A 144,179-nucleotide genomic window follows, 5' to 3' on the forward strand; every position below is an offset into this window, starting at 1 on the left:
ACCAGATTATGACAGTGGTCTGGGGCTGCTTTCTACTTCTGTAAAAACAAAGAGAGGGAGATGCTGGAGGAGCTGCCATGGAGAATTTGTTCCCCCAAATCGAAGGTCCCAGCTGCTTGTCTCCACGCCACTGACCCCCCAATCTTAGTTATTTTGCTGGAGTTGGAATTGATGTGCTTAATAAAGGTCCTTTCTAACTTAGAAAATCAGTGACTCTGACAAGCAAACAGAATAACCTCACCTCTGAAAAGCGAGCGGGAAAGGGCACGGTTAACGTGCTGAGAAAGAAGCTGCCAGGATGGGAAGACAGGACAGTAGTCTTCACTCAGCTGCAGAGATCAGTTGGGTCAGTTAACTAATCATGCCAGCCTCTCAGGCAATGAAACAGAACCAGACAGTGTCACCGGATATTGGGGAGTAAGTGTGGAACTAGAGAAGAAGCAAAAATAACTCCGCAAAGGAAAGAGAGGCACCATGGCAACCCCTGCGAGTAGCTCCTTGTCTCAGAAAGTTCAGACACCCTCTGAAAAACCCAAGTATCTCCCTGGACAGGATTAGCAGAGTTCATGAAGCATCTTCAACAGTAGGTGACTCATAAACCTACTGACAGACTGTCTGAAAAACCTTTGGAACTTTGGTTTTTGTATTTTGGAAGAATTCTCTGTTATTAGTAGTTTTAAAATTAGATTTGTTTGTAAGATATGTTTGAACAACTAAGCCTTTTCCCTGGGCCAGCATAGTAGATCATCAAAGCACAAATACTGATATATTCTATTGGAAGAGCCATCATCTGCTCAGTTTTGTCATTGCTCTAGGCAGAACTTCGCCCTGAAAAAATGGCTTGAACGTACCAATGAGGAACCCTTGCTTTTATCTCCCCAAGATCACACTGCAGTGTATTCTACATAGCTCTTTGGTGTGCCATTAGCAACCAAATGAGAACCAGAGAGATATATTCCCTCACTTAGCAAATCCTATTACTGCTGTAACAAATTACCACAACTTAATGATTTAAAACAACAGCAATTTATTCTCTTATAGTCTGGGGAACAAGAGTCTAAAATGAACTTCATAAGGCTAACATCAAGGTATTATCAGAGCTGGAGCCAGCTGAAGGTTCCAGGAAAGAATCTGTCCCTTGCCTCTCCCAGCTTCCGGTGGCTGCCAGCATTCCTTGGCTTGTGGCTGCATCACTCCAGTCTCCACTACCATCAACACACTGACTTCTTCCACAGTCAAGTGTCTCTCTGTTTCCCTCTTATAAATACATATGATTACTTTTAGGGCTCACGCAAACAATCCAGAACAATCTCCCCATCTCAAGGTTTTCAATGCAGTTGCATCTTCAAAACATTGCCACGTAACACAACAGGCACGGGTGCCTGCAGTTAGGATGTAGATATCCTTAGGGGCCATTATTCAGCCTTTTGCCATCAGGTTTGAGAAATGCAGATAAATACAGTATCAGCAATTCCGGGGAAGCAGCTAGAAATCCAAGAGTTTGCCCATCTGCCATCTAGAAGAGCACTTTCAGGCAGCTACCCTGGCTCCCTCTCATCTCACAGGACTGGAACCTCTATAGCCCTCAGGGTCACATACATGAAGGTGACAACATTACAGCTTGATTCTAAGAAGCGGAGTCAGGAAGAAACTCCCACAACCAACCTCATCATTCACTTACAATGGCCATGTTACACTTTGTACTGGACACACCTAACATGGGTGAGAGAGAAGAAGAGATTACCAGCCTACTTTGACAGCAATACTAGGAAGGGGTAAAGGAAGAAAATCTATTCTGCAAGTTCAGTGGATGCTGAGAGATGCATCTTTCTATGTGCATGAAAGAAATGGTTTAAGACAGTCTGACTCTGTGGTCAGAGCAGGCATTTAATTTGGGGGTTTTATATCTTTAATGACATTGGCCATATGAAGAAGGTACTGATTGATTCTTGTACTAAATTCCCACAAAGTAAAACAGTGGTGGCCAAACACATTTTCTAAAGTTCCGACATCATTTTATGACTCTACAGCATGTTGAAAACTTCAAATGGTATTCAGATGGACCGTTCCTTCTGCCTCACTGTCTGAGAACCATGGGTCAACAAGAAAGATAAAACTGTCTAAGTCTCCTAGGAAGCAGTTCTCTAAGTCCCAACATTTTACAGTTCACATGTCATTGTTCCCGCTCCTTCTAGCTCTGGAATGCCTTGAAATACGTTGCCCCAGAAGGTCGTTCTGCCAAATATTGCAGGCTTCCCCAGGCCCTGGCAGCCTGTGTTACCACTTCCTTCCCTCCTCTGTCTAACCTACGCTCTCTACAAGCACTTTCTATTCTCAACGTATTCTCTTCTTTACCATCTGCCCCAGAAAGCTAGACCTTGTTTTAACCTCTCTATCTTATATTCTACACCCTTCTCCCTCAATAAAAAGTTCTGGGCCTGGAATCTTTATTTGCACAATCAAATAACTTTATTTGGTGCCAAAATCCCACCCTGTGGGATCTCAGAATTGATTTTCTTTTGTCAGCAGCTTTTGAACATTCAAATATTTGGGCAAAGTTAGAATAGGAAAAGCCCAGAGGTAGCATAATCCCTTTGAGGTGTTGACAACTAAAAAATAAATATTTTTGTTTGAAGAGGAGCAACGAATTTAGCAAGACCAGTTTTGGCTAGAGGCAGACAAACAATTCTGCAATTTATACTGCATAGAAGGACAACATGAGGAGAGCAAATTGGAGGAACAAAATCCACCCCTCAAACCTTAAGCATAAAATCTCTTCAGAATGGCGCGGCAGTCTGAAAGGCAAACAGTATGGTTATTTTTTTTAAGTCTATAAAAGTGCTTTACCTGCCAACAGAGCTGTTAAAATTTAATAGGCTCATACTTATGCTCAAGGGTTTTGAGACACCCATTACAAGGGCTGTTTTCAAAACTGATTTTTCCCCACCCAAAAGCAAGGGAAATCAACCCATAACAGAAACAGGAAATTAACTGCATGGACTTGACTTCAGTGACGTAGACTAGGTGGTTCTGAGTTGTTGCTGTCGTCATTTAATGGCACTCAACCTCCAAGGGTCTGCTGGCTTTGCACAAAGGAAAACCTTGTTTGGGCCTCTCTATAGCGCCATTAAGTGGAGACCTAGACACGAGGGACACCAGTGGAGTCTCATGACCAGTCCCTGTGTTTCGAGTCACACCTGGCACATGCAGGCACCTGGTCCTCAACCCTATTCATACTGTGGCCTTGAGGCCAACAACTAACGTTTGCAACAACCTTGTGGGTTGGTACTATTATTACTATTATTACTATTCCTATTTACAAGACAAGGAAGTTGAGGCTTAGAGAATTCTAATCACCTGCCCAATCATAGCAAGCTAATGGCACAGTTGGAGTTTGAACCCAGGGCTGTCTGCTAGGGGATACATACCACCAAGCAGTACATGCTCTCAAATGTCTAAAGATAGTTGGACCACACAATCACCGAAGTACCTGCCAGCTGTTTCCCTCTGACTCTTATAATTTGTTAAGAAGTACTCATTAACTTTGGCTGTTTAGTTACTATTTTCCCCTCCAGAATTTGTCTCTTCCGTGACATTTCTACAGTGCAAAACACTTAAGTTCTCTCTATCTCCGCTCTCTCTTTCTCCTCATTGTAGATTACCCTCAGACCTCCAGACCTTTATGTGAAACATTAAATAAGCCCAATGCTTAGAGAATGGAATAGGACAAAGACCCTGATGACTTTGGCCTTGCCTTCTCATCTGATTTCTTTGCATCTCATACCTCTTTTAGCCTCCCAATAACTCCCTGAGGTAAGATGTTATTATTGCATTTTACAGATGAGGAAACTAAAGATCCAAAACATTAAGTCATTTGTTGAAGATCCTATGACTAATCAATGGTGAAGGCAGGATTTGAACTCAGTTCAGTGTGATTTCACCTCTATGTTCTTTCACCTCTGCTGCCCTTCCTTTTTGCCTCCCAGAAGAAGAGAGCTAGGTGCACACTCTCTCTGAACCAGTAGCCTGTACATGACCCTGATGCACTGTGCTTGTGCCCAGTTCCCTCCTGGCCAGCTATTGTTAGCTCACCTAGCAATCTCCCTGGGGGAGTTCCAGAACATATTGGAAGCCTCTGCCCAGTGAGCTGGGCAGTTCAGAATCATAACTCTCCTTGTCTGCAGTTCCATATTAGGTTGGCAAAAAAATCCATTATGTTTTTCCTGTACAATGGCTCTAGCAGTGCTTAGTTGTCCTTAATTTCATTCAAAACAATTTTGTTAGATTGTATTATGACATCTATCATATCAGCATGTATTTAAAAAAACTTATCAAAATTGATGACTTTTTGTGCAGCTACTTTAATATTAAATATAGAAAAAGATATGAAACATTTTGACGTATTATACTTTATTATTTCAAAAAAAGGTAAAAGTGCAACTGAAATGCAAAAAGAAAAAGATTTGTGCAGCCCTGGCTGGTGTAGCTCAGTGGATTGAGCGCGGGCCTGCGAACCAGACAATCACGGTTTGATTCCCAGTCAGGGCACATGCCTGGGTTGCAGGCCAGTTCTCAGCAGGGAATGCACGAGAGGCAACCATACATTGATATTTCTCTCCCTCTCTCCTTCCCTCCCTCTAAAGATAAATAAAAAAAATATTTTTTAAAAGGATTTGTGCAGTGTATGGAGAAGGTTCTGTGACTGATCAATCATGTCAAGAGTGGTTTAAGAACTTTCTTGGTACTATTGGCATTTTGGCCAAATAATTCTTTGCTGTGGGGCTGTCTTACGCATTGGAAGATGTTTAGCAGCACTGCTGGCCTCTACCCACTAGAAGCCAATAGTGGGAGATAGCCGGCATACTCAAAATATCCAAATGTGTCTTTTATTTTATGGGAAAAAAGTAACAGACTTTTTGGCCAACCAATACATAATGGCCTTCCAGTTCATTTACAATGGACATCCCTGGGCTAGGTGCACATACTGGTCAGGGAGTCAGGATGCAGATTAGTCGTAGGCCCGCCAAAGAGACCTGGCCCCATCTGCTACACTCCATGGCTCAGGCTCTCTGGGACTGAGGGCCCTCTCCTCATGCATGGCTAAGCTTCATCCTGCAGGCCAGGCAAACTAAGATGTCAATGTTTGCACAGAAGACACCTGAGTGGCAAGCCCTGCAGCTTTTCCGTTCCAGTTCAGAGAAAACCCAGAGCATATCACCCTGAACCAAGGGTCATAATGGCTGTGTGGCCAAGCTTCAGGATCCCAAAGCCCTCCACTGTTCACTTTGGCCTTATGTCCAAATAAACATAATGAGATTAGCTGACAAATGGAAAAAATAGCATTGGTTAAACAACTTGGAATTTATATCTCATCATGAGGCCACACTACTCTTTGTATGTACAATAAATACATATTTTAATAAATGTTGTGATTGTCTTCTTCATAATGCAATTCTATATTGTCTTTTTGTGATAAAAGCATTCATTTGTTATTAAGGACCCATAAACTTTTTCTATGAGAGCCAGTTTATAAACATTTTAGACTTTGTGGGCACAAATAATATCTGTGGGCACAAATAATCTCTGTGGGCATATTCTACTTTGTTTTGGGGGTTGCTTTTTATGGCCCTTTTAAAATGTAAAACCATTCTAAGGTCATGGGCTGTTTAAAAACAAGCTGCAGGCCAAATGTGGTCCACAAGTTATAGTTTGCCATCCCCTAAATTCAAACATATAAAATATGTTACAACCATTTTTATTATAGCTTCATTTTTTCACTGGTTGGCTAAAAAAAATTATATGAGTGACTGGGATTGAGGTCTGCCAGACCCCAGCCAGACTTCATGGAAAAAGGCCTGTGGTCTATTCTTAACATTCCGGTCAAGGTTTCCTGCACATTCCATGGAAATGTGAAGTAATCAGCAGGATGAAGATTTAAGAATATATGTATAAAAATTAAACTATGAGCCCTGGATGGTGTAGCTCAGTGGGTTGACTGTGGGTCTGCGAACCAAGGGATCAGGGTTCAATTCCCAGTCAGGGCACATGCCTGGGTTGCAAACCAGTTTCCAGGGAGGGACGTATGAGAGGCAGCCATGCATTGGTGTTTCTCTCCCTCTCTTCTTCCCTTTCCCTCTAGAGATAAATAAATAAAATCTTTTAAAAAATTAAACTCTGAGGTTTTTATTGTCTTTGAATGAATTTTTGGAAATCATTCATCCTTCCATTTAGGTTTCTCCCATCTGTACAATGGGTTTAATAACATTGGCATAGATCCTGGGCAGTAACCAACAGATTACTTGTGTTCTTATGGTCTGGAACTTTCTGCTGAGAAACTATTAGTTTTTAGGTCAATTCTAACTCTGTGGTTTTTCAGTGGAAGTGTTTACTATTTCCTCTGGCAACAATAGGAAATTGTTAATGGGAAAGTGACTAATCCTCAGTCAGCAAAATAGAAGGGGGCACCAGCCCCATTCCCCGAAATTTATTTGGAAAAAAAATCCAGAAAAACTAACCTTTAGAATGGAAGGGCAAATAAAGTGCTTCCCAGATAAGGTCAAGTTAAAAGAGTTCATCATCACCAAGTCCTTATTATATGAAATGTTAAAGAAACTTATCTAAGAAAAAGAACATAAAAAATATGAACAGTAAAATGACAACAAACTCACAACTATTAACAACCAAACCTAAAAACAAAAACAAACTAAGCAAACAACTAGAACAGGAACAGAATCACAGATATAAAGATAACATGGAGGGTTGTCAGTGGGGAGGGGAAGGGGGAGAATTGGGGAAAAGGTACAGGGAATAAGAAGTATAAATGGTAGGTACAAAACAGGGAGAGGTTAAGAATAGTATAGGAAATTGAGAAGCCAAAGAATTTATATGTATGACCCATGGACATGAACTAAGAGAGGGGGTTGGATGTGGGTGGGAGGTTGATTGATGCAGGGTGTGGAGGAGAAGAGAGGGGAGAAAAAATGGGACAACTGTAATAGTGTAATTAATAAAATATACTAAAAATAAAAATTAAAAATTATGTATTTTTGCTTACATGTTTAAACTTCAGTCACCTCAAAGTACTCTCCATTTGATATAATACACCTATTGAGACATTTTTTTTCTACTGCTCAAAACAGTCTTTGAACTCAGTGATTTTGATAACTTTTAGTGCTTCTGCCTTTTTTTGGTTTCCCTATTTCACATCAGCAAAACTTCATCCAGGAAAACAAACAAAAAAATGTCACTGAAGGTGAGATTGGGTGAATTAGGAGGTGAGGCATGGGGGTCACTCTGTTTGTGGACAAAAAGTGCTGAACACTCATTGTGGTGTGGGCCGGTACACTCATAAATCACTCACCATGAAATGGCAAATGTGTTGAAAGTGTCTTCAAAAAAATTCACTGAAGCCAAATGCAGTCTCTCACAACAAAGCCAGCTGGTACACTGATGCAGATGGGTTCCTGCAACACTGGCCTAGTGAGAGAAGGCTGTACTGTAAGGCGCCTGCCTTCGAGAAGATGGCTCCATTTTGGGGGAGATTCCCCCTTATGCTTCAGAATCTGGGGATGGCATGGGCTCTGCCACTCCCACCCCTGGAGTGCTCTACTCACTGTGCAGTGATTTGGGGTGACTCCAGATGACCCTGGACCACACCAGGCTCCCCTCTGCACTGACCCCTCTTCTCTCCCAGGGGTGTCCAACCTTTTGGCATCTCTGGGCCACACTAGAAGAAGAACTGTCTTTGGCCACACATTAAATGCACTGCAACACATAATCACACACACAAAAAATGTCATAATGCTTTAAGTAAATTTACAGTTTTGTGTTGGGCCACGTTCATAGCTATCATGAGCTGAATGCAGCCCCTGGGCTGCAAGTTGGACACCCCTGCAAACCAAAGGCACTGAAACCAACCTCAGCGCCCAGTTGGTCAGGAATCCTAGAGGGCCTGGTACAGTCTGCCACAGGAACTCCACCCTCCAAAGGTGGATGCAGACCAGTGAGGCATCCTCAGGGATGCAGTGAGCATCCTGCAGAGCAATGGTCCCTGACCTGGGAACCAGCGGGCCAGGGTCTGAGTCCCAGCTCCACCACTGATCAACATGTTATTTTAGGAAATTTCTCAATTCCTCTGACCCTCATTGTGTGAAATGATCTCTAAGAAATGTCTGCCTCTAACTTCCTAAGTGCCACTAAAGCAGAACACCCCATCCCATTCCCAGTGGATGCCCTTAATTCCCACTTCCCAGAGAGAATAAAGAGCAGAAAAGTTGAAATTACCCACATCCTCGTCTCTCCCTCCCTCTAAACGGCTTACAATCTCTCTCAATTTCATAAAAAGGACGTGAAGCATCTTTTCCTGTGCAACGAAATAACTCTTTCTGCCCCGGGTCTGTTCTGTCTCTCCTCGCCAAGCCCCATTCTGTTAGTTGTCTCCTCCCGCCTGCATCTCCACTCTCCCTCTCTGCTAGTCCCCTTTCCTCACTGTGGGAATTCTTCCCAGTGGCCCCATTCTTAGACCACCACCAAAAACATCCTGCCTGGACCCTGCTTCTCCCTCAAGGTGACAGTCAAGAGCTACCTCTAGTATAATCTGGCGAGCTGTGCTGGAGTGCTTTGCCCCACAGCGCAGGAAAACTCCTCCGCCCTGGCTCAGAACCCCTTGAGGAAGAGTCCCTGAAAAGTCTGTTTCTCGACCCAGGTCACCCAGCTCATGTTGGGAGCCAGGGCCCACGGCTGGGAAGTCCCTGGGTTCTCAAGTCTGTACCTGAGAACCTACCACAGGGCTTGGCATGTGGTAGACTCTTCATCGTGTGTTCGAAGTTAGGAGAAAACGACAGCACCAAGGAATAATCACTTTTGGAAAACCGCTCCCTACCCTGCTTGGAGAGGCTGACCCCTGACAAAAGTACTGCTTTGTTCCCCACGGTGAGCTGGGCTCCTTAGTTTTAATCTACTGGGGATCCTTATTGCCAGCCTAGAATGCAGGGCATGATAGAGAGTAGGGCTTAGATGGTTCTTTTATTATCTGACCATGGTTTCCTTTTTCTCCTCCCTCTGAAAAAAAATAATGGCAATTAAGAGGCTGAGATTTTAAACATCCCCAGAGGTCAAAGAAATTGCATTTTTGCTACCAAGAAGGGGAGGGGGAGGAGAGGGGCAGATGGTGAATTGGCTGCGGAGACCCTTCCGGTGATGTCTTTCTCTGGGCCCCCAGCTGGCAAAACTGATGGAGCGAGGGAGGCAGCCCCTCTGGTGGGCAGATCCAATTGCAAATAGAGAAACAAGACGTGCCAGCAGGAGCCTCACCAGCTGGGAAATTATTTCCTAATAAAACTACAAAGGGAAGGATGATAACTGGGCACTGCTGACAAGTATTGTTGTCTTGTATCAAAATCTCTTTATAAACCTGTTTGAAGAACAGAGCTGGCTTCTCTTTGATGTCCCAGTTCAAAGCCTGTGACATGCAGGGTTCCCAGCTACGGTGGGGGATGGCAGGGGAAGAGAAGTCAGGAGGAACTTAGCAAACTCCCAATGCAAATAACTGCCTCAGAGCTTGAGGACAGTTTTTTGGTTAGATGTCCTTTGAGCTCCCAAGTATTAATAACGACCACCTTGATCGAGCACCCCATCCGTTCCAGGAGCTTTCTGTAAACTATCTCATTTAACACTGACGAGCCTGGGTGGTAGATACTGTCACCCTCAACTAAGAGATGAGGAAAGGGGGCCAATCCCTAGTCCTCAGTCTGACTTCGAAACAGGTTCATCTTCCACTCCATGAAAGTCCAGCCTTTCATCACTGTACACAGGCTAAGTTGCCACATGACCCTCAAAGGCCAATTCTGTTGTACTCAGCAGCACCAAGCTGCAGGAGCTGGTGATGGGATGGAAAGACAAAGAAAAAGCACAGGTTCTGCCTCCCAGCAATCTCTCAAGTTTTGCCTGCACAGACCTTTGGCATGGGCTTTTAAGGCAGGGAGTATTTCCCTAGAATCTCTCCACTCCCAGGTGGAAATCAGGCCACCAAGGGACAACCAAGGCCCATCCTGGAGGAGATGAAAGCCTACTGTTAAGCATTGAATTGTGTCCCCCAGTAGATGCCGAAGTCTTGCCTTGGCACCTGTGAAGGCAGCCTTCTTTGGCAGTGAGATCTTTTCAGATGCTCAACTTAAGATGAAGTCTGTACGGTGGGCCTTGATCCAATATGTCTGGTGTTCTTATAAAAGGACATTTAGACACAGAGACGGACACACACAGAGGAAGGTAAAATGAAGACACAGGGAGAAGGTGCTGCTCCTAGAAGGTGGGAGAGATGGAGGCAAGGGACACCAGCAGCACCCAGAGTGGGAGGGGAGAAAAGTTCGAGTCCCCACCTGGGACCCCCCTCCTTACCAGCTCCCAGTCATGCCTGAGTCTCAACCAGCCCATAGCTCTGAGATCTCCTCATCTGGGTGCCACTCTCTACCTTCGTCTCCTTTTATCTGCAGGTACTACCTTCACCTAGAGCCTCTCTCCAAAGGCAGATTCCTTAGTGCTTAAAACAGTGATTTTTCAAAGTGTGAGCCTGAGACCAGCATCAGTATCACCTGGGAAGTTGTTAGAAATTCAAATGCCAGAGAACATAGATGTATAACCCATAGACACAGACAACAGTGTGGTGAAGGCCAGAGGGTGAGTGGGGTGGGAACTGGGCAGAGGTCAGCAACTGGGGGCGGCGGGGGGAGGGGGCGGGGGGATGTCATCTGTAAAGTGCCAACAATAAAAATAAAGTAAAAAAAAGAAATACAATGTCTGGGCCGCACTTGAGACCTTCTGAATCTGAAACTTTGTAAGTGAGACCCCACAAGCTGCATTTTAAGGGGACCACCGTGGCATTCTGATGCTTGAGAATCACTGTGCTGTATAAAGTGCCCTGGAGCTGGGTGTGCATTTTCCTAAGATCACAGTAACAGGATATTGGAGCCAGGAACCAATTGTTAGCACAGACCTGGGGATTTCCTCATAAAAGAAATATTCCAATGGCTCGTTTAGCTGAGGCTTAAGGAGATTAATAAATGGCCGTGGGGTTTGAGGGCAAAATGATGACACTTTCTTTGAGCAGAGAGGCCACTGCCTTCCCACCCCCCTCTGTTTCGAGCATCTGCCTGAGGACATTCGAGGCTGGATAAAAAGCTCTGAACTTCTGACTTGACGATGCAAGTTTGTGGGCCTTCTGCCCCTTCCGATGGCAACACTTAGTTTTAGAATTAGCCCAGGATCTCTCACAAGGTGCACGGGAGACAAACAAGGTGAGTCCTCTTATCTCAAGCAGGTAAAAGGAATGTTCATTGTTTGTTCTTCTATTTTTCTGATTCAAATTGGTGAGAAGCTATATGGATTTGAGTCACTTCCCTCCCAGGCCTGTAACTCTGATAACACTTCCCCAATGTCAAAACTCTGTCTCTCTCTTCCACGGTGGGGGGGGGGGGGGGGCGGGGAATGCTGGCAGACCTGTTTGTTCCCCTGACTCTGGGGCAACGGTTTGTAAATCCTCCGCTGTTGTTTTTCCTCATCATCTAAACCACGGGCGGGGGGGGGTGGGGGGTCAGGGCGGGAGGGGGATAGCTTGCAAGCAACCATCCTCAAACTTCTTTTCCCCAGGACTGAGACCTCAAAGACCTCACACCAACCCTTTACGCTTTCCCAACACTGGTCTGCAAGGCAGCCCATTTGCTCGGCATTCTCCCTGCACTGTGCTTGCTTTTGCCTGATTGCCACCTGACACATGACATACAAACACTGTGTATCCCTCACTTAGAATGTCAGCTCCATAACCAGGGACATGGTTTGTTCATGGTCAGTTCTCCCCAACAAGAGCAGACATAAAGGCACACCACTGTCTCACAGAGTCCCTCCCTTCTGTCCCCTAACAGTCCCTGCCCATCCCACTCTTGAAGAGCAGACCCGGCCGCCCCATTTTCAGTCTCCTCTGAAACGAAACGACGAACAAAATGTAGCGTGCGTGAAGAGTGCTCCTCGGGCCTATGAAATTAGAATGCTACCTGTCATAAAGTAGCCCAGTCATCAGCTGATTACAGATGCAGCTTTCAGACTCATAAAAATACCGCTTCACACAGTTTCTCGTGAACCTGCTGTTGCCCAGGGAGCAGAGGCCACAGCTCTGGGGCTGACAGAAGATGTGGCAAGGAGAGGCAGGGCGCTGAGACAGGCATCTGTCGTCCCCCAGCAGGTCTCCCCCTCGGCGGAGAATCCTTGAATCTGCTCTACGCCGAGCCATGCAAATGAGGTGCTGATGAGGTCACTGCCTTCTGCGGGATTATTATCACTGACGTTTTATTCATAATAATTATAGAGCCTTTCCACCTTCAAAGTGCTTTGCAAACAATAATTAATTAATTAACACTCATAACACCCTGGCGAGGTAACTTAGTATTATTAATTTATCTCTACAGTATATTATTATCCACCGTTTCCTCCCGCCCCACCGAAACAACCACTGAGCTCCTGGGCTGTTTCTCCTCCTTTCTGGGCCAGTCCTGCCAGTTTCCTACTTTAATTTTCTATTCTGCTCAGCGATGTTAGGCCCCGAAGGTTTGACAACCGTACACTTAACGCTAGATTTTAGACCCAGTTTGATACGAACAAACACCCCACTTGTCTTTATATTGAAGTTAAAGCCACATACTTTAACCCCAACTGAAAGTCCAGGACTCCCCGCACCCAACCCCTTTTATTAACTCAATTACCCAGCTTTTCTCAAGCCTCTTTTATTCTGTCCCATTCCTGTTATGTTTCTCCCCCCTCCCATTTAGTCTTTTTTCATGATTCTAGTACAAACATATCTCTAATCCCTATTCTTCGTCTCGTCTTTGCCTCTGTGCTTCCTTTCCATCTCTACAATTCTATCTGAGACTGAGCTCACCATTCATTATTCTAGTTATTTGGATTTTAATTATGTAAATGAGACTTCTCGAGGGGTACTTAAAAGAAGGCTGTCATTTAACTCCTCTCTCCCTGATCGAATTCCTCATAGTTTTAATCTCATTTTCTTCTCCGTACCTTTTGCCATTTCGCTGTCCAGTCCTCTCTCCTCACTCTTCTTCCCTTATTTATTCACTCCTTCCATGCCAGTCACTGAGTGCCTACCCAGCCTGAGCCCTGTGGGAGTGGGGGGTGCGGGGAGGGGAGAGGTCACAAAAAGACAGTAGGACCCAGGCTCTGGCCTCAAAAATGAGATAAGCATCTGAGAATCTCTATAAGCCAGGGGTGGTGATTAACTCTACTTCTGCCCACAAGTCAAGAGGGGAGGGTCACAGAAATCTTCATAAAAGTGAGGACGCTTGAAAGATGAGGGGGATGGGTTTTGCCTGGCAAAGAAAAAAACGAGAGGGGCAGGAAAAATGTGTGCCAGGCGTCAGGAACAGTGTGAACGAGGGAATGTAGACGTGGGCTTTGAACATTCAGCCGCTGAGTCCTATGGCTTGGACAACCCAGCTTCTGATTTCACCTTGAGCCCTCTATAGGCCAGTAACTCCATTATTACCCATTGAAGGAAGAAGGGAGGAAAAAGGAAGGGGAAGAGAGAGAGGAGAGGAGAAAAGATGCAAACCACAAGATGCAGGGGGGCTCTAATTTTATCAAATATTTTACAGGGAAAGAGAGTGGGGATGAATCACATCACATCGCAGGCAGCTTTCTCCCCCAAAATCTCCCTTTAACATTTGTGTCTTCCTCCTCCAAAGTGCCTTGGAAATCCACTCAGATTATTCTTGCCCTGGATTACACAGCCTCCAGGGCCCACATCCCCCCACGCTGCAAATTTCCCAAAGCCTATTCTGCGTGCACTCCCTTTCACAACTGAAGAGATTTTACTTCATCACTCTTTCTCTTCCCTTACACCCTCTCACTCTGTTGCCTCAACTCTCTTCTGAGGTACAGGTGCCCCACAACCAAAGAGGAGCTTTGGGCACTAGGATTTTAGCAGACTGGGAGGAATAATTATAAATTCAATAATTTCTTCCTATGACAAGTAATTTTTTGTTCCTGTTTGTTTGTGTGATTACAAATTGTCTTGTGTGTGGTACAGTGCATGACCAAACCTGTGTGTGTGTATGTGCATGTGTGTGTGTATTTAGAAAGGATAGTGGACCTCAAGTATTATGCTAAAATGTTTGGTTGGTATCTACAGGCAATAGGGATTTTATTAGTGTCCCAAGCACCACAAATTGGGTGGCTTAAAACAACAGAAATATATTGTCACAGTTCTAGAATCAAGGCGTCAGCAGGGTTGGGTCCTTCTGCAGGCTGTGAAGGAAAATCTACTCCACACCTTCTACCAGCTTTTGGTGCTGCCGGGCAGTCCTTGGCCTTCCTTGACTTGTAGGTGTACCACTCCGATCTCTGCCTCCACCTTGGCATTTTCCCTGGGTCTCTTGTTTTCTTGTGACCATGTTTTTATAAGGACCCCAGTCATTCTGCACATCCCAATGTAACCTCATCTTAATTAATTATATCTGCAACACCCTATTTCCAAGTAAGGTCACACTCTGAGGTTCTAGGGGTTAGGGTTGCAATGTATCTTTTCAAGGAGACACAATTCAACCCACAGCGAGGATCAATGGCGGGTTTTTAAGTAAGTCAGGTAGTCACCTGCCTAGATCCACATTTAGTCAGAAGGCAACATGGCAACAGCAATGCGGAGGACAGATGAGATGTCGGAGAGCCTGGAGGAAGACAGCATGGGGACAGAAAGGACAGTCTGGGACCACTGCTCTGGTTCTCTTCACAATACATCTGCATGCAAGTGACCCCCAGCACAAAACCCCTTCTCATCTCCTCCATATGACCTCTCACAAGGCAAATTCCAACACAATTCTAAATATCAGGTTAGTCACAGTTATTGTTAATATGTATTGTGTACTTACTGTTTACTTGGTACTGTGCTAAGGATCTTATGGATAGCATCTCATTTAATCCCTATAATTATTTGTTGAAGCAGATGTTTAGTTAACAAACTCTTATACAGCACCAATTCTGTGCCATATACTGTTCTAAGTGCTTCTCAAATATTAACTCACTTAATTCTCATAACAACCCAGTTAGGTAATACTGTTAATGTTCCCACGTAATGAGACTACATAACTTGTCCAGGTTATAGTGTCACAGCCGGGCTTTCAGCCCAGGCAGTGAGATTCTGGAGCCTGCCCTGCCCTGCCCTAAACAGCAATAGATGGCCCCAGCAAGCCAGAAACCATTCAACAATGGGAATGTGAGTCAATGCAGCTTAAGTACAATGAAGAGAGCATTTTGTGGATTTGGCAGCATGGAGATGAGTCTCTGCCCACAAAAAAAAAAGTGGAAAGGGGGGCAGAAAGGAATAGTAAAACTTGGGAAAATGTCCATCTTTGATGCTTGCTCTTTTCTTCCATTAAGTTTATGAGACCAGAGCAGAAACATGCAAAACGACAAAATGGCCCAGCACATGGGAGATGATGTGCACAGATGGCCGAGTTACTGACCAAGTGTGGAAAGAGGTGAAGTGATGTCAACTGTCATGTTCTCAATCAGCTGGAAGAACAGGGGCTTCTGGAACAGGTGGAAGCTGCCCTTCTTCTTCAGCCACCGTGGAATGGGTAAAGCAGGAACCCAGGCAAGGCTCTGCCTCTGGGCTCAGCTCCAGCCTCCACGTGAGAACCAGGGTGATCTCCCTAGAACACCAATCTGCCTACCATATAAAATCTAAATTTTTATCTTTCAACCTCCCCTCCACTCTGCCTTATATTCTACACTCCAGCCACACTGTCCTGCTATCCTCAGGCTACTCTGTTCTCCCCAATCCAGGGCTCTGTGTATGTGCCCCTGTGTGTGTGTATCTTTCCCTTGACCCCTCTCCATTCTCCCCAGTCCCACCCTCTCCACTCCCATCATCCCCTCCACACCTTTTCTACCATCTGTGCTTCAAGTCTCGATCACTTGGCTCCTGTCCGAAGCCCTCCCTGACTCCCCCAAACTGACTTAGATCAACTCTCATCTTTGTTCCTGGCATTCTTTGGTTCCCAACTTCATAAATTTTTGTAATTGTGGTAAATTACATACATAACTTTTTATATTAGGTATTTTTAAATTTTATTTAAAGTAAAAATTGTATGCATTTAAGGTATATGACATGACGATTTGACATGCATATATATGGTAAAATGATTATTAGAGCTGAGCTAATTAACAGCATTATCTTTTGTGTGTGTGTGAAGAGAGCACCTGAAGTCTACTGTCAGTCAATTTCCAGTAATCAATATACTCTTATTAACTATAGTCATGTTGCTGTGCATTACATCTTCAGACTCATTCATCCTGCATAACCACCACTTTGTGCGCTTTGACCAGCATCCCCCCATTTGCTCCACCCTCTACCCCTGGTACCACCATGCTCCTCTCTGCATCCATGTATTCCACTTCTTTAGACTCCACATATAAATGAGAGCATACATAGTTTTTCTTCCTGTGTCTAGTTTATTTCATAATGTCCTCCAGGTTCATTCACATTGTTGCAAATTACAGGATTTCCTTTCATAGGCTGAATAATACTCCACATATTTATATACATGGAATTTTATATGGATATCACATTTTCTTAATTTATTTATCAACAGATACTTAGGTTGTTTTGATAGCTTGGATATTGTAAAAATGCTGCAATAAATTTGGAAATGCAGCTATTTCTTCAGGGTACTAATTTAATTTCCTTTGTTGATAAATATTAAACTTCTGGCCAAGATGGAGGTATGAAGGTAGATAGATATACTTTGCCTCTTAGCACAACCAAAAGAAGGACAAAAACATTTAAAAATAAAAAATAATTAGAACTGCCAGAAAATCAAACTGCGTGGAAGTCCAACAACAAAGGAATTAAAGAAGAAACATTCATTCAGACCAGTAGGAGAGGCAGAGATGGGCAGCTGGGGCAGAGAGAACACTTAGCAAGGCCACAGTTGGAGGACTGGGCAGTCCACATTTACATGCCGATAAACTAGGAGGAACAACTGGGGAGCGAGACCATGCAATCCAGGGTTTTAGCACAGCAAACTGAAGCCTCAAAACCTCTGACTGTAAAAACCTCTGTGTATTGCAGTAATGGGAGAAACTCCCAGCTCCACAGGAAAGTTTGTTGGAGAGACCCACAGGGCCCTAAAACATACACAAACCCACCCACATGGGGATCGGCACAAGAAGGGCCCAATTTGCTTGTGGCTAGCAGGGAAAGCGACTGGAAACTGGTAGAGAGCAGAGCAGGTGGTATTATCCCCTCACTGACTCCTCCTCCACAACACAGTGCTTTGGGTTGCCCTGCCCTGGCCAATACCTAAGGCTCTACCTTTTACTACATAACAGGCATTCTAGACAAAAAAAAAAATGGCCCAAATGAAAGAACAGATCAAAGCTCAAAAACTATAACTAAGTGATGAAGAGATAGCCAACCTATCAGGTGCATAGTTCAAAACACTGGTCATCAGGATGCTCACAGAAATAGTCAAGTATGGTCACAAAACAGAAGAAGAAGTAAAGGCCACGCAAAGTGAAATAAAAAATATATACAGGAACAAACAGTGAAGGGAAGGAAACCAGGACTCAAATCAATGATTTGGAGCAGAAGGAAGAAATAAACATTCAATCAGAACAGAATGAAGAAACAAGAATTCAGAAAAATTAGGAGGGGTTTAGAAACCTCTGTAACAATTTTAAATGTTCCAACATCCAAATCCTAGGGGTGCCAGAAGGAGAAGAGGAAGAGCAAGAAATTAAAAACTTATTTGAAAAAATTATGAAGGAGAACTTCCCCAATCTGGCAAAGGAAATAGACTTCTAGGAAGTCCAGAAAGCTCAGAGAGTCCCAAAGAAGTTGGACCCAAGGAAGCACATACCAAGCCACATTGTAATTACATTACCCAACATGAAAGATAAAGAGAGAATTTTAAAAGCAGCAAGAGACAAGGAGACAGTTACCTACAAAGGAGTTTCCATAAGACTATTAGCTGATTTCTCAAAAGAAATCTTGCAGGCAAGAAGGGACTGGAAAGAAGCATTCCAAGTCATGAAAGGCAAGAACCTACATCCAAGATGACTCTATGAAGCAAAGCTATCATTTAGAATGGAAGGGCAGATAAAGTGCTTCCCAGATAAGGTCAAGTTAAAGGAGTTCATCATCACCAAGCCCTTATTATATGAAATGTTAGAGGAAATTTTCTAAGAAAAAGATCAAAACTATGAACAGTAAAATGACAACAAACTCACAAGTATCAACAACTGAACCTAAAAATAATAATAATAACTAAGCAAACAACTAGAACAAGAACAGAATCACAGAAATGGAGAATTATCAGCAGTGAGGGAGTGGTGAATGGGAGAAAAGGTACAGAAAATAAGAAGCATAGATGGTAGGTATAAAATACCTGGCTGGTGTAGCTCAGTGGATTGAGCACGGGCCTGTGAACCATAGGATTGAGGTTCGATTCCCAGTCAGGGCACATGCCTAGGTTGCAGGCCAGTTCCCAGCAGGGGATGCACAAGAGGCAACCATACATTGATATTTCTTTACCTCTCTCCTTTCACTCCCCTCTAAAGATAAATAAATAAAATCTTTAAAAAAATAGACAGGGGGAGGTTAAGAATAGTTTAGGAAATGAAGAAGCCAAAGAACTTGTATGTACGACCCATGGACATGAACTAAAGTGGGGGAATGCCGGTGGGATGGAGGATGCAGAGTGGAGGGGAATAAAGAGGAGAAAAATAGGACAATTGTAATAGTATAATCAATACATCTAAAAGAAATAAAAAATAATAACAATTTCCTTTGTTTATATACCCAGAAGGGGGATTGCTGGATTCTGTGGCAGTTCTGTTTATAGTTTTTTGAGAAACTCCATACTGTCTTCCATAAAGGCTGCACCAACTTATATTCCCCCCAAGAGTGTATAAGGGTTCTCTTTTCTACACATCCTCATCAAGACTTGTTATCTTTTATATTTTTTAATAATAGTTATCCTAACAGGTATGAAGTGATATGTTCATTTAACCGTTTCTTAGTGTACAGTTAGACAGCAGTAAATACATTCACTTTGTTCTGTAACCAATCTCCAGAACTCTTCATTTTGCAAAGAAGAAACTCTGTGCCCATTAAACAGCAACTCCCCAATCTCTCCTTCTCCCAGCCCCTGCCAACCACCGTTCTACCTTCAGTCTATGAATCTGATTACACTAGGAATCTCCAACCACCCCCTTTTTATTTGTGTTATAATTGTGTCATAAGTTTAGTATCAGATTCTATCACTTTAGTGTGCAGAATATGTTATTTTTATTTTAAGCTATCTTAGTCCCACTCTGAGGGTCTATCCTACTGGGGTGGTAAGTTCCAATAGTCATCACCGAGCTCACCTGCTCCAGAGGGTTATGTAGTGACCAAGCCTCCTCAATCACCAAAGCCCTAGAGAGTCTCCTCCCCCACTGGTTAGCCCTCCCTGGCCCCCAGAGTACCCCACTGTCCCAACCCAGATGGACCTCCAGGGCCAGCAGCTCCTCTGCCTTCAGGTGTCATTTTGGAAGTTTGGACTGGAGCTGGGATCCCCTGTACTTCACCAGTCTCTGTAGACCGATGCCTTCGTGACCTTTCCACATCTCTCTCTTCCTCCCTCTCCTCTTTCATCACCCTCAAAGCCCTCTCTTGCTCAGCCTCTTGCCCCCAGAGTCATCTGTTTCTATTTTCTGCTGCTGCCCTCAAAGGCTTCCTCTCTCACCTCCACCCATGGGACCCTTAGTATCCTTTTCTCAAAGAACTTGGAGTTGTGCAAAAGCCTTTGACTTCAAGCAGATTCTGTTTTCTGTCATGAAAACATCCTGAGGCAAGGACAGGCAAAGACCCCAGCTACCTGTTGCTCTGAGGGAACAGAAAAATAAGGCAAAATACAAAGCAATCACTCAAAGCACTATTTGCGATATTTATATGTTTTCATACTTTCCTCCCTACTAACCTGGACATGCCTTTAGAACTGGGTGTCATCTTCCCTTGTATCTCTAGCGTCTTTACTACAACAGTAGCTTCTCAGTAAAAATTATGAATGTAAATGAATGAATAAATTAAAGTAATTCGGGATTTTTCAGCCCCAAACTTCTCTCCCTTTAACATGCACAAAGGTACACCAGGACTCTTCCTGGGCTCAGACAGGAGATATGTAAGTGTAATTCTACTGCCTATAATATTTATTTTATCCTTGGGTTTTTCCAACTAAAAGAGTGTGGACAATTCAAGATGTTAAATAGTAGAAACACATAGTTTATTTTAAAATCTTTGTTTGGAGAGAGGGAAGCAAAGAAACAATGGTTCCCTCACTCTGTAAGGCAGCCTAAACTCACTGCTCCCACATTACAGCTTAGAATTAGTTCTCTCCCACCTGGTACTAATCCTATGGGATCATGAGCTGAGAAAAGACTAATAAGAGGGAAAGAGAGAGAATGAATGAATTTTTAAACAGGCATTTCACATAAAGACTTGGGAGCAAACCCTGGATGCACTAGGGTATTGGGCTACACCGTGGTGAATGAAGAGCTGCTGTCTGTGATGCCCAGTTGAGAATGCACGAAGCCACAGTCTTCTGGAACTTTGGCCACATCTGGTGCTCCAGTTCTTGTAGAAAATCCCAGATCCTGCAGTGGATCCGTTTCCAGGCAGGGCTGTCCAGTCTAGCCATCTGGAATGGCCAGCTCTATTAACTGACCTCTGATTCATCCCCTCCTACCCACGTCAGAGAATGCCCCATGAGGGAAAGAGACAAAAGGCAGTCATGAGGCCTTGGGGGAAGGGAGGAAACTGGCTAAATAATTAGCCTTCCCACCTTCAAAGTACTCTATAATCATTAATTAATCTACCCAACTGGGAGCTGTGGGCAGATGGACACTCAGCAACTGCCCTGACACACCCATTGCTAAATGGAGCCTGGGTTAAGCAAATGCAAACAGCAGTTGGAGCCTCTGAGAGGAAACAGGTCAATACCACACTTTGGTTTTGAGACTGGTTTTTGAGAAGTTGCTATTAATAAAAATCTGTGGATAACCTGAGTGAGGTGCCAAAACGGGACCAGAGGCTTTTGAGAAAGAATAGAACCAGTGTGTGAACTTCTACTCCAAAAGCCAGACAGGAGTCAAGGGGGGTGATGGCCATGCACATGCAAGGTATCTGCCCAAACCTGGGTGTATCTGAGTCCCTGCAGAGCACACCCCGAAGAAGGAGATGCTCTTCAGTTATGAGGACCACTGCAGGGATCCTACCAGCAGCTGTAATGGCAGCCAGCCTCACCTTGGACAGAACCACGTACACACCCAGGGAAGATGTTGGGGGCAGCCATGTGTGTTCGGATTGCAGGAATTCACTAGACCTGCGCATACCTCCACTGTGGATCCCAGCACAGGTGAATTTGTTTGTATGGGGACGATTTTAAATTGTCTCGTCTGTACCTTTGTACCAGGTCTCCCATCTACCAGCATGCAGTCCTTGCAAATGAGCAATTAAAGTAACATTGCAACTGAATATTTCTTCCCCACAGATGAGCTCACACTTCCAAATTCTCCTTTCCCACCAATGTTCAGAAAGGAAAATAAATAGTGAAATTGAGATGTCAACAGGGAGAGAAACTACTGATTTCTCAATATTCACGAGGTGTTACTCATCCCCAGGAAATTTGCAGAAATGCCTGGCCCTCGGGCATGCATACCTTAGTCCCAAACTCAATTTCAATGTCTTAAAGTTGTTTGGACTCAAAGACAGTGAATCATGTTAACAATATTTACAGGAAACTGAGCACTTTTCTGAGTTATGTTTTTTCCCCCTTATTCCTCTCACCAACCCTGTTAGACAGGGACTTCTCACCGCCACTTTTCACAAGTGGAAACTGAGCCTCCCAAGTACATGAACTTGCTGGTCTTCAAATTCACAAATGACTCCTACGATCTTGCTTTGATGGAGTGTAAGCATCAAGCCAAAGAGATCTTTGTGCTGCCTGGCCCACATTCTCCCTCATGCAGGCAGGCTTCGTGCAGAGTCACATTTTCAGAATGTTGCCCGCTGTTGATGAAGCCGAAACCAGGAAAGCGCTGATTTGAGAATTGCAAGGCCTTCCTCGGTGGTCGCGGCCCTCCCTGCAGCCGGGCATGCATGCCAGGCCACACCCAACAGCGCACTGCCCTGTCCAGGCTGGGGTTGGGGTGGGGGTCCTGCCCAGGCTGCTTTCTGATGTTTCCCTTGTCTGTCATCCAGCTGTTTCTGAGGAACCTGTCGCCAACATAGCCAACCAAGTGCAGGCTGTTTGCTGCCCTTATCTCTGAGGGGTCTTTGCAGAGCTATGTTTTATAAAAATCCATGCCCCAAATGAGGGAGATATTGTATGATTCCAAGAATATGAGGTGCTTAGAATGGGAAAATTTATAAATACAGGGAATAGAATAGCAATCACCATGGGCTCAGAGGAGGAAAATTTAGTGTTTAGTGGGCACAGAGTTTATGTGGTAGGTGATAAAAAATTTAGGATATAGTAGTGTTGATGGTGACACAATGCTGTGACTGCATTTAATGCCATTGAATTGGATACTTGTGAATGATTAAAATGATAACTATTGTGTGTATTTTATCACAATAAAAATAAGTAAAGCTCTGATACATGGTGCTATGTGCATTGACTTGGAAGATAATATGTGAAGTGAAGTAAGAAAAGGACAAATACTGTATGATTCTACTCATATGAGGAAACTAGAGTAGTCAAATTCACAGAGACGGGAAGTAGAATGGCGGTGGCCAGGGGCTGGGATCAGGGAATAAGAGAAAGGGCATAGATTCAGCTGGGGATGGTGGAAAAGTTCTGAAGATGTGATGGTTGTGTAACAGTGCGAATCCACTTAATGCCACTGAACTGTCCAGTTAAAATGTTAAAGTGATAACTTTTATCACAGTAAAATTATTTTTCTTAAACAAGAAGCAGGCTGCTTTGCCTACCATATCTTCTACAAAAGTTTCCCCCAAACTGAGCAATCCAGGAGCACCACTGCTGAAATAGGTGATTCCCCTCCACACGCCTCCAGCCTCTGGGAAGAGCTTCCTATGCCAGAGGGGTGGAAGGGCATGACCAGACAGGACACAGAGCAGCCGAGAGGGATGGGGCTCTCAGAGGGCTGCTGAAGCCCCCAGTGTCTCTGCAGGATTGGCTGTGATTGGGGTCCCACTTCCCAGGGCCACTGCCCCTGTTTCTCTGGCTCAGCTATCCAGGAGGCTGTCAGGGTACTGCTCTTGGCTACCGTGTCACTCCGGAAATGTCTGCAATCTTGTTTCCGTTACTACTATCCTGCGTTCAGGAAACTCACATTCCCAGCTCTCCTTTTGTACACAGAGAAGTCATGATTGCACTTCTTCATGCTTCTTTCCCCTCCAAATGAGCATATCTTCTCTTTGAGATATAGCAACACCTTTTTAAAACATGCACACCCCATTTCTCAAGACTGCATGTTTCATAAAGTAAAATACACTGTCAATTCTCCCAGTCTCCAAGGACACTAGTCACCATCACCTATTCCAGCTCACAAAAGACAACAGCCACCTTCACATCCCTCCCGCAGCCAGGCAGCAACAAGGACCCAACTTGCAATTCAAAGTCTCTAAGCACCTCAGAGACAGTTGGAGCATCCCACCTTCCTCTTTGGGGACAGCTTTCAAAGCTCTGGTGAGAAAGTCACCCCCCAGCATCCTCCAGAGGTTTGCTGTCCTCTTAGCAAGGGAACAAGGACTGCAGCAGGTGGCCTCGTGCCTTTTGAGGAACACAAACAACCAGCAGCGCCACGGCTGGCTCTGAAAGTTATCTGTTGGTGCCAGGCCTGGTGGAAACCTCCTGAGCTGGCAGAGAGGAGGCCTCGTCTGATGCCCAGGAGGGCATTTGCCTGTCCGGGACAGTGTGTTCAGACTGGGTCTAATCACTGCCTTCTGACAGCGCCGGCCACTGCTGCCTTGTCCCAGGGCTCCCTGCATCTTGGGTCTCCCACAGCCGTCTAGAGCTTCAGAGTGCTGGTTTTGTGACTAGAGCTGTCTGCTGGAGAGACACATTTTAAAATTCATGACCTTTCCCGTCAGGGTTCAGAGACAGATCAGGCTTGAAGATGAAAGCTCAGTTTATTCTTTCCCTGGTCCTGCTGGTCCCCTCCCATCCCCAACCTCCACCCCTTCCTGAGTCCTCCTCCCAGCGCTTTCCTTGCCCATTGTCCTCCAGGATTTTTGCATTTATCCCAGTTTTAATCCTCTTCTCCAGCCATAAACCAAAGCAAAATAAAAATCGCCCTCTTTGCAAACAGAGCACATGTTCTTCTGGCTGGCAAGGCACGCCTGATGATCAAACGTATCTCCCTCTGTCAGGTAGGGGAGGGCCACGGAAGGTGCAGCTGGGCAAAAGAGATAGAGTGGAGACCAGACTGAAAGGGAGTCAGGCAGCAAGGGCTGTGGCATTTTCATTTTTCCAGAAAAGGCATTTGCTGGGGGGCCATCCACCTGAGGCTGGGAAGGTGGGGTGCAACCCCAGCCCAGCAGACGGGCTGGCAGCAGCTCGGCACTGCAGACCCTGCCAAGGAACATTATAGAGCAGCGTGTTCGCTTCTTGCCACAAGTAAACAACAGAGATTCTCTTGGTGAAATGTTTTCCTTGTGATTTCAGTCAGCTGTCCTCAGCTGCCCACTCCTTGCAGTGGTTTCCCTCCTGGGCCTTTACTAAGAGCATCCAGTAACCTAATTTATCCTGGGCATCAGGAAAGATCAATCTCCTCCCAGACACAGTGGTCACACATGAGGCACACAGACTTCACAATCACAAGGAGAAGTACATAGAAGAGAAGCGAAAGCAGCTGACTGCAGGAGCATTGGCCCAGTGACAGAAATGACATGTCCAAGCCAAATAAGAGAAAGCACGCCCATTTCTGGGAGGTAATAATGGGTAATGTTCTTGGGAGTGTCCCAGGACCGAGGCAGATCTGCTGGACTGGTCCAGAAATGGGTCCTCACAAAGTTGCAGGCAAAGCATTTCGGGGACTCACGTGTATAGGAGGATTTGAGCAATAGTGGAAAGATTTATGGGAGGCGGCATGCTGCATGTAGATACCCCTGGAGAGGTTGCCACACTGCTTCTTCCACAACCAGGTAGTTCAGCTCCACCTCGCTGAGGAAGGAGCCCAGCCGCTGGGGCTGCAAGTCCACACTTGTCCTCACCAAGCCCAGGAGGAGACCCCACACTTGCTATGCCATTAGCTTGATATCCGAGGCTCTAGTCATCCAGCACAGTGTCCCCGTGTGACCCACGTTCAGCACTGGGCTTTGGCCCACATGGCTGCCACACTCAGGCCTGCAAGGTTGCTACAGAGAGAGCTGGAACCACAGGCCTTTGTTAAGCTTTGATTGTGTTTCCCTGGGTTTGGAAAGAGGCATGCTTTATTTTAAACGAACCGACCTTCTTCCTAATTCTTTGCGGGCTTGTGCTGAGGCCTTCCCTATCCGAACTCTTTCCTGGATCTCCAGGGGTTTTGTGCCCTCATCCCGTCTGATCCCTTCCCCAGACTTTCCCAGCCTAGACTGCTCCCCTTCGTGGTTGCCATCTTGGCTCCTGCTGCTGCCACTGCCTTAGAGTTTTGCCTCATCATCTAGCTTGTACTGCGCATGCACCTAGCAAAGGAATCCCCCCCCCCTTACTGTTTTATCCTCCTGCCTGTAATTTAAAGGAATGGATGATTGTTCTGGAGGAGGTTGGGAAGCGAGTCTTTCCTGCCTGCCCAGGGATTAGCGTCCATTGGCAGAGGATGCAGCCGTCTCCTGGAGTGTCTGTGAAGCTGTAGCTTCCTAGTTAATCCAGCTTAATTAGATGTCTGGCCCCCTTCTCTTTCATTAATATCTAACTAGCTGCCTACTCTAATAGTAACACTTAGCCAGAACTTACCTGTGCAAGGCAAGTTCTAAGCTCCTTTTATATATCAGCTCATTTAACTCATCCCATCAGCCTTATGAGGTCGATCGTATGAGCTCCATGTGATGGTTAATTTCATATGTCAACTCAGCTAGGCCAGGAGTATCCAGATATTTGGTCTAGATACAGTTGAGAAAGAATTTTTCAGTTGATATTGATGTTTAAATCAACAGACTTTGAGTTAAAGAAATTACCTTTCATAATATGAGTAGTTCTCATCCAATTAGAGGAAGGTCTCCAGAGAAAACAGACTTAAGTTCCCCAAGGAAAAGAGAGTCTGTCTCCAGACTACCTTAGGACTTAATGTGCAACATCCCTCCTTTCCTGGGTTTCCAGCCTGCTGGGCTACCCTATAGATTTCAGACTTGTGAGCCTCCACAATCATTTGAGCCAATTCTTTAAAATACTCCCCCCCCCTCACACACACACACACACACACACACACACACACACACTGTCAATTCAGTGTCTCTGGAGAACACTGACTAATACATCTCACTTTCCAGATGAGAAACCTGAAGCAGAGAAGTTAGTTCCCTTTCTATCCTCCTTGCAGGCAGGACAGAAATGCACGCATCCTGGCTCCAGAGTCTGCTCACTTACCCCGACACTGCTGCTTCTCTCAGCCACAGGAAGTCACAGACACATCTCCATCAGCAAACTACAGTGGGGAGGGAGGTGTGGTGGAAAATGCATTCAAGTAAAATTTAGCTGGGTCAGTAGACAGAACACACTTTGAAATCAACAAGATTGGTTTTCAATCTAAGCTTCATTTTGATATCTGTGACTTTGAGCACATAATTTAAATCTCTCTAGGCTTCCATTTTGCTGATCTGGAAACTACCATAAAAATTTTGCAAGGTTATTAGGGAATTAAATTGGATAATTTTATGTGCAAACAGTATTTCCCGGTATATGGGTGAAATCATGCAGACTGTGCCATCAGACAACTGCTCCAAATTCAAATGTTCTAAGCCCTCGTGTGCTTGACTTACCGCAAACACAATAACACAATCTCCTATAATTAACTCTCTCCTAAATGTGTTTCAGTTCCTCAAAGCTACTGACCTGTGTCCATCACATGGGCAGGGTTCCCCTTGGTAGAGATCACTCCCACCTTGAGTTACTGTTGCTAATCAAAGCTACTAATGACCAGAACATAGCTGTACCTACCACAGGTGCAGGCTGGGTTTCAATATGGGGTCATCTGTCTCAGACTTCCTCCTTCAGTCTTCCTGCTGAACCAGCTAACCCCATCAGACTCCTCTAGCTCATGGGATGTCTAGCCCAGGGCCCTTCTCACACTGCCCCCCCACCTACCCACTCACCAGCCTATCATATCCATGTCTGTGTGCCCACTGAGGATCAGGGCTCACGTGTTTCTCTCTTAAGGGAAATAAGCATGTACATTTCCTCCAGGAAAATCAGCATGCACAAAGGATGTGCAAAAAGAGGAAATTTTGTCAGTAACATGTCTGTGACATCCTGTTGGGCCAAAAAACAAACAAACAAACAAGGAGCCTAGTATTTTGGAGGTGGGGGATGTTTGTTTTGTTTGTTTGCTTGCTTTTTGGTTCGGTCGGTTTTCACTGTTGCTTCTGTTATATGTTGGAGAGGTCCCATGTTCTAAGGACTATGGCAAAATATTTGACCTGCGTTGTCTCAAACCTCCCAATCTTCTCAATCCTCCTCTTTTACGACATCATGACTGTTCCCACTTGCGGATGAGAAGACTGAGGCTCCAAAAAGAGATGCAACGTGCCAAAGCCTCACAAACAGTGACTGAGCCCAGGGTTCACTCCTGGGCTTGTCTAACTCTGGAACCCTCATTCGTAACCACGATGCTGTACCTTTATACTGGGACATCGATCTATTTTCAAAAAAATGTTCAATAGCTTTTCTAGGAAACGAGGCATTAGTTCTAGCCCAGCTTAGAGGCCACATGGCTTTGAGCCAATCACTTAGTCCTTCAGGCTCACTTTTCTTTATCTGTGACAGGAGAAAACTGGAGTAAGAGAAGCTAATGGTGTCTTGAAGCTCTAAACATTCATGATTCTGAGAATTAGGCTTAGAGAGCCTAAGCTAATACATTTACACCACATCCTCCTCAACTGGTACTTGGCACTAGAAAAAATTCTTAGAAAAAGCAATAAACAAAAATATTAGCTAAACGCTGCCTATCATATTTACATATTACATTGCAAAATGTACTGTGCTCTCCTTTTTTCCTGGAATGGGGACATCTAGGTCTGGGATCTACGGCCATAAGTGTGCTATCACTGACTGGCCCAACTTCCCAGTTCCAAGAACCTTGTCTGGAACTGCACACTCAGTAATGCTAATATTCAAAACAAAACAAAACAAAACAAAACAAAACAAAAACTGTAGCCCAATAAGCAATATGAAAAGCATTTGCCTTTTTAAGTTAACATAAACATTGAGTATCTCTCTTTTTCAAACGGTGAGAATAATCATAGAGATAAGTATAGCCAGAAAAACTGCTGGAGAAGAGATGGAAGAGAATGAGGGAAAAAACATGATGAAGCGTCCACCTCCTTGCATTTGTCTTCTTCCCCTTGGCTCATTGGTGAGCACAGAATTGGAACCCATGTCAGATGAGGTCTTAGCCCCATGTGTGGGTAAAGCTATTTCCCAGCACAAACAAGGAAGCAGAGCTGGAGATGCCTGTCAGGCCATTGACATCAATTCACCTCAACAAGCACATTGCTTCATTTTATCCCCTACACCTTGGCCTTAAACCTCTCACCACAACTCAATGGGGAGTTTGTGATTTTGATTCGGGATGCCAGTGCATCCGTCAGAAGGGGCTCCTCATCCCACACTAAGCACACACCCCAGAAAACTCTCCTTTCTTTAACTATTTATATTTTTTACCATTTTGAATTTATTTCTGTATTACAAAGGCACAGCAGAAGTGTTTCCATACAGACATTCAAATTCCCAAAGAATGCAAACTTTCACTTGCTCTCTCTACAAAATGTGTGCCTACCATGCCAGCAGGTGTCTGTTCAAACACCCAAAGACACGGTCTCTGCCCTGAGGAGCCTCCTGTAGGATTCGACCCGGACACCACCTTTTCCAGGGTGCCTCCCCTGGCACCCAGAGCAGGGCAAGAAGCACATCCTCCAGGTCCTGTGGCACTGGGACCAAGGCATCCACAACTCACACCCTCTGTAGAAGAATTGTTGGCTCACTGAGGTAGGCTCCCCTCACTGCAGCTACAATGGGAAAGCCTCAAACAGGATGCACCTCACAGCAACCTTAGACAAAGAATTGCAATAATGGTGGTGAGGACAACTGAGATGTTGATGACACTATAGCAGGGAAAATGTGACCCCCCTCTTCAAGGAGTATTACCTTCCTCCTCCTTGTCTCCTCCCGCCCCAAATCCCCGCACACACACTTCCAGGGGCTCAGCACGCATGTCTGAGACAATGCCCAGGTGGCAGCATGGTGTCAGTTTCTTGTGGGGAGCCCTCTCTCTGATTTGCACCATCCTGCCTAATATACTTCAGCAGCACTGAAATGAAAAATGAATAGGAAGTACATCTTGCTGCTAAAACATATGTGTCAGAAAATCATTAGGAGTATTAAATTACAGCAATAAAATGAACCAGAACTAATTTTGCAAATTAAGATCCAATCAATTTTTTTCATAGCCACGTTTTCCTTTTAAAAAAAAAGCAAAATAAGATTTAGCCTATCGGTATTAAAACTGAGTGTAAGGCTTTTGGGGGTGAGGTGGGAATACGTATAGAACCACAAATTTCAACGTGACATATAAATTAGTGTTTCAGAGGTGAAAGTTGTCCCCCGGATGGAAACAATACTGTCCCTGTGCCAAACGGTATAATGATCAGTTTTTAATCTGATGTCCCCATGTATTTTACATGCTTAATTTATGTATACATATTCCCCTTCCTTTCTTCTGCTCCCCAAACTACCAAACAAGGTTCTGTTGACATTAGAAACTAATATATTTCTAAATTTCTGACCACTTATCTTTAGGAGAGACTGTGGCTGTTGATCAAATTAAATCTGAAGCTGTAACAAACCTTTAGAGCTTTACCTGTTCGAGAGAACGACAGGGTATCTCCCTCCGCCCTCCAGCACGAGAGACTGTGATGAGGCACAAAGGAGGCGGCATTCACGTACCCTCCCCCTTTCCACGGGAGATCTTAGGGCAAGTGTTAATTAATTGAATAACCTCTATGAGCTCCTGAGAACACGGTTCAGCACAACTCCTGGTTCCAAAAGGGGCACTGAGGGAGAGGACGAAATGCCCTGGCCAAAGACTCAGAAATGGTCCGCCAAAAAGAGGGGAAAAACAGGAGGCTTCACCTCCCTGCTGGCACATTCCTCCTGGCTCCAGCTCTGGCAGAACCACGCGGCGCTGTTCTGCTACACCCAGAGAACCAAACTATTTATAGCTACACAATCATTATAAATAAAGCTGTTTGTAACATTGAAACTTGGCCCCGCATTAGTTAAATCTGTAGACTGGCAGCTATAAATAACTCTGTTACATGTTCAAGTGTGACTACTGACTGATACTTCCTCAAATTGTGACAAATAATGACAAGTTTGTTTGACAAACATCCCACTGACATTCATCTGATTTTGAATAAGCGGTGCAGCTTTTTTAATTTGGTCCCTGAGGCCTAGGTTCTTGGGAACTTTCTTTATTCTTTCCCGGTCTCGTCTCCTGCACCAGCAGACTCTGTCCTGTGTGCAGCTGTGCCCCCACCCCCACCCCCCAATCGCTAGAATGGATTCGAGGCCATTTAAGGGGAAGCCTATTAAGTCCACTGTTTTTTCTCATGGGACAGCTGCGCTAGAGGGGCTCTGCAAGGGTCAGGGAGTTTTGTTAATGACACCACAGCAATAGGAAGAGGGGGGAAAATGTGGGCCAGGCCAGGGTGTTGGATACATGAGGAGAGGGGATCAGAAAGGAAAGGCAGACTTGAGAGCATCGGATTGTTGGAAACTCCACCTCCAAGGGGGACATGGAACCTGGAAATGCTAAGCGTGGTTACAAGAGAACCAGTGAAAGATAAGAGGCCGGACAGAGGGATTTACACCCCAAGGCACCTAAACTGGGAGATCCTGACTAATCTCAGTCTGGGATTCCCACAGCTAGGCTTCTGTCACTGGGTGGGCCGATAGGAATGTATGTTGGGAGGGGCGTGGCATGGCAGGGCCCCAGTAGGCCTTTGGAACTGCCTGCGGTAACTGGGTCATTTTACAGGTGGGGGAGTTTGGGTCAAAAGGCTCCACTGCCAATCAGTGCACAACTACACTGGAACTCAGCTCCCTCAGCCCCAGGCAACTTCTGTCCTCATTAAATTAATACTTGAAAAGCGTAAGAACCATCCCTGGGCCACGGTGAACACTCTGGAAGGGGGAGTGGTGATGATCAGTTCTCCTCACAGCCAGCCACTATCTGTGCGAACACACTGAAAGGAACTCGGATACCGCTCCCCACCTCCCAGGCCCCGCGTCTTCTCTGTCCGACTGGACTCACAGTGGCAGCATTCCCACAACTCACCCCGCCACACCACTTTTGCCAATCCATCCTAAACAGTTTTCAGTCATCTGCTCAACATCAGTTCTCATAAATGGGGGCCTGCCTATTCCCCCATTGCCCTGCCCCAAATAGAACCACAGTGAAGAGGTGCCATTCCACCCGGGGGGTGAACATCTCCTTAAACGTGTACCCTATGTGCCTCACTGGCCTCACCCTAGTCCTGACCCTGCGCCCTCCTCCCTCAGTAAAACCCACCAGTTAGTTCCCATGTCTGCCAAAATAGTAACAGACTTATCACGCGGGCTGACAATGTGCCCAATGACTGGCCCCACCCACTTCCCCTGCCAAAATCTATGCTTGATCCCCGAGTAGACTCCTCACTCTTCCCAGGACATACACCCTTAGAGAATTCCCCATTCCCTCTCCAAGGATGCCTTCCCTTTACGTTGCAAAACTCTGACCATCTTTCAAGACTTACCGCAAATGCCTAGGGAAGCCCTTGCTAATTGACCAAGCAGCTGTAATGTCCTTCCCTAGGAATCCCAGTTTCCCCATTTTTGTGTCTCTTTCGGCACTGGCCTGTCTTAATCCTGCCTTACAGTCATTTGCGAACATGACTGTGTTTAATCCTCTTTTCTAGTGGTTAGAGGAAACTCTTAATCATTTTAACATCTAGCATAGAGTATATCCAGAAAAGAGTGAGGCATTTAAAAAGTCCACTTTCTAAAAGTGCAGGCAAAAGGGGAGGGACTCACATGAATAAGTATAAAGGACACATGGACAATAATTAAGGTGGGGGGTGGAAATGGGAGGGAGGTGGGGAGCACTGGGTGGGGAAGGGCTGGGAATATAAAACAGAAAACTGTACTTGAATAAGAATTAAATAAAATTTAAAAAAATTTTAAAAACAAAAACAAAAAAGACTCAGAAAGCAATAAATGACAGACAGTATCACCTAGTAAACACTTGCTGAGATGTGTAAATAAGCAGCAAAACCTGTGATGGATCCACGCGGTTTGCAGCAGCAGCTCCTGCAGCTCCAGGAAGGCAGCACCAGGGACGTCAGCCAATACTCGTGAACATCCTCTGCGCTCACAGATACTTGCAAAGGATTGAGAGAACTGGAAATGAAGGAGGCTAAATAACTGTGCAGGCAAGCAGTTTAACAAGCAAAAGGATTAAAACAGCAAGTATCTGATCAGCCTATCAGTCAACTGGCCATCACACATTTCTTTAAAGCCTGTAATATACATGACATAGAACTACTTTTAAAAGAAGGGGTGTTATCCCTGCCTTCTGGACTTGACAATGTGCTTCATTTTCTACGTTTCTCTCACCCTTTTATTTTTTATTTTGATTTATTGATTTGAGGGAGAAAGAGAGGCGTCAATTTGCTGCTCCACTTATTTATGCATTCACTGGTTGATTCTTGTATGTGCCCTGACTGGGGATCAAACGCACAACTGTGGAGTATCAGGATGATGCCCTAAGCAACTGAGATACTCAGCCAGGGCTCCTTCTAGTGTTTACAATACTAAGTATGACCCACGGAACTCCAAGTCTCCAATTTGGATGCCAAATTCTTATCTCCACAAAGAGAGAATTTGCCAAGCTGTTGGGCCTCGCAGTGGGCTCCACACTTGTTTTGCCCTGGCAGCAGCCTGCCAGGCCCCTGGCATTGTCTGAAGGGCCTTAAAATTCCATGGGCACACAGTAGTAGAACTTTCCATATCAGGGCTAACTCATCCGCAGAGGAGAAAACTTCACCTGACAAGCGAACCACCAAAGAGGAAAAGCACAAACTGAACACTCCTAAAAGGGACAGTCCTCTTCGTTCCTCAAAAGAGAAGGAAGGCACCAGGCAGGAGAGCGGCTTTAGGTCCCTTTATGCTTTTCCATTTTAGCACAGTCACCCTTTGCTATGCAGATGTCACTTCCAATAAACACCAGGGTTTGCCTGGGCCTGGACTCTAATTGAAGGGATTGTTACTGTTGCTGAATGGCTAGGGAAATGATTAATGCAAAGCCAACCGCTTCATAAATGTCTGCTTTGTGAGTGGTCCCAGTGTCCTGGGGACCACGACTCCTGTGGTCAGCACAGCCCCAGGACTCCGTGTCAGCAAATGATATTTATTATCCCCGTCAGCCCCTCTCTGAAACTGCTGGGCGGACAAAGTCTCACCTGGAGGCTGGTGGGCACAGCCCCAACCATCCTGCAGTGTCCCTGGGGCTGAGCATGCAGTACAGGAAAAGTCTCCTGATCTTCCGGAGTTTTTTACGCACCACCTGATTTAGCTTTGAAGGCTTCAGTCGTAAATCATAAAGATGGGAGCAGAGGAATAAGCAGATAAAAAGCTTTTCACAACCCACCCCATTCCTAACTCAATTACTCGGGCTCTATGCAGATACATGAATGTACACACACACACACATTCACTCACTCAAACAACACCACACACACATACATGGAGTTTCTCTGATCTGCATTGCTCACAGTTTTCACCTAATTTAAAACTCAGTTTCTATTTGAATGCAGCAGATGGACTCTTCAGGTCCTACTTCCTAGGAATACAGAGTGAAAAGAAGTGCTAAGTGAATGTGCCAAGCCCCCTGCTTAATATATATACACACCCCATTGAATACACACAGGATGGGTGGGTTTATTTTTCCCCCAGAAAATTGGTCCCAGATTCTGCTGACGTAGCACATCCTGGCCCCACTTCTGTTTCTGCAGGCTCCTCAGTCTAAACAGCCATGGATGCTATCCTGAAAGCTTTCTGTAAGCTTTAAAAAAAAAAAAAAAAAGCTACAATTTTATAATGTTAACAGTGGTGGAATTGAGGATGTTTTTTTTTATTTATATTTGTCATGGCACCTAAGTGTTCTACAGTGTGGGTATATGTTTTATATTCAAGAAACAATGCATGCTATAAACAAAGAAAATTTTTTTTTTGTTTCATAAAAGCCCTCCAGATCCTGAGGTTTGCTTGGGCAGCTTTATCTGATTTTGCAGAAGTGGTGTTCTGGGTCATAAAACATGGAGACTATGACATTTTCTGAAATTGGATCCTAAGCCACTGGTTTCTGTGTAACCTCAGTGAACAAGCAGTGAGTAAAGAAGTTTATCCTTGGAAACTCTATTCTCCCCTTTCCATGTTCTTGTCCTTCTTCCCATGCCCTTTTCACCCTTGCAGTTCCCATCATTTTTCCTGTTTTGCTTTGCTTTTTATCCTTACTATTATGTAAAGCACACTCTGAGGCACGGGTGTCCAACTTGCAGTCTGCAGGCTGCACGCGGCCCAGGATGGCTATGAAAGCAGCCCAACACAAAATCGCGAATTTACTTAAAACATTACTTAGTTTTGTTACCAAGTATTTATATATGTACATTTTCTATATTGGTGATTACAAAGTTGAGACCTGCTCAATGATTTTAAAAGATTATTGAAAGGTCTGCAGCACAATTTGGCTTATTATACGTGGACTTTTTTGCTTATCTGTGGTGGCAGATATCACAAAAATTATGCACGGACCTTTTTTTTGCTCATCAGTTTTCTTTAGTGTTTGTGCATTTAATGTGTGGCCCAAGACAACTCTTCTACCTCCACTCTGGCAAAAGGTTGGACACCGCTGCTCTGAGGGTAAAGTTTGATATCAGTCATTTACACTTTAGTGTGAATTGAAATAATTGTCATTTATTAACTCCCGTGTTATAAGTGTACATTTGCATTTTAATCCTAAATCTAATTGTATAATGAAGGTATTGGCTAATGAGGGAAAGAGGTCATCACCTCTCTGCATCTCTGGAATCAGATATCTAGGTTCCTCCTAGCTCTTCTCTTTGCGGGAAAAGCAGACCCTGAGACCAGTCACATAACTGACTGCAATAAATGTTTCCACTTCAGCTATAGAACCTCACCATTTAATCTATTTGTCCTTTTAGAAAGAGCAGACACTCCAGAGATACTGCCAAATGTGGGGATGGTTGAAATAACACACAGTCTGCAAAAATACTCACAGGCCTAGGGCTTTCGAAAAACTATATTCTTTATTCTTACTTGGAAAATTGTGTTTGTTACATATGTTGAGTATGTATAGTAAGTATCTGATAAGTAAAAATAAGTGTTGATGCCCTGGCTGGTGTGGCCCAGTAGGTTGGGTATCGTCCTGCAAAGCTAAAGGCTGCCAGTTTGATTCCCAGTTCAGGCACATACCTAGGTAGCAGGGTCAGTCCCCAGTCAAGGCACATATGAGAGGCAACCAACCGATCAACGTTTCTCTCACATCGTGCTTCTCTCCCTCTCTTTCTCTCTCCTTTCCCCTCTCTCTCAAAAAAAAAAGGAGAAGAAGAAGAAGAAATGAATAATATAAAATGAATAGTGATTTTGAGTGCTAGATTTTGGAAATAGATTTTTAAAACTGTGTCCCAGAGAAGTTAAACAACTTGCTGAAGGTCACTCACTGGCCAAGGTAGGGCTTGAACAAGAAATGAGGGTTTCTGACTCTTTGCTTGGGCTCGTCTTGCGTTAACACATTGCCTCCCAAGCCACCTAATTCAAGTTCCATGCAAATCTAACTACCTCATGCTGATGGGAAGCTTCAGACGGAGCCTTCCAAGGTTCTCTTTCTTGGCAAGTACACTAAGAACTAAGGTTGAATGAGCAAACATCATGTTTCCAGCCCTCCTGAGCCTTTGCTACTTATTAGATCATGCTTTGCAGATAAAAGGGCAATATAGAAGAACTTAGAAATAATCACTTGTTGCTGCTGCCTTTTTCATCATTCTGATCCTTGTCACACTGCAGTTCATCCCTGGTTATCCATATACTGTCCAAGGCCTAGAGAGAGGCAAGGCCACAAGCAGCTTCCCCAGGGACTGCCCCTTAGGCAGTTTACTAGTGGAAGTTCACCTCCCAGCCAGCAGGGTGAGTTAGTGGCGGTCTTATAGTACCCACAGGTTGACTCTGCACCTGTGGTTAGATCTGGGGTAACCTTCCACCAGGCTCCATGTGAACAGTATCTAGATACCTTAGTCATTGTGTGCTCTGTATATTTGTCACATTACCCTGCCTTCTGTCACCTAAAACCAAAATAAGATCTTGACCTTGACTCACCTTGTAGTCAATGTGTATGACATCAAAAATCCTGGCATCTGCCATTTATAGATTTGTTTATTTATTCAGCTAAAATGTGGTAAGTGGTTTCTGTGCACCAGGCACTGGGCCAGGCTCTTGCTATATAAGGAAACTGGACAAAGAGCTCTTGATCTTGACAAGATGACATAACAATCAGAAAGAAAAGGACATGTGACAGAGAGCCAAGTTAATTTATGCCCAGAGAGACTAACACCTCTTAACTCTCTAAGATTCAGCTCCGTCCTCACCCTCTGCAAAGGGTTTCCTGCCCACTTGCAGGAATGGCCATGCTCCTTCTTCTGTGCCCTGATACCTTGGGGGTTGTTTCTCATTCTTTAGACTGTGTGTCAAAGGGGGAAGGTAAAGAAGAACAGGCAGAAACGGTTATTTCATTTCTTTTTAAATATTTATTTATTCATTCATTCATTCATTTTAGAAACTGTTATTTAACATTCCAAATACCCACAGCACAATCTAGGACATTTCAGATGAATGAATGAATGAATGAATGAATGAATTACGAAGCTCTCTTTTCCTCTACATAGATTTCCTTGCCCAAATGTATGTCCATCAGTTCAAACAAGAAATAAATTTCTTCATACTCCTTAATACATAGAGCGTTGTTACTTCCAGTTCACTGAACATACAAAATTTAGCCCTGGCTGGTATAGCTCAGTGAATTGGGTGTGGATTGCAAACCAAATGGCTGCTGGTTCAATTCCCAGTCAGGGCACACACCTGGGTTGCAGGCTGGGTCCCCAGTGGGGACCACGTGAGAGGCAACCACACACTGAGTTGTCTCTCTCTCTCCTTCTCCCTCCCTTCCTTTCTCTCTAAGAATTAATAAATAAAACCTTTAAAAATGTTTTTTAAAAAAACGAAAAAAAAAAACATGCAGAATTTTAAGAAGTAAAATGCTCATCTCACTCAGCCAAAAGCACTATTTTGTTGCCTTTGTTTTCATTTCCCCAGGAGCATAATTAAAGTGTGTGTGAGTGTGGGTGTGCGTCAGTCCTGCACATACTTTGGTGGCATCTTCAATAACAGGTGTCCCTCCAGCAGGTCTCGGTGATGATGGAGGGCATGGAGGGGTGTGCCAGGAAGATGGGGAGAAGTGGCCTGCCAAAACCAATCACACTAAATCTTAACGCTCACTCAGGGCCTGTCACAAAAGGAGAAATCTGATGAGCACCCGAGTGTCAGGGTGGTAATAGCATCTGTTAAATGGCTTATAAATGTGATTGTTGAGAATTTTACACAGAAATGACACCAGTGGCAATCAAAGCTACACATGCCTGGCTCCAAGCCAGCTCCTTCCAAGTACATTCCCCACTTCAGGCCAGGTGGGTGGGGGTTTCTGCTGCTACCTGGTTAGGCCTTCCCCATCATTTTGAGCCTTTGCTCTCTGACAGAGCATCTATTTCTTCTGAGAAGAGATTGGCAATCTCCTTCCAAAAGATACATCATATCATAATTTTCCCCTGTTCTTACAATTGAAGGTATTTTATACCAGCAATAAAGAGAGTTCAGAAACAATTTGTCATTCTTATCTCTTCCAATGAAATGAAGAAACAAGACATGAATAGTTTGGTCTGGTGGTATCATAGTCCAAAGAAAGAAAATGATAAACACTGACAAGCAAAACGTGATGATCCCTAAACAGGCTTGAGCCAACCCTTTGTCATTGGTTTTCTGGACAGTCCACTGCACGGATGGTGGAAATCAGTGCTTGGTGAGTACCAACACCCAGTGACCACTAGCTTGGACGAAATGCAGCCTCCACTAATGTGGGGGACAGAAAAGGAGAAGTTACATGAGACTCACTACAAGTGACTTCTAATTTAAAGAGGATAGATAAGATAGACAAAATAAATTTTTGTTATTGTACATATCCCTGAATGAAATGAGATTTGGAGCATTAGACAGTAAAAATCCTTTTATGAACCTCACTCAATATTTCTTCAATATTCATTCATTGCATGCCTATATTGTGCCATCGTATAATTATAATTGTGGTAAGTGACATACTCCTGCTCCTCAAGCTTTTTAGCGGAGGTTGAAGCTTCTTTCAGTTCATCAGGGGTCCTGGAAATTAAGATCCCCCACCCACCTTCATGCCCATCTCCACAGTTCAGTCCTTGTCCCCTAAGTCCTGACAACAGGATCTTCACTTAGGCCTTCCTCTGTCTCTTCTTTCCAGTACTATGAACCAAGCTCTTAATAGCTTTTCTTGAAGTTAGATTACCCTCTGTATTAGTTTCCTAGGGCTGCCATAACAAATTACCAGGAACATGGGGGCTTAAAACAATAGAAACTTACTCTCTCGCAGTTCCAGAAGACATACATACAAAAATTAGAGTGTTGGCAGGGCACGTTCCCTCCGAAGGATGTGGGAGAGAAGCTTCCTTGCCTCATCAGCTTCTGGCGGCTCCAGGTGTTCCTTGGCTTGTGGCTCAATGATTCCAATCCCTGTTGACATGCCCCGCTCTTGACATGCCCATCTCCTCTCTGTGTTCTCTTCTGTCTCTTTAGGGACACCTGTCTTTGGGTTTAGGCCCCATCTGGATAATGCAAGGTAATCTCCTCTTGAGATCTTGAACTTAATTACATCGGAAAGGATCCTTTTCCCAAATAAGGTCACATTCACAGGTTCCCAAAGTTAAAATATAAACATATCTTTGGGGAGTCCATCATTCAACCCATGATACCCTCTACTAGTAGTGCTGTGCACCCTAAATCAGAGTTATTGAATGATTTCAATGTTGAGTATCATTTATGCCTGGGGTGCTGGATATTAGTTTGGCATTGGAGGAATGAGATGAATAAGGAGTGGTTTCTGCCCTCTGGAAGTTCTTAATCTAGTAAATCAGACAGAAAAGCAAGCATGTCATTGTGATTCAACATGAAAAAGGCACTGGAGAAGTCCCATCCCTCAAGGAGTCCATGGCCCACTTCCCTGATAACTCCCACCGTCCGAACAGTGTGACTCTCTCCTTGTCCACACAGCACTGACTCCGCTAACCCAAAAGGTGAAAACTGGTGGATGAACGGGAGTATCGGGGGCAACAAGGGAAACTTCCTCCCTGGAGAAATTTCCCCTAGGCCACAGATATGTCTGTCTGTATATTAGAAACAAGGGTGGACATTTGGTAAGAACAGTGCATTGGAGCACAGTGTTTCTGAAGACTGAGCAGAGAACATCTCGGAGGCAGAAATGGCTCGCTTGTGGACAGAAGTGATGGCTCCCTGAAAGGCCTCTACACATTTGCGCACAAACCGACAATTTGGATGAATGCCAAGAAGCGGGCTCACTGTTTCCCTGTTGAATTGTTCAAGTATTTTGATACTCGAGTTATGCAGGGCCGTATCTGAGTTCCCATGTGAGGCCTTGCATGTTTAGCCCTCTGGATAGAAGATGTCCTGGGGTACAGACAGGAAAACAAGGCAGGCACTTTCTTCCACTTCCAAACAGAATCCCAGAGCCCTCTCCTAAATTTCCTAAGGGGCAGAGGAGGCGGATGTGGGATGGGGGTGAAATTGTATTCAGCATGATAAGGATGCCAGGTAGAGAGAAGTCAAACAAATATCTTGTTAAGTGATTTTAAAGGATTTCTAGCTCACAAAAGAGATGCCTTTCTGTAGCAAAGCTTCCACAATTTAGAAGACAAATTGTGGGTAATATTTATTCCTGAGAGATGGTTCATGCAGATATAAAGAAGACAAGCAAGTAGACAATGTGCAAATTGGATGGAATATTGTGATTCAGAAATAAAACTCAATTTTGTTTGCCAGAGTAACTCTTTTGCTCTGTATTTTTTAAGAAAATGAAGCTCTCAGAAGAAAAAAAATATGTAGTATCTTTTAGTAAAAGGACTTTTCTTCTGATTTTTTTATAGTTGAGACTCAATGAATAAGACATCAATAATCATTCTAAACCAGCCTTTATCTTCAGTGCCCTGCCATTATTTTTGAAAAATTAAGTATGTCCTGAAAGAGAATTTCTAAGAAAATTGGCAAATATCCACCAGCTAGCCAAGTAACATTAAAAGTATAACTGCAAAATGTTTTAGAAAGCCAAGCTTTGTTAACTCTGCCCCGGAAAGAAGCTTTTCTGCTTGAGGTAAATGACAGTGAGAAAACACCACACTCCAGATTCCAGTCTGTGCTCCAAAAATATGACCAATGTCAAACCCAAGTGTAATATTTCGATAAATAAAAACAATAATAGTCGTAATTGTTATAATACCCCTGGGACCTCCAGGGAGAATATCTCCATACACCTCCTCATACAGCTGAGAGATATTACAAAGGGCAGGTCGACCTGCCTAACTCTCAGGTTCTCTCAGATTACACTTTATCCCCCAAAAGGATGATTTATGGTGACCTTATCTAGCTCTTAAAGATCAGGGTGACCACAGCCAAATACGAAGTTACGTTATATAAGTGAGTCTACCACAAAAATTGGTTTCAATTTATTTCTCCTTTCTGCTTCAGTCTACCAGTGAGAAATGTAGGTAGTGGATTCCGTCTGGTGATCTCATTTAGGAAAATGTCACCATGATGCCTGGTCTTAGCCCGGGGTGACAAGTTAATGGGCTCCTGCTGCCCCACACTATGTCCATGGTGCCTCAACACCTCCCATCCGCTTCAGGGGCTCCAACTCTCAGGTCCACAAGTGCAACTGCCACCTCTTGGACAACACCACCTTCAGCAAGATGCGGCCACAGTAAGCAAAGTGCAAGAAGGCTGATTGGTCAGTCCATCTTCATCTTACATAGCAGGTTAAATGGAAGCCTTTATAAAGTATGTCCTGGACCCTGTGAATGTGACCTTACTTGAAGAAAGGGTCTTTGCAGATTATTTTGCAGATGTAAGGAAGTTAAGAATCTGGTGATGAAATCATGCTGAATTATTCAAGTGTCATCCAATGACAAATGCCCTTATAAGAGACTCAAAGAGAAGACACATGGAAAAGAGAAGGCCATGCAAGATGGAGGAAAAGACTGGAATCATGCCACTCCAGCCAGAGAACACCTGGAGCCACCAGAAGCTAGAGGAGATGAGGAAGAATTCTCTCTCCTAGAACCTTCTGAGGCAGTTCCAGTCCCTGCCAACACCTTAATTTTAAAATTGTGGCCTCCAGTGCTGTGAGAAAATAAATTTCTACTGTTCTAAGCCATCCAGATTAGTAGGGATTCATTACAGCAGCTCTGGGGAATCGTATGGGGAGGTCTGTCCAGAAAAAGCCCAGCCATTATTAATAGAACGAGAATGGTTTGTTCACATTGATGTAACCTGGCAACCAAGGAGAGTGGACGGGGATGCACGTGTGAACAATGGCAACTTGACTGTACTAGTCAGCAGGGTCACTAGATACCCCTGAGTGAGCATGTTCTGTGTGGCCATCACAATCAAAATGGCTGAGCAAGCAGAGTAATGAATCTGCATGAAATTTTGCCTTAAGTTTGAACATTCCTCTGCAGAAACTATTCAGATGATTCAGAAGGCTGCATCCATGGGCAACTGGTGATTGACAGCTTCATCACAACAATGCACCCATTCATGCATCAGGTCACACACAGAGTTTCTTGGTAAAACATCAAATCACTCAGGTGACTCAGCCCCACAACAGTTCAAAGTTGGTGCCCTGTGACTTCGGGCTTTTCCCCAAAATAAAATCACTTTTGAAAGGGAAGAGGTTTAAGACTATGGAAGAGATTCAATAAAATATGATGGGGCAGCTGATGGTGATTGGGAGAACTGTGTGAGGACCTAAGGTACTTACTTGGAAGGGGACTGAGTGTCATTTTCCTATGCACAATGTTTCTTGTGCCTTGTATCTTCTTCAATAAATGTCTCCTTTTCATAACACTTGACTGGATACTTTCTGGACAGACTTCACGTAGCTTAATTTTCAAAGATTAATTACATTCTCATGATCCAGAAGGCAAAATCACACTATTATCAAACTCACAGGCTTTAAATTTGAAACCTCACACATTTATTTCATTTTATAATTGGTCAAATCTCAGAATACTCAATCAGTCAATAAACACATTTAAAACCTACTAAGTTGTTTTAGCAAGAAAAAGACAATCGAACTAGAAAATAGTGCTGGACATTTGCTTAAGATTTTCACTAGAATACATTATAAACATACGTTTGATACACCTTTGAGGTTGTCTGTTCTTACCAATTTAATCCCCTTTTCTGAAAATCACACCCCACATCCACAGAATTAAGATCCAAGACATGCTTGAATCACATGACTCCTTCCCACCCTGCATTAGACTGGCTACAATTGATAAGAGCAGAGGGGGACGTCGACCCAGCTGTACCAGTCACACTGTCTCTCCTGGGAATTTGAAATTGGGATCAAGATAGCAAGGCTAACTGGTTGGCTGGGTCCTGGAGGAGGGGTCAACTCAGCAGCTATAAGGCAATCTTCCTGCATTTTTACAGGGAGAAGAGAATGGGACAGAAGCCAGAGGGGGGGGGGAAGATCAGAGACACAAAGAGGGTCTTCCCCGAATTTCTCCTGATACCCCCAAACCCTCATTATAATGTCTCAAAAAGCTCTACAGCCCTTAGGCTCTTTGCACCACTTCAGTCCTCCCTACATCTACTCATTTGCTCAAACCGGTTCAAGCTGATTTCTGTTGTTAGCAAACAGGAGAGACTTGATTAAGACCTAAATGAGCACAACAAATAAAATTAATGTATGGAGATTCACATTTCACAATGAACATATGTACAGACAGATTGATCTATCAGTAGATACATAAGTGTCTTTATCTACATACAATGCACACGACACTCCTTACCCAGGCATAAAGTACTTTTGGATCTACAAGTCAAGGAATCCTTGTTTTTTATCCTCATTTTAAAGAAACTATTCATTTTATTCCAACCATCACTCATTAAACTAGATGTTAATAAGTGTTTATTGCATGCAAACTAGAGAGGATTCTGAAGATTTTTTTGAAAGCACTTTCTTCCCCTTGAAGTGCTTACGACCTAAACACAAAGATGTAATATACACTGTGACCTAGTGCCCGTAACTCACCTTCTCTTACTTACTAGTCGGCTTCAACTTTCACAAATAAATTGAAAACTTCTCTATACCTACCATCCATTCGCATGCTGCACACTGACACCTCCCAACCAGTTTCTGGATGCCAAATTCAGACCTCTATAAACCATCTGAAAATGAGCATTCTGAGGGATTACACGGTGGTGCTGTCAGCCAAGAAATGAGCTTCCGTGGTGTTGCTTCGGTTTTATCTACATAGCAATGCTTTTGCAAATATTTGGAAATTTTTGTTGCATTTTGCCCCAATAGTTTATAAAGGTAAGTGGAAAGATGGAAAAATGAAAGCACTTAAGTGTAATTCTCATTGTGTGTCAACTTAACACAATCGTGACAAAGCTGGAATAGGGCAGCCCGGTCTCCTTAAACACTCACTGGATTTAATCTAGTGAAAGAAAATAACAAAACTAAGGAACTTTGATAAAATGCTATAAATATATTTTCCAAGAGTAAATTGAAAAGCAAAGGAGTGGTAGAGATTTAAACTTTTTAAAAAATTCATAAATGTATTGGAGCAACATTGGTTAATAATACTAAATAAGTTTCAAGTGCATAATTCTATAATACATCATCTGATATTGCATTCTGTGCTCACCACCCAAAGTCAAGTCTCCTTCTGTCACCATCTATTTGACCCCCTTTACTCTCTTTTACCTCCCCAACTTCCCTTTCCTTCTGACAACCACCATACTGTGGTCTGTGTCCATGATATATTTTGTTTGTTTGTTGCTTTCTAGTTTTTATCCCATATATGACTTTGCTTAGCATTATACATTTTTACAGGCTTTTTGGAATGGATTCTCTTCCTCTTCTATTGTTCTGCTTCCACACACCCCTGTGGAATGGAAGTGTTCGGGAAGACATGGACAGAGCCAGCTGTCAGGAGGGTCTCGAATCAGACTCCCACTCCCATCTGTTCTCTAAGGAAGGCACTTGTTTTCTGCTAACTCACTCCGCTCTCTCTTTTTATAGTTCATGTATTACGCCTTCGTTGCTAAAAGAGTCTTGGTTTGGTCCAGCAGATCTCAACCGCAGAAGACACTTTTGCCCCCAGAACACATTGGGAATGTCTGAAGACATTTTGGTTGTCACACTTGGGGGTTAGGGGAGTGCTACTGGAAGGTAGTCAGTAGGACTCGGGGAAGCTGCTAAACATCCTACACAGGACAGCCCCTCGCCGCAATAATTATCTGGCCCCAAATTTCAAATAGTGCTGCCAAAGTTTAGAAACCTACTAGCTTGTAAACTCTGATCTTCATTTAGGAATTATCTTTCCATTTTAACATTCCCTGAATCCAATGAGCTAACCTCTCTCTGGACAATGGGTTTTCCTCTCTAATGTGTGTGGGGTGAGTGTGCACAGAGGTGAAGGTGGGGTTGGAAAGGGACTAAAGAATAACCATCATTCACTGAGCTATGAGCTGTGAGCACTATGAGCTGGCCAAGCACTGTTCTAAGAGCTCTGCGCACACAATCACATTTAGCCCTCCCAGGAGCCCTCAGACATATGATCCTCAGTTTAGATCTGAGGCTAAGAAAAATTAAATGAGATGTTAAACTCACAGAGTTCTTGACTGTGGAGCCAGGACTGGAAGGGAGGGAATCTGACTCAAGAGTCAGAACAGACTCAATGGGTGCATAAAAGGCCAGAAAGGTAGATGAGGTTCCAACAGAGCATGTAAATGAAAAAACGACAAGGACAACTAGGTAGAGACACACTTGGGAGACTCAGTGGTTAGGAATAGGCCACATGCGTCCTTGGGCTTCTTTATGCTGACTCAGCTGCAGAAGTTGCAGTTCTGAGCCCTCAAACTCCACCTTGGGTTCCCACTGCCATTCCTCTGTGTAACGCTCTCATTCCGTGGCTCTCTCGTGGCATGTGGGGAAGAGGTACCTCCTCCCCATTGAGACTCACTACATTCTGTTAACCCAGAACTTGTTTTGTGCAAAAGCTGCAGAACTGTGAAGAGGAGCAGAAAGCATGTGATATGTTTAAATATGCTGGAGCAATATGCTGACCAGCGAGGTTTGTTTATTAAAATCCGTATGTGGGGTGAGGCTCAATTGAGCTTATGTCAGCTGGTTTACGGAGAGGCCCTGTTTTGAGGATCAGGCTGATGTTTGTCTTCTTTACTGAGCTGACAGGGGACATTGGGAGAATACATTATGCCACAACATCTGTATTCTAGAAAATCAACAATGAAGAGCAACAGCTCCAAATGGAGTTAGTGCTTTGAAAAGCTTTTATCTGTCAATAGATTAAACTGCTATTTTTATCGAAGGAGGAAACCGGAGGAAGTGGATGCCACTTTGAGAACAGAAGGAAATGGTCTGTTCTTTTCTGCTGAGTTATGGTTGCGTGCTGGGGAGGACATAGGGTGGGTTTTCGTTTCGTTTTGTTAATCACTGTTTCAAAAAAATACTTAGAGAATTATCTTACCCCAAATCAGAGTAATCAAGGGTTGTTTTTTTTTTAACTTTTTTTTCCCCACCGAAATGCAGGCCCCTGAATGAGACACTATACTATCAGGTTTGCTTCTAATGAAGAACTGGGCCTCCCTATTAAAAATTCTGGAATGTCATGAGCACACACAGATGCAACAGCAAATGAATTTGTCACTAAATGTCTACATCAGGGTAATGAGGATAATAACAATAATAAATTTCTAACAGATAGCAAGCACTTACTATGACAAGGTATTTTCCATTCATTATTTTAGTTAATCTTCACATCTCTATGAGTAAGATACTATTATGATCTGGTTTTTTTTCTGAGTAATGTTTAATTGCATATAGACAGAAAATTACACTAATTTAAGTATGGAACTCAGTGCATTTCACACCCAAGTAACCACCACCAAAGATAAGAAACAGAATTCCTCCAGCCCTCTCCCACCCACACACAGTCACACTTCCTCAAGGTTAACCACTATTTCCACCTCAAATAATATAAATTAGTTTACAAAGCTTTAACTTTACATAAGTTTATACCCTTTTGTACAATATGTACCCTTTTGTGCCTGGTTTCTTCCCCTCAATATTGTGCTTGTGACTGCCCGGGCTGCTGTGACTCAGTTGGTTGGGGTCTTGTCCTATAGACCAAAAGGTCACAGGTTTGATTCCCAGTCAGGGCATATACCCAGGTTATGGGTCTGATCCCAGTGAGGGGGCAAACAAGAAGACAACCAATCAATGGTTCTTTCTTATATAGATGTTTCTCTTTCTCTAGCTCTCTCCATTTCTCTTTTTCCAAAAGCAATGAAAAGTGTGTCCTTCAGTGAGGATTAAAAAAATATGCTTGTGACATTCATCCATATTATTATATATAGTGGCACTGTGCAATTGTATCATGTATTATATGAGGTTATAGATTTCTCACTCTTACAGCTGCAGAATATTCCAAAATGTGAATATGCCACAATTTATTTTTCCATTTTACTGTTGATAGGTTTTATGCCCATTTTAAGGTCGAGGTTAAAGTTTAAGGTTAAGGTTGCAGGTTAAGAATACTGGGACTCAAAAGGTTAAAAACAACTTGCCCGAGTTCACAAAGCTCGTGGATCTGGGATTAGAACTTGCATTGGCCTGACTCCAAAGTCCATGCTGTATTGTCTTTCAGAAAAGCTAGGTTTGCAGGGACCTCTCCCTGATGGTCGAAACATCTCTTGTATGAATAATTTGGGAGGCTGAGGGAAAAGGATATGTGAGTAACGTGACAGGAGTCCAAATCCACCCACCTCTCCAGAGCTCATTGCCTTTAGGCATGTATCTTTGCCTTTGGTTCTCATATATCACTTTCTACCTTTTCCATTACTTTGATTGACTGTTCCAATAGCCCTATCAGGATCGCAGGCACTGTGAGACTTGACTGAGTAGCCGAGACTGGAAACACCCCATTGCACCTGAGACTTAGAGAAGATACTGAGCATCAGACACATGCTTAGAGAAGCAGCCACAGGAGAGGAGAAGGCTCCAGTGATATATAAGTGATACAATGGATGCAAATTCAGTGTGCATGTGCACACACGTGTGCTATTCTCTAAGTCATGTGTTGTCTCACTCTCGTATTTCTCCTACAAATAGTTTATTACACTGCAGCCAGATCCCTCCTCTGGCATCAATTTGGCACATCCAGTAAACCGATCCACTACTAGGATAATTGTATCTTAATTAGCGTCCCAATTTTCTACATGTTTTTAGGAAGAAAGAAAGAAAAAGAACACTTTCAAAGAATCATTTAACAATAAAGGAAATAGGAACACCAGCTCTCTGTTCAACAATTTGTCCTCTTCAACTAGGGAGGAAATCCGGGGAAGAGGTTCCATCTGGCCCAAAGAAGAGCATCTCAGACCACCTTTTTGGCCCAAGCCTGGGTTGAAAAGTCAGTCCTTATAATCAGAAGTAACTGTGGTCAGAGATAAAGAGAGCACAGCCAGAGAAGCATGCATAGGAACCTCGGGAAAGAGGCTCAACACTCACTACCTCTCAGCCCAGCTCACTGGACTTTTTCTGCACACAGGCACAGAATTGACCATGATACATGTCTACTAGATTATTTGGCCAGTTTGCAACTGATCATGCAGCAAATACACAAATAGCATTAGCTGATGAACACTGCTTGTTAAGATGACAGAAATCAGTGGATTGGCTTACATATGGGTCAGTTGTTTCATTTCTGTAAATACTGTCGGGGTTTCCAGGTATTATACCAGAAGAAATTCACCTTGCTTTGTAGTCTTAAGAATCCATGTCTTCTCTTCTCTGCCCTCCCCTAAAGGAAAGAAGAGGATGCTAGCACCAGCCAGTTATACTTGTTTGCTAGGGCTGCTGCAACCAAGTACCACAGACTGTGTGGTTTGCACCACAGAAATGTGTTATCTCACAGTTCTGAAGTCTCGAAGCATAAAATCTAGGTATTGGCAGGGTCGTTTCCTTTTGAGAGCCATGAGGAAAGGATTCGTTCCATGCCCCTCTCTGTGGCTTGTAGATGGTCATCTTCTTACTCATATTTGTTCACTGTGCATGTAGGTCGCTGTATCTGTATTTCCCCTTCTTATAAAAACTGCAACCATATCAGATCAGGGCCCACCCTAATGACCTGACTTTAACTTGATCGCCTCTATAAAGACCCTGTCTCCAACCAAGACAAATCCTGAAAGATGGAGGGGTGAAGATTTCAACATATGAACTGTGGAGGGGAACGCAACTCAACCTAAAATTCCTTCTACTCTCTCCAACACACCATCAGTTCAGCTTTCCCCAGAATCTAGGTCCACGTACTACATGTTCTGATAACAACCAAAGAAGCTTAGAGGAAAAGAGAAGATGAAGTTGACATGGCCCCAACTCCAATTTCTTTGTACTTTTCTATCATCTTATCACCACAAGGACTCACGTTTTTGTTGTCAGGGTCTCCTGAGGTCAAAGGAGTCTATGGTACCAACCCAACTGCTAGGCCTGTCTTCCCCCACTGCCTTTCACATGACTGACAGTCTCAATGTGGGGCGGCCCCTCCCCTCCCTGTACTGACGCTACTCCAGCTCCCTTCCCGCCTCTCTCTGCCCCACGAGCAATCTTGTAAGATCTCACTCAATCTCACTCTTCTGTGACAGGTGCTTCTCACTCACATCATCTGAATAGACAGAATCTTGTTCCAGTTTGTTTTACATGATTTGATGAAGGGAGAGGGAGGGGTATTTTCTCCTTCTACCTGCAATTTCTCTGTAGCTCACAATAGCTGTCACTGACAACCTAGTTTGGTGCCTGGATTCCCTGGGGCCAGAGATTTTTCTTCCTGGTATCCTGCCTTTGAACCTGCTTCCAGCCAAACAGAGATTGAACAGCCTGATCACATGGATCTTAGAGGATCTTAGGCTATCCCTCTTCTCTGAAGGGGACAAGAATCCAGGAGGTTTCCCTGTCATTATATAACTGAAAGCAGGTCCCCCTCCCTGCTGCTACAAAAGCCAGTATTCGAGAGCCCAGTGATGATGTAAAGGAAGGAGGTCTATTTTCAGGTGCCAGCCACCTGGAAGACGGGGACTCGTGTTTCGAAGCCCATGTCCCGGGGAGATTCCCCATCTCCACATCGCAGTGGAGGCAGAGGTCTTTATGAGGAGGGAGGGGGTTGAGAAGTTCTCTACATGCTGACGAGTGCAGGCCATGCTGGCAAGGCGGGTGATGGGTTGGTGTGCATCATCCTGATTTAGGCACCGGCCACCCATCATCCGGGCTCTGTGGTTGAAGATCAGCAAAGCTCCTGGAACCGGGCTTCCTGAAGGTGAGAGTCTGTATCTTTTGAAGCTGGCTCCTAGGATTCTTAGGATTCTTATACAAACCTGCTGTTTATCTACAAGCTGCATATTAGTGAGTCAGCTCTTACAGACACGATGTCAAAAGAACAATGGGGTGGGTTACAATTCCCCACCATTACAACTTTCCACTGTTAAATTAGACAAGAGTCGTGTCTGATTCTCTTTTTTTCCTGATGGAAACATTATTCTTTTAAAATTCTTATTTTTCTCCAATGTTCTTTTTGATAAAATTTTTTCCTCCAAATTGACCTTTCATATTAAGAAGCTATTTCATCTGCTCAAAATCTCATAAAAATTCTTCCCGTTCAATTTGAAAGCAGAATTAAATTGTTGGAAATTATCCACAGGAAGAGAAAGAAAGAGACGTGCATTTGGGAAGGACTTATACAGGTGCTAAAAATACAACATTTGACCTCATCTAAAAAATTTTTAACCATTTAACAAATTTAAGTATTGTATAAAATATGATGTTAGCTATATCGATTTCAGATGTACAATATAGTGATCTGACATTTTTGTATGGCAACAGATGATTACGAGGATTAGTGGTGTGATCACATTATAAGGTATAAAAATGTCAAATGACCTCATTTCTTTAAAATTGTAACATGTAAGGGTTCCTTTTGAAAGTTTAGGTGTCACCAACAGGTAGGTGGATAGATATGTCCTAATTAGAAGACTTCAAAACCCTTTGCAACACCTGGCTTAATCTTGGCAGAAAACAAATGTCTTTCTCAAAGACGCTCAGGCACTTACAGAAACACACACATTCCGTCAAGACGAAAATCTACTCTTTACAACACTATTTGCTAACAGATCTATTTACCGTCTCCAATTAACCGATGAAACATTGCAAGAAAGACAAGTATGTGCAAGTGCCTAACCCATGGCTGATTAAATCACTATCGATACATGTTAAATTAGGCCAACTCTAATCTGTATTGAAAAGTCCAAGGCAAAGATGAAAATAAAAGATATATTTTCTAATCCAATTAAACTCAATTCACTGAATAGCCTGTTTTTTAATACCAAAATCTAAATATACCTTGCTCCAGTTAGTAGATATAAAGCAAACAAAAAAATACATGTTCACAATATTTTGATACATTTCTTCATAATTCTTTTGTGCAATAAAAATGTATTGAGTACTTATTACATGCAGGCACTGGAGGTAACTAAAGCCTGGGAGGGGACACAGAAGAGTTAAGACAGTTACAGTATAATGCAGAGGAACATGTAGGCAAGTCACCTAACCCAGTCTGGGAGGGGAGAAAAGCTTCGAAAGAAAGGGCTATCTAACCTGAGCACTAACTAAACTAAGGCCTAAAGTTAGCCGGAAACATTGCAATAGTCTGGAAATGAGATGAAAGTGGCCTGAACAGAGTATTAGCAAGGAAGATGAAGAAAAGTAGTTGGTAATGGCTGTGTCTAAGGGGTGATGGTCCTGAACAGGGAGGAGGAAATGATGCATAGGCGGTTTTTCTGACAGAGTGAATGACAATACACTAAAACATCTGCTTCGTACATCTCCACTTCCACCCAGAGCAGGCCTGTTTACAACTCAGTGTAGAAATATCTGTTGCACAGCAGCTTTGACTCCACTGAATCTTTTTATAGCAATCAATTTCTCCCACTCTCTCATTCAGACTGCCTAGCTGCTGGGCCAGATGCCTGAATTTAGAGTGAAATTCCTTCACCTTCAGTTTTTATAAGCAGAAATCAGAGGCTCTTTTAGGCTTTGCACGATAACATGATGAAGAGGCACAGGGAACAGCAGCAAACACTAATTTGCTCCCTGTGGACAAGGCATCACTGATGTAGTAACTTCTCTGGGTTAGATATTGGAGATTTTCCAAATAAGTAATGTCTCTGCTCTTGAGCTTACAACGTAGTAGAAAAGGCAAACAGAGTGTAACAAGTGACATGATAAATGTGTGGACAAGTTTCTGTGAGCACAAAGTGGAGAACAGGTGCGTTGAGCCTGGGGTTGAGGAATAGCAAGCAGAGAGTTCTCACTTAGGGGGAGCGCTAAGGCTGGACCTGGAGGAATTGGTAAGAGTTGCTCAGCCAGACGGGTGCAGGATGGTGTTCCAGGGAATAAAAATATAGTGAGCACTAAGTCTAAGTGTGAAAGTCAAGGGAAAATTGGGGGACAGTGAATAGACCATGTGATATAGCCGGAGTGTGCAGAGTCATTGAGGAGGGTGATGGTAAAGGAAGGATACTCTAAAGGGCTGTGACTGCCAGGGAAAGGACTTTGAACTGCGTGCACACAAAGGGGAGCCATAAGTGATTGCCGAGCAACAGAGTGAGTGACCAGACCTGCTTCCTGCTTCTCAGCAGCAGCAGGCCGACAGTAGATTGGCAGTGAGAGAGAGGAGTGTCAGCGAATGGATTCCGGAAATAACTGAACTAAGGTTAGGTGTCTGTTGAGAGGCCTATTCACGCTTCATGGATTTCTCTCTTCTCACCATAACCTCACATGGCGGAAGTGGAGAGGAAGCCCTCTGGGGTCTGTTTCATAAGGGCGCTAATGCCACCATGAATGCTCTGCTCTCAAGACCTAATCACCTCCCAAAGGCCCCACCTCCCAAACCATCACATTGGATTAGGCTTCAACATAACAACTGGGGGACAGGGCACAAACATCCAGTCTGTAGCAGTTTCAAACTTGGACCTTGTGCCATTGGAGTAATAGAGACCAGCACTAGGGGAAAACAGTGTGTGTGGGAGGAAGTTTGTGTATACTGGAAAGCAGAACTTGTTGTGTGTTCTGACTCCTCCTCTTTCCTGTCCTCTCCACTTCTCAGGGTGCTGCGACCACATCTTGAGGAAACTTCTATTATCAGTTCAGCCTCACTGAGAACAGCTGGGGGGGGGGGGGTACAGGATGGTAAGGATTCTGCCATTAGGGCGAGGGAGTAACCAGAGATAGGAATGAAGGGGATGAATGAGAGAGTTTTCTAGAATTTTGAGAATAAAAGTCTCTGAATAATTTGGAGGAAGGTTGGTATAGAAAATCAAGTTTGCGAAGAACCAGTGGCAATAAGCCCTGTGCTTGGATTCCCTTTTTGACAGTCTTTGAAAATGCGAATATAGGATTTGGGTTATTAAGTTCCCTCGGAAGCTCAACAGTTTCCTGAAACTCAGCATTCCCTTCCAGACCGAACCACGTGAATCTGCTTTCTCTGCGTTATACTGGATCAGAGTTGCTTTCAGAATGAGCTACAGACAAGTCCTCTGAGAGTGGAAGTGCGTGGAGTGACTGACAGTTATCTGCCCATAGGAGGTAGGGCACACTCTTGGAGGAAGAGTAGGAAGGTTGATGACAGAAGGTTAGGTGGTGCTCATATAAAGCGAACACGAGGGAAGAGAAGAAAACAAAGGAAATGTCAAAAGAGGGGTCACGAAGTGTGAGACAGTGAGCCCAAGGTCACCGAGGTCAGGAGAGAAGGCATTTGTGGAAAGAATACGAGGATATCTCTACAAAGGAGATCACTGGATCTTGCACCTTAGAGGTAAATGCTAGTCCATTACCACACAGTGATGGGAACCCACATTAGTGTACTGAGGAGATAATGAGAAACGTAAGTAGAAAATAACAAAGATAAACTGCTCTTTCAAAAAATATTTCCCAGCTTACAAAACAGAGGGATGTGCAAAAGTATTTGTATACAAGGGCTATTTAAAACAAAAATATTAACTTCAACTTTGGTATAGTATATAATTGTGCACAATTATTCCATGAAATGCTTGTATGTGCACACAAAAATATAATGTACACCATAAGAAATGCATATATATATATATTTAGTTAATATTGATAAGAAAAGCTGAGGAAAAAATAAAGATAATTATGTACAGCTAGCCACTGTTGCTATCTCAATCTGAGGTGTTTTTGCTGGGGTGGACATAAACCTCAGGCCTGAAGGTCCTCTGCAGCCCCATCCTGCCTGAGGGGCAGAAACTATGTCTCAGTTAATTTGATGACCATTTTCTCTGGCTGGAGCAGTTATGGGGAGCAGGAGTTTGTAGGAAACGTTGGCACCTAGGCCTGGATGCCTCTGCCTGTGCAGGTGTGTGCTAAGGCAGCCATTGGCCCACAGTCCACGGAGACAGCCTTCGCCACTGTCCGCCCAGCGCTTCCAGGTCCACTGGCTCTGCTTACTAGTCTCTGCACAGAAGAGTAAAGGGTGGGGAGATCACCCTGGTCTGGCCTGTGGAAGTCTGCAATGTCTGCCGAGGCCACAAGCCTGGTCTCACTCTGCAGCTGGCCCCTGAAATAGGAGGCAGGGTGCCTCTCTGCATAATATCATCACTTATTCACCGTCTTTACTCCTTTCTTAACCCCAGGGGAAACCTTGCCTAGATGTGGGGGTAATGATGGGTGTAGGAAGCCAGCCTCATCTGACATTCTCCCTAAGGGCATAATCCTTTGAACCAGGGAAAAGCAGCAAAAGCACCCAGGCCATTTGCTCTCCATCCTATCACATCCTTCCCCTGAGGCAACAAGCATTAGGTGGCCAGCAGCTGCTTTTTGAGGAGGGAGGGGCTGACACAGGAGAATGAAGGACTCTGGGAGGGAAGAGACAAGACACAGGTTAACTTTCAAAACCATTATCCTGACAGCCGACAACAGCACACTCACCATGCCTGCCTGCATGCTGGAAGTACATATGCATTATTAATTCCCCTCAGTCTTTTTTTTCCCTTTCCTGCCTGGAACTCCAGGTTTCCCCACTCCCTCTGCCTTCCGCACAGGACCCACCAGTTTCCTCAAGCCCAAAATGTGAGCAGCTGTCATTCCTTTGCAATCGAGCCAAGCTTTTCAATTTGCCAAAAAGGACATTCCAGCTCCACAAAGGGATGATATATACCAAAATGTACTGCATTAGAATCTTCATTAACTGGGAGCCAAAAAATTTATGAAAACCATGAATCACTTAATCTATTACAGAGAACAATTAATAGCTGATTAATGTGAGGATGGGGGCTGACCCTCCTGTTCATCTCCACTCACTCCTGCAAGCACGGGTTTCAGGGCAGAGAATGGGCCTCCCGTCGCCAGTCTGCTGCGAGTTCCAGTCAAGACCCCAAGGGGCCAGGATGGACAAAGTGCAATCTTCTCTTACTGTTGGGACTTCTTCTGCGAGCCTATGCCTTAAAAGGAAAACTTTTTATTGTGGAAATGGTCGCGTAGAAACAGCACAATAAATTTCACGTACCCATCATCCACCTCTGACAATTATAAACACGTGGCCCATCTTGTTTCATCTATGTGCCCCTTTCTGGGTTATTTTAAACCAAGTCCCAGATGTCATATTATTGTATCTATAGTCTTTCAGTCCATATCTCTAAAAGATAAGGACTTCTTAAGAACATACCCACAATATTATTATTATACCTAAAAATTGACAATTCCTCAATACCATTAAATTTCCTCATGAATCCCATAAATTTTTAAGTCTATTGAAATTGGGACCTGACAATGCAATTGGTTGATATGCCCTGTATTATCATGCTCTTACAGTGTAGAGCATAGTGTATAGGTTCTCCCTCTATCACTGCTTATTCCTTGCACATGTTTTTTGTTGTTGAATTCACCGTGCCCTTTGCCCTCAGCATGTGGCACCATCTGGATTTCACTGATGGAAACCCGAGACGCGGGTGTGAGTCTGTGTGTGCATGCACACTCGCGGGTGTTTGCCTCCTCCTTCTGTGGAAGTTAGATATACAGGCTTCAGTCAGATCAGATTTTGGGTTTTGGTTTGTTTTAGCAAGAATTTCAAAGGTGGTAGGTAGTGTGCACTTCCATTAGAAGAGATACATAAAGTCTAGTTTCTATGATGTTTTGTTATCAGCTATTGATGTTATTGTCTGCAGCAGTGATTTTCCAAAAATGTGCAGCAAGAATTTTTTAAATATGCAACACCTGACTATTTAGTCAGGGGCACTGACCTCCTTTTTTCTTAAATAGTCAAATAGAAAAATGACAACAGCCAACACAACAATAGCCATCTGGTATGAATAAAATTATCAAAATTATGCCTATTTTTGTCAGATTGACAAAAATATATATACTTTTTGGTGTGCTGCCAAATTTTAGTAATCAGTTTATGTGTGACAGGATGAAATAGGTTGAAAATCACTGGCCTAAAGCACTGGGTTTTGACCAGGGTGATCTTGTCCTCTCAGGCAACATTGGCAATATCTGGTGACATTTTTGGTTGTCACAGCTGAGGTGGGGGTGCTGCTGGGACCTCATAGGTGCACACCAGGGACACTGCTACAGTGCACAGAATAGCCCCTCAGCACAAAAAGTTTTTGGCCCAAAGTGTCAACAGTAAAAACTTGAGAAGTCCTGGCCTGGATCCATGTATTCGTTCAGGGCTATAAAATGTTACGTTCTGATTCCATTGTTCGTTTTTTTAAAATTTGTTAGCTGAACTACCTATATGAAGAAAAATCTCCTAATCAACTTTTGGGCTTTCCTGAGGTAGAATTCAGATAGTAGAAGTAAGTAAACACTTAATTTTGTCATTTATTAGTTTTCAAAATGATGGGGTAGTTTCTGAGACTCCTCCAAAAGTAACCAATAAGATTTCTTCTTATAAGAATCATTTATGAACTCAAAGTTATTACGACATTGAAAGCAATTCAATTACTGCAGTGACTGTCTTTACTGAAGTCTGAATTGCCCCCCTTTGGACAACAGGAGTTTATTCAGGTTGATTCCTGAGTCTTTTTGACACACTCTGGTCACTTTAAAACTTTGCTTGCCTGTCAGGATAACAAGACACACCAGGGTTCTCTTGTATATTTTCTCTCCTGGCCTGGAATCAGCCACTTCCCCGAGGAGACCTGGTTTCTTTCAGCGGTATTTAGTGATCACCATCTGGGCTCTAGAGGGATTCATGCATTTTAAGACATAAATAACCCTCGTAATATCATATTTCTCTCTAAGGAGGGAATTTTCTAAGCTACATTTTATACATAGAAACACTTAGACTCAAGAGAGCAGTTTTACCCCAACTCAAACTTAAAGCACAAGGAAGATTTTGAAAACTGGCAATGTGCACCCACCCCCATATCCAGATTCCCTTTTAGTTAGTAGGCCTGGGGATGGAACAGACTGTCCCAAAAGCCCAGTGATGAGGATGCCCTGACACCCTAGACTGGATCTTGGGGACCGAGAAGGCCCGGGAATGCCAGGGCTGGTCTGCACCTGCCGGCCTCTGCTCTCTCTGGGCTTGCACTTCCCCAGCCCCCTTTTCCTTGGCTGCAGAATGAAAGGGTGAGCTGGCCTTTTCTGCGATCAGGTGCTAAGGAGGCCATGGAGTGTGACACGACCAAAAGTTTAGGGACAAGAGAGGATCTTTTGACATTAAAATCAGATGTATACTTTTATACGAAAACAGGTACATGGAGAAGTAGCATGCAAGATTTAATATTTAAATTTATAATGCGTGACTGGGAGGAAGTTTCAGCTTCTGCAGGGCTCTCTGCACTTACCTTTAGGGTTCTGACCCACTGGCATCAGGCTATTTCAGAGGAAAGTACTGGAAGCACTGGGAGGTGATTCGGGACCACTTTGCTTCAATAAGGGGGTTGCTTTCTTTATTATAAATCTGGGTAGCTTAATATTGTATTGAAAAGACAGAAGATACATCATTTGCTTAAAGTCTTGAAGGAAATCAATATTCCATAATCTCTCCTTTCTTAAAGGTTTGGTGTATTGTAACTACCTATCTTGGGTCTAAACAAAAGCAGGTCAGATTGAGAATAGTCTTAAATCCTTTCTGGAACAAGGTAGGATATATATATAGATATAGATATAGATATATACACACACACATATATATACATATACACACACATATATATATGCACAAACACACACATATATTCAGAATATACATGATTATGGAAACACCTGCTCTCTGCCCTCCTCCCTTCCCAAAATGCCTTTTTTTCAGTCCTGCAGCCTCCTCTGAGTGAGCTCAATAAAAAACTCCACTGCCCAAGTGATGAAATCAGATTAGCATGCTCCAGCTCTGATGTTCTGTGCTGAGGGAATTGGAGGGAGCTGATAGTGCTGGAGTTGGGCTATTTTGCATTTCTCAGTGACATCCTCTAATGAGCTGACAATGTAGAACACCAGGCTGCTGTCTTGGAGAAATGAAAACAATGCAGTGGTCATTTCACATCCTATCACCCTAATGACAATCCAGGAGCTGCCTTTTCCTTGCCTTTGATTAAAATACAGGGGACCTGCATGAGGAATTGAGAGCAAGAGCCCAGTGGGAAAGCAACCAAAGTGGCTGAGTGGAAGGAAGGAGGGAGGGGGCATCCTAAGGAAAAGCACATTGAGGAAAGTCAGGAAGGTCAAGGGCAACTAGCCTTGGTGGACCTTGAATCTTGTACTCTTGAGTATTGTCATCTATGATGCCTGATTAACTTTCTCTGAAAGAATCAGTGAGTGTTTCCACCAAAGAACTCCAGTTCTGTTTCGTGGCTCACTCACCTTGGCAGCACCAATTACAGGGGTGATGTTCCTAAGGCAGGAATTCAGCTGGCGCATATCAGGACAGCTGGAATCATCACTAAAATGCTGAAATACTGCATAGTGGTTGACAAAAAACACTTTCAAGTCCTCCTCGCACCCACTGCCTCAGGTGCCTTCACCCCTCACCTAAAACCCTACTTCACCCCCATATCTTAGTAACTTTACTGAATAAGCAAGGCTTGGCACAAGAGGGGCCCGCCTGTACCCTGATTCAGCATGGTAGGCAACTTCCATCTGTTGGCCAATGTCCAGGCCAGTCCCATTATGAAATAGTGTTCATATTCGATTAGACATGCCCAGTACACTGCCCAGCACTGCTGAGCCCTCCTGAACACTGCCAACAACCCACAGGGAGAGGTCATTCTCTGCAGGCCTGCTTTCCACTGTCAGCCTCCTGGGGCCTGTTGCCTACACAATACACTCTCTCTGGCCCCAAAGGAAGAACAAAGGAAGTGAACGGCCTGCAATCATTCTGGTTCTCGGAGCATTGGACAACCTTCACATGCTTGGCAGGCTCATCATTAGGATTTTTTTCTGCCCTTTTCTTGTCGCCAACCCTCTTTAAGCTTCCTAAATTAATAATGATGAGGCTGTTTAAGCCGTATCTGAAGTCTTTGTTTTTGATGATTTCTGTTCTCTGGGGCCCTTTTCTCTTCCTCTGGTAAGTCTTTTACCCGCTGCTCCTGCATTTGTATCCATTCTCAGATATCCACAATGATAATCACTGATTAGGTCATTGGGAGGAAAAAAGAAAATGCAATTAAGAAAAGGAAAGAAATAGCCATTTAGGCATTGCTGAGTCTAGGGTTTGGGTGAGTAACAACATGAAATGTCTCAGGCTATTTTCCCTAGTGAAATGAATGAAAAAGAAAAGGAAGTCGAATGAATCATATATAACTTCTAGCATAGGGCAAAGGCATAATGAAAGGGTGATGGTGGGATACACTCCAGAACCCACCCTTGAACTTGGACTTAAGCTTGCTTGGTATAAGGAAGGGGGAATAACTTCCATCTAAAGCAACCAATTTATCACAAGTAGTCAACCCTCTTCTTTGAGATGATCATTTATTCTTTCTCCCTAAAGAGAAAAAACTACTAGGCTCAACAGAGTCCTTCCTGCTTCTCTCCCTCCATGCCACTTCCATTGTATTTCTGCACCCTGAGACTTTTCTTGTCCCACTGAAAAAAACCACAGGGAGGGAGCATCCTGCAGGACCTAAGGCTGCCCACCCGTTGAGGGAGAGTCTCACTGTGCGACACCAGCCTGGGCTGGGAGGCAGGGATTTCGTCTGTCAACTTCCAAGCAGAGTGGAAGGGGTGCCCGCGAAAGTGGAAGACCAGAAAGTCTCAGAGAAGCTGAGAACATGTTTAAGAATCATCCACTAATCTGCTATAAGATTTGGCTTCTCCAACTCAGTACAACATGAATGTGTTGGGTGCTTTGGTGCCAGAACCTGCACAGGGTCCGGGGACTTTAGAATAGCAAATGACAGACTTTCTCTCAGGGAAAAGTCTCATTGTTTGGCTAGAAGATGGCTAACATTTGCCAATCTGTAAAATAGCAACAAGCATACCTACCTCTCTGTGACAGACACAATGCCATGTGTTCACCAAATCTAGTTCATTCTCTCTCTTAGAGACAACTGAACATTTCCCAGCCTTGCCGGCAGTGCCCCATGAATGAGCTCTGGTTAACAGAAAAGGGGTGAACACCCTTCCAGGCCCGGCCTCTGAGACCTTCTCTCAATCTTTCACGTATTATCTCTTCCTCGTGAGCCAGCCAGATACAAAAACCCAGCAAAGGATTCACAGGTCCTATGGAGAGTGGAGCCACTAGGTGAAGGATCCTGGGTCCCTAAGAGACTACAAAGAATAGAGTTTTCCAGCCCAACACACATACAAACATACACACACACACAAGCCACATTAGACTGTGCTATGAACACAAAATCATTTCATGGGATTACCCCATTGAGATTTTAGGGTTGTTGGTTACAGCAGCTAATGTTACCCTATTTAATGTGTTCATGGATTTCACGAATGTATGGAATGAGATAATACATTTAGAGTGTCTAGTTCTGAGCCATAAACATAGTAGGCACTTAGTATTGGAGGATTATGTGTGGAGCTAGGTTTTCTTAGAGGCCCCAAGATAGAATCTTTGTCAACATGAGTCTATACAGCTGGTGAGAGGGAAGATGTGCCCAGAAGGGAGGAACAACAGAAACACAGGGACCGACCTACAGGGAAGCTGCTGAGAAAAGGCACGTGGGGGAAATTTGGTGCAGCCATAGTCACCATCCATCCTTTAACCCGACTTCTTCTTCCTGAATTTGTTAACTCCTCCATCGAGCCGGCCAGCCTCCCTGTGTCCCGGACTCCACGCCGGGCCCTGAGCCTCTCTCTCTGGGATGGTCTGCTGAGTGTCTCCTTGTCCTGGAGATTTTCTACATCAGACCTTCCCTCCTAGTCTTTGCCTAGCTTCTGGATCCAGCCACCCTGGCTCACTTACGAACTACCTACTGTGTGCCAGGCACTGCACTAAATACTTACCAAGGCATAGAAGGTGGGAGTGGTTGTTCCCATGCAAAGCAACAAGGGGCACATTGTCTGTAGAAAACATAAAAATGATGATGAAGCTCTCTGTCTACTTTTTATCATCACCGTGTGAAGGCAATCCTAAACAGAGCCAGGATGAAAACTCCTCCCTGACCAGGTTGTCCCCATACAGACACTCCCTCAAATGCCATTGGCCAGAGACACACTATCCGACACAACAGGGTTGCTGCCTTCAGGTTGCCTGTAGTCTAGCAGGGGCACAACAGCTAAGTGAAAGAAGAACACGGGGAGCAATCCACATCAAGGGAGCTTCTCTCGAAGAAATATTAGTGCAGCCTCACTCTGCAGAACCAGAGCTAGGGTTCCAACAAGCGCCGTGACCCACAGGCGTGCAGCCACAGGACGCAGCCAGGAGAGTGCAAACATTCTCTGTGGCTGGAGGTGCGGATGCACCCGGGCAACCAGACGCTGGTCAGATGGTCAGACCAGAGTGGCCAACAGAAGGCAGCTCTGGAGAAGCCTTTATCCTGTTGGCAATAAGACACTAACAAAGCATTGCAATTTTTTATGACTTCATTGAGACATAATTCAAATGCCATACTATTTGAACCATCTATTTAAAGTGTGCAATTTAATGGCTTGTATATTTATGGCACTTGGCAGCCATTGCCACAAACAGTTTTGGAAATTTTTCCTTACACCAGGAAGAAACCCTGCTCCCCTTAGCTGTCACTCCCCAGGCCTCCTTTTAGGTATATGCCTAAGGGCAATAAAGGGTTTTTAATACAGGGAAATGAAAAATTAGATTTTCATTTGAAAAAGATTAGTCCCTGACCTGCCTGTCGCTGCCCTAGGCCTGGAATGGTGTGTGTGCACACATGCAATCCTTTCATCATCCTCGAATTTGGGAGGAACTACCTGAAGCCACAAAGCTCTTACTCCTCACCAGCTGCAGCCACTCCCGTGTTCACACCTGCACACTGAGCCCATCCACGCCCAGGCTCTGCTTCCCTCATTCAACAAGAGATACCTGAGGGAACATAACTTCAAGAGCCTGGGCCTCAGAACAGCTCACACCATTGGATTCTGTCTCCTGGCGGCTGGACTAAGTGGATATGTTCTCGGAGATTTTTCACCTCCTGGCTGGTTCGTTACCCCTGAGAGTTAACTCCCTTCCTCTCCGAATGCTCTTTCCTTACCATGTCACACCACGTCGCGCCCCCTCCCCGAGAGGGCCAGAGCCCAGCGGTTACCAGCGAACACGGTAGTCATCCCAGATACATAGAGCGTCCCTGCATTCCCCTCAGGACCCACCCATGTAGGGGAGATGTTATTGCCCTCATTTTAGAAATGTGGAAACTGAGGCTTAGAGAGCTGAAATGCTGTCCTAAGGTAAGTGGCAGAGCCAAGCTTCCACCTCAAAAGCAAGATGCAGTCGGCAGTTAGGGCTGCATTTAGCTATGTGTGTAACAAACTCTGATACACCAGCTTAGTCAGACGGGATGGTTTTTTCCCTCACCTAACAACAGGTCCAAGTGAAGAACAGTACAGCACGTCGGCGGCCATGTCAGCAGACCCTAGCTCCGGCGTCTTTCTGCTCTGCAGCCCTTAGCATGGGATTTTCATTTTCATCATCAAAATCCCTACTCCAGACACTGTGCTTTTTTTTTTAATCAGAAAACAATAGCTTCGCTCCAAACCCCATTCAGAAGGCTTCTCTTCCATCTCACTGGCTTATTAGGAGCTTGCAACATTTGTTACAGAGGGAGAGTGGAGGATGGATGCTGGGCAGGGAACCTGAGTGCAGGCTCTGAGCCGAGTCCAGCCCCTCTGGCCTCTCCCATACAACAGACAATGCCCAAGGCAGCGCTCAGCCGCCTCCCTGTTCCTCAAGATGCCCTGGGCTGACCCACAGAGTGAGGCTGCTTTGAGCGGGAGAGCCTCTTTATCATCAGCATTATTGGCTGAGTGCATATTCCCATGGGCCAGGGGAGAAACTGGTCATTTCCTTTTGGTTCAGCTACTAGGGAAAAGCGCCCACACTGAGCAGAGTGAGAGGCCCTGGGAACACCACCGCCCTCCTCTCCCCACCACTCACAGCTGCTGCGAACCTTAATGGCAAAGTATCCCACACATTCGTTTCCAGCCCTGCCACGGGCATTTCTGCAGGAACTACACTCTCATAGGGCTTAAGAATAAACTATGTATTAATCAGCATCTCAGAATGAATGGAAAAGATCGGACATGTGTAATTTCTGAGCTGCATTACCTAGAAGTTGCAGGGTGGAGGACAAGGGGAGATGTTGTGAGTCGGGGAGAAAAGGAACTTCTTAGAGGACGGTAAAATCTGGAGTCCTAGAAACGTCTTCATTTCCATGAGCAACAACTTTACAGTAGATACGTTCATCTTGTCCTTTATTTCCTTAGGCTCAACAGGCCCATGTGACTGAGGAAGCTTCATCGTGTGATATTTCCACGGAAGAAAAGAGCCAGCCAGGCCCATGTTCCTGACTGCAACCCCAGAACCAGCTCAAAATCACTGCGTCCTGTTTAGCGAGGTGCTGAGTTCCTGTTCAGAGACAACAGACGGAAACCGAAAGTCATGCAGCCGAAGCAGGCACACAGGAGAGCACTTTGACCTCCAGCTGCACCGGGAACAAAGTCTGCCCTGCACCCCAACCCAGAACCAAGGATAAAATGGGCCCATTGTCCAGTAAGAGCCTGTGTTTACACCCATAACTGTAAATGGCCAAGCTCCAAGGTCCTTCAATTAAAACTTGCCCAGGCAGTGTTTCCACACACCTGTTCCCCTGGACCCTTAAAAACCTACCCGAACCCTGGCAGGGGGAGTTGGGGCTTTTGAGCACCAGCTTCCCCTTCTCCTGGGTGGCACGGTTCATAAGAAAATAGCCAATCTCTCACCACTGCAGTGTTCAGTGTGTGACTCTGCTAGCACCAAGTGGACCAACTCTTTCTCTTCTGTGACACGAGGCCTGGTCCCCTGGCAGTTGTGACTGGAGAAAGCACTCCGCCACATCTCACTCTTGTAAACATGATGTGGCCCTCACTCAAGACACCTTCTCTTTGGGTCCAATTGCTTTCTGAAGATTGAAATGGTCAGAAGCCTTGTTAAACATGAAATCATCTTGGATTTTTAGCCTTCAAAATCAAGACATCCGGGGGACAAAAAATGGCACATTCCATGGAAGTACTACATGATAAAAAGTGTACAGCCCTGGCTGGTGTGGCTCAGTGGATTGAGTGCCAGCCTGCAAACCAAAGGGTCCAATTCCGGTTCAATTTCTGGTCTAGGGCACCTGCCTGGGTTGCAGGCCAGGTCCCCAGTAGGGGATGCTTGAGAAGCAACCACACATGGATGTTTCTCTCCCTCTCTCCCTCCCTTCCCCTCTACAAATAAATAAATGCAATCTTTTTTTAAAAAAAAGTTTACGGGCTTCAGGAGCAGCAGCCCTGTCTTCCAGACCTGGGTTCTGGACTTGCTGCGAGGCTCCCTCGTGTTTGTCAGTCCTCCCTTCCATAAAACGAGGGTTTGAACTAGTAGAGACTGGAGATCGCTTTGGCTCTAACCCTGTGACTAGGGACGGGCTCTATCGCACTCAAGTACAGAGTACAGCAAAAGCAAATGGGCAGTTTGTATGGAAAATAATAAAAGAAGAAATAAATTGTAACACAAAAATAGACTCTGATTTGCATACTCACAACTGTAAGCCTATTTTTTCCTCACCCTGTATAACAGTGCTTCTTTTTTGTATAAATTTTCTCAGAAAATATGAATTCATCAAAGATATTCATGACAGTAACATTTGAGCAGATACCATGAGCTCTGGCAAACTGTTCATACTTTAACCTGATAACTCTTTTGACCTTCACGGCTAAAAGACAGGTAGTATTAGCAGCTCCAATCTCCTGATGAAGTAACAAGCTCAGAGAGACAAGTAATCAACTTGGCTGTTGTATTTCCACTTGGCTGTTGTAGGGACATTTCCACTTGGTTGTTGTAGGGACGTCCACAATTTAATGAGTCGAAAATTAAATTTCTGACTCTTGCATCCTACCCTGTTCAAATATGCTTCTCTTCCGTTCTTCCCCAGAGCAGTGAATGGCAACTCTTTTCTTCCTAAAACCCAGGCTAAAAGCCTTCAAGTTTCTCCCACCTCCAATTCAGCACAAATCATGTCAGCTTTGCCCTCAGACAATATCTGGAGCCACTGTTTCTCACCACCTCTAGAATGGCCACCCTGGTCTGAGCCTCTGCAGTGTGTTGCCTGGACCATTACAAGAGCTTGGTCACTGGTGTCCTTGTTTCTACCCTCTGTTCCCCATCACACACTCACTCACACACACGCATACACAGAGGATTCTTTCTGTACCACAGTGAGAAAGACCCTTTGCAAACACACATGCCAGGGTGACATTCCTCTGCTCAAAACTTTTAGTGGCTTCCCATCTCATGGAGGATAAAATCCAAAGTCCTTGCCCTGGCCTTCAAGGTCCCCCAAGATCTTCCCTGACCCCTGATAGCTCCCTGCCTCTGTGATCCCCTCTCCTGCCTTCTCCCCATAGCCTTCTCCTCCCTCACCACGCTGGCCCTTTCCCTCAGGCACACTAGGCTTCTTCCTGCCTCGGCTTCTCCTGGCCTTCTTTCCCCAAGATATCCTCTGCACTGTACCAAAAAGATTTCCTCTAACTTAATAAAATAGCACTTTCCTCATCTGCCTGTGTCCTCTTAGCATGATTTATTTTTTCTTTAAGCATGCATCTCCACCTGACATGTTTAATACTTAAGCTTTATAAGGACAAAAACACTCAGTGTTTTCACTGTTAAACCCCCAGGGCTTAGTAGAGTGTCTAGCATTTAAAAAAGTCTCTCAGGCTATGAAGGTGTTAGCTAAGATCATGGTGGTGATCATTTTGCAGTATACAAGTGTATCAAATCAACACATTATACATCTTAGACTTATACAATGTTACATGTCAATTATATCTCAGTAAGACTGTTAAAAGTCATAAGTAAAAAAGTCACGCAGTACGTGTAGGTAGCCCTTGTCATCTGAGTCTAATCCTTTTCTGAAATTCCAGTGGATGGGGAATTTTTAGATAGCAGGAGCCCATATTCTATTATACTGAAGGGAAAAATAATAATGTGTTTCCCTCTATTACTTATATCCCTCAATTGCCTGTGAAACCCACTGTGGATTTCTGCATGGTATAAGGCATTTAAAACACCAATTACCTAATTATTTAACTCTTAATGAACTCATTAGTGGTGTGTTTGTGTGTAGTATGTTATAATACTGAAAGAATTATATTTTCCTTTTATCTAGAAAAAATTATATATTATAAATAAACAATAAAATGATTTGCTAATGATATGTAATGAATACAAATATAACTCAAAATAAAGTAAACAATTTTTTAAATGTGTAGATACCAAATGCAGTTACCTGAGTGAGAGAAGGAAGTCACTGTCAGTGTGTGGTTGTGGGGAAGATAGTCAGGGTGAGCTGGGGAAAGAGCGAAAGCCAGCAAATGTTCCAGGTGCGTTCATCTTCTAATCAAGGAATTGACAAGCTGTCTTTTTCTGGCATTCCAGAGTCTGAAAGGGGGTAAATGACTGTGAAACACCACCCAGTCATATGTAAGACCGTAGGATTTTTAAAAACAACTTGAAATAGGCATCTGCTTTTTTTTAAAACCTTCACCCAAGCATATGTTAATTGATTTTAGAAAAGGAGAAGAATGGTGTGTGAGTCAGTGAGCTAGAGAGAGAGAAACATCAGTGGGTTGCCTCCTGTACATGCCCGGGCCACATACGAAAACTGGATCCCCAGCCATGTGTTCTGACAGGAGACTTAACCCACAAACTTTTGGTGTATAAAAACAATGTTGAGCCACTCGATCAGGGCAAAATAAGCCATCTGTTTTAACGACATGACTATGTAAATTATTTTCCATACTGGGACAATTTTGAGAGTTAATGAGGGAAAAATAAATAACAGTATATAATTTTTAAAGTATGCATTTATAGATTGACAGGTTGGGTTTATTATAATGATAGGTCTGTAAAATAGCTCTTGTCAATAGTTATTTTTAATAATAAAACCATTTCCCCAAATTTAAAAAGTATGGTAAGCAAAAATTTTTTAAGTTTTTTAAACTTTCCAAATTTTAGATTGATTGGCCTGAACAGTTCAAAATAATACTTGTATAAACTAAATATTAGTTCATAAATACTAGAATCAGTTCTGGAGTTATATCTATGTCTAATACCATGTCACAGGTATTTTTCTAAAAAATGCATTTTTAATGTGCATATTTTACTTTTTCATAAAACTGCTTTCAATCTTCTTCAGAGTTGCACTTTTAGTTTTCAATTTTAAGTCATTGACATCTTCAACTCCCTCTTCTCAGTTCACCACTATATTTTTAGTTAAGAAAATACTCTTTCTACAGATGTTCATGTACCTGGTAAGTGAAGAACTAAATCTGATAAATAGAAAATATTCTCAATTCTAATTTTCTTATTGAAAGGTGTTAATATTTCAGACCAAATATTATCATAGGCTTCTCCACTCAGGGAAACTTTCTTTGACAAATACTTTATGAGACAAAATTTCAAATAAGTTGTCTATATCTAGAATTGTTTAATGTTTTGCCAAACTTAAATGCTGCAAAATCATAGACCTCAGTTTCATTCATTGCAATACAAAATATAAATTCACCCAATTGAATGTGAAAGTTCCATTAAAATATTTCCCCATAAGTTAGATATTTTGAAGCATAATTATTTACTCTCAAATTTAAATTATTTTACTCAACTCTTCTTTTGGTTTTCTAAGTACAAGTTTTGTTTTCAATAAGTGCATTTTCCTAAAAGATTTCAGAGTCAATGTGTTTTGCATACCTGATTAAAGATTATCAATGAATTTTGAACAAAATGTAGCAAAATTTAGAAGACTCATTTGTTAGAAAAAATAAGGTACAAGGATAATATTGTAGTCCACTTCAGTTTATTTACCAAGGAGCCCATTAAGGCTCAAACATTTCTAAAATCTAAGAACACGCAGAAAGGAAAAAGAGCCAGGCTGCCAGACTGAAGCTCTACTTTTGCTCCACATCTTCTCTACCCAAAGAATTTTGTAGCTGAGTTTCCTTGTATAAATGAAAAACATTTATGTCTGTCAAACATAGTTTTGGGTTTGTTGGTAGACTGCCAAACCTTGTTTGAATGCAGTTATGAACTATGAACGCACTACATCTAATTCCAAATATATTTCTGCTCCACAGGTTTCTGAATTTAGTAATAATGTAGAGGGGTGCAGAGCAAGAGGTCCCAAAAGTCCCCACAGCCTCAGTTAGGGGATGGGGGAAGAAGATGATACAGCATTTAAGGTGCATTGCATGACAAAAGGCAAGGTAATAGCTGTGCTACTGCCAGGTAGGGGGTGGGGGGAAGAGCACATGACTTGCAGAATGTATCCTGATTTGGGACAGAGCCTGGAGCAATTCTGCCCTGCCGCCAATGGTGAGGGAGGAGCTACGTCCACTCCTCTGAGGATTCGGCTATGCAGCCTGCTGTTGTAAGGAAGCAGGCATGTGGTCTGTAGTGAAGTAGCAGCCAACTGCTAGAGAAAAGGGTGTGAGGAGGGAGCTGATAAAGCCTCAAGAAGATCTGACAATGCTGATGAAGCTGGGAATTGCGAGAACCTGCAGAACCAAGCACAGCATTAGTGGAACACTGAACTGTGCCTGGGGAATGCTGACTTTGGCTTCTCTGGAGGATGCACTGAGAAGCCACTCTGTTGGGACATGTGTCTTCCTGGGCCTCCCTGTGATCCAGCGTAACACAGCACATGTTTCCTGGACTACTTCAAGGAGTCTGAGGACAACGTCTCCCAGATCCTGAAGGAGAGAGCTGCTGCAAGAGGATGGCGACTCTGAAACCCACAAGTGTACTTTCCAGAGGAGATGGAGAACTATGCACAGCTGGCTTACAAACTGATAAGGATGAGGGGAACTTCTGGGCACGGTTTTGGCTTATAGCCTGGTGGGGAGCCAGGGAAGTGCTGGGCCACATGACAGAACAGAGCTCCAAGCAAAAGTGCTCCCACTCCCACTGAGGTTAAATCATGTAAATAAAAACCCATTTTCTCCAACACTAATTGTTGGGTCATGCATCAGTGGCTCCACGTGCATGAGCCCAGGTTTGTTAAATTACGATAACACTATTTTTCCTATGATGCTGTGCTCCACTGAAATCTCTGTGTCTGTTGTAACACCACCATCTTCACTGTTTAATGGTTCCTAAGTGAAGTGATAAATTACAATAATGTCAGTTACTATACCTTTGACAGAATGAACTTCCAAAGGCTTTGCTCTGAGTCCATAAACTGGATGGAAAAAAAAAATCAAACCATTATTTAAATTAGCTGGTTCTCTATTGAAGAAACTGATATAAAACTGCATCATCTAGATGTTTGTGACATTCTCCTGCTAATGGAGCCATCCTACTGATAGCTATCACTTTATTTTTCCTATGTGCACAAGAACAGAATCAAAATTAAGCAAAAATAGCTTACAAGAATAATCATTTTACCTAACTGAATAGTCATGCTTCCCAGAGTGATATAGAACACACACACACTGCATGGTGTGAAATCATCATCACCATGCATAATTATCTTAAAAGAGCTGATTTTTAAAAAAATAAATGGTCTTGGGCCCAATCTTGGGCTCTCCTGATGCTTCTTTTATAAAATTTTGTTTTCCTTGTTTACCAATGGTTGGTGATATTACTGTACCCCCCAGGGTACATGACAAATGTTAGTAAGTATTTGCTTCACATTCATCAACATTCTTGAGCAAAGGATTCTACAACTTAATTTTTCACTAAACACACACTTTCTAGAGCTTGATACAAAAAGAAAAGAAAGGAAAAAACTGTATTATCATATGGGACTAAAAAATAATACTTTTTCTTCCACCTTCTAAGTTCTGTTAGCTGGTCTAAATAGTCAAATTAGCAGAGACAGATTATTAGGAGAAAATCAAATTTTAACACATGGACATGAAGAATTTACATAAGCATGAAAATTCCCCAAAAACAGTGAAGTAAAATTGGGTATATATATATATAATTTTGAGCAAAGGAGAAAAGTGGGGCAGGATGTTAGATTTCGAAAGCAAGAATAGGTGATTTGCAGGTAATTGAGGAAGAACAGAACACACAAGACAGGTAAATTTTTGTTAGGCAATTCAGAAACAATGGGATGGGGTTGTGGTGGGGGTGGGGAAATCTAGCCAACAGGTTTGGAGACTTCCTGTCTAATGCTAAGGTGATTATGTTAAGGTTCCCTTGCTGAAACAGGTTTCTCCACCTGAATCTCTTTAGGTAGGAAAGGGGAGAAAGCCAACGGTTCTGAGTCTTTTGTTTCTTATTAACTAGTTTAAAATCAATATCTCAAAAGGCAGTTTTAGGGTGGCAAAACTTTGGTCCCTTTCAATCATATAGCAAGACAAAACACAGGGTATAGACTTAGACTATGCAGAGATGACAAGCCACTGAGGTAGCAACTGCAAGAGCATTCAGAACTTTCTGTCCACATTCCATAGAAGATGGATTGCTCTGATTGTTCCAGCACCCATTTACATCCACCAAACACACGGCATCTCATACTTCCCTCTGCGATGATTCTGTGTCCTTCCTGGTGGCTCCAGGATCTCACACAGCCTGGGTTCACCTTTCAGAGCCCAAGGTGCCAGCAGGGGCAGCAGAAATTGAATAGTTCTCCCATCATTGAGTACTCAGACCATGGGTTAATAGTCCCTAGCCAATTGTGTCCAAAGGGAACAGACTCTCCTTCAGAGTCCTCCAGAAGGAATCAATCTTGCCAATACCTTGTCTAGCCTCCAGAACTGTGAGAGAAGAAATTTTCATTGTTTGAAGCAGCCCTAGAAATGAGCTTATTGCCTTCATTCCTGAAAACCCACACCAGTCTGCAAAATCCAGTCTTGATTTGCATGTGAAGAATCACATCTTTCCAGCTTGGCAAGTTGGCTCTTGCAATTTTTGAAGTTTTTGGACTGTTCTGAAACTGACCTAGCAGAGGAACAATTCTTAGACCACTTCTGGCACACACTACTTTGGTATTCGCTCACCCAAGGCAGAGTTAAGAGACTGTGATGAGTTTGCGTGATGAAGGCAAAAGGATGAATTTTGATACATCAGAGCTTCTGGGTGACACCAAGCTGATCACACAAAGCTATGTGAGCCTGTCCCCAAATTCTACAGCTCATAGGTTCTTCAACAAAATAGCTTAGTCAAATATCTGTGAATTTGCAAAATGCCCAGGGCTTACATTTTTCAAGTGATCCTTTATTCCAAATTCCCCTCTCCACTCTGGATGCTGCCCTTTGTGTTTTCCACAAAGCATACTTAATATGAAACAGTAAAGTGAGGAAAGTTTAGTAAACATTTGGGGGAAATACAGAAGGTGGCTGCCCAGCACAGAACAAAATAAGACACGACTTAAAATTGAATACTAGGCACCATTCTTAAGGGGCCCCTGGAATACACAGTCACCCTCTTCCTCTGTATTTACCTCAAATAAAGTCATCTTATTTGAAATAGGGTTTTTGAAAAACAAGTATATTATTTGAAAAACAAGTATATTATTCACTCATAAAAATAAATAAATACTGATGTATGCGACAACGTGGCTGAACCTCAAAAGCATCATGCCATGTGAAAGAAGCCAGAAACCAAAGGTCATATATTGTATGGTTTTACTTTTATGAAATGTCCAGGGTAAGTAAAGCCATAGAGACAGAAAACAGATGGGTGGTTGCCAAAGGGGAGGGGAGAGAGGAATGAGGAGGGACTGCTTAACTGGTACTATAGGATGAACTGTGTTCTTCCAAAAAGATACATTGAAGTCTTAAACTTAAGTCTCTCAAAATGTAATCTTATTTGGAATAGGGCTTGTCGAGGTAATCAAGTTAAAACAAAGTGGTTAGGGTATACCGAATCTAGTATCTGATTGGTGTCCTTATCAAAAGGGAAATTTTGGGCACAGAGGCCAGTAGGTAGAGGAAAGACAGTGTGAAGACACACAGGAAAAACACTGTAGAAAAGCAGAGGCAGCAATTGAAATGGTTCAGCTGAAAGCCAAGAATCAATAAGGATTGCTGGTCATACCAGAGGCAAGAAGAGGCAAGAAAAGATTGTACTCAGAGTCTCCAAAGAAATGCAGGGCTGCAGACACCGACTTCAGAACTCTAGCCTGTAGAACCATGAGGCAAAAATGTCTGTTGTTTTAAGCCACCCAGTGTGTGGTACTTTGTCACAACAGCCCTAGAAAACCAAGACAGTAGACACTGAGTTTACCTTCAAGGTGATGAAGATATTCTGGAACTAGATGGAGGTAGTGGGTTGCACAATATTGTGAATGAATATACACTGTCTCTAACTTATGAGAGTTTGACTTATGATTCTTTGACTTTACAATGGTTTAAAAGTGATACACATTCAATAGAAACTGTACTTTGAATTTTGATATTTTCTCAGGCAAGCAATATGTAGTATGATAGTTTCTTGTGATGCTTCCTGTTGGCCACATAGTCATGTGGGTCAACAAGAGATGCTCCACAACATAGTCATCGTGTTCGATGATTGATTCTGCACAACTGTAAGCTAATACAGATTTTCTGAGTACATATAAGGTAGGCCAGGCTAAGCTCTGATGTTTTGTAGGTTAGGTATATTAAATACATTTTCAATTTATGGCATTTTTAACTTACAATGGATTTATTGGGACATAACCCCACCATAAGTCAAGGAAAATTTGTATTGAATGTCACTGAGTTATTTACTTTAAAATAGCAAATTTTTACATTATGAATTTTACATTTATGATTTTCACCTTTATACACATACGTGCATACACAAATGCACAATTATGCCTACCACAATTGTGAGCATTCAATGAATCAACACACAGGAAGCTCCTCAAACAGTTGCTGAGACATAGTAATCAAGTGGTAAAGGTGAGATTGTGTTACTATGCCCAGCACTCTCTCTTCGAAGTGCCGCCTCTAACCATGGCATTGAAGAGCACTATTAATTCCTCCACACCCATTTTCTCTTCATGCACAGCATTTCAGCCTCTCCTGACTGATAATGTTGTGTGAGTTTTGAGTGTGCAATGTTTTTTTTGTGGAAATTGCCCCAACAAGTCATTTACCCAAGAGTTTCTCACCCACAAGATGAATTGTGTGCCCCACCCACCCACTATCCCCCCAACAGCAAATATTCAAAATTTAGCAGCAAACAAACTCATAAAAGTTACAGTTATTTCCATCCCACCCCAGTAAAAGACTGCACATTGAACTTGTTTTACTACTACCTATGGACAAGCACTCTCAGTCATCCTTTTTGGAAGGTGGGGAGGTGTGACTTTATGACAGGCACACTCATAATCCTGCCCCTGACCAGCATTTCTCTGGACTTTGATGGCAGAAGCCAGAAAGACCAGTTGCCCATATGAAGAAAAGACAATCTTGGGCTCTGTGTTCTGACCAAGTAAGTTTATTGTCCTCTACTCAGTTCATTACATGATGAAAAAGCTCAATAAGATGGGTCATCAATCTACTAAAATGGTCAAAACCTAGATGAATGAAGAATTAAGATCTTGATTCTAGAGGATTAAAAAATACACAGAAAATTTACTTGCTGACTTAAAAGACTTGTTTATTTCACCACACCCTGAAAGTACAGAATAGAATGATTCTCTAAGTATTGAAAAGTCAACCTTTGAGAGATTTGTTGCTTTGTGCAAGTAGGAAGTTGATCATGGGAGGAAAAAAATTATGGTCAGTTAATATTTGACAAGGGGGCAGAAGCATAAAAAGGAGTAAAAATGGCCTCTTCCACAAATGTTATGGGGAGATCTGGACAGCTATATGCAAAAAATTAAAACTTGACCACCAACTTACATCATATACAAAAATAAACTCAAGATAGGTAAAAAACTTAAAGATAAATTGTGACACCATAAAATTCCTAGAGGAGAACACAGGGAGGAAAATCTCAGATATTCCACAAAGCAATATTTTCACCAGTATGTCCTCGAGAGCAAGGGACATAAAGGAAAGAATAAAAAAATGGGATCTCATCCAAATAGAAAACTTCTTCATGGGTAAAAAAAAATCAGCAAAATGAAAAGAAAACCAACTATATGGGAAAACATTTTTGCAAATGATACCTCAGTCAAGGGTTTTATCTCCAAAACATATAAAGAACTCACATGACTCCACTCTAGGAAGACAACCCAATTAAAAAATGGGCAAAGGACCTGAACAGAAGACACTCCTCCAAGGAGGAGATACAGAGGGTCCAGACACATAGGAAAGGATTCTCAGCATCATTAGCCATCAGAGAGATGGGAATTAAAATCACAATGAGATACCACTTCACATCAGTCAGAATGGCCATCATTAACAAATCAACAAACAAGTGCTAGCAAGGCTGTGGAGAAAAGGGAACCCTAGTACACTGTTTGTGGGAATGCAGAATGATGCAGCCACTGGGGAAAAAAGTATGACATTTCCTCAGAAAACTAAAAATGGAACTGCCTTTTGACTGGCAGTTCTACTGCTGGGATTATACCCTAAGACTGCTGAAACATCAATTCAAAAGAACCTATGCACCCCTATGTTCATAGCAGCACAATTTACAATAGCCAAGTGCTAGAAGCAACCTAAGTGCCCATCAGTAAATGAAAGGATCAAAAAAACTATGGTACATTTATGCAGTGGAATACTATATAGCAGAGAGAAAGAAGGAGCTCCTACCCTTTACAACAGTATGGATGGAACTGAAAAGCACTATGCTAAGTGGAATGAGCCAGGCAGTGAAAGACAAATACTATATGATTTCACCTTTAAGTGGAACCTACTCAATAAAACAAACAAGCAAGCAAAATATAACCAGAGACATTAAAATAAAGAACAAACTGACAGTAACCAGAGGGGAGAGGGAAGAGAGATAATGGAGGAAAATCAGGAAAGGTCCATCAAGGAAGAGGTGTAAAGGATACATGAACAAAGCCAAAGGGGGTAGGTTTGAGGGTGGGAGGTGAAGATGTGTGAGGTTGGGGCCATGATGGAGTGAAAATGGAGACAACTGTACTTGAACAACAATAAAAAGAGAAAAAAAATATTGAATACCTTGTTTAAAGACAAATGTACCAAGAGGAATTACATTACAGAATTCCTCTATTTTTTCTTTCAGGGATAGAAAAAAAAAGAAAAGAAAAGATTATACAAGTGTATTCAAGTAATGAAACAAAAAACTCAAGGAGACAGGTTAGACCACAGCAGCTGATTTGAATCAAGCACGCCAAGATTTGGAGCAGGTCTTTTTGAAAACATATGCCTCAAGTCCTGGCTGGCATGGCTCAGTGGATTGAGTGCTGGCCTGTGAATCAAAGGGTCATTGGTTTGATTCCCAGTCAGTATAGATGCCTGGGTTGCAGGCCAGGACCCCGGTAGGGGGCACATGACAGGCAACCACACCATGATGTTTCTCACCCTCTCTTTCCCTCTCTCTAAAAATAAATAAAATCTTCAAAAAGAAAAAAATATATGCCTCAAATTACATTTCACAGACTTGCTGTTAATACCCAGCCACTTATCATAATATGCTGATCTTTAAGAAGGCCTTTAGTATTATTGTTAACATGTTATTGTTTTTATAGTAGGAACCATAGGAGAGTGTATGTGGAAGGGAAAATGCATCAGCAATCTCTCTGCCATGTATCCAGGTGGCAGTGAAAAGCACTGCTTTGAACAATTCTATTACAAGGTAGATACATATGTATGTCTGAGATGCTTTCTTCTTCATACATATTTTCTCTGTTGTCTACATGTTATTCCCTATCCATTTATGGATCAGATGACCCCATAATCAAAAACAATTGGGTGATCCATGGAAACAGCAGTTTCCCAAACAAGTGCAAAGGAAGGAGAAAAACAACAAATGTGCAATTCTTAACACAATATTAACTGGTTGCTGGGAAAAATATTTTCTTCTTTACATTTGTTAAGATTATCAAAAAGTCCTAGCCAGGTGATTTAGTTGGCTGGAGTGTTGTCCCATATGCCAAAAGATTGTAGGTTCAATTCTCAGTGAGAGCACAAACCTAGGTTGCAGGTTCCATCCTTAGTCGGGGTACATACAGGACACAACCAGTCAATGTTTCTCTCTCACAGTGATGTTTCTCTCTCTCAGATCAATAAACATATCCCCGGGCAGGGATTTAAAAAATTATCAGAAAAATAGAGGCTATGCTTAAAAAGAAAAAAAGAGTTCTTTCTATAGGATAAAGCAAGTGAGAAATTTTGAGTTAGACAATGATGATAAGAATAATTATTAAAATAATTGCAGTCAACATTTATGGAGCACACAGGCCAGACATTGTGCCAAGTGGTCCACATGATTTATCTTATTTAATCCTTCCAACAACCCCATGGCATAAATATCATTATACCCATTTCACGGGTGAAGCAACTGAGACTCAGCCATCATTGCCAAGTTCATGAGCTATTAGGTGGAGCCAGTCCTCCGATTTAGGCATATCTGATTCTGAAGTGTTAATTATAATGCCCCTTGCCAAAAGGAAAGTTCTCACTTGCCCAACAAAAATACCTCCAGTTTTTTCCAGTGGATTCTTGTTGTCTTTGTCAAAGAATGAAATTTTTTGCAGCAAATAATCTGCAGCTTCTATGGCTGGCATTCCCACTGTTACCAAGTTTGCTGCTTTGAAACTGATAGAGGTGCTTTTCTTCCTGCTAACCTAGGTAAGCAAACACACTTCTTTGGGATTTAAAAAAAAATCTAAGAGATAAAAACAAGTAAATCTAGATATTGTGAAGGCAGACAACAAAAATGGAGCCCCTGAATAGAAAATATCAGTGCCTTGCAGTCAAGAGATAATTGCTAGAGAGTTAAAGAGAAAAGGGAGGGAGAAAAAAGATGGAGAAAGCCAAGAAGCCCACTTGAAGCATAAGATGAAGGCAGAAAAATAAATGCTTTTCTTAGATAATTAAAACTGGGATTTTACAAGATATGAAGCTAGACACTTGGTGAATTATATATTTATAATTCCTCCACTGAAGTGCCATAGGCTAGACACAGCCTCCCAGGTATTAATGAGAAGACCTCAGCATGGTGCTCTAAATTCACTGCGGTGAGTGTGCCAACCCTAACAAAATAAGTTCAGAAAACCCACAAAAATGACAAAGTCAACCCTTTGATTTATCGATTTCTCTTACTGGCAACTATTCTTAAACTGACACCCTCCACCCCACCCACCCACCGTCCCACTCACATATGGGTACATGCACATACATGTGCATGCACACACAGAGAAAGAAACAATTATAGGAATGTTTTATTTGAGGTGCTTTGCCTTTGAAATGTGTTTCATTATTCATCAGTCAATTTTAGGACAATATCGTCCTCCTCCTGAGGATGTAAGGCCTAATGATTAGCCGTACTTGGTAAAAATGGAGTTGTCATATCCTAGGACAAAGGCGTTGCAGCCTAAGATGACAGAATTCCATTTTCTCTTTGGGCAGCTTTTGCTTCATTCCATTTTTGCTAAGTGGATGGAGAGCAGATATATTTTGTTATGGGCCAGCCCTGCTTAACGCTTTGAAGTGGGCAACTTACTGCTTTCTGTCTCCTCCTTGCTCAGAGCACTCCCATTGTCTCCATATCCTCCTCCTTCAAAACCTACTCTCCAGTGTCAAAGGCCTGCTTACATCCTTCTGGTAAGGGTGTAAATTGGTACCATCTTTGTAGCAAGCAATTTGGCATTGTGTATGAAAAATCTCAATAACATCCTCTTCTGTGACCCCCATAAAAATATAATCCATAGAAGATTTGTGCACAAAACTGTTAATTAGAAAATCACCTAAATTAGGAAGGAAAACACAGTGTCCAATTATGGGAGAATATTTGCCTAAATAATGAGCCACCCAATAATACCACCCAATGATAGTTTTATTATTAAAAATTATTAGAATACGATAAAAGTAAAAGACAAAATCTATAAATTCATTTATAGTATAAACTTAGGTATACAAAATATCACCTGCAGAATGAATAAAATTGTTAAGTATAGTTGTGTTTAAGTGGAATTATGTTTACATATGAAATAATAAACTTCCCGCCAAAGTAGAGGCGTAAGTAGATATACTTTGCCACCTGGAACAAACTAAAAAAGGACAACAACAAATTTAAAAACAAAAAATAACCAGAACATACAGAAAACTGAATGGTATGGAAGTCCAACAACCAAGGACTTAAAGAAGAAATGTTCATCCACACTGGTCAGAGGGGCAGAGATGGGCATCCAGGGCAGAGAGGACTCATGGCACAACAGTGGCTGGAGGGCCAGGCCGGCAAGATGGCAGATGGCGGACCAGGTGATCCTACATTCGTGTGAGGAAAAACTGGGAGGAACTACTGGGGAGTGAGGTAGACTGCAGAACCCAGGGTTCCAGCATAGAGAAATAAAGCCTCAAAACCTCTGACTGAAAAAAACCTGTGAAGGTTGAGGCTCCAGAAGAAACTCCCAGCGTCACAGGAGAGTTCATTGGAGAGACCCACGGGTCCTAGAATGTACACAAACCAACCCACATGGGAATCAGCACCAGAAGGTCCCAATTTGCTTGTGGGTAGCAGCAGAAGTGACTCAAAGCTGGCAGAGAGCTGAGCAAACGACATTGTTCCCTCTATGACCCCTCCCCCACATACAGTGCTAAAACCCAGCAATGTGGCTTGCCTTGGCCTGGTGAATACCCAAGGTTCTGCCCCTTATATGCAACAGGCACATTTAGACAAAAAAATATAGTCCAAATGAAAGAACAGATCAAAGTTCCAAAAATAGAACTAAGTGATGAAGAGACAGCCAACCTATCAGATACAGAGTTCAAAACACTGATCATCAGGATGCTCATGGAAATGGTTGAGTATGGTCACAAAATGAAGGAAAAAGTGAAAGCTATAAAAATTGAAATAGGGGAACATGTACAGGGAACCAACAATGACGGGAAGGAAATCAGGACTCAAGCCAACGATTTGTACCAGAGGGAAGAAATAAACATTCAAGCAGAATAGAATGAAAAAATAAGAATCAAAAAAAGTGAGGAGGGGCTTAGGAACCTCTGGAACAACTTTAAACATCCAACATCCAAATCACAGGGGTGCCAGGAGAAGAGGAAGAGCAAGAAATTGAAAACTTATTTGAAAAAATAATGAAGGAGAACTTTCCTGATCTGGCAAAGGAAATAAACTTCATGAACTTCATTAATCATGAAGTCGAGGAAGCTCAAAGAGTCCCAAAGAAGTTGGGCCCAGGGAAGCACACACCAAGCCACGCCATTATTACATTACCTAAGATTAAAGATAAGGAGAGAATATTAAGAGCAGCAAGAGAAAAGGAGAGAGCTACCTACAAAGGAGTTCCCATAAGACTATCAGCTAATTTCTCAAAAGAGACCTTACAGGCAAGAAGGGGCTGGAAAGAAGTATTCCAAGTCATGAAATCCAAAGACCTACACCCAAGATTACTCTATCCAGCAAAGCTTTCATTTAGAATGAAAGGACAGATAAAGTGCTTCCCAGATAAGGTCAAGTTAAAGGAGTTCATCATCACCAAGCCCTTATTATATGAAATGTTAAAGGAACTTGTATAACAAAAAGAAGAAGATCAAAAATACAAACAGTGAAATGGCAACAAACTCAGAACTATCAACAACCAAATCTAAAAAACAAACTAAGCAATCAACTAGAATAGGAATAGAATCGCCGAAGTGGAGATCACATGGAGGTTTATCAGTGGGCAAGTGTGGGAATGGGGAAAAAGTACAAGGAATAAGTAGCATAAATGGAAGGTACATAATAGACAGGGGGAGGTTAAGAACAGTATAGGAAATGGAGAAGCCAAAGAACTTATATGTATGACCCATGGACATGAACTAAGGTGAGGGAATGCTGGTGGGAGGTGGGGTACAGGGCGGAAGGGAAAAAGAGGAGAAAAAATGGGACAACTATAATAGCATAATCAATAACATATATTAAAAAAGGAAATAATTAAGGAAATAATATTTTTCTGTTAGCTATATTTTCCAAGCTTTGACAATGAGTGTTAGTGTCATCAAAGCAGGAGAATATAGAGGTTAAGAGCTGTCTCAAGTCTGAAGAACTGGTTCATATTCCAGACAGGCCAGTCACTTATAAGCTATACGACTCAACAGTTTACTTAATATTTCTGAACCTCATACCAGCTTCCTATAAGTAAACAAAATGCATATAACTTCATTGTTTTCAGCAGTAAATAAATTAATATTTGTAAGGTACTTAAAATAATGGCACAGTATAAATGCTTAGTAAATATTACTTATATTATTAAACAACTATTGAGTGCATGTTGTGTGCCAGGTTAAATGTTAAGCACTATGGATATAAAGATGACTAAGACTGTCTCCCGGTTCTTGAGGAGAGAAAACAGACATTTAAACAGACACTCACAATTCTGTGGGGTAAATTCTACAAGGAAGGGAGATAAAAGTTCTCATGTGAGCAAAGAAGAGAGCGTCCCTACTCTGCCAGGGTAAGAATGTTCACTGTCACTGGAATTGAAATCTCTGAAATAGTTTCAGACCCTAATGTTACTTAATATTTCTTTATTTCAGGCAACTCAGAGTGGAGTGAGTTTCTGTAGGGAAATTGTCCCCATAAGAAGGAGGAGGCAGGTATCTAATATCTTAATCTATAGAGCATTTTATACTTTCTAGACTGCTCTCACCTACACCTTCCCAATTCACATGACACCCATAAGGCTGGTTATTTTCAGCAAAGCTTAAAGAGATAAAGTGGGCTGGTTAATGACATGGACACTGGCCCACAGTGTCCACAGCGTTATGAATGAGATACAAGATAAATTCACACAGACTACCAAGTCCTGTGGAGGAAAAAGGATGGCACAGCTACTCCCTCAAGAGGGGAAGTACCTCAGAGCAGCCTAGCCACTCTCTCAAGGGAAGAGCACACTGACCCTTGCCTGAACAGGCTTTTATTGGGTTCAATTAGAACATAAATACAGGTAAAGTTCATTAATCATTATCAAATAATAGATAGTATACAAAGAACTATGAGAGCCTATTCTGAGTCAGGGTCTGTTAGCTAAAGGGCTACAAAACTTTGGGAAACACACTCATTTCCTGCTTGGACCCTTATCATTTAATTGAGAGCATTCTAAACAAAGCAGGTTTCACAGGATTTTACATATTCTTTCTTAGGTCAGATCACCCAGGGAACCCGCCCTTCCCAGCACAGGGCTGCACTGCCCTCTGTCATTGTTTCAGGCGTAAGTCAGGCAGTGGAAGTAAGGTAGCCAACAGATTAGGAGACTTCTCACAGACAGAATGAGGACTCAGGCCATGTCAAAGCCAAGGGGTGAGAGTCTATCATCCCCTCTTGCTGTGGCCCCCCAAGTCCTTCCCTGGGGCCTCCCCATGATTGTGCTTGTCTTAGGTCATTCCCCCCTTGGGGAATCTTAGTCCTCATTGGCTTACCGATCAAGCATTGGGGGGCAGTTATGGATGAAGTAAGAGGAACAGAGGTGGCACTCCTGCCAGGGCGATAAGCTTTGTCTCCTTAGTGGCTTATGGTCCAAAGGTCGCTCACTCAGCCTTAACCATGGTGGGGGTTGCAGCTTCTGAAACCAGGCAGGGCAGTTCCCTAGAAAAGGATGGAGATGAGACACAAACTCAGGTGCTATCAAAGATACTCTGATGTCATCCTAGAGATGTTACAGAAAGGACTTCTCTGTCAAAGAAGCTCATGTTTCCATTTATTACTTCCATAGTTTCTGCTACTGTACAATGACAGTCGTACAAGGAAGGAAGAACTGAAGATCTAAAGCAGAGATAGAGCTGGCCAGCCTTAAGGTTGTCTACTCAGTGAGGTCAGGTGTGAAATAGGTGCTCTGTAAACCTCTCTATTTGAAAAGTGAGTCTCCCACACTACAGTGGGGACAAAGAGGGTTAGTGTGCCAGCAAGCTGTTAGATAGTTGGGGAAGGCCAAGCATGAACTCATGGAAGAAATGGTTTGGACAAGCTACCACCAAGAGCTTACACTTTTTATGGGAATTCTAGAATGACAATAGGTGATTCTAGAATCACCTATTTGCTGATCCAAGGATCAATGACCTTACACTTCTTCCTGCCTGCTAATCAAATTTAGGTTTACATCTGCTGACTGCCTTTAAGCCTACCATCCATCCACAAGATTTTCTTTTGTATATTCAGCTATTGAGAAGTAGTGTAATCTAAAGAAGAAAACAATGAACTTGGACACTAGGGACCTGAAATCAAACTTAGTTCAGCTATCTATTAGTTATATGACTTCAGCAAGTGACTAACCTCTCTGAGCCTTAGCTTCCTTCTTTATACTGTTAAAGATTAAATAAAATCTATTTTATGCTTTTGAAACATTCAGCAAAATGGTCTGGCTTACAAATATTACTTATTCTTCTGAATAAGTGAACGGGTTCTTGGTAGTACTCAACTACAGCATTAATATGATTGATCAGTCGTGTATCAAGAGTCACATGGTCTGGACTGCTCAGCAAATATACTAGTCAGTTGGACCATTGCTAAGTCACCAACAGAGGTCGTTTCCATTAGATTTGGAGCTACCATGTTGACTTGTGTAAGAGGAAGAGTGTTCTCCTTATCCAACTCCTATGGCCTTCACTCAAATGGAAGGATTAATTCACTGTTTTAAACATCTAGGTCAATGGTCGTCATTATTATCATAGAAAATTGAGAGCAGCTATAGGATAAAAAGAAATCCCTACCAGGACCTACATTTCTGTATGGAATCTGTGATGCTATGAATTACTCCTAATCAACACATTTTTCCCTTGCCAAATGGGTCTTCATACAATAACAGGCACACAGACACTCAGCGATTTCACCAACCATAACTCTATGCAGTGATTGTTGTGAATGATGAGATATGATTAGCAAATTACAGCTCTGGTGTTTTATTTTAAGGGAACTTAAGGAAAATGAATGGATTGAGCTATTTTGCATTTTTCAGTAGAATCATTTAAAAGGAGAGGGTAATGGAGAACTCAAGACTGATGGCTAAAAGAAAAGGCACAAATAATGTTGCCACTTCAGAACCTATCAGCATAATTCATCTGTGCCTCCTGTCCTGAACAGTTGTACAATGTTGTTGTACATGGTTAAACAGCTGCTATTTATTTCTGGCATCTTTATTTTGTACTGGATAAATTGACCTGGAATTTGTTGAAAAATTTTATATCGAAAATTTTTAGGTTAGGTCACTTACAACAGTAAGCCCTGGGTCTTGAACAATGAACTAAACCCCTCTGGTAGTTATGGGATGTTTCTTGCCTTATACCTCATCTACTTTACAATGAACTGTATTGTGGCAAAGCTCAGGATTCTCAGCAATCTCATGAGACGTAAAGGTGCTTTTCTGCATTCAAATATCTTAGGATGGTAACAGCAGTGCTTTGGCATTGCTGACTTTTTCCCTGTTTTCAAATCCTCGGTTTGTAATTCCAACGTCTCTTCCATGGAGTTGGCGTTAAAGCAAAATCCCATACAGCCTCTTTTATTTTTCTACTGATATCATTATAAAACTAGAGGTGCATTCTTATAGAAATTACTTTGATCAGAAATGTAATCGGAATACAATAAAAAAATAATTAATTAATTTAAAAATGAAAAAAAAGAAATGTAATCAAAAGCACACTTGAGAGTGTAGCACATATTTTCAGCACAACTTAACAGAGTAGAAATAGCCTATATTAATTAATATTCAAAATAGTCATTTATAAGCAAAAAAGCACTGGACTTGCATTTGAATCTGAGCTCTACCACTTACTTACTAGCCATGAGATTTTGAGCAAGTCACTTATGCTCAGAGAGGTAATTTTTTTAATTGGACTAAGAATACTTACTTCATAGAGCCATTATAAGGATTAAGGGATACAATAAGTAATATAACATCTGCTATATAATGTAGGTTTAATAAGGATTACTCAGAATGAATGAATAATTAAAAATAAGATACAAAGGAAAATGCTAAAATTGCCATCAACTAGCAGTTAGCTATGTAAAACTTCAGCACTGATAAAAAATGGCTTTTAGTTTCTGAATATTTTTAAAGTATAAGTCTCACATTGTCCATATTTTTAAAACCATTATTGATTCTTTCAAATTACACATGTAATACAAAGCTGGGCACAATGAGATATTTCAGAAAAACATGGTACAAATGATGAACGTTTCTCATGATAATTGAATCCATAATTTTAAGTCTGGATTCAAACCCAAGTCTGATCCAACTGACTCCCCAACCTGCTTTACCTGAAACTATGTTGATTTTTGCCTCTTGTCCTAGCATAATTATTATTTGTGTCCCTTTCACTTTCAAACTCTCTCGGTTTGGATGATAAATATTCGGTACCTTGGTACATAACCTGCCTCCCAAAGAGAACCCACCACCAACAGTTATATGCTATGTTCTCCAACTCTCTCTTTCTCTTCATTATTAGCTATCCTTTTAAAAAGTATTATTTGCTTGTTTTCTACAACTTATTTTAACCTTTAGTCTTATTTTCAGTTTGAATTTTTGAAAAAATATATCTACCATATATGTTAATTTTCCTATTTGAAATTAGGCTGCAAAACCCCACCTTAAACACATTTTGTATTTCCAAGAACGCACGCTAGTGAGCAAAAATGCAACATAAAAATAGTTAATGCTAATTTTTCAAAAGTCCCTAAGAACAGTAATTTTATTTGAGCTCTGCTCTGTGAATCTCATCAAGTGAGAATCGACACAGAAGTAAACATGGTGCAAACAACTGGGGTATGGGAAAATCTCACTAGATGGAAATCCAACATTTTGGAATTTGAGATCATTTGGACAGGATCTGAATTAAAATTCACCCTTGCTTAAAAAGTCAATTATTGTGGGAAGAAGGGTTTTCACGAACTACTATAAAGGACACATGGACAAAACCAAGGGGGAAAGTGGAAGCAAGAGAGGGAGGTGGGTTTGGCTGGGGGAGGGGAGAGTTCAGTGCGGGAGGGGAGAGTGGTAGGGAGAAAATGCAGGCAACTGTAACTGAACAATAATAAAGTAATTTTTTTAAAGTCAATTATTTCTTCATGACAATAGAAATGAATATTTTTAAGTAAGATTTTAGGACCAAATGTTTAAAAGGTCAAAATAAATGTTATAAAAGGTCTATAAGAGAAATATATGATTTAGCCTAAGTTGCTTTATATCATGAGTTTGAAAGCTATTTGATTATTTATTACACAATTCTGTGACTCAGGATAGTCCTTTAAAAAGAAGGTCTACTGAAATGTTAGGGCCAGCTCCAAAGAGTAGCTGCTTCACATCCATATCCAACTTCCTACTCCCATGCAGCCCAAAAACTTTCCCCAGCTTGCTTTACAGCCAGTAATAACTCTGTCCCAGCTAAGACCCCGGAGGGTGGAGGAAGGGAAGGACACATGGTCTTTTAAGATATGATGTCCTGAAAAAGAAATAGATGTAGCTGGTGCTGCTTGTTCCCCACGTTGCCTGCCCAGAACATTTGCAGCTACAACTGTCATCTCGCAAATATGAAGACAAGGCCAAGAGCGCTGCAGACTCCACTTTTGATAAAGTTGAGCAGCTAAACCAATATCAGTAGCTGCCTCCCTTCTGGTTTTTTTGCCACATGAGAAAAATAAACCCCTATTTGTTTAAGCTACTGTGAGCTGGATTTTATGTTACTTAGGGCTAAATGCATTCCTAACTAACACAATGGCATAGGGAGACCAGGTTTCTAGGAGATGTCAGTTCCTACATGGGAGAAGCAAAAGCAAAACTGCGTGCAGACCAAGGTCAGAAGGTGCCTTCATACCATGAAAGTAATGAGGCTGACTCCAAAACACCACAGACACACACCATACAGTGCTAGGGGTCGGGCATTAATGAAGGTCAAGAATTAAACAGAAATCTTGCTCAGATAAGTCTGCTTTACTTTAAACTGATGTTTTGCGCCCTTCTAAGATCTGGTATACCATAGTTCCTCTACAGAAAAAAAAAAGTTCCTCCTGAATCAAGTTAGCCTTTTTATTTTATTTCAATTAGGACTCCACTACTTTATTTTGAGATAAATATTTTCAGAAGAGCAGCCAAAGCTATATTTAAATGTAAGGGTTAAACCTATTCCTGAAGTCATTTTTTTTAATTAACTGCCATTCCATGGAGTTTGTTACTACCAACATAGCTTCTAGAGTTGGAATGCTTGGTTCTCAACTCTACCTTTATCATGTACCAACCCTATGAACTTGGATTTGAACTTCTGTGCCTTAGTTTCTCATCTATAAAGAGGGGAAAGTGAGGTTAGAGTTCCTCCCTAGCAGAGTAATTGTGAAGAATAACAGATATACAATGTCCAAGACTGTGTATGGAATAGTGAGTACTCAATAAATATTAGGCATTATTATGCATATTGTAAAGTTGACTCTACTTTTTATGTATAAATACATATACACTATTAGATTATGTGTGGTATATAAATACATGTATGTATGGATATGTAGGTACAATCATTTGTGTTTTAATTTGTATTCTCAAGTAAAACACATCATTTTACATTTTGGTCATCTATTCCTATAGATGCTGCAAATGTAAACCCAAACAAGCCCCTAGTAAATAAATTGTCCTTAATCTCTTGCTTCTTTTTCTTTTTTTTTTTCTTTTTTTTTTAAATATTTTTTATTTATTTATCTTTAGAGGGGAAGGGAAGGAGAGAGGAAGAGAAACATCAATGTATGGTTGCTTCTCGTGCATCCCTTGCTGGGAACTGGCCCCTGACAGGAACTGGCCTGCAACCCAGGCATGTGCCCTGACTGGGAACCGAACCGAGATCCTCTGGTTCGCAGGCCCGCGCTCAATCCACTGAGCTACACCAGCCAGGGCTGCTTCTTTTTCTTTAAAAGTTCTGTGTCTGGGTCTAACCTCATTTGGTTTAGATTTGTATAATGGAACTCTAAAAACCACTTAGTATTTTTATTTCCATCTAATTTGAAAGAATATGGGTATTTCTTCAAAAGTCTTCTTGAGCTAGCCTTCTTGCACANGCTGCAAATGTAAACCCAAACAAGCCCCTAGTAAATAAATTGTCCTTAATCTCTTGCTCCTTTTTCTTTAAAAGTTCTGTGTCTGGGTCTAACCTCATTTGGTTTAGATTTGTATAATGGAACTCTAAAAACCACTTAGTATTTTTATTTCCATCTAATTTGAAAGAATATGGGTATTTCTTCAAAAGTCTTCTTGAGCTAGCCTTCTTGCACACCAACTATCCCATTCCTCAACACTAGCAATTGGCAAACATATGTTTTAATTTTTTTCATTGTTGTCTTTTTATCTTTTCCCTTTCTGCAAAATTTTGTACCCAAAATGTTTGTCCCTACTCCATCTGTGTACCCTGGTAACCCTTCCATTTCTATGTTGAAATGCATGAACTGTCCTTTTGTTTCTTTTAGCGACTTGTTCTTTTTTGTATTTTTCATGTCATAGCTTGAACTTTAGGCCATCTAGGAATACATGTATTAACCAAATGGGTCACCTCTAAGATTCCACTTTTTCTTCTCTTAAGTGAAAGGCATTCCCTCTTCGTACCTGCTTGTTCCAAAAGACCTGCACCCCTCCATGTCCTCTCCTTACCAACGTGCCATTTATGTGCTTCCCCTTCCAGTGTCCCAGGCTTCCTGAAGCCTGTTCTCTCTGCCCAGCCCTTCCCTACATCCCAGCACTTAGAACCCTGAATGCTTCCACTGCATGATCACTATCTTCCCAAGATCAGTATCTTCCCAAGTGCCTTCCTAAGCTACAGCTACCACCCTCTTCTGCCATGGTCAATGTCAGGTCTGAAAGACCTGTCCCCATTCTGGCCTCCCTATCTCCCGTGTTTAGTTAAAAAAAAATTGTAACCATCCCGTTTTACTTGTCAGCAGTATGATGTGAGATTCAGACATTTCTTTTTACTCTTTCATCTTTGCCACACGTAAGAATTAGTATCTAATGACACAGAGGCAAAAAGTTAATGGGAATTTAATTGAAAAAGCTACCATCCCAGCAGGAATTGAACTTGATGGCCTTAACACAGGAGGTGGATATTTCATCCATTAGTCTTTAAAGTTTGGTTTAGCATGCTTGAATATAGATGATATCACTTTGGTAAATAGATAATTCCCATATTTTCCCAGTATTACTTTGGTTAACAGAATGAAGAAAGGAGTAAACTCCAATTTAAATGTTAGGGCTATCCACTCTAAGGATTCCAAACAGGGAAGTTTTAATAAAAATAAGATTTAAATTCCTGTGAATGTTTGAATTCTTCATCCCTAATATGTAGAAGTAATGAATATTTATACATGTAAAACACACCTTTCTCTTTTTTAATATTTTAGAGAAAGGGGAAGGGAAGGAGAAAGAAAGGGAGAGAAACATCAATGTGTGGTTGCCTCTCACATGGTCCCCACTGGGGACCCAGCCCAAAACCCAGGCATATGCCCCGACTGGGAATCGAACTGCGATCCTTTGGTTCACAGCCCACGCTCAATCCACTGAGCTACACCAGCCAGGGCCACACCTTTCTCTTAGAGTGGCATTTAGTCATTCTTAAGCAAAAGAACTCCAGAAAATGTTTTTTGGGGATTATGAGTCACATCTCAGGTTTTTCTAGAGGAAATGACATTATTGGACTATTTTTGTTCCCTCCTTTCCTATTTTTTCCAGAAGCCTAAGCCATATGAAGAAATGGGCAAGATGTAGTTTGATGATTTAATAATAACGGAATCCTGCAGGAATTTTAACTATCAGGTTACCATTAAGTGTTATTACTTTTTAAATAAATAAATTAAGCCTAACGTGCATTATATCCAGATGAGCCGAGCACTTTCACCCACATTGGAGATAGGTGTGGTTTCCCAAGGAGATTGAAAGTGGTATCTATCTTCAGCTCTTTAGAAGTTTCAGTGTTATACAGCATTTTGCTATTTTTCTCGTGCCTAATTAAGTGGCTGTATGCATCACAAATTGGAATTTTAATTAAATGAACCCTCGGCTCATTGAGAAAAACTGTAAAAGATTCATATAAAGAAACTGCAGGTTGAACATACTACAAATAACACAGACCAAGCAAACAATGAAAAAAGGCAGAGCCAACAGACATGTCCTCACATTTACAGAAGCTCTTCATCAGGGTAAAAATCACTATAGTTTGCTTTTAGAATGTCCATCTAAGAAAAAAACAATTATTTTTTCAAAATGTAGTTAAAATAAGGATTTACTCCACAATCATTAATGATGAACTTTATAATAATTATCTATTATGACCTGAGATATTAGCTAGTGATGGATGAAATCTTCACAAATAGCAAGACATTAAAAGAAAAGCATACAAGGGCCCTGACTGGGTAGCTCAGCTGGTTGGAGCATCATCCCAATATTCCAAGGTTACAGGTTCAATCCCTAGTCAGGGCACATAAAAGAATCAACCAATGAATACAGAAATAAGTGGAACAAAAAAATCAGTGTTTTTCTCTGTACCTCTTCCTCTCTCTCTCTAAAATCAATTTTTAAAATTAAAAACAAAGAAAAGCATACAGAACTAGAAAACAAACACCTGCAATATTTTTGACTAGGTTTAAAGTTATGTGAAACCCAATTAGGATCTACAAAACCAATTAGGATCTAAGCTTAAATTTAAACTTAATGATAAATATCTGAAAGCTTCTTTTTTGTGGAGACAAAGTGGCTTTTGAATTGTTAATGAACAAAAATTATGTTTCTGAAATATTTTTATCTTTAATTCATCAATTTCTAATGTATTTTATGTATGTTCTATAAAATATATATTTAGGACCAGAGCACATATATGTATGCACAAACATACATACACATATAAAAATAAACATACTTATGTCGAGAGAATGTGCTCAAAAAAGTTTGTAGATCTCTGCTCTAGTAGGAATGTAATGGTGGAAATTGTTTTTCAGGAACATAGGTCTTTTCACTTTCCTGACGACTTTTCTAAGAACTCAGTACTAAATTTACTATTCATGCCAGTAGATCTAAATGTAAATCCCTTCCATGTCTGTATAGCCTCCCCATTGGCTTGGAGGTTAACAGTCTATCCAAAATCTGGCAGGCCTATGTGGAATCCCGGCTCCATCATTTGCTAGCTGGGTGACTTGGAACAAGTTTTTACTCTCTCTGAATCTCAGTTTCCCCATCTGTGAGATATGAATAACAACACCCATCTCATAGGTTGATACAAGGAATGTAAAGCACTTAGCATAATGTTTGGGTACATGGCCGGAGTTGTTGTTACTGTCATCATTATTAAAGGCAATCAGCTTTCCAGCTACATTGAACCACTCACTGTCTCCTTACCTGCATTTGATCACTCTTCCATTCATGGCTATCTCACCAGCTCTACATGATCAAATATTTTCTGTGCTTTTCAATCTATTTTCAATACTACCTGCTCTATTAAGATTCCACTAATGCTACCCAGCCAGCAGCAACTTGCTCTCTCCTTCACACTAAATAATACTGTATATTGCATCCTTCTGGTGGAGCGTATAGTTTTCTACCTTGTATATAACATATATGACATGTATATGGGACATTTGTATATATGTCATTCTCCTTCACAGAGAGTGAGTTCCTTGAGGATGGGGTCATTTACTGTTGATATGTCCTTGCCAAAGCATTCAGCATTGTTCCTTACCCTGAGAGACAACCAATCAATACAAATTGAATTAATTAATTAATTTTTCTATTTACTCAGTACAAAATGTCTGCTTGAAAGCAAAGGCCAGGCAATGAAGAGGGTAATCAGGTAGTAATATTTCAGTATTTCTTTCTCCAATCCCTGTTACATGCTGCAGTTAGTAAGGGGATATAAAGTTTAGCTAGACGTGAGTGTGAACCTTCCCTTCCCTCCTCACTCCCTGCCATTAACTTGGTGACCTTGAGGAAGACATTAGCTATTCAAGGCATTGGTGTCTGCATTGGCAGAAATAGGGGGTTGGGTTCAATATCTAAAGACACTTATGGTTATAAATCCAATGTCTCATATTTCAGAGAGTGTCTTGCACCAGCAGACACAGAGATATATGGTGAGGGGAAAGGTAAAATCACTGAGTACTACCCAAACACCAAGATTGAGGCCAGAAAAACAATGCAAAGATGTGTGGGGAGCAACAGGCTGGCTAAGGTCAGACCTAAGGACAAACCCATTAGGCCAAAGACACAGCCCGAACTGGAGGCTAGAGCATGGATAGGTTCAGGGTCTGTGAAAACAAGCAAACAAAACAAACAAAAAACAACAAAATGTAGTCCACACCAGGTAGCTCAATGTAGAAATTTTAACATAGAGATCTTGCCATAAAGGTGTTGGAAGAGCTAAAAACAAGAGGGACACTGAGGCAACTCAGAAACTAGCAAGAGGAGGTAGCCACCCCCCCTTGCAGGGCCAAGGAAGTAAAGGGAGGAGGTGACATCTAACAAAATAAAGGGGGAAGGTGATGTTTCCAGGGTCCAGGGTTGGCAGGTCTAGCAGGAGGGACTATCCAGCAAGAGCTACAACCTCAGATGAGACCCAGCTACCCTCAAATACACCACACTAAGCAGAAAACTAGGGGAAGAAATACCTTGGCTTCTCCATTTCTCCTACCTTCTGATGATGTTCATTGGCCAGATGTAGCTGTAAGACACTTAGCAAGAGAGTCTGGGAATGTAATCTACAGGGTCAGCCCCAAACCATACAAAACAGAGCAGAAAAATATGAAGTCATGGTCAGAGAGTAAATAGACAGCTAACCAACCCAAATGGTCTTGGAGCTAGCTTCAGAGGTGATTTTTCTAGTCGGAGCTTTCTCTTTGTCTGTGACTTCTTTGAAGATCTCACCTTAGCTGCTGCCATCACACCTTTCTCTAAAGCATTTGATGCTTTGGGGTAACTAAGTGGAGAGCTGCTGACAAAGATGATAAAATGGTGTTTAGATGCAGAGACCCGGCCACACAACACTCAATTGTACAAGTTCCAGAATTCTTTCCTGGATGCTTTCTCACATGTGTTATACTTGCTCCTAACTAATGCTTTCCTGGTGCAGTGCATCCCAGAATAGAACACCAGCCTTGTTTTCCAAAAGGACACTGATCTCTGGCTTCAATAATGTAACATCCTCCATGCAAACTACTACTTTAACATTAGCAATAAATCCATATTTCAATGATAGGCTGATCCTTCCAACAAAAACATAAAATCCACCAGTGTGTTTTCCTGCTAATGAGTACTAGGAAGCAATATTCCTTCTTTTTACTTTTCCTTATATTTTACAACAACATTGGTTGGCTTACATATGGCATTTATGAAACCTACAGTACAATGATAATATATGCATACTGATACAAATTCAATGATATCCATTTAGGGGAGAAAATAGAGAAAGAAAGGGGGTGTAGACAGTGTGGGTGTCAGGAGAGAGAGGAGGAGAGAGGGGAATTTTCTGACTTGGGCACCACTTCCTCAGTGAGTGAGTGCCCTGAGTGATCAGGAGGTGAGAGATGTGATCTACTCTGCCCCAAGTCAACCTTTGCCCCTGTTTATCTCTCAGAGACTCTCGCTGAGACGCTCTAAGGTTTAAGGATTTGGCACTGAAAAATGTTGCTTAGGTAGTCTTAACTATATATGTATTTTATGTATACTATACACACCAATGCTATAAACTGCACAAAGTGGGCAAATCAAGATATTTTAAAGGTGACTTTTAAAAAATATAATAAATTCTCACCTTCCATGCTGACCTTAACCCTCCTGTCTGATGTGATTCCGATGTATACAGGCTGGGATTGAAAATACAGTTGAGAGATTGGTGATGGTGCAAGAAGAGAAGAAAAGGACTTTCACAGTCGACAAAAACAAGAGCATTAACCATAGTTTCAGAGATGAGTGGGGTGGGGAAAGAGGGCACTGCCAGAAATCACTATAGCTGCAGAATTTATCCTCACAGGCTGTCCCCAGGATGCCTTGTATTGCTTTGAGATTAGTCATGATTAAACCAGCTACTTCTTTCTCTACCTCAGCTATCCCTCTCATAAAAGTGGGGCATAATACCTGTTTTTTGCTTATGGTCACAAAAGAATATATAGGGATTAGATCTGATTACTATGTAATTTATTCTCCAATGATGAAGTGTTTAACAGTCTAGAGATGCAAGAAGACAGCCAAATTTTGATTGGAACGACCCATCCTGGTTCTGTTTACCTTAGAGGTGAACCAAACTTTGAAGCAGTGGGATAATTATGACCTTGTGACTGTCAGTTTGCAGGACAAACATCATAGTAATGATCTTATTTCATGCAGCGTATCAGGAGAAAGATTTTTCTGACTTTAATCCAAGTCTTTTCTTCATTTCCAAACCTGAAATGCTTTGGCTTCCTAATCTCAACTGTGCAACATCCAAAATACATAAACAAACAACCAACCACACCAGGAAAATCTTATATAAGCTCCTGCAGTCTCAAAAGGTGCCATTAGTACTAAGCCTTCCTGTGCTCACCCTGCCCTGAACCCTGGGCCCCCTGCTGCGTTCCACAGTACAGCTCTCTCTAACATGCCACGTTAATGCTGAGAAGGAACTTAAACCACAAAGGACCAAAAAGCAAATATTTTTGTCCAAAGCTAATGTAGCAAATTACATGCAGGATCTAAACTCCAAGAACCTTTTAAATGGTGCAAGTCTACACAAACACACAGCATCCAGTTTGCCAAGATTTAAAAACTAAATTAAATCTAAGTCAAGTCCCACTGGGGATTTATAGAACCAGTTAAAAGACCAAGTTCTGGTCTTGGCAGGACTACTGTGGCTCACATCGTACCGCAGGTAAGCAATTTCTCTCACTAGGCTCCTGTTTGTCTATGAAACTAACATTTTGCCTTGAGTGCATAGGAATGGTGAGGTGAGAGTGTAGGCAGGCTACTCAAAGCCCTATGTAAGAAAGGTGTGTGTTTATAATCAGAAATTCATCCAGAATGTCTTCTGCCAAGTGCTCTGTTGCCCTGACTGAGCTACTATGAATGACTGGGCAGTCTGTGAACTGCCAAAGGAGCTGAAGTCAAGTCCTCATTCCACCTTCGTCAGTGCTTCCATCCAACTAGAGGATCCTGCCTTGTCTTCACACATGATGGTGCTATCTGTGTCCAGTTCCAGAGGGCTCATCAGCTTAGAGGGGGGTGCTTTCTCTAATTTCCCTAAAGATACCAAATAGACAGTGGCCTAAATCCTAACTAGGAATGAAGCAACTGTCGGAGTTGATATCATTTTGCAAAAAGCCAGATGACAGAAATATTTACTTTGGCAGGAGTCATATTCACAATGAACATTTGTGGTCAGAGGCTGGAAGAAAGCAGACATGCTGAATTGAGAGGCCCTTTTGCACCATGGCCACTTTACCTAGCAATGGACTTGAATAACCTTCGCTTGCAGCTATAGCCCTAATAATCAATGCAGATAAAACTGAGGAAGCTTGTTAGAGGAAATGAGTATGGTAGGGAAACTGGCTATGGCAGTGTTGCCTAAGAAAACCTGGAAGTTAATGGACTACATCTGGCTCTGTTTTGCTCACACACTCAGTTGGACACCAGACAGCAGTAGTGGAGTTTTTTTTGAGCACTTAGGAGAAAATGTATCTTTTTAAGTCAACGTATGCCATCAGTTCTATATCACTTTTATTTCTGAGTTTCTTTATGCTTAGATTTTAAACTATATTTTAACTGTGCATGCCCACTCTTGTCTATCAGTAGGGAAATGAGCTACTGTCAATAGCTGATCACACATGTTCATGGATCCTGTGACTATAAGTGTCACCCTAGTAAAACAGGCTAGTAGACTGTTTTCCAGTGCCTGGAAAGAACAAGAAGCAGGCCTCCAAGAGAAGGCCCAGTGACCTAATCCAGAGTCAACTGCAGAAGGCTGACAATGGGGAAAATCTCACACATACACTGACCAGATACAGCCATGCAAGCCAACATGCAGATCTATCAACAAACAGTTTTTTTTTAATTCCCATGGATTCTGAATGTTTATGACCTGGGAAGCATGAAGAGGAAAAGGAAGAAACAAAGGAAGAGTATTTCTCACTCCCTGACATAAACCATCATTGGGAAATTAGCATTAAGATTATATCTCTGACAATGAGTTGTTTTTGTTATCCCCATTCTTTTTGTACTTTTCTAATTTTCTACAATAAATGAGCAGTTTCTAATAAGCCAGAAGGAGGAAAAACCTCTCTCATTATCTAAATTTATTTGATTACAAAACTCTGGTAGTGAATGTTTATACAGTGAGTTTGGAAAGGAAAAATCTATTTTGTTCCTGAGTTTCAGTAAACAAGAATTGGGACTTCAGATTTCATAGGATGATGGATCTATCTGAATTAATTGCTTCTTAAGTTCTGAGAGCAAAAATTTTGATGGCCAGAGATCAAATAGCAAGAGAAGCCTATGAGAAACTTGTAATAAACAACTCTTCCCCTCCCTTTCCTACACATAAGCTGGAAAATTATAATCTAGTGGGCAATTTTTCAATGTCTGTCTTTGAAAAAGTTTTATACCATAGTACTTTTATATGACAAACTTCATCCTCATTTTGGTTACTTAATAAAGTAAGTTCCAGGAAAGTGATAGAAGCAAATAAGTTGAAGACAACACAGGTAGTTTTTCTTTTTTTAAAGATTTTATTTAGAGACTTCTGGCCAAGATGGAGGCATAGGTAGACACACTGTGCCTCCTCAAACAACCAAAATTAAGGACAACAACAATTTAGAAATCAAAAAACCACCAGAACTGACAGAAAATTGAACTGTACAGAAGTCCGACAACCATTTATCCAGACCAGTAAGAGAGGCAGAGTCAGCGGCCAGTGGAGAGGGGTTGAAGCAGGAAAAAGCAGTGGCTGGTGACAAGGGCATGTAGGGGCGGTTGACAAATCCCAGGCACGCAGGTGGCAGCTAGCAGACCCAGGGCGCGAGGTGGCAATAAGCAGACCCAGTGCGGCATGCAAGGTGGCTGGCTGACCGTGGTCCCACATTCGCCCACAGATAAACCAGGTGAAAATAGCAGTGAGACAGATTGCTCAACCCAGGGCCCCAGCACTGGGAAATAGAGCCTAAAAGAACCAATTGAAAACACTTGTGGGAGTTGAGGTGCTGGGAGAAACTCCCAGTCTCACAGGAGAGTTTGTTGGAGGGACCCACAGGGTCCTAGAATGTACACAAGCCCACCCACCCAGAAACCAGCTCCAGAAGGGCCCAATTTGCTTGTGGGAGGTGGTGGAAGGGACTGAAATCCAAGAGAGAGCAGAGCAAGCACCATTGTTCCCTCTCTGACCCCGCCTCCACATACAACATCACAACCCAGCAACTGGGTTGCCCCACCTTGAGGAACACTTGAGGCTCCATCACCCCTCAGATGTAACAGCTGCAGACAGACCCCCCAAAATGGCTCGAACAGAAGAACAGATCAAAGCCCTAGAGCCAATACATCTGAGCAACCAAGAGATAACTAACCTATCAGATGCACAGTTCAAAATAGTGGTGATCAGGATGCTCACAGAATTGGTTGACTTTGCTCGCAAATTAGATGAAAAAATGAAGGCTACGCTAAGTGAAATGAAGGAAAATGCACAGGGAACCAATAGTGATGGGAAGGAAACTGGGACTCAAATCAGTGAAGTGGACCAGAAGGAAGAAAGAAACCACCAAACAGAAAAGAATGAACAAATAAGAATTCAAAAAAATGAGGAGAGGCTTAGGAACCTCCAGGACATCTTTAAACATTCCAACATCCGAATTATAGGGGTACCAGAAGGGGGAGAGGAAGAGCAACAAGTGGAAAAGTTATTTGAACAAATAACAAAGGAGAAATTCCCCAATCTGGCAAAGGAAATACACTTCCAGGAAGTCCAGGAAGCTCAGAGAGTCCCAAAGAAGTTGGACCCAAGGAGGAACACACCAAGGCACATCATAATTACATTACCCAAGGTTAAAATGAAGGAGAGAATCCTAGAAGCAGCAAGAGATAAGGGGACAGTCACCTACAAAGGACTTCCCATCAGACTATCAGCTGATTTCTCAAAAGAGACCTTACAAGCAAAAAGGGGCTGGAAAGAAGGATTCCAAGTCATGAAAGGCAAGGACCTACATCCAAGATTGCTCTATCCAGCAAAACTCATTTAGAATGGAAGGGCAGATAAAGTGATTGATTACCAGATAAGGTCAAGTTCAAGGAGTTCATCATCACCAAGCCCTTATTATATGAAATGTTAAAGGGACTTACCTAAGAAAAAGAAGATAAAGAATATGAACAGTGAAAGGACAGCAAATTCACAGTTATTAACAACCACACCTAAAACCACAGCAAACTAAGAGGACAGCTAGAACAGGAACAGAACCACAGAAATGGTGATCACATGGTGGGGTGGGTATCAACAGGGGAGTGGGAAGAGGAGAGAGGGGGAAAAGGTACAGAGAGTAAGTAGCTTAGATGATAGGTAGAAAATAGACAGGGGGAGGGCAAGAGTAGTGTGGGAAATGTAGAAGCTAAAGAACTTATGACCCATGGACATGAACTGAAGGGAGGGAATGTAGGTGGGAGGGGGTGTGCAGGGTGGAGAGGAATGAAGAAGGGAAATGGGACAACTGTGATAGCATAATCAATAAAATATATTTTTTTAAAGATTTTATTTATTTATTTATTTATTTAGAGAGAGAGAGAGGAAAGGAAGGAGAAAGAGAGGAAGAGAAACATCAATGTGTGGTTGCCCCTCACCTGTCCTCAACTGGGGACCTGACCTGTAATCCAGGCATGTGCCCTGACTGGGAATCAAACTGGCAATGCTTTGGTTCACAGGCCCATGCTCAATACACTAAGCTACACCAGCCAGGCCAATTTAGGCAGCTTTCTTTGTGGAATTCACACAATAGAAATATTGAGTAAGAGTTACTTTCTTAATTTAAATTTCTGTTCTTTCAACTACTCTGTCAATGAGTTAAGAATCTATAGGCAAAAAGTATTGCCAAGTATGCAGTATGATTTCTTGACCTCAGTCCATAAAGTCTTCCTCTGTACTTTAGATGAATTAAGTTATAGAAAACAGAATCCTGGTCAAACCCATGACTATTACAGACCTTCTATGCCAATGAAATGGAACTTATCAAGGAATTAGAAACTAAAATTTCACCCTACATACAATACTGAAAAGGAAATAGCATAGTTGTCAAACGAAGACATTATTGCTAATATATTTCAAGAAAAGGTATAACCAGAGAACCAAAATGTTTTATATAAAAAGCAAAAGGTGAGGATCAGATCTCTTGAAGATTTTTCCCTTTCTTTAACATCTTCCAAATATTTTTGAATTTGTTTCTTGCCTGGACTCATTGAATTTCCTCTATTATATTTCACAGATATGAGTTATGTTTAGAAACATGACTCAGAGACTACGTGGCACCTTGAGCTCATGGAACTCCTGCACAGTTTCCCACAGCATCTCAGTGACCCTTACGCATGCTGCCCACTTCCCTCCCAGCAAAGAGCCACGTTACTCAGCACACAGTGACTCTTAATTCAGTCAATGTGGGAAGAGACTGTCATCAGTGGTGACGTGAATCCAGGAGAAAAAGATCCCAACTGACTTATGAAGACTGTTAGAATTTACCTAATAGCCCCAATTCACAGGGTTAATTCCTTTTTCTTCTCTTATTGTGCTTAAAAGTAGCATGATTTGAAAGTCATTTAAAAATACTGGCTTATTGGGGAATATAATAAACAATGTTATAATAACTCTGCACGGTGACAGACTGGACTTACAGTGGTGATTATATTTTAAGGCATATAAATGTCAAATCACTATGTTGCACACCTGGAATGAATGTAATGTTGTATGTCAACTATACTTTAATCAAAAAAATTAAATACTGGCTTACTTCTGGTTGCCTGGACTCACACAAATCTAAGCAGACATATTTACTCAGTGTGTGAGGAGTGAGAAAGAGAAGAAGTGTGGGGAAAATGGGCAGGGCTCAAAGCAACTCACACTGAAACACACAAACTCTTCTGAAATCCCAGTTTTAAAATAATAATAATCCCCATAAGAAAAGTCATCTTATTCCCATTTTACAGGTGAGAAAATCAAGAGTGGAAGGTTGAGCAAGTTAAGATCTCTCAATTAGGAAATGATGGAGCTAAATTTCAAAACTAAGTCTAATCCCTACTCTCTTCTTTTTTTAAAAAAAGTAAGTTTGTCAGGGTGACATTGTTTACTAATCTCTGCTCTTTCAACCTCTAAAATCTATCAGAAATATTAATCCAAGAGTGTTTAGTAAAATAAGTTTTGACAGAAAACAAAGAAAATTGAAAGAAATTTGGAGAATGGTCTGTTTCAAGATCTAAGTTAGTTATTATTGTCATATTATTCATGTTACTGCTTACAGGCTAACTCAACATAACTTCCTGTAGAGAAGTATTAAAGAAAACATTTATTGCTCTGATTTCTTCTTAATCTCCTTCCAGCTTCCCTTATTCTTCTTCCTATTGGTTCATTGCCATGTTGGCCAACATGTCTCCCAGAACCTCATCAGCACAAGACTGCTTCCACCTCCACTGTTTTCCTAACCCAACAGGCTCTCCTCCCATTCCTCACGAATCCTCCCCCAAGCCCACCAAACCTTGTACTCAGCTATATAAATGCTGTCTTCATCAACAAGTCAGACCTCATCCTCTCTGGCCTTCTCTTCTAATGAACACCACCTTTTCCCAATCTCAATATTTGGAATTAAAAACACACTTGGACAAGGACCCATAACCCTCAAACCTGGCCACCACAGGCTCACACCATCCCAACACAGCTTGGCCCTGGCAGATGCTGAGTAATCCTGATATTTGTCCCTCATCCACTTCCTGGCTGCTTTCCCCAGTATAACCGGTACAAACCTTCTCATCTTGACTTCAATCCTGGCCAAATACCCATGTCCTTCTTTACCAAGTAACCAGAGACATTCTACACTTAGTTTTGCTTTTGAGTCCCCACTTTATCTCCCATACATCCTTCTCCTGCCTCTCCACCCATTGTTCCTTTCCTAAAATGTATTTCCCTGAGAAATCCTCTACAAAGCCTTCCCTGGGTGCCTCTTCCCTCTCTGCCGTACTGCAGCACTTCTTGTTTATACCTTTCATTTGCCTTTTAAGGTCCAGTTGCTAAGTATTTCTTTTTTTTTTTTACTTTGTATCTTCTTTTAATATTTTAATTGCAAAACAACAGTCTGACCGTCTTTTATGCACACATCCTGTCTACCCAACCAGATTGGGTGTCCTCCAATGCTTTGTCCTTTCCCATCTGCTCTGCTCCCTCTCTAATGACTCCCCGGGAGAGAGCTCATCTATTTGTAATCGCCGTGTATGCAGCACGTATTCTTGCCACCAAGCTCCTGCTCAGGTCCCCCCAGCCTCATGGTTCTCTCCCTTTCTTCTTATCAATCTAAACCAGTCTTCCCAAGGCCACTTCAAATTCCAACCAAGCCTTCTCCAACAAACACAGGTCCACAATTATCTGTTCTTTGAGTTTCTGTGGCACTCTTGTCTGTACAGGTTTTTTAATGCTTATATACATATATTCTTGTCTTATGTGTCTGTGAGTGTGTGTACCTCATATTTCTCTAAATATATTGGGAAATTACTGAGGACAGTAACTAAGTCTTTGGTTTTGCATTTCTCATAGTACCTAGCACACTGCTAGCTATTCTGAAGGTGCTTAGTAATTACCTCCAACATATATTTCAAAAATTGAAACAGCTCAGATTTTTTTGTTTCAAACATGTCACAGTAAACTAAGGCAGTAGCAGCTCTAAACTGAGCAATATCTTGAGCAAATGCCAAACCCTTAGAGGGAAAGGTTTTGTGTGCTTAAAAATCTCTGTTCAACTTCCAGTCAAGATGGAGGCCTAGGTAAATACATTCTGCCTCCTCACACAACCAAAAAAAGGACAACAACAAATTTAAAAACAAAACACAACCAGAACTGACAGAAAATCAGACTGTATGGAAATCTGACAACCAAGAAGTAGAAAAGAAATGTTCACCCACACTGGTCAGAGGGGTAGAGGTTGGCGGCCAGGGCAGAGAGGACTCGCAGCAAAACAGTGGCTGGAAGAGTGGCAAGTCCCACATTCGTGTGAGGAAAAACCGGAACAACTGGGGTTTGTGGTAGATGGCAAAACCCAGGGTTCAAGCATAGAGAAATAAAGCCTCAAAACCTCTGACTGTAAAAACCTGCGGGGGTTAAGGTGCCAGGAGAAACTCCCAGCCTCACAGGAGAGTTCATTGGAGAGACCCACAGGGTCCTAGAATGTACACAAACCCACCCACATGGGAATCAGCTCCAGAAGGACCCAATTTGCTTATACGTTCCAGCAGAAGTGACTCAAAGCTGGCAGAGAGCCAAGCAAACAGCATTGTTCTCTTTCTGACCCCTCTCCCACATACAGTGCCACAACCAAGTGATGTAGCTTGCCCCAGCCTGGTGAATACTCAAGGTTCTACCCCTCACACATAACAGGCATGTTAAGACAAAAAAAATATGTCTCAAATGAAAGAACAAATCAAAGCTCCAGAAAAAAATACAAGTAAGCCAACCTATCAGATGCACAGTTCAAAACACTCATCATCAGGATGCTCACAGAATTGATTGAGTATGGTTGCAAGATAGAGGAAAAACTGGAAGCCATGCAAAGTGAAATAAAGAAAAATGTACAGGGAACCAACAGTGACGGGAAGGAAACCGGGATTCAAATCAGTGGTTTGGAAGGAAGAAATAAACATTCAACTAGAACAGAATGAAGAAACAAGAATTCAAAAAAATTAGGACAGGCTTAGGAACCCCCAGGGTAACTTTGAATATTCCAACATCTGGATCATAGGGGCACCAGAAGGAGAAGAGGAAGAACAAGAAATTAAAAAAACTTGTTTGAACAAATAGTAAAGAAGAACTTCCCCAATCTGATAAAGGAAATAGACTTCCAGGAAGTCCAGGAAACTCAGAGAGTCCCAAAGAAATTGGACCCAGGGAAGCATGCACCAACCCATATCATAATTATATTACCCAACATTAAAGATAAGGAGAGAATCTTAAAAGCAGCAAGAGAAAGGGAGAGAGTTACCTAAAAAGGAGTTTTCCCATAAGACTATCAGCTGATTTCTCAAAAGAAACCTTGCAGGCAAGAAGGGACTGGAAAGAAGTATTCAAAGGCATGAAAGGCAAGGACCTACATCCAAGATAATTCTATGCAGCAAAGCTATCATTTAGAATGAAAGGGCAGATAAAGTGCTTCCCAGATAAGGTCCAGTTAAGGAGTTCATCATCACCCATAGCTTATTATATGAAATGTTAAAGGGATTTATCTAAGAAAAAGAAGATCAAAATTATGAATGGTAAAATGACAACAAGCTCACAACTATCAACAACCAAACCTAAAAAAAACAAAAACAAAAATGAACTAAGCAAACAACTAGAACAGGAACAGAATCACAGAAATTTAGATCACATGGAGGGTTATCAGCGGGGAGTTGGTGGGGCAAAATGGGGAAAGGGTACATACAGGGAATAAGTAGCATAAATTGAAGGTATAAAATAGACAGAGGGAGGTTAAGAACAGTATAGGAAATGGAGAAGCCAGAGAACTTATATGCATGACCCATGGACATAGACTAAGGTGTGGGGGGGATGCAGGTAGGAGAGGAGGTGTAGGGCAGAGGGGAATACAGAGGGGGGGGAATGGGACAACTGTAATAGCATAATCAACAAAATATATTAAAAATAAAATATGAATATGAATAATAATTAAAAATCTCCTCTTACGGGACATCAAGTTCAGTGACAGTGTACACAGCACCCAACTTCACAGGGCTGTCCTGTTTGGTTGTCCAAGCTCAGAGGACCAATACCTTAAAAGAGTCTGCCTGAATCAAGAATTCAACCCTGATTTGCCCAAATGGAAAGGTGGAAGTGGTCAAGCAAGGCTAACTTGATGAAAGCCAATGTTTTCAGCTTCCTTTCAAATCAGCAACCATAACTGCCACTAGCATTTAATATGGCACCAATCACACCTGTGTTCTGGGGCCAGGAATAGTGGCCGGCTCAGCACCTTTTGAAACCCAGGTGGCTGAAATCCAAGGCAAACAAGACTGAGCAGATGAATCACAGCAGTGAGACCCAGCAGCTGCCATTGTAATCCAGGGAGCTTACCCACAACCCAGCAGGGCAAGGTGTAGCCTGTAAACTGCTGGACTGAGGGTTAATTCAACCTTCTACCCTGTGAAGTTAGGTCTGCACTAATTGCTAATGTTGAGAAATTGTCTTGTTAAGAAATTTTTAGACGAACTTCCTCATCTAAAAATATTGTCAGACCTTCTAGATTAGGGAGGTAGACTCCATCTTAGAAGTGAGGTGTGGCAATCCACAAACACAGTATATACACAGATGACAACAAGAAGCTAACAACGAACATTCCCAAGCTCTTTCATTATAAATTACGTTCTCTGGATCATATTCTAGCAAGGCAGCCCCTTGATGTCCATTAGATCAAAAGCCAGGCAGAATAGAAGAACAGGGTAAAGTTCAGATATCATAGACTCAGCAACTTCTAAATTTTGTTGCGGGGTGTTTTTTTTATTACCCAGATCTAGCAATAGCAATTGGTAAAAAAGAGAATAGCCCATGGATGCTGTGGGCGCACAGACAATGCCAATCCTGCTCTCCCTCACAAATCAGGAGAGAAAGGACCTATAGTCATTTTCCTATGAGGCCAGCATGCTCTGAGGCAAGATAGCAGAGCCACCTGGGCCCAGGGCACATTATTCTGAGTTTTGAAAGTCCAGAATTTCAATTCATTCATTTATTCAACCAATAATTATCGAGCATTTACTATGTGCCAGACATGTGTTCTAAAGTCTGGGGTGTAGTAATCTTTAAACTAGTAAGAGTCAGGAGGAAAAGTCAATTAATAAGTAAACAAGTAAATATTTAGACTATCAGATGGTGACAGCTCAGAGAGACCCTAGAGAGGTAAAGGAGAAGCTCTGCAGAATTGCTGTTATTATCGCCACTATTAAAACTAATAATAGGAAGGTTCTTACCAGTCATTTTAAGGACTTTGGCACTGACTCTGCACATCAGTCAGAGTCCAGTTGAGAAACAGAAGCCACATCAGTTATTTTATCAGAGCTAATTTAATATAAAGAAATATTAATTAGGAATAAAGTCATTAACCAGGTGAATGGGTAAGAGAAATAGCTACTTCCGGAAGCTCTCTCCACCTCTAGGGCTAGGGGAACAAAGGGTAAATGATTAAAATTTAGAAGTTCAAAAGAGCGTAGGTCCTATGGGGCCAGAGTCCAGACCACTGAGAGAGGTCAATGGCAGCTAGAGCTGCTGTCCCTGAGGAAGCACAGTGACACTGGTTTTTGAGTGTGGGAAAAGTTACAAGGTGGATTCAATGGTTGCTACAGGAAGGCACTGCCATTGCCAGGGTGAAGAAGCAGCTGGGGTGCCACTCACTAGAGCTGCAAGCAGATAGGAGCTCCCAGAAAACAAAACTAGAAGGAGCAACTCCTCTCTCCCCACTCCAGAGGTGCTGGTTCCTTCTAGCACCCCCAACTTGCTGAACCCAATAGGAACCCAGCTGACAAAGGAGAGTGGTGGTTCTCAGGGGCCCAGCCCCAGCCACATAAAATCAGTTATAGACAGATGGATTTGTCATTGAGAGACGATCACAATAACTTACACCCTCAGGATGAAACAGGAAGGCACCAAAAGATTTTGAACAAGGGAGTAACAAGCTGAGTCATTCTGATAGCTGTGTTGAAAATAGACAGTAGGAAGGCAATAACTGGAGGTGGGAAGAGTTGGTTGGATTCTGGATATTGTTAGTCCCATTGTATTTGCTGATGACTAGCACGTGGGCTGGGAGAAAAGCGAGGAATCAGGCGTGACTCCCACACTTTGGCATGAGTAACTGAATGGAGACAAATTTACAGAGAGAGAAAACTGAGCAGGAGCACACTAATGAAGGGAAGGGGCTTTCTGAAGCTCTTATTAGGCCACATTAGGTTTGAGGGGTTGATAAGAGTTGGATACCAAAGTCTAGAGCTCAGGAGGAAGTCTACATTAGCCATTTAAATTTAAAATCACACATCATGTAGATGGATTTTAATGCCATGTGATTGGATGAGATCACCATTGATGCATCAGCATGGCTCAGATACACAATGGCTAGGAATAAGAATCCTAGTGAGAATGATATTGATTTGAATCCAACTCTACCACCCCTGGATATTCCCAGGCAGTTCTTCGCCACTCTAAGCCTTGAATCCCTCATCTGTAAAATGGGGATGGTAATCACACTGACTGTGTTGGTTCCATGTGAGAACGTGACAAGATAAGCAAACCCCTTTCACCAGTGCCTGACATTCATTCTAAGCTGCAAATGGGAGTTTGTTCTTCTCAATGAGAAAATAAAGGACAAAGGAAGTAAAGATGAGAACCTGAGTAACTAAGGTGAAAGAACTTCCTTTTACTTGTGAATAACCATCCAAGGAATAAGAGGAGACACTAGACAATCATCAGATATGAACAAAAATAAAAGACAGATTGACAGAAAAATTCTCAAAGAAGAAATTAACCACGCTTTAAAGCGTCAAAACTGAGTTTGCAGGGCAAGACCCACGTAGAATCAGAATCCTTGCCATGAGATGAATTATTCGAGACACGAGTGTGTGCCTGTCATGAGCTGGGTGAGATGTAGATGAGTCAGGATGAGACACTCAGCCCCCACATGTCAGTCACCACTCGCTCCCGCTCAGCCTGGGAACACAGCCCCATTCTCCTCTCATTAATTGTTCACCTCTCATTAAGCATTTTCACATGTGGCAGGCATTCCTTTCCAGAGCTCCACTGCAGGGTTATGTAAGGTTCCACAGTATTCCTGGCCCAGGAACTGAGACCAGCTGCCTCCACAGGGTGCTCTCTTCCCAGGGGGTAGGTCAATTCAGGAAACCGAACTGCAGATCACACAGCTCAGGAAATCCAGCAGTGGAGTGCAAGAGGCTGACTGTCCTCAGAGCATGCTCTCCTCAAGTGCAGTGAGCACCCTGCTAGGGTGCCCCAGTGTGATTCACCCCAATGTGTGAATCAGAGTTCCGTCCTCCCAGGTTGGTGAGTGGGACCTCGTCACAAAGTCTCCCCATGGCTACCTCCTTTGGTATCAAAAGCTCTCAACATTGTTCTGCTGACAGTAGCCTTTTCCACACAAGTTCCCAACACTTCTAAAAAGTAAAGACTCTACTGTCCAGGGATTTTGTTTCAAACAGCTGTTTCTGGCCACTAGGAGAGATTCATCTGGAACAGTGATTCGCAACCTCAGCTGCAATCAGAGCCTCCAGAGGGGACTTTTAAAGTGCTGATGCTCAGGCTCCACCCAGGCCAATTGCTACGGGCTGCATTGTATTCCCCCCATATCCATATGTTGAAGTCCTAACCCCTCAGTGCCTCAGAATGTGACCATATTTTAAAGAGTCTTTAAAGAAGTAGTTAAGATAAAATAAAGTCAATAGGATGGGACCTAATCCCATATGACTTTTGTCCTTATAAGAAGAAAAGATTAGGACACAGACAAGCACAGAGGAACTACTATGTAAAAACACATAGAAAAGACAGCCATCATCTTTTGGGCTGTTCGTGCCTGTTAAGTAGCAGGAACGGAGCCCTAAGTTTTCACCAGAGCAGGGCAACTCAGTCGCTGGGTTGTGATGTTGTATGTGGGGGCAGGGTCAATGAGGGACAATGGCTTCCCTCCGGCGCCCGCCTCCGCGACCCCCACCAGCACCGCAGCCACCACCGTCACCAGGGCCACGCGCCCCGCTCCACTGCACGCAAGTGTGCCACCGCTGTCAGCCCACCACCACTGGGTTCGCCCCCTGGGGCCTGCGTGGTCCGTCTCACTGCGAGCGAATGTGTGACCTTGGTCAGTCTGCCCCGCACCCCGACTAGGTTCGGGCTGCCTGTGCTCCTAGGTCTGTCCTTCCCAACCCTGCTCCGCTGCTGGCTCTGCCTCTCTTACCGTCCCCGTTGAACGGTTCACAGCTGTCGGACTTCCGTATAATTCGGTTTCCTGGTCTCTGGGTGTGTCTTAGTTCTCCAAAACTTTTGTTGTATCCAAACTTGGTTGTGGGAGAAGGCAGTGTTTCCACCTATGCCTCCATCTTGGCGGAAGTCAAAGTCCCAGAGCCAATAACTCTAAGCGACCAACAGATTGCCAGCCTCTCAGAAGCCCAATTTAAAACACTATTTATCAGGATGCTCACAGAATTGGTAGAGTACAGTCACAAATTAGAGGAACTTAGTCACAAATTAGAGGAACATATGAAGGCTAAACTAATTGAAATGAAGGGAGATGTCCAGGAAACCAATAGCGATGGAAAGGAAAATGGGACTCAAATCAGGGGAGTGGACCAGAAGGAAGAACGAAACATCCAACCAGAAAATAGTAAAGAAACAAGAATTCAAAAAAATGAGGAGAGGCTTAGGAACCTCCAGGACATCTTTAAACGTTCCAACATCCGAATTATAGGGGTACCAGAAGGGGGAAAGAAACAGCCACGAGTGGAAAACGTATTTGAACAAATAATAAAGGAGAACTTCCCCAGTCTGGCAAAGGAAATAGACTTCCAGGAAATCCAGGAAGCTCAGAGAGTGCCAAAGAAGTTGGACCCAAGAAGGAACACACCAAGGCACATCATAATTACATTAGCCAAGACTAAAATGAAGGAGAGAATCCTAGAAGCAGCAAGGGATAAGGGGACAGTCACCTACAAAGGAGTACCCATCAGACTGTCAGCGGATTTCTCAAAAGAGACCTTACAGGCAAGAAGGGGCTGGAAAGAAGTATTCCAAGTCATGAAATCCAAAGACCTACAGCCAAGATTGCTTTATCCAGCAAAACTTTCATTTAGAATGGAAGGACAGATAAAGTGCTTCTCAGACAAGGTCAAGTTCAAGGAATTCATCATCAACAAGCCCTTATTATATGAAATGCTAAAGGGACTTATATAAGAAAGAGATGATGAAAAATATCAACAGTGAAAGGACAGCAAACACACAGTTATTAACAACCACACCTAAAACAAAAGCAAACCAAGAGGACAGCTAGAGCAGGAGTGGAACCATAGAAATGAAGAACACATGGAGGGTTAGAAACAGGGGGGTGGGAGGAGGAGAAGAGGGGAGAAGGCACAGAAAATAGCATAGATGGTAGGTAGAAAATAGATAGGGGGAAGGGTGAGAATAGTGGGGGAAATATAGAATCTAAAGAACTTGAGACACGTGGTTATAAACTAAGGGGGGAGAAGGGTGGGGGAGGGAGTGTGCGGGTGGAGGGGATTGAAGGGGGGAATAGAACAACTGTAATGGTATAATCAATAAACTATATTTTTTAAAAAAAATAAATAAATAAAAAGGGAAAAAAAAGAAAAGACAGCCATCAACAAGACAAGGAGAGAGACCTCAAGAGGAATCAATCCTGCCAATACCTTGATCTCTGACTTCCAGCCTCCAGAACGGTGAGACGATAAACCTCTGTTATTTAAGCCCCCTAGTCTGTGGTCCTTTGTTATAGCAGCCTTAGGAAACTAATACACCAATTGAATCAGGATTTCCGGGATGAGGCCAGGCATCAGTATTTTTTTAAATGTTCTTCCAAGTGCTCTGATTGTGTATTTGCATTTTAGAAGTCACTATTCTAGACTATAGATTTCCCTCCAGCCTGCTAAAACCAGTGCTGACCCATTACATTGTTTCTGTAAGAATGCAACATGTATACTTGACATAAGTTCGTTCATTCATTTCTTCCTTCTTTCCTTCCTTCCTCCTTTACTCCCTCCCTTTCTTCCTTTCTTTCTTGACAAAATGAACAAGACAGAGATCACAGCTCTCACCTCAGCCTCAAACTCAGCATAAAGGAAGCTAGGTCCCATCTACCATCCTCCCCCCAAAATCTGAACCACTAAGTGGCTCCTAAGAATGTCCACAGTAGAGCTGAAGATTGAGAAAAGGGCTTTCATTTGATGAAAGACCCGAGTGAGGGAAAAGACCTTGTGTAAAGACTAACAGGAAAAGGTGAGGTGATGCCTTCTCTTTTGGAGAATTCCCCTGTCAGAAAGAAAGTATTTTTTTTCCTTTTTAAAACTTCTGCCTCATTTAGCTTTTTTTAATGGCCCATTGTCCACAGCAACATCTTGCTAGGAATGGCCAAATGCCTACTACAAGTGCAGCAAAAGACAGATGCAGCAAGATACTGGAGACAGATTTCTGTGAGAGGCCTGGCCTAATTTTCCTGCAAATGGTTGCTTGAAAATAAGCTGCCATCAGTAACACGGTCACTGTACCTCTTTAAATAATGATACAAAGATGGACTTGACAGCTTGCAAGCTACCTCTCCTTCTCTGTGCCTCTGTTTCCTGGCCTGTCACACAGACATGAGAAATCTAAACATATGAGCACGACTCGGGTGAAAGTGATCAATTAGAGTTTTAATCATCCTCCTTTTCATCGTCCAAACCTCATCCACATGTTTCCAGACACTTGATTGCCATCCCTTCCCCCTCTCTTTTTAGTCATTCCTAAAAGCTTCTATTATCAGTCACTGCGTGGGGTAAATTTTCAAATCAGCAGTCAGAGTTTTTAAGCTGCATGACTTCTATTACAGCCAAGAGGAGGCAGGTGACCAACACCAATGCACTCTCAAAAACCCACTCCACAGCTTACTTTCTCAGTGTTCATTTATGCATCTTCATTGCATGTTTCAAGGTTGGGCTTTTTAAACCATTTATTATTGTTATTCTGTTACAGTTGTCCCAATTTTTCTTCCTTTGTCCTCCTCTGCCCATCCCACCCCTGGCACCTGCAGTCAATTCTCACAATGTTGTCCATGTACCTGGGTCATTCACACAGGTTCTTTTACTAGTCCCTTCCCTTTCTTTCCACCATTATCCTCCTTCACCCTCTCCTCTGGTCACTGTCAGTCTGTTTCACGTTTCCATGCCCGTGGTTCTATTTTGTGCATTAGTTTATTTTGTCCATTAGATTCCTCTTATAGATGAGATCATATGGTATCCGTCTTTCATGAATTGGCTTATTTCACTTGGCATAATATTCTCCAGTTTCATCCATGCTGTCACAAAAGGTAGGAGTTCCTTCTTTCTGCTGCAAAGTATTCCATTGTGTAAATGTACCACAGGGGGGGTTGTTTTTGTTGGTGGTGGTGTTGTTTTTAATATTTTGGGGTTTTTTTTCAAATTCTGCTAGTGCTAACATATTTTTTTTCACTTTTTTAATTTAATTCTTATTCAAGTACAGTTTTCTGTTTTATATTCCCAGCCCTTCCCCACCCCCAGTGCTCCCCACCTCCCTCCCATTTCCGCCCCCCACCTTAATTATTGTCCATGTGTCCTTTATACTTATTCATGTGAGTCCATCCCCTTTTCCCCTATGATTCTCTCCCTCTCCCCTCTGGACCTTGTCAGCCTGTTCTGTATTTGAGTGTCATTGGTCATATTTTGCTTGCTTGTTTGTTTTGTTGTTTAGATTCCTGCTAAAGGTGAGATCATATGGTATTTGTCTTTCACCGCCTGGTTTATTTTGCTCAGCATAATGCTCTCCAGTTCCATCAATGATGTTGCAAAAGGTAGGAGCTCCTTCTTCCTTTCTGCAGCATAGAATTCCATTTTAATATTTTGTTTATTTTTAGAAAGAGGGGAAGGAAGAGAGAAAGAGGGAGAGAAATATCAATGTGTGGTTGCCTCTTGTGCACCCCCCATGGGGGCCTGGCCTGCAACCCTGGCATGTGCTCCAACTGGGAATCTAACTGGTGACCCTTTGGTTAGCAGGCAAGCACTTAATCCACTGAGCCACACCAACCAGAGACATAGTTTTTTTATCTACTCATTTATTGGGGGGCATTTAGGCTGTTTCCAGCACTTAGCTATTATATATAGCATGGCTATGAATGTAGGGTTGCATAAGTTCTTGAATTGGTGATTTGAAATTTTTAGGGTATATTCCCAGCAGTGGAAGCACTGGGTCAAAAAGCAGTTCCATTTTTAGTTTTTTGAAGAAATTCTGTAATGTTTCCACAGTGGCTGCACCAGTCTGCAGTCCCACCAACAATATACTAGAGTTCCCCTTTCTCCCCATCCTCACCAGCATTTACTGTTTGTTGATTTATTAATGATGGTCATTCCCATAGGTGTGAAGTAATGTATCATTGGGTTTTTTATTTGCATCTCTCTGATGACTAGTGATATTGAACATTTTTTTCATATGTCTATGGGCCATTTGTATGTCCTCCTTGGGGAAGTGTCTATTCAGGTCCTTTGCCCATTTTTCAATTGTATTGTTTGTCTCCCTGGTATTGAGTAATATAAGTTCTTTATATATTTTGGAGATCAAGCCCTTGTCCAAGGTATTATTGGCAAATATGTTCTCCCATAAGGTCAGTTCCCTTTTCATTTTGATGACAGTTTCTTTAGCCATGCAGAAGGCTTTTAGTTTGAAATAGTCCCATTTGTTTATGTTTTCCTTTATTTCTCTTGCCTTAGGAAATACATTGGCAAAAATATTACTATATGAGATTGGTCTATGAAATTTTACTACCTATGTTTTCCTCTAGGACTTTTATAGTGTTGAGACTTACATTTAAGTCTTTTATCCATTTTGCATTTTTTCTGGTATATGGTATAAGTTGGTGGTCTAGTTTCATTTTTGTGTGTGTGTGTGAACTTGTCCAGTTCTCCCAAAATCACATACTGAAGAGGCTATGTCTACTCTGTTTTATGCTCCTGCCCTCTTTGTCAAATATTAATTTACAATAAAGACATCGGTTTATTTCTGGACTCTCCATTATATGTCTGTTCTTATGCCAGTACCACACTGTTTTGATTACAGTGGCCTTGTAGTATAGTTTGAGATCAGGTATTGTGATCCCTCCTACTTTATTCTTCTTTCTTCAGATTGCTGAGGCTATTTAAGGTCTTTCTTCGGTTCCATATAAATTTTTTAAATATTTGCTCTAGATCTGTGAAATACGCCTTTTGTATTTTAATAGGGATTGTGTTGAGTGTATAGATTGCTTTGGGTAGTATAGACATTTTAATTATGTTAATTATTTCAATCTCTGAATACAGTATATGCTTCCATTTATTTGTATCTTCCTTAATTTCTTTCTTCAGCATTCTATAGTTTTCTGAGTACAGGTCTTTTATTTCCTTGGTTAAATACATTCCTAGGTACTTTATTTTTCTTATTGCTATAGTAGATGGTATTTGCTTCCCAATTTCTCTTTCTGATATTTTCTTGTTAGTCTACAAAAATGCCTTTGATTTCTGGATATTGACTCTACATCCCTCTATTTTGCCAAATTCACTTATTACGTCTAGTAGTTTTTTGGTGGAGTCTATAGAATTTTCTATGTACACGAGCATGACATTTGCAAATAATGAGAGTTTTACTTCTTTCCCATTTGGATGACTTTTATTTTTATTTCTTGTCTGATCACTATGGCTAGAACTTCCAGTATTATGTTGAATAAGAGTGGTGAAAGCAGACACCCTTGTCTTGTTGCTGGTCCTAAGGGGAAAGCTTTTAGTTTTTGTCCATTCAGTATGATGTTGGCTATAGGTTTCTCATATGTGGCCTTTATTGTATTCAGGTATGGTCCTTCTATTCCCATTTTTCTGAGTGTTTTTTTAATCATAAATGGGTGCTGGGTTTTATCAAATGCGTTTTGAGCTTCTATTGATATGATCATGTGGTTTACATTTTTCATTTTTTAATGTAGTGTGTTACATTTATTGATTTGAAAATATTGTACCTTCCTTGCATCCCTGGGATGAATCTCATTTGATCATGGTGTTGATCATTTTAATGTATTGCTGAATCTGGGTGGCAAATATTTTGTTCAGGATTTTAGCATGTATGTTCATCAGAGATATTGGCCTACAGTTTTCTTTCTTTGTATGTCTTTACTTGGTTTTGGAACTAGGATGATACTGGTCTTGTAAAAAACAGTTTTGGAGTCTTCCCTCTTCTTGAATTTTTTGGAATAGCTTGAGAAATACAGGAGTTAGTTCTTCCTTAAATATTTTGCAAAATTCACCTGTGAAGCCATCTGGTTCAGAGCTTTTGTGTGCCAGCAGTTTTTTGATTGCTGCTTCGATTTCACTAGTTGTTACTGGTCTATTAAGGCTTTCTGCTTTTTCTTGATCCAGTTTTGGAAGACTGTGTGTTTCTAGAAATTTTTCCATTTTGCCCAGGTTGTCCAATTTCTTGTCATATAGTTGTTCATAGTAATTTCTTACAATCCCCTGTATTTCTATGGTATCAGTTGTAACTTCTCTTTTGTTTCTGATTTTAGTTATTTGGGCCCTACCTCTTTTTTTTGTTGATGAGTTTGGTTAATGGTTTGCCAATTTTTTTTAATCTTTTGAAAGAACCAGCTACTGTTTTTATTCACCCTTTGAATTGTTCTTTCAGTCTCTACATCATTTAATTTTGCTCTGGTCTTGATTATTTCTTTCCTTCTACTTGCTGTGGGCTTTGTTGTTGTTCCTCTAGTTCTTGTAGATGTAAGGTTAGTTTGTCTATTTGAGATTTTTCTATCTTCTTTAGGTTAGTTTGTTTATTTGAGATTTTTCTATCTTCTTTAGGTAGCCCTGTATTGCTATGAACCTCCTCAGTACTACCTTCACTGTGTACTATAGGTTTTGGGTGGTAGTGGGTTCATTTTCATTTCTCTCCAGATATTTTTTGATATCCTCTTTGATCTCCTTGTTCATTCATTCTTTAAAAACACGTTATTTAGTCTCCATGTATCTGAATATTTTTGAGTTCTTTCCTTAAGATTTGTTTCTAGTTTCAATCCATTGTAATTTGAGTACATGTTTGATGTGATTTCAATTTTCTTGCATTTTTCAAGGTTTGTTTTGTATTCTATCATGTGGTCTAACTTTGAAAATGTTCCATGTGTGTTTGAAAAGACTGTATATTTTGCTTCTTTGGGGTGAAAGTTTCCATATATATGTACATATATATCAATTGTTTATAGAAACAATTGTTTATAGAAATTTTTCTATATTTTTAGGTAGCCCTGTATATATATATATAGAGAGAGAGACAGAGAGAGAAAGAGACAGAGAGAGAGACAGAGAGAGAGAGACAGAGAGACAGAGAGAGAGACAGAGAGAGAGAGAGAGAGTCAATTGTTCTGCTTTGCTTGCCTGTATTCATTGGGTGGCCTGCTATGATAGGAGTTCTGTGAGACTCAGTGGTTCAGTCTCTCTGATCTCCTGATCTGGATGCTCTAGAGTTGCCCTTTATTAGGTTTATGTGGGCTTTCTTGTAGTACTTGGGCTTTGATTATTGATGGCTCATTCAGCAGGGAGTTCTCCCCTCTGACTGGCTGACTAGGGGTCACAACCCTCACCATGTCTTGTATGCTTCCGTTGTAAAGTGTCTTCAGTACTTCTTGGCTTCCAAACTTCATATCAGGTAAGACTCCATTGAATGATCAGTTTATTTTTCAGAAGACCAGCCAACTACCCAAGTCAGAGGCCAGAGCCAGTGGACTCCGCTTCCAACTACTTGGCCACCATCTTCTTTCTTCCAAGGTTGAGTTTCAACAAAGCTTTCTGTTAGAATGGCTCTGTCTTTCATAGAGGGCCTAGGGGAAGAGAAAAGTGAAGACACTGAACCAAAAGAAAGATCATTAGGAGAGTGGGTTTGCAGAGCATTTTTCTTAGGCATTTTATCACATCTACCAGAGCCAGGTCTGCTAGGAAGGAACTTGTGATGAGATTGGGTCCCTGGTTCTCCCTCCATCATTCTAGGTTCCCTTTTTTCAGTTACCAAAGTGGTCCTAAAGAATGCTTTTTACCCACTGATGAAGCCATTCCTACACAGGAAGTTCTGACCTACATTCCAGAAGCTCTGGAGCCCTCTTGGCTCTGCCTGTGTGTTCACCATGGAGGCTCCATCTTGGCCCACACCTCTCTGGTCTCTGGTTTTTCCTCCAATTTGGACCAAACATTCTTTAGTACTGCACCTTTTGGATCTGGCCCATGTTTACATCCATACATTGCCCTTCGTATGATATCTGTAGGTTAAGACCTCCTTGTCCCTTGGAGATTAAGGTACGCTAAATCTCCTGTACACTACCCAGTTCTAGGCCACTAAATGTCTAACGTCTTCCCTGAGATTTCAGCCAATTTAGGAGGGAATTCTCTCTGCTGCTTGTTCCCTCATCTTTACATACTGTTTCTGGTTCCTATCATATTGACCCCCACCTCTGTATTTAATACCAGTCCTGAAAAATAATTAAAAGTACTATATAGAGGGGAGGAAGAGGAAAGATTTACATAAAAGCAATTAAGAATTCGTGATATTTTTAACAGTGTACCAAAACCAATTTCTTTTTTTTCAAGTATATTTTATTGATTATGCTATTACAGTTGTCCCAATTTTTCTCTTTTTGCCTCCCTCTGCCTGGTACCTGCTTCCCTCCAGCAATTCCCTCTCCACTTAGTTCATGTCCATGGGACATGCATATAAGCTCTTCATCTTCTCCATTTCCCATACTGTTCTCAACACCCCCCTGCCAATTTTGTACCTACCAATTTTGCTTTTTCATTTCTCCCCTTTCCCCCTAGTCTGCCTCTTCTCCCTCCCAGCTGATAATCTTCCAAGTCATCTCCATATGTGAGATTCTGTTTCTATTCTGGTTGTTGACTTATTTTTTTAAAAATATTTAGTTGTTAATAGTTGTGAGTTTCTTGTCATTTTAATGTTTATAGTTTTGATCTTCTTCTTTTTCTCAAGTAAGTCCCTTTAACGTTTCATGTAATAATGGCTTGGTGATGATGAACTCCTTTAGCATTACCTTGTCTGGGAAGCACTTTATCTGTCCTTCCATTCTAAATGAGAGTTTTGCTGGGTGGAGTAATCTAGATTATAGGTCCTTCCTTTTCATCACTTTGAATGCTTCTTTCAAGTCCCTTCTTGCTGCAAAGTTTCTTTTGGGAAGTCATCTGATAGTCCTGTGGGAACTCCTTTGTAGGTAACTCTCTGCTTTTCTCTTGCTATATTTAAAGTTCTCTTTTTATCTTTAACCTTTGGCATTTTAATTATAATGTGTCTTGGTGTGTTCCTTTTTCAGTCCTCTGTGCTTCCTGGTCTTATATGCCCACTTCCTTCACCAAATTAGGGAAGTTTTCTTTCATTATTTTTTCAAATAAGTTTTTGATGTCTTGCTCTTCCTCTTTTCCTTCCAGCAGCACTATGATTCAGATATTGGAATATTTGGAGATGTCCCAGAGGCTTCTTACACCATAATTTTTTGAATTCTTGTTTCTTCTTTCTATTCTGGTTCAATGCTTATTTCTTCTTTATGTTCCAAATCATTGATTTGAATCCCAGCTTCCTTCTTTTCACTGTTTGTTCTCTGTGGGTTTTTCTTTATTTCATTTGGTGTAACCTCCATTTCTTCCTTCATGTTGTTGCCATACTCCATGAGTTCTCTGAGCATCCTGATGACCCGCGTTTTGATCTCTGCGTCTGACAGTTTGGCTAACTCCATTTTGCTTAGTTCTTTCTCTGGAGTTTTATTCTGTTTTTTCATTTGGGCCATATTTCTTTGTCTCCTCAATTTGGCATCCTCCCTGTGTTGGTTTTTGTGTATTAGGTAGAGCTATTTTGATTCCCTGTCTTAGTGCACTGTTAAGTTGTTTGGGCCAGAGCCTTAGTAACTGCCAGGGTAGGGCAACATGCTTCACAGCTTTGTTGCTCTGTGTGGGGATAAAGCTCACAGAATGGGCAATGCCACTGCCTGGCTTCTGGAGGTTTGTTGGGCACTGCCCTGTTCCCAGTCACTTCACTCCCTTCCCACATGTGACTAGTGCCCTTCCAGGTGTTGCCCTGGTGGTGAATTGCAGCATGGGTGGGTTTATGTATGTTCTAAGTCCATGCAGGCCCTTTAAACAAACTCTCTTGAAAAACCAGCAGTTTCTTCAGCCACCCCAATCCCCACCGGCGTTTACACCTAGAAGTTATGAGTTTTTATCTTCCCAATGTTGCAACCGCAGGCTACATCGTCAGGCCTGGGGCTGGGATGGCTTGCTCCCAAGGCATCCCTCCTGTTTTTTATCTACCACATGTGAATGTGAGAGTGCCTGTTCCATCATTGCCACAGTCTCTCCATGCCACCCTGTGTCTCCTTTACTCTCCACCCTGACTCCACATCTCTGCCCCTCCTACCCCTCTGGATGGATGCAACTTCTTTAAATCCTTGGTTGTCAGACTTCCATACAGTTAGATTTTATGACAGTTCTGGGTGTTATTTGTTTTGAGGTTTATGTGTAATTCTTCTTATGGTTGCACAAAGAGATGAAGTGTGTCTACCTATACCTCCATCTTGACCAAAAGCCCAGAACTTATTATTTTAATTCTGAAGTTTCTCCTGAAGGCCCCACATGCAGGGGGAAGAGGGATCCTCCTTCTCTGCCCTCCTCCAACCCAGCACCCAGGCTCTTTGCCTCTCCAGGATATCCCCCAGAAAATTGAATCTTCTTCCCTCCATCATGTGGAGTCATTCAGCAAAAACTTATAGACACAAATGCTCAGCACAAAGGTCTCCCTTTATGCTATTCCACAGGCTTTCTCTGCGGAATGGGCTCACCTCAGGCAATTTCTTGTTCAAAGGCATTATCTAACAGGGTTCTGCCTCCATTTCCTCATCTCATGTGAAGAGCAGCACCTGAGTCTCATAAGAGCTGGCTAGTGGCCTAAGACAAGATGGGCCATGGGGCAGGAAAACTGCCAAGGGAGAACCTTTACACTGTGCAGTAACCAATCAGGTGCCATCAGACCTTCTCTCCAGAAGCTGGGTTTCCAGAGTCAGTCACAGCCAGTGACAGAAGTTTCTGATGCAGCTGGTGTCCCAGCAAGCAAGCCAGGGGCCACCACAACAAGAGACAGTGAGCAGGAGCCAGGAAGCCTAGAAGGCGCAAGGAAGCAAAATAGTGAGGTGTGGAAGAGACAGGAAAGTTTACAGCAGTTGTTAGCAGGTGAAGCAGAGAAGGAGAGTGACAGCTCCACAAGACCAGTCAAGGCACTTTGGAATGAAAAGAAGCACCATTTTCCCAGTACGACCTCAGTTATCCAGCTACAAACTTAGTGTTAATGTGCTTGCTGATTCTTCCCTGTGTATGCACGTGATAAATCCCCATTGCCTCTGGAACACCAAGGACATCTCTTCTAACAGCCTCAAACGGTGGGTTTGGGCTCCTGCTCTGAGCAAACCCTGCTTGCCTATACCAGAACACTCATCATCTCCCCCATCCCCAGCCCTTTGGGGCAAGGATCTGTCCTACTCAGCATAATCTTATCTTCACAGCCTCTAGCACAAAGCCAGCATTCAGAGTTTGACTTCCTTCTAGCCCAACCCTCTACATTAGGCCCATGACATTAGCCTAATTTCCTTCACACTTCCTCGTATGTCATTAGGCAAAAATAAACACTGTGTAGGAAATGTCCAAATACAAGAACTTCGACTTTCTTTCTACATGCTGAAAAATTGTAAGGGACAGTTTAAACTAGAATTACAACTGCCTGAGCCCATGCAAAGAAAACTGGAAAAGACTGTGTGGTAAAAAATCAAAGCTGTGATTTCTTCCCCCCCACTCATCAAGGGTTCTATCCCATCTTTGCATCAGCAAAGTTAGGTGACTATTGTGTTCTCCTCCATTCAGATAAATAATGGAATGGTCAAGTTACTCAAGTTCAGTATAAATTCACCAGTTTGGGGAAATTTTTTTTAGTTCTACCATAGTCATTCTATACACACACACACACACACACAACTAGCATATGTAGGTTTACTTCACGTGGAATTTGCATACATTATAATAATCTCAATTGAGTCTCAACTTCAGAAACTAAAATTATTATGGTGAGATTAAAGTACATAGACCCATGCTTCACTGCCACTATCTTTCCCTACTCACCATGAACCACAGTGGTCCAGTAGATCACTCTCTGGTGGAAACCAACTGTACCATCCAAAGGCATGAGAAGTAGAGGTGTGACCTCTTATGGCAGACCTCTATGGTTATTTCCAACCCAGTGCGCAACCCAGATAATGTTCACACCAATATGGCCCCGTAGGGGTAGGCATGTCTGTGGACCAGACGTATGTTCCACCCTTCCTGTCCCACTCAAGAAAGTACATTAAAATGCAAGAATTTAAGAATAGCATTATTAGAAGGGCTAAGTCTGGAATGCACTGTAACTTATCAACATAGTAAATTGTTTAAAACTTTGGCCCTGGCTGGTGTAGCTCAGTGGATTGAGCACGGGCCTGCAAACCAAACAATCGAGGTTCGATTCCCAGTCAGGGCACATGCCTGGGTTGCAGGCCAGTTCCCAGCAGGGGACGCACGAGAGGCAAACATACATTGATATTTCTCTCCCTCTTTCCTTCCCTTCCTCTCTAAAGATAAATAAAATCTTTTAAAATTTTTTTGATATTTCAACTATTATTAGTTAAGAAATTCTTCCCCACACCCAATGTGCACACCATGGTTGAGAACACTGACTTCTCAGGCAGCGTAAGGTGCCTGCCACTAGAAATGTTGGTGTCTAATAAGTAAGCAAACAGAATAAATGTCACTGTTAACTAACTCCTAGAAGATTTTAGCACTGCAGAAGGAATCAAGACACCTTCTTTCCAAAACACATTCACAGAAATTCCATAAGCTGCAGTAACAATACCAAGTGTACAACTACCCAATATAGGCTCTATCAACCCCAAAGAAAACAAGATAATTCATGACAACTTAATTATCATTATGAGTATTTTTTTATTTTTTATGGTTTTATATACTTTCTAATCCACCATTTTAAAATGGGATATTGTTTAAAATTGATGTCAAAAATGAAATATTTTCAACTCTAAGAGTAGAAAACCATGTGATTTAAAGAGATTATAGAGGGCACTGGCTTATCCCTATATTTTTAAAAAAAAACATACCTAGCCTAAGGAGAAAAGGGGTATTTAAAAAACAACACCAAGGTTTTTTGGGGGGGTGGGAGGCAGATTAATAGCTCTTACTTTTTTACTAGGAGATTTATTAAATGCCTCCCATTGTCATAGATATTATAACAGCACTCCTAACCTTTCAACAAACAATTAATAGGCTCCTTCCTAAGTGCCTAAAATATGAGCCAACCTCTAGGATTTGCTATTTCAGATACATGTTTTACAAGTCATCCATCAGCTACACTTGTATGAGTAAAAAACACTGGCCTCTAGAAAAAGAATGTCCCAGGATTGGAAATGAAAACTGATCAAAGGTTTTTATTTCCAATGCAATTTCCAATGCCATCAACCAACACCAAAGCCTATTTGGTCACTGAGCAAACATGGGCTTGGGCTATTTCTTTCTGACTGTCTCGGCAGCAGCTGAATCAAAATCAGGGAGTTGGGACATTGAAAATCCAGGGCACCATTGGAAGTTTTTCCATTTAACGTACCATCTAGTGCTCAACGGTATGAGCTTTGAGGCTGGGTGGTAGCCAGGATAGATGGAGTGGCATCAGGAAACAGGGGGGCTAGAACATTTATATGGGGGTGGGTAGTCACAGCGGGAAGGAGAACAACTAACTATCAAGAGAAAGAAAAAGAAAAAAGTGGAGGATGGACATAAAAATGAAGCCAAAGAGGTCCAGCATTCTTCACCACCAAAATTGGGAAGATGATCTAGGTCTGTTCTTCAACTCCCTTGGGAGTGGGAACAAGAACTCACCAAAGTCAAAGAACTAGGGGAGGCCCCCTGGGTGACCTAGACTTGGCAACAAAAACACACCAGGCAAGCAGACATTTGTGCAACAAAGCTGGAGGAAGCCTCTGCAATCTTTCCTGGTATTAGTCCTGTCAAATGACAAATGTCTCTTTTATGTAAGGATCAAACAGTGTCGGAGGCAGTAACATAAGCAAAAACTTCAGTGACATTGATTTTGCATGTTAGTAAAGTTGCTTCTAAAGAGGAACTCCCACGGCTGCTCGAGAGTTTCTTCACCAGAGAATTGACTGTGCCGCTTGCTCACCCAGCAGCCACATATGCGCCAACAGGAACAAATTCGTCCAGCCCTCTTGACAGCAGTGCATTGACACTTCAATTACCTGATAACTGCAGAAATGTTTTCCTAGCTGAGCAGGAAAACTTCAAAAGAGCTTAACCTTTTTTTCTTGAGGTTTTGCTAACCTCCCACCTCTTTCTGCTCTCCAGTCTAAGTCTCCACAGTAAGGTCACAACTGACAACATTTAGTCTCAGACCTGAATTCAAATCCTAGTGCCACTGTTTACCAGAGGCATGACCTTGGGTAAGTTAAGTAGGTGCTAATGAACTTCCCTCTATAAAATAGAAAAATTGAATTTTTTTCCCTCTGTAAAACTGAAAAATCAAATGCAGCTCCGGCTGGTGTGACTCAGTGGATTGAGTACCAGCCTGAGAACCGAAGGGTCAGTGGTTTAATTCCCAGTTACAGCACATACTTGGGTTGCAGGCCAGGTCCCCAGTGGGGGTGTGTGAGAGGCAACCAATTGAGGCATCTCTGGGACATCGGTGTTTCTCTCTTCTTTTCTTCCTCCCTTCTCCTCTCTCTAAAAAATTAAATAAATAAATAAATATTTTAAATCCAATCAAACTATTTGGAACACACAGGGTGCTATGGTGACTCATTGTAATGCCAATAATAGTAAGTATATAAGAATTCAGCTTACTCCAAAACCACACATGAAAAATACATTTTCTCTCACCTAAATGCTCATTACCTTTGGAGCAGGCTATAAGTAACCACTATATCTTTAGTTTTAAGTTAAAATATTCTGCCCTAATCGTATTGAGCTTTCTCAAGGAAAAATTGGTATTTAATCTGATAACATCAATCTCCCAATATAAAAAATACCAAATTTTGCATATAAGAAATAATTATAGATGCCTAACATGATGATATAATGCTAATAATAAAAATATGCTATAGTCAACACCCTAAATTTACTTATAAGGATTTTTTTTATAGTCTAAAGATGGCAGCAGAGAATATTGCAAATATCTCTGGGCTCCACTCTATTTTATGTAGATCTCTACTAAAAACTAGAGTCACTTTACTGAATTGGTTTATTGGTCCTTCAATGGGGTCAGCTCCTATGGGTAAGATCTACATCCTAATCAATTTTGTATACATAATGTCTGGCACACAGAAGGCCAGGATGGGTGGATGGACGGTCAGCTCACCTGCAGTGGCAGTTAAAGTAATATACAGTCTTGAAAAGAAAGTTATTTTATATATTTATATTACATTTCCATCAGTTAAGATTAAGCTCAGCAACAACCATCGAAACCCTAACAAAAATGGCTTAATCAAAACAGATGTCTATTTCTCTCACATAGAGATCTAGAGATATTTGTCCACAGCTCCACAGTGCCAGGGACCCATGTGCTTAGAATCTTATTGCTCTGTTGTGCATGGATTTCATTCCAAAGTTTACATTTTGGCCCAAGGTGACTTTGAAGCTCCAGGCTTTCTCACTATAATCCAGGAAAAAAAGGTAGCATGGGTATTTAGGGAGCAAAATGGTGAACTATGTCAAAAAAATGCAATTTCCTCTCAATATCCATTTCTCCCTTTTCAGTACAGAACCACAGTTTTATTTCAGTTTATTGCCATTCATAGTAAATACGAAATTCTCCAGCCTACCTTACAACTAAGCATGACCACATGACTAGGTTTTGGACAATGAGATGTAAGCAGAAGCATTGTATGAAATTTGGGGGAAGTTACTCCTTGTTAAAAGTAACGTTAGGCTGGAGCTCTAGCAGCTATCTTGGACCATAAAGACCAGAGCTTCATCCTGAGAATGACAGACTAATAAAGTAGAAAGAATCTGAGTGCTTGAAAACCTGGAGGAGGAATCACACTAGCTCTGGATTGCCAACTCCGAACACATTTTATGTGACAGGAAATGAACTTTTCTCTTTTCTATGCCACTATTATATGTTTGTTTTCACACAAAGCCAAGTCTAGTCCCAGTTAACCCAGTGCTGAAGCAATTTCTCCTCCACCTTTCTATCTACCAGTTACCAGCAGCATTATTGTCCACCAACAAAGGCCAGGACTGGGTCGTCTGTCTCTATCTCAACCTTCCTCATGTGGGTAACAATTAAAGGACACATAGCACATAAGTTGTATTTTCATAAACTATGAATGTTTTATAACAAAAGTATATAAAACAGGAACCATCCACAGTTCTCTATCCAGCTATTGTGGGATGAAAACTTAAAAGAAATCACCTTCAAAACCACAGAAGCACTTCTGTTGCCATTTAACATCTATGGCCATGTCTATGGCCATGTTCTCAGTGTGCACTTGATATGGAAACGAACATATCTCTAGGTAAATGGATCTTAATTAGCTAACATGCTTAAAAAATAAACTCAATGGGAAAAAATCTGTTGTTATTCTATATCAAAGAAGCAGGTGAAGATCTCTTTGCTTTTTGCCCTAAAATTCAGTCTTCAAGAAGACTACTTATTTAATTTCTTATAAATCCTTCTAATAGAAGTTCAAGGCACATGCATTATCAAAACAACTTTCTAAATAAGCTCATGCTAACACTCCCATGGATACTAAAAATACTTTTCAGGCTAACCATTGTCTTCTCTAACATTCTATTGTAGATATGCCTAATCCGATAACCGCAATTCTTATTTCATGATATATATATAGAGAGAGACATAAATACAGATATTTTAAATGAAAGTGTACCCACAAGTCTAAAGTAAAGAGGTTTATAAGTTGACACCGGGGAGAGATCAAGATGAGTAAGTTTAGGAAGGCAGCTTGGTAGCTTCTTTGAACCTCTCTGCAAGGTGATGTCTGGCCTCCAAACACCACTGCAGGTCATATGGTTGAGGAGAGTTCACTTCTCCTCTGGTGAACACAGAGCTTACTTCAAAGACCTAGATTCTTCTCCCAAATCCATTTCCAACATGTAGTGTGAATTTGAACACGTGTCTTTATTTCTTCAGTCTCTTTTCTGTTGAACAAAAACAATGCCCACTTTAAATAAATTTGATGAGGTTCACCAATACATGAAAGCAGTTTATAATGGTAAGAGGTTGCACAAATGGATTATCTATGCATTTGTATTAATTAATAGAGTTTGTTCTAAGTAGCAGAAACTAAATTGTGCTAGCTCAAGCATTCGTGTGCATATGTGTGTTTGCATGTACATTCGTGTGCATGTAATGTGTACAGATCTTCTGCAAGAACAAAACCAAACTGTTAAAATAATGGTTAACCTTTGGGGTAGGGCTTTTTTTTTCTTTAAGCATTTTAGGTGGTAGCCATATATCACTTTTGAAGTTAAGAAAAAACACATACTGTAACTGAGGTCCCCCCCCCATGATTTAATGGAAAAAGGCCAAAACCAAGAGATTTAGAAGAATTAAGATATTCTTTTAGCAATAGTAACAAGTCCCCTAAATTTACAGTCCTGAAGGTCCCTACCCTGGTGACCCACATAATGACACTTCAAATAATTGTTAATGCCAGGTGTGCCTCTCAATAAAGCCTCAAGATTTAGAAAACAGATAGTTAAAATTGCTCGAGGAAGCCCCAGAGTACCCGATACAAGGGTGTGCTGGTACTGGGGGGGGGGTACTAACCCCACATCACATCACCAGATTTCCAAGAACCACCTTTTCATCCACATAGCACCCCATCCTTCAAATCTCTATTGAGAAAAAAATACGTGGTTTCCACAATTGTTTTATTGGCTGCTATTTTCTTCTTTCTTTGTCATTGTCTGTTCTATAAATATTTCAACACATACCTAAAGTCCGTCCCAAAATTTGGAGGTGATACACTGAACAGGTGTTAGGACTTACACACCAAGTAAGCAGTAACACCCCTTCCATTCTCCCACAAACTAAGGCAAAATTATTTATCTTTGTGCAAGTTAAGTTACTACCACTCTGTTTCCTGGAGTCTTCAAGTGTCCACCATGGAGTGCTTTGTCTCCAGCCCCTCCTGTCTCATTTGCTCTAAATTCCCTAAGGCAAGCACCTAAAGAGTCCAGACCACCATCTTAACGGTGGCCATGATCCTAATCTATATACCACATTTCCCTAGTGCCACCCCGGAGGCTGAGCACAAAGAAACAGCCCTGGTGAAAAGAATGCCAGAATGGTGTAGCTGCTATGAAAAACAACATGGCAATTGCTAAAAAAACTTAAAAATGGGCCCTGGCTGGTGTAGTTCAGTGGATTGCATGCAGGCCTGCAAAGCAAAGTGTCACTGGTTCGATTCCGTCAGGGCATATGCCTGGGGTGCAGGCCAGGTCCCCAGTAGGGGGTGCATGAGAGGCAACCACACACTGATTTTTTCTCCCTCCCTTCTCCTCTTAAAATAAATAAATAAAATCTTTTAAAACATTAAAAATGGAACTAACATATGATCTAGCAATTCTAATTCTGCATATACCCAAAGAACCGAAAGCAAGGTCTCACAGAGGCATTTTAATACCCATATTCATAGCAGCATTATATACAAATAGACAAGAGGTAGAACAAACTCATGTGTCCATTAATAGATGGATAAATGGATAAACAAAATGTGATCTATCCATACAATGGAACGTTATGCAGCCTGAAAAAGGAAAGACACAAGCTACAACCTTGAGAATGAACCCTGTGGACATCATGCTCAGTGAAATCAACCCGCCACAACAGGACAAATACTGTATGATTCTACTTGTATGAGATACTTAGAGCAGTCAAGTTTAAGGAGACAGAGAGTAGACTGTGCTTTCCAGGGGCTGGGTAGGAGGGAGAAGGCGGGGTGTTACTGTTTAGTGGGTATAGAATTGGCAAGATATAAGGAGTTCTAGAAATTAGTTGCAAATCTGAATATACTTAACACTCCTAAGCTGTATACTTAAAATATGGTTAAGATGGTAAATTTTATATTATGTACATTTCACCACAATTTTTTTAAACTTCTGTGTTCTCTCTTGGATCCAAAAGCCCCAGCTGAGTAGAATTTTAAGAAGGTTTCTTTCAGCTGCAACATTCTGTTTCTTGATCTGGGTGGTGGTTACATGAATATGGTCACTTTGTGGTCATTCATCTAGCTGTGTACTTAGGCTTTATACTTTTCTGTAGGGTAGACATTGATGTTCTAAAGTCATTTTTAAAAAATTTAGCCCTACTTTGTTATCCCTTGCTTTACGCATACAATCCTTGGTCTCACGAGGTGATGAATTCCCGAGGGCCCCACAGAGACTAGCAGACTGCCGGGCTTCTATTAAAAGCTTCACATTTGCCTACTAACACTGTTGAAATCTGGAGATCTAGGGATATCAGGACAGTGCACACGGCAGTGGGATAGTTTTCCAAAGTCCTTCAGTGAAGGGAAACAAAGGCTTCCTGACCCCCAAATTGAAGGTCAGTAATACAGCCATCGCAGTCAGCACAGGCTCACAGACAGAGGAAACTCAGCTCTGCTGAGGACAACCCGCAGCCTGGGAAAGTAACACACATGCACACATACACCAAAACACAGTGTGGGTATGGCCTGACTATTGATTCCCCAGGAGAGGGATTAACATTATGGGGTAAAAGTTAGTGCCTATATTGAGAAGTGGCTGAAACCAAAATAGATCTGCAAGTGGTGAGCTCTGTTGAACCCTGTGATAAATCCATGATAGCTGATTATCAAGAAAAGTCATAGTTTGAGCCAGAGATCCTTGTTCTTCAAAATGCTGATAACTACCATTTACTTCAAGAAACATAAGAGCCCCAAAGCAGAAGGTCTGGAAACAAAATATCCTGAAAAGATTAGATGGACCCCATGAAACCAGACAGGAAGGGGTCAGTTTGAACCGCCAGCTGGAGAACACCTTTGAACTCTTAGGCACCAAGCCTTAATCTGATCTAATGCACGGGAATGTGGGGAGTGGGGTTGTTTCCATTTCAGCTTATTTCTTTTTTTAAAGATTTTATTTTTTTATTTTTAGAGAGAGGGGAAGAGAGAGAGTAAGAGAGGGAGAGAAACATCAATGTGTGGTTGCCTCTCACACATCCCCTACTGAGGACCTGGTTGGCAACCCACGCATGTGCCCTGACTGGGAATCGAACCGGCAACGCTTTGGTTTGCAAACCAGCGCTCAATCCACTGAGCCACACCAGCCAGGGCTCAGCTATTTCTACATCGTCCAGAGAAGAGTCCTTTCTGGCAGGGCTGGGCTGGCAATATTTAAAGAACTCCAAGAGAAGGAGGAAGCCTCTCCCATGCTCTGCTGTTGTTCCTCTGCACATGGTTGTAGAGGGAGGCATGGAATGGCGGGAAGCAGCAGGCAGATTTGGTGCCAGGAAGATGACTAAGGCCTGGTGCAAATATAATGCGTGTACAGGACTCATGAGACAAACAGGTCTGGAGGAAAACGGGTGTCCTAGTGATGGCATAGGGAGGCCACGCAGCCCCCAAAGCTCATTAGGAAAAAATATACATTCAATGTCTAGGTCAGTTTAAGATGAAAAGTGAACCAAGATGCCCCGAATTCTCATTTTTCAGTCTCTGTCCAGTTTTCCCTTGTTTGACAAACCAAACAGAATCCCAAAGGGAAGCGTGGGAGGAGGGAAGAGGCCTCTCTCTCCAGACCAATTTATGGCGTCCTGGATGCAGCTTGATTCTGTCAGGCCAAAATGGTTAGGGTGGGCCAATAGAGTAGAATTACAGCTTCCTATAATGGGGAAAGTTAAATAGACAAGCTCTCCTACCCTGAGGAGAACGAAGCAGAGGTCAGTGCTGCTGGCTTTGAACATGAATGGCCCCTTCCCCTCCATTCCCTTTCACATGTGGCCCGGCAACAGTAGCAGACAGATGCGACACAAAGACAGACACACCTGATTAACCATGAATACAACAGCTGTCGTTTCCCCACCACCGCCACTACCCACCCACACCCTGGCTCTTTCCGCTTAGTTTTTTCCTTTTCTTTCAGCTAGCGTGAGGAAATTAAACCTACCATTAAAACCCAAGTTAGTGGGAGGGTGTCAGCAGCCGGGCCTTTGTTTCTCCGCTCACAGACTTGTAATAGGTACCTTCTGACTTGTTCTTTCATCTGAAGAAGAGTTGCGGGCCTACTGCTGAGCATTCAGTCAACTCAAAACCTGAGACCCGGAAAGAGAGAGAGAAAGGGGGTAGGGGAGCCGGGGTGGGTGGGGGAAGATAGCGCTGACTCAAATGAGGAAGGAGAAAGTGGATGAAAGCAGCACAATGTTGTGTGTACCTCCAAGTGTCTCTCTTCTCTTCCCTCCTCCCTTTCATTCTCTTGCCCCCAGCCAGCCAGAATTCCCTGCTGCTGAAAACACCACCCTTAAGACAAATTGGCAGTCGTGAATTTACTGATAGGAAGTGGAACTCAATCCAGCATTGTTTCTCTGTAAGAACTTACTTATTTTGCCCTATTTTGAGCTGGCCTGAACAAAGAAGAATCAGGGCAAGTGCTATTTTTTCCCTCTTAGGTAGCCAAATCCTTGAGTTTAAGTTAACTTCCAAGACCTTGAGAACCAGGTGCAGGAGGAAATCTAAGTGTTGAAATGCAAAAGATTTCTAATGACATAAATAAAAAGAAATGTGATTGTGTGAGCTTCCACAAACCTATGAAATAGTAATGAGAACCTAGAGTGTGTACTCTGGCTTTTTTATTTCTTTCTTTTTGTCAGTTTTGAGTTAATTATTTGACTTCTGTAAGCCTCAATTTTTGTTTCTTAAAATGGTTCTCTCAGTTGTCCAAACAGTCCCTTAAGTGATTACAAAGAGAGACTAATAAAAATTATCAGAAATTATTCAGCAAACACAAAGCCATATAACATAATGGAGTGATAACTGGGTAATTTAACTCTATCTCCCAAAAATGTGTTCTTTCCCCACAAGTGGAAAAGTAATGGAACAATTCAAGCCTGTCATCTGAATGTTCACTGTTTCTAATGAAGCCCCCCTGCCTACTTCTGACTTCTACTAATAACTCATAGCGATATCTTTACCAGAACAATCAGGAAGAAATCCAACTGAAGGGCCTAGAAAATTTTGTTTCGGTTAACATAGTAGAACTCCCAAGGGCCACGTTTGTGTAGGACATTGGAATTTGCTATGGAACACAAAAGTAGCTCCCAGTGGCTGGTAACTTTGGCTCATTATTCACCTAACTGATGAATAGTCATATCCACTCTCAAATCCATCTGGGGATCCACCTCAGCAATTTGCAAAGACCCTGCTCACTTTGCCATCAAACCGTCTCCACAACTCTTCGTCTAGTACCCAAATCTCTTTTTCTCTCGTTTCGCAGAGCCCACAGTTTAAGCAGAGTAAGCCCGTCTGTTTTCAATTCTTAACTTTTCACACATGGCAAACGAGTGGAACTTTTGAACACTGCGATCATCTGGCTGATGAGCAAGCTGTTTTCCATTTCTGGCAACAAATACTTCTGGCTTATCTTGACAGGAAGAAAAGAGATGAAAATACACCCTGGTTGGATATCATTGGTAACATTTGTCATCTTTGTAGCTAAAAAAAAATAGCTTAGAAAAATTTTCCCTTGGTGTTGCAGAAAATGGCAAAAGAATTGACACTATCAGTGAAATACCAAGTGAACTGAATTCATAAAGTAGCCTGATGTGATCTTTTTTATAACCAACTCAGTATCACATTGTGAAGTGGCATAAGGACTTGGTCAGAAGTAAGGGTCTTTGGGACCTGCCCCTGGAGCTCCACTAGCAGACTCAGTCACTTTAAAGGCTCACTTCATGTATCTGAACCTGTCCCCCTCTGTGTATGGCTGCTGAAACAAAGCGTCATTAACTGGGTGACTTAACCAACAGAAATGTATTTTCTCACACTTCTGGAGGTTCGAAGTTTGAGGTCAAAGTGTTATCAGGGTCGGTTTCTTCCTAGGCTTCCTTCTTTGGCTTGCAGATGGCCACCTTATCATTGTGTCTTCACATGGTCTTCCCTCTGTGTGTCTGGTGTCCCAATTTCCTCTTCTTACAAGGACACTAGTCATATTGGACTTGGGCTCACCCTAATGATTTCACTTTAACTTGACTACTCTAAAGACTATCTCCAAATACACTTACATTCTACAGTGTTGGGGATTAGAACTTCAACCTATGAATTTAGGGCTAACATAATTCAGCCCATAATACCCAACTATAGACAGGACACCCTTCCTTTGAGAGACTCATTCAACTGAAGAAACCCACAACTATCTCAACTCGGATACAGTCTAAGCCGGGACCCATAAGCAAAGAGAGTGAACTGTTCATATGGCATCCATGTTGCCCTGATTCACTCCCAACAAAACATGAAGTAAAATGGACGGGTATGTTGTTCAAAGCCAGAGAAGTCCATCTCATGGATTCCCGGAGTTGCAAGAATAGTGACGTTACCTCTCAAAAGCGTCCGAAAGACCAGTGAATGAAATGACTGCTGCTCTAGGTTGAAAGTTTCTTGTGACTGAATTCTCTCACCCTCATTCAGTACACCCAGTCACCAAAGCCCTTAGCTAAAGGGCTTTTTTCCCCCTCTAACATTTAGAAATGGCAAAGAGCAGAGGAATGAATCATCAAAAAGGCAGAACAGTCTTTCTATGACTGCTTTTCCTGAGCAAAATATCACTTCCTGAAAGAGTAAAAGGAGAAAAGTAACAAAAGATGACTAACACAGGTGACTGAGCTGAAGCAAAAAACTTCAGCACAAGATGAACTTCAGAAACAGTCAAGGTTAAGTGCTGAAGTGAGGGTGGCTGAGCACATTCCCTCGGGGGAAGAAGGCTGGGGGTGGAAGAGAATTGTGAGTAAGAGGCTCCCAAAAAAGACATGTGTGTGTTATTTACTTAATATTTCCACCAACGTGCAGCTGTGGGTTGGGTAGGATGACTCTAAGTACCCTGTGACGTGTATTTACAAAGGAACTGGGTGGCTTTATTTTAAATGAAAACTTCTTATTCTTACTCATCACCCCTCCGAACTTCTGTTTGCAGCCTGCTAGTCACCAGTGTGCTTGGTGCAGCAGCAGTGTTTAGTCATGAGCCGTGTGCTGGCAGTGGCTGGGAAGGGATGGGAAGGCCAGGATCTCATGCTGACAGAGTTCCACAGAGAAGTGTCTCAGGATGGCATGTTCTCAGGTTGGTTTGTGTCTCCCCCAAAGTATGTTGAAGTTCTAGTTCCCAATACCTCAGAGTGTGACATTATTTGGAAATAGAGTTATTGCATACATAATTAGTTAAGAAGACTTCTCTGCTACCCATTATAAAGCTTTCTCACTCTTCTGCCTGCCTTTGAGTCTCTGCCAAAATACAAGTCATGGTGGCTGACTCCCTTGCTAGAGAAAGCTCTGACTAAATAAGGACTTTGATAGTCCATATTTGCTTGGTATTTTTATTTATTTCAATACTACCAAACACAAATAAATTCTATGCTAGACTCTTGGAGAGTAGGGAAAAATACAAGGATGTGTTAGACATGGTTCTTATACTTAAACTTTCAAAATATTTTTAAAGTTTGAAGTCCTTAAATTTTATAACTTTGGGATTTGAAATAAAATGCACAACACAAGAACAAGTACCAGCCCTGGCTGGTGTAGCTCAGTGGATTGAGCGTGGGCCTGCGAACCAGAGGATCGCGTTTCGATTCCCAGTCAGGGCACATGCCTGGGTTGCAGGCCGGTTCCCTGCAGGCCAACTCCCAGCAGGGGACACACAAAAGGCAACCATACATTGATGTTTCTCTCCCTCTCCCCTTCCCCTCTAAAGGTAAATAAATAATTTTTTTTAAAAAGAACAAATACCAAAACAACTAACAAGTAATTAAACCAGTCAGGAATAGTAAGTTTCAAATGCTCGTCCTAGACAGTGGAGTAGAAGCTTGGAGAAGAGAGATTACACTGGGCTGAGGAGGTGAGATAGGAATTATAATCCAGTACGCAGAAGGAAATTATTCTAGTANTTCCCCTCTAAAGGTAAATAAATAAATTTTTTTAAAAAAGAACAAATACCAAAACAACTAACAAGTAATTAAACCAGTCAGGAATAGTAAGTTTCAAATGCTCGTCCTAGACAGTGGAGTAGAAGCTTGGAGAAGAGAGATTACACTGGGCTGAGGAGGTGAGATAGGAATTATAATCCAGTACGCAGAAGGAAATTATTCTAGTAACTATTGAGATGCCCCCTGCTCACATGGTTACTTAAACTAGAGAGTTTGTGGGAACAGGAAGGAGCCCTGGTAAGAAACTTACTTGTTTAGTGACTATATTGACAGTCACTTGAAGAGTGATTGGTTGGGAAGGCTTTACCTTTCTCGTCATAAGCCCCACCCCTTCCCTGGGTCAAACTATAGACAGGACACCCTTCCTCAGTTAGCCTCATAGTTGAGTTCACCCATGTTCCCATTCCAAACTCCCTCCCCCAAATTCTGAGCTACCCACCGAGAGTAGATCTTTATCCACACCAAATCGCTGTTGAAGGCCAAGCAGAGGAGCCTTCCGTGAAGCTGAGGTTTTACAGAACCCAATAAACAGCATCCCTTTTCCTTGCCTACATTCTAAACCAATTAAGAGGCATAAGAATTTGATCTATAAAAGAAAAATATCATATTTTTATTGACAAAATCTTGTTTGTAGACTATGACTTCAGGTCTGTGGGCTTGTTACTACTGTACCACTGAGCTGAAGTCACCTAGCCAGGGCCAGATAGTGCTAGAAGATAAGAAACTTTGCCACACCAGGAGCTGCCCCCTAAAACTTAAGGCTTGAAGGAGCAGAGAATATTCACTTCTCTAGGCAATTCCCAGAAAGAGAAGAGAGAAGATGAGGCATCCATGTTCAGTTGCTTCTGCCAGAATGACCACTCTCCTTTTCCTCCAGCAACGTGGAGAGAGCCCAGGGCATCTACTCAAAGGAAGCACGTCCCCTAGAAGCAAGAGCAGTGGGGAACAAATGTTTCCATGTAACACCTACAAGAGTCAGGGCTAAATCTCTAAAGGGTTAAACTGTCTAATGCACACACACAGAGCTACCAATGTTGTGGTCCTGGTTTATAGTTATGGAATTAGTGACAACTTTTAAATCTGAGGGGAATGAATGCACTCATGGAGGAAATCTCCCAAGGGAGGGATTGCCCACATCAGGGACGAGTATTAGAGGTGTAGGCCATAACTCAGGAGTCCTGAATTCCTGTCCTAGTACTAGCATTAAGTGGCTCTCCAGCTTATTCAAGGCCATTTGCCCTCCAGGTGTTCCATCCCCAGTTATGCACTGAGGATCATAGCACCTGTCCTGAGAGTGTAAAAGGGCAGGTAAAACTAGAAAGGGTCACTGAATAACTCAGCTCCACTTTACAGAGGCACTGAAGTCATCCCGTATGAAGAAAAAATAGTTTTCTTAAAAAATGGAATGAATGTGGAGTAGGCTTCTGTCACCATTCAAAACTTTTTCAGGGGGATCCAAGATGGCTACAGAGTAGCTGGAAGCTCCGTCCACTGGCTCCCAGACATGAGCCAGTCTTGCAGCTGAACCACAGAGCAATCAACTCAAAAATCCAGCTAAGAGTAAATGAGAGCATGTGTGAGTGAATGTGTGCATGGATGAGTGTGCCGGGCATGTCCATGAGTGGGCGAGAGCTTGCCTGCAGGGCACTTGGAAATAGGTGGCCCAGGCCCTCCTAGCAGAGCAACTGCCACTGCTGCTGCCCAACCCAGCACTTCCTGCTGCTCAGATTTGAGGCAGGAGCCATTTTGAGGAATTTAAAATATCCTCCTTGAGAAGATGCCTCCAGAGTGCCTGCACCTTGGTGGCCAGATGTGTCTCTGTGTCCTCTGCCCTAGGCAGGGCTGTGCATCCTGCCACTGCCAGGAGCCAGGATCCTGGGACTGCAGTACTTACTGAGGAAGGGGCTGCTGCCTCTCTGACCCTGGGTACCATGGAAGCTGTGAACAAGACAGAATCTGATTGAGGAGGCTATGGTTGGGCTCAGGAGCCACAAGCTCTGGGGGTGGAGAGAGATGGCCACAACGGTTCTGGCTGTAGAAACAGCATGGCAGGAGCAGGCCTGCCCAAGGTTGAGAATCCCTAGAGGGAGTGATGAGAGTACCTCACCACTGCCTTGTGTTATAGTATCACTGCGGGACTCTTCCCAGCACCATCTGGGAGAGATGCAGAGAAAACTTTATCTAAAATTGTTGGAGGCTGTGGCAGGCTGTGGCCAGCCCTGACCCTGAAAGATTTTGTGCTTCTTGGGGAGGGGAAGAATGCAGCTCCCCCTCCCTGCTTCCCCCCACCCTGGCTCTTTGCTGCAGGGTGGGGGTCACACAGAACCTCTTTTAAAAGAGGAGCTGAGGCAAGACTCAAGACTCAGCAGGGACCCCGTTGAGCTGGCATGTGTGTGCGTGCATGCTAGAGGCTCTGCCAATGAAGAACTCAGAGTGGTAGAGTCATGCTGAAGGCCCGTAGGACCCAACTCAGCATGGCTGATGAACAGGGAATTACACAGAGTGGAGAGTTTGAGACCAAGTCTCCTGCAAGGGTGGCAAGCTGGGAACTGGAGTGATGAGGAGCTAAACACCTGAGATTCACTGCAGCCAGGCAGTTCCCCTCATAGTCAGGCAGGCATGCCCAATCCCCACCTGTGGGATTACAGGCTCTGAAGATCAGTGAGGCCAGGCTCAGGAGTCCCCTGCTGGGTGCATATCCACAGGAGAAAAAAGGGAAATCTGTGAAAAAGTCCTTTCTGCCAGACACTATAGTTACACTGTTCCTTAGGACCTGATCCACTGAAATCAGCAGAGCAGACAGATTAGAGACAGGAGAAACAAGGGGTGTTCAGGACCCTTCCCACCCTTGGTGCCTAGACAGAGCTACTTCTGCACCAAGCAAAAAAGAGTTGCCCCTTTTACAGAGATTGGCCCCTCACAGGAAACGGACAGCTAATTCACCAAAAAGAGTACATAATTGGAAAGAATCTGGGACAGCCCAAGACATATGGCAAGAGTGCAAGGAAACACTCCCACCACTTTCCCTGAAAACTGAACAGTGACCTCTGAGGGTGTCCCAGAGTTCCCACCCTCCTGATCTCACAAGAGGCCCCCTCTAAAGACAGGTGGAGAAAGTACTGGCAGTACTCTCAAGTCAGTAAATGAACCACTCCTGGGCTCTGGGCTGATGGAAAGCCAGCAGGGCAAAACAGTGGGAATGAGCCAAATCTGAAGGAGACATCCACAGAATGTGGGTCACTTGTAGTCTTGAACAGGCTGCCTGGGGCCAGATTAGGACACCATCTGACATTACCAGGGGCAGATTCAGAAAGAAAAGACAGTAGTAAACACTGGATTCTACTGAAATTAATTCCACCACAGTCTTCTTCATTATTTGGGTCATTTTCCCACCTGAATAGCTTTTTAACATTCATTTCTTTTCCTTCAAGTTTGTGCTTATTATTTCACCAGTTTTTTATTTTAGTTTATTTCTATCTCATTTTGCTCCTCCTTTCTCTTACTCCATTTTACCTTCTTCCTTTGTTCTTCTTATCTGTTTTAAATTTTATTTGTTTCTCTGACTACAACTTGTTTCTATTCTGCACTCCTACTTTTTTCTCCCCCTTCAGCCTCTCAAAACCATTTTTCTTATCATTAGTCATCTCACATTCTGTTTCCTATTCTTATTATATCCTTATTCTCTCTCCACCTTTATCAATTTGTTGGTTGTTGATATGGTGGTTGTTGTTGCATTTCTTCTATTTATACCTAGATTGTCACTATTTTTTTATTTCAAATCTCAAATTTTACCATTCTCCTTTATGACGCTATTTTACCTTCCTCTTGCCCTTTATTTTTTTTTCATGTTAAATTTTACTTTTTCCATGTCTTGGCCTGGTTTTCATTCCTCACTCTTAGTATTTGTTCTCCCTCTATCCTCCCCAAATCACTTTTCTTTCCTTTAGACATCTCATAAGCTGTTTTTATCTTTCTATTTTCCTTTTTATTCCGATTCCACTGGTATTAACCATTGCTCATTTGTTGTTGATGTTGTCATGGTGGATCTTTTTCTCTAACTTGGTTCCTATGTTTTTTAATTTTTTTAAAAACCTCATACTATACTCTTCTATTTCTTACTCCATTTTGCCTTCTTCCTCCCTTTTTAAAATTACAATGTGAATACTATTTTCTTTCTTTCTTCACCTTGTTTCTATTGCCTACTCTTATTATTTCTCCTCCTTCTACACTCTCAAAATCATTTTTCTTCCAGTTACTCATCTCATATTCATTTTCCCTTCTTATAATAGTCTTAATCTCTTTACACCTTTATTAATATTTGCTCCTTTGCTGTTGATAGTGCAGTTGTGGGTGGGGGTTATTACTGTGAGTGTGGGGTTTTTTTTCCTGAGTTGTTTTGTTGTGTTCTGGCAGTGCCTGTACAATAGCATACAAGATATGATGGGTGGTGTGACCCTCAGGCAGCCAGCTGGGAGAAGAACCCATCAAAGAATGATCCAACAATAACAAAAACCCAATTACAACAAAAGAGTACACATAAAAGTCATAAAGGACACTCCAAGAACATCCAGGTCAGTAGACTGCACCACTGAGTTCCACAGGTCTCCTACAACAGAAGGGCACACCACAAAGACAGGGAGTCAAAGCAGATCAATATAATATGCAGAAATAAACAAGAAGAGTCACCTAAAATAGGGAGACAAAGAAACAACCCCCAATCAAAAGGAAAGGCAACATCTCCAGAAAGAGTGCTAAATGAAATTAAGGCAAGCAATCTATCAAACGTTGGGTTCAAAACAATGCTTATAATCATGCTTAAGAAGCTCAGTGAGAACTATAAGAAACTCTATAGAAGCTACAAGGAGCTTACTGAAAACCACATCAGCATGAAAAATGATGTAGTAACTATCAATAAGAGCAGGGAGGAAATAAAAATACAATATTTGAAATAAAGAATACACTAGAAAGAATTAAAAGCAAACTAGATGAAGGAAAGGATTGAGAGCAAGCTGTTGGACAAGGAAGAAAAAAAAATCCCAGACAAAGCAACAAAACCAAAAAGTACTCAAAAAAAAAAACAACAAAGAAGGTTTTGAGGGAGCTACAGGACAACATGAAACATAATAATATCCACATCATAGGGGTACCAGAAGGAGAAAAAGAGGAACAAAGCTTGGAAAACTTGTTTAAAAAGTAATGACAGAAAACTTTCCTAACTTGATGAGAGAAAAAGTTACACAAGTCCGGGAAGCAAAGAGGGTCCCAATCAAGATGAACCCAAGAGAACCACTTCAAAACACATCATAATTTAAATGGCAAAATTTAAAAATGAAGAAAGAATCTTAAAGGCAGAAAAGGAGAAACAGCTAGTAGCACACAAGGGAGCTCCCATAAGCCTATCAGCTGATTTCTCAACAGAAATACTACAAGCCAGAAAAGAATGGCAAAAAGTATTCCAAGTAATTAAAGAAAAGCAAAGACCTTCAACTAAGGCTACTCTACCCAGCAAGGATGTCATTTAAAATGGAAGGCAAAATAAGGAATTTCCCTGACAAAAAAAAAAGGCTAAAAGAATATATCTCCACCAAACCAGCACTGCAAGACATGCTAAAGGGTCTGCTTTAAGAAGATGAAGAAAAAGATGTGATGGGGGGAGGAGGAATATAAAATAAGGGGAAAATAGCAATGAATAAGTTCATAGAAAAATGGGCAAAGGCTCTGAATAGACACTTCTCCAAGAAGAACATACATATGGCCCATAGCAGAATGGCCATTATTAATAAATCAATAAACAAGTGCTGGTGTGGTGTGGAGAAAAGAGAACTATAGAGGGCTGTTGGTGGAAATGCAGACTGATGCAGCCACTGTGGAAGACAGTATGGAATTTCCTCAAAAAACTAAAAATTTACTGCCTTTTGACCCAGCAATTCCACTGCTGGGATCATACCCCAAGAATCCTGAAACACCAACTCAAAACAACCTATGCACCCCTATGTTCATAGTGGCATTATTTACAAGAGCCAAGTGCTGGAAGTAGCCTAAGTGCCCATCAGTAAATAAGTGGATAAAAAATCTGTGATACATTTACATGATGGAACACTATGCAGAAGAAAGAAAGAAGAAACTCCTTCATTTTGAGACAGCATGGATAGAACTGGAGAATATTTTAAGCTAAGTGAAATAAGCCAGGTGGTAAAAGACAAATACCATATGATCTCACCTATAAGAGGAAACTAATAAACAAAACAAACAAAAAAAGAAATAGAACCAGAGGTATGGAAACAAGGGACAGACTGACAGCAACCAGAGGGGAGGAGGTATGGAGATAAGGGTGGAAAGAAGGGGAAGGAACTAGTCAAGGAACATGTATAAATTACCCATTGACATGGACAACAGGGTGAGGATTGACTGTGGGAATGAGGGTTGGGCTGGGTGGAGGAGGGCAAAGGCGGGAAATTTGGGTAACTGCAATAAAATAACAATAAAATAATTAAAAATTAAGTAGATAAATAAATAAGAACTTTTTCAGCACTAGGGAATGCATCCAAGAGAAAACCACATGAAGGAAAACGGGAGAGCAGTCCTTGAATCTGAAGCTAAAGGTCTGCATGTCATTGACTCCATCTGGGTAGCACACAGTCAGAGCTTATAACACATTTATGATTGACTACACTGCTAACTCTGAAATGTAGGACAGATTCCCTTCCTTCTCCCCTCAGGGAGTCTCCTTAGGATCAGGAGACCAGAACCACCCTGCTCCAGGAGTTATTCATCAGAGAATGGTAAGAATGTGAAGGGCATCTAACTTTTCCCCTGCAGCTTCTTAAAGAAGGGTAACTATTGTTAGATTAGCCCTTGGTCATGACTTTTTTGTAACCCCTTTGGCGATAAATTGGCCTTAGATCTAGTTTGAAAAACAATGGGAAAAATAGAGAAAAGGAGAAAGTAGGGTTAATGAAGGAAGGAGACAAGAAAGGAAGGTTACTCTTGCAAATACAAGACAAGAGGAAAACTAAAGTGCAGATTTCTTTCTACTCCTCACTGAAATTTCCCAAGGTGCCCCTGAGAGGAGCTGCATGGGACCTTGAGGTGGAAGCGTTTATTATTGGGGACACACAGAAAGGCTCAATAGGAAATGTAACTTCAGTTGGGAGGATGTAGAAGGACCTGTGTTACTTCATTTGTCTCACTCAATTCCTCTACCTGTCTCCCTACTATCTGCTTCCCTTTCACTCATTCATCACATACTAGGGGCACTGTGACAGGTGACACAGACACAAAGAGAAATGAGACCCTGTTTCCTACCTTCAGGGAGCTTGTAGTCAGGTAGGGAAGACAGTAGAATTGTGGTCTGTTACACTACAATGAGAGAAGTGCTTAAGCAGATACAGGGCTTTGAAACAGCCCAGAGGATGGGGCTCTAACTTAGGGAGTGAGGTAAGGGATCACAGGAAGGGGCCTCATTGAGCTCCTCAAGAACAGATTTGTGTGCAAGAGGCTTCCTGGAAAGTAGTCACTTGCCAGGGGATAAGGGGAGCAGAACTGAACAGAGGAAGGACACAGTTGCCAAAGAGGCCTTAGCTGATGCCCCAGAAAGGCTGAAGCTATGACTAATTGAGGCAAGTGGGCTAGGCCTTGGTGCCCTGCACTGACCACTCAAAAGATGTGGGCACTCCCTAAAGAGGGACATGACCTCAGGCAAAACTGCTCCCTGAGCCAGGGGAGTTCCAAGGAAAGGATTCATCTGTGAGCCAGCAACAGGCATCAGCCTGATGGTGGGGGGATGAAGGGGAGAGGGGCAGCACACCAAAACTCCCATTACCGGAGGCTTTCCCATAGAGAAGAGATCTAAGCCTCCTCATTTTGGAGTTTGCAGATATTGGCAAGGGGAGAAAAGTGTCCTAGGCAGAGAGAACAGCAATGTGCTGAGGCAAGGGACCTCCATCAAGTATTGTCCATTTGGAAAATCTGTTCAGCACACCAGTGGGACCAGGTGGGAGGCAGGGCCTAAGGACAGGGATAGGGAGAGATGAGCTGAAAAACTAGGCACACAGATCATAAATAATCCTGTTTGCTGAAGAGTCTGGATTTTATTTTGGAAATAAGGGAGAAGCCAGTAAATAATTTTCAATCTTGTTTATATGGTCATTTTCTGATTTATACTCACAAAGTTTGGAAAATGATTTAAGTACAAAGAAGAAAATAAAATACATCCATAATTCCACCACCCAGAGATAACCATAATTAACATTTTGATGGTTTTTTTCTGGTATTTTTCTATTTATAGTTGTCTGTATCTAGGCAGAGAGAAAAGGGTTTCAAAAACTTGGACAGACTATACCGTAGGCACAGTTTCATATCTTGCTCTTGTGATTTATATCATAAACATCTTTACATCATGAAATGTTTTTCAAATACATGATTTAAATAGTGGCATAAAATTCTATTAATTGGATTTAACTAATGCTTTTCTTATTATTAGACAGTTTAGTTTCTTTCCAGATCTTTGGTTGCAACTCTTATCCCTAAGATAAATAGGATATCATTGGGTTAAAAGATATGAACATTTTAAGGTTGAGAATACCAACATAGAAGATTAAGGAGATAAAGCTGGGTGCATAGAAATTGCTTATTTTTATTCTCTTTGTATTCTGTTAACTTACCCCTTTGTCTTCAATGGAACACAAGGGGAGAGATACAAGCAAGTAAGAGGGATATCAGTTAATCAAAGGTTTGTCATGATGACTCTGAGGTTACGATACAAACCCATGGGGATCACACAGATGCTCTGACTCTATCTGTGCTGCAAAGACCACGTGAGGTTGCACCTGGTCACCACATCTAAAACAGTCTGCCCTGACCCTCGACCAATTGGAATATTCATATTCACTTTTTCCTTCCTGTTGGAAAAAATATAAATGTCCTAAGCCTAGTATCAAATGACCTTTAACGTTCTTCTTCCTGCTGAAATTCTGATTGTATCTCAGCAGATGTTCCTAACAAGGGAACTACATCAGCAGCAGCGCTTTCAACATAGTGCTCTTTCCCTGAAGGCAGACTGATGGAAGAATCTTTAGGCCTTCTATGGACATAACAAAAATTGTCCCAAAAGCCCTCAAATTTATCTTTGTTTGTGCTACTGCCTATAAATTACTTTCTCATGGGATATGCATGGTTTGAATTACAGAAACAACCCTTCCTTCCCCCACTGGTTGCCAGCCCTTCCCCAGGCTTACAGAATACTTCTTTTTGATGTTCGTATCCTAATTTTAATCCAACTGTTATGTTCTCTTGTTGGTCCCTGGAGCCTACATCAGACATAATTCTCAGTCAATGGGAAGTTAATTTCCAGGAATGTGACCAGTTCCGTTCGTTAGGACCCTTCTGACAATGAGCTCTCTCTCAACGGCCTTCCTGACATGTGTTTATAATCACATGGAGTTATCTCTATGGCACTCGAGTTGCCTTCCCTCTGAAGTGGCCCTTGGGGTAGTGCTCATTCATTTAGCCTGCCCCTGGTTTGGTTGTTTTTTTATCTAACATCTCAGGAGTCAGAATTGTCTAATGAGAAAAAAAAAAGCACCAACTTTGTATCAGCAGGTCCAGATTCTTGGCAGAGTTCTGCCACTAACAGTCTAAGCAACAGAGAAGAACTTGCCTCCCATCTGCCCATCTCTCAGAGTTGTCATGAAGGAAAAACAAAGTATTATTCTTCAAAACAGAAAGCAATGTGTATGCTTGCCCAGATGAAGGTGGTATTTTATTGCAGTGATGTCATTTACACCAACAGAGCAAGAAATAACACTGTCCACAAAGAAAATGTCATAATTTAAAATTTTTATTAGGCCCATCAGAAACGATAGCAGGCACTTGGAGAACAAGAAAAACAGAATACAGTGCATGCAGGGAAGGGGTTCAGAGACCAGTTGGAAAACAGACACAAGAACCAACGTTTGTAGTGATGATAAAGTACCTTAATGAAGTTGGTATAATGTGGTCTAGGAGCACAGAGAAAGAAAGAGCTAACCCTGCCTGAGAAAGTCAGCAAAAATCATCAGGCAATATTTGAGCAAATTCTTAAAAGATGAAAAAGACTATGTCTAGGCACATAAATCAGAAAAGAGAGCTTCACTTACAAAACCCCCCAAGAAGAAACAGAACACAACCTATTCAGGAAGTCTGTCAGAGTGCAAGAGTGTACAGTGTGTGCTGGGTTGTAGAAAGCCTGAAGTCTCATTCTTCTGCTGTGAGATGTTGTATTTGTCCTCTGGACCAATAGAGCCCATGACATGCTTTAAGCATGGCTAGATTAGTCATGGCCCAGGCAAGTAACACATACTGAAATCAGTAATTTAAGAAGAGATTACAAAGGGATTATGTTCAAAAGTGTGGGCAGGGTGTAGGGAAACATGAGAGGGCCTGTTGCCATCCTTAGACCTGAAAGGGTGAGGGGAGGAACAGGTACTGGAACTTGGAAATGAGAGTCATGTGGAGAAGGCTATGGAATGGGAACTGTGAGTGTTGGTTGAGGGAGGCAGCCAGTGTGCAGTGACTCTGGGGAAGGAGTGAAGGAGATAAACTCCCCCCTCATTGTTCCCACCCTCTCATCTCATCAGTGTGCCCCATTTGCCAAACTCACCAGGAAGCCAGAGGAAAAGGGAGCTTTGGAGGAAGAAGGCAGGGAGGAAGATGGTTCTAGAAGGGCAAATGAAAGCTATCTAGCACTAGGCAAGCAATACCAGACTGGAATTGCATGAAGCTCATCAGGCAGCAATATGGAGAAAGGAGCTGTGGAGGAAATGGGAGAAGTAGGATGAAATCCGGATGAGAAATGATGGGGATTGGATAAGGCAGCAATGGCAGCGGGGAAGGGGTGAAGGGACTCAGAGAATATTTAAAAGATACATCTAAAAAACTTGGTGGTTACTTACTGGTGTATCTCAAAAATCCTTTCTCATACGCATACAGTTCTTCAGGCAATAAATAAAACCACAAAGAAGATGATTCTGTGGGAGATAGCCTGTCATTTCTGATGTCTGAGACCTGTCTTTCTGGAAGTGGTTCCTTTTGATGGTGGCATCAGTCCTTGAATTTGGAAGCCAAAACTTATGAAATGTGGTTCCACTCTTATCAAATATCTTAACATGCATGCACCATCCAAAAAATGTGGCAATTGTAGTGGGCTCAGCAATGGCCCCACAAAAGAGATGTTATGTCCCAGAACCTATGAATATGCCCTTATTTGGGAAAATGGTCTTTGCAGATGTAGTTAAGGATTTTGACATGAGTTTATTCTAGATTGTCTGATGGGCACTAAAACCAATGACAAGTGTACTTATGAGATATAAAAGAGAAGACCACATGGAGACAGAGAGAGGGACACGTGAAGACGAAGGCAGAGGTTAGAGTAAAACAGCCACAAGTGAAGAAACTCCTGGAGTCACCAGAAGCTATAAAAGGTGAAG

Source organism: Sturnira hondurensis, unplaced genomic scaffold (assembly GCF_014824575.4).
Source record: "Sturnira hondurensis isolate 20B ecotype Veracruz unplaced genomic scaffold, ASM1482457v3 Scaffold0023817, whole genome shotgun sequence".
In the NCBI taxonomy this organism is placed as follows: domain Eukaryota; kingdom Metazoa; phylum Chordata; class Mammalia; order Chiroptera; family Phyllostomidae; genus Sturnira; species Sturnira hondurensis.